At 46.5% G+C, this 127,351-nt stretch overlaps 2 protein-coding genes and 1 long non-coding RNA gene across 7 annotated transcripts; 1 reads left to right on the plus strand and 2 right to left on the minus strand.

The window, feature by feature from the left end:
• Positions 1-16,509: 16,509 nt before the first annotated feature.
• MAPKAPK2 (MAPK activated protein kinase 2) lies at positions 16,510-61,840 on the minus strand. 3 transcript variants are annotated; one of them, XM_082462365.1, is made up of 10 exons: positions 61,184-61,840; positions 21,838-21,977; positions 21,591-21,655; positions 21,229-21,308; positions 20,603-20,729; positions 19,915-19,990; positions 19,381-19,526; positions 18,981-19,066; positions 18,801-18,881; positions 16,510-17,078 (listed from the first exon to the last, which is right to left on the minus strand). In XM_082462365.1, the coding sequence occupies exons 1-10, from the start codon at positions 61,499-61,501 to the stop codon at positions 17,037-17,039; spliced, it is 1,161 nt and encodes a 386-aa protein (XP_082318491.1). In that variant the 5' UTR covers positions 61,502-61,840; the 3' UTR covers positions 16,510-17,036. The 3 variants fall into 3 exon arrangements, with proteins under 3 accessions (XP_082318491.1, XP_082318489.1, XP_082318490.1); XM_082462363.1 differs by having other exon boundaries at positions 16,510-18,220; positions 61,184-61,837; XM_082462364.1 differs by having other exon boundaries at positions 16,510-18,220; positions 19,402-19,526; positions 61,184-61,834.
• Positions 58,114-72,405, plus strand: LOC309662251. The gene is made up of 3 exons (XR_014264610.1): positions 58,114-60,449; positions 62,137-62,248; positions 68,494-72,405. It is a non-coding gene; the product is annotated as an uncharacterized lncRNA (long non-coding RNA).
• Positions 72,406-79,764: 7,359 nt separating this feature from the next.
• On the minus strand, positions 79,765-117,235 carry DYRK3 (dual specificity tyrosine phosphorylation regulated kinase 3). 3 transcript variants are annotated; one of them, XR_014263426.1, is made up of 6 exons: positions 108,110-117,235; positions 106,122-106,233; positions 98,540-100,346; positions 97,755-97,824; positions 95,920-95,951; positions 79,765-80,713 (listed from the first exon to the last, which is right to left on the minus strand). XR_014263426.1 is itself a non-coding variant. In XM_082461117.1 (3 exons), the coding sequence occupies exons 1-3, from the start codon at positions 108,184-108,186 to the stop codon at positions 98,772-98,774; spliced, it is 1,764 nt and encodes a 587-aa protein (XP_082317243.1). In that variant the 5' UTR covers positions 108,187-117,235; the 3' UTR covers positions 98,137-98,771. The 3 variants fall into 3 exon arrangements, 1 of the variants encoding a protein (XP_082317243.1); XR_014263427.1 differs by lacking the exon at positions 79,765-80,713 and adding an exon at positions 91,784-92,094; XM_082461117.1 differs by lacking the exons at positions 79,765-80,713; positions 95,920-95,951; positions 97,755-97,824 and having other exon boundaries at positions 98,137-100,346.
• Between the last annotated feature and the right edge of the window lie 10,116 nt (positions 117,236-127,351).

A 127,351-nucleotide genomic window follows, 5' to 3' on the forward strand; every position in this document is an offset into this window, starting at 1 on the left:
ATATTTGCATTCTGGCTTCTGTGTGGAAAGTGGATTAGCTGAGAGTAAGACCAGAGACTGGGAGACCAATTCAAAACTTGTTACAGTTATCCAAGCAAAAAAAAAAAAAAAATCAGACAGTGGCCTGAACCAAGGTAGTAGCAGTGAAATAAAAAGGAAATTATATAGACATACTTGTGCAACAGTTCAGATGTAGCATCAATTAGATTTGATGTCTCACTGGATGTGGGGAATGAAGGAAAGGGAGAAATCAAGGATCTCTGAGACAAATGATGGTGCCATAGACTGAGACTGGAAATCCTGGAGGAGGCCCAGGTTTTAAAAAGGAGGAAGATGCAAATCCCAGTTTGGGATATACTCAGTTGAGATACCTTAAGATATCTAAATGGATATCTAATTTGATTTTAGGAGATATTGGCACAGATTTTGGAGTCATCAGTATGTAAACACTTACTAAAGTTGCGGGAGAGGGTGTCAACTCACTCAGAAAAACTATAGAGCATGAGAATAGAAGATTTAAAGCACCGAGGGATATAGTCATTTAATGGGTGGGCTGAGGAAGAGGTATCAGAAATGGAGACCAAGGAGGAACAGCCAGAAGGATAAAAAGAGAAATGGATTGTGATGCATGGAAGCCAAGGGGACCAGGAGAAGTGAAGTCCTGCTGAGAATCCTCAGGATGTGTCCACTGGCAGATTAAGACCACCACTCTCTTTCCCCAGGATTATCTACTGTGATGTCACCTCACCACCGTCTTGCAGATCCTTCAGTTGCAGCCACACTACATTGTTGGCTGTACTAGGTGTTGTGGGTTGAACCATGTCTCCCAAAAATATCTGTTCAAGTCCTTTCAATTAAAAAAAAAACACGATCTGGAGTTCCCTGGTGGCACAGTGGTTAAGAATCTGCCTGACAATGCAGGGGACACGGGTTCGATCCCTGGTCCGGGAAGATCCCACATGCTGCAGAGCAGCTAAGCCCATGCGCCACAACTACTGAGCCTGCCCTCTAGAGCTCGCGAGACACAACTAGTGAGCCTGCGAGCCACAACTCCTGAGCCCACGTGCCACAACTACTGAAGCCCACGCGCCTAGAGCCCATGCTCCACAATAAGAGAAGCCACTGTACAGAAGAAAGCCCATGTGCAGCAACAAAGACCCAACGCAGCCAAAAATAAATAAATAAATAAATAAATAAAGATCTGTTCAAGTCCTAAACCCCCAGTACCCGGAATGTGATCTTATTTGAAAATAGGGTCTTTGCAGATGTAATTAAGATGAAGTTATACTGAAGTCTCGTGTGCCCTAATCTAATGACTGGTGTCCTTATAACAAAAGGGAAATTTGGACACAGAGACACAGACACACAGAAAAGATGGCCATGTGGAGACAGAGGCAGAATTGGAGTTATGTTGCCACAAACCAAGGAACACTAAGGATTGCTGGCAACCACCAGAACCCAGAAGAGGCAAGCAGGAGTCTTTCCTAGAGCCTTCAGAATGAGCATGGCCCCGGTGACTCCTTAATTTTGGACTTCTAGCCTCCAGAACTGTGAGCGAATACATTTCTGTTGTTTTAAGCCACACAGTTTGTGGTGGTTTTTTACAGAAGCCCTAGGAAACTAATACCCTGGGGTCAGCTAAAATCCCAATCTTTTAAATTTGAACTAAGACCAAGTTACCTCATCCTCATCCTGTGTTGTACACTGAAGATTTTTACAGTAAATTTATGGCGTGTGCTCATCCAGGTCTGCTTTACTCTTAGATATTTGGACAACTGATCTAGCTTTTGATAAATATGGCTTCTATACTTTTACCCAAGTTGATAGAACATTAAACATGGTGTGTCAAGGCCACAGCACATCAGATAACAATCAAGGTCCTTCTGTCAGCTAGAAATAATAGACAACTATAGCTTAACCAGAAATTGACTTTCTCAGATGCCTTGATGAAATCAAGATACTCAAGTCTGCGTAATGGAAGTTCAAATCTACCAGTCCAATGACCATAGGAAACAAATAGCTTATTTAGAGCAGAAAGACCTCAGATCTGCCCTGTCCACACAAGACAGGCACTGTGTAAAAGCATCTGTTCATTTTGTTGAGTGAGCCTCAATGTCTCTGACCCACTGACAATCTTGCCCCAGCCTTCAGATTTGAGGTACTTTGTCTCCCAGGCATGAGTTTAAGGCCCCTCTAACATATGACTCTGCACCCGCATCTGCAGACTCTTCCTGACTCAGGTGTCTCCCTAATGACAAGTGGCATCGCAGCCTTAAAGGTGAAACCTTAAACAGTGAAAATTTACTGAATCCTAGTGACAGCTGCCTTCTCCTGCACTTGCTCACACACCATTGGTTTAATAATCTGGCATCCTGTCCACTCCAAAGGTAGAGAGAGGCAGTAGGGGCAGTGTTTCCACAGAGAAACTGGGAGTGAGTGGGAGACTGAGAAAGGAAAGATGCTCACATATTAGGAAAAAGAGATGTCACAGGAGCTGAAATTTGTTCAGTAGGAGATGGGACAAATACAACTCCATGTTTACTGCCAGAAACCAAAGCTTTGGGTGAGATCTTGAATTCATAGAGAGGAGGGAGGTTAGGGAAGTTCCTGACCTGCAGCTCCCTTGGGCTTTGGTGCATGACTGGGGTGTTTACTGAGTGGTTGATTTTGCTGTACTGGGTTCTTTTTTTCCCTCCCTTCTCCTATTGTTTTATAACACATGATAACTTTCTCGTCCCTCTCCACTTACTTTCATGGGAAAATACTATGAATGAATAAAGTCATATTCATACAAATAAATAATCCATCGTTCCAGAATCACCGCATCTTTATTCCTATATCCTGAATCAAATGGCTTTGCTATTCACAATCTCTTTGATAGATAAGCAGTCAGCGCCTTCTCTCAAGTCAGAAAGGAAGAGATCCAATGTTTTTTTTTTTTTTTCCAGATTTCCCAGAAGCTTCTTAGGATATTAGGATTAATTAGACAGACATGATTAGAACTAGAGAGTCAGCTTTATCATCAGCTATGTTAGTTAAGGTAATACCATAATAGGCTGCTGTGTCAGATAAACCCTGAAATCTCACTAACTTAACACATTAGAAATTTATTTCTCACTCCCGGAAAGAATGTGTGTGGACGGGGAGCAGCAAGGGGGGGTGTGGAGAGATACAGACAAGAACTCTGTTCCACATGGTCATCCGTGTCAGATGACCATGTGTCAGAGTCACCCTCAGAGACAGGATGGACCCCAAACACACCCAAGATGTGGTTCGAATGACAAGACTGATCATCACACACGCGCGCACACACACACCTCAAGAGGATATGGAAATGTTTATTGTTTACATAATGAGGCTTTCTGTGGGGAACAAGGTGGCTTCTCAAACAGGTCCAGGAATGGCTTGGGAGAGAGCAGGGGTTTGGGGTTTCGTGATAGTTAGGTGAGGGGGCTTGCTAAGGATTCCCAGGCACAGGCTGAGACCTGCATGGTTTGAACCTCCCGCCAGTGCCAAGGGAGGGCGCGCTTAAGCTTTCTTATCAGTCTCCTGGGGGCAGAAGAGATAAGGGGAGTCGCAGGCTCTACGGATGTCAGCAGTCAAACATCAAAAACCGAGTCAAACTTAATTCACTTTGCTATCATCGACCCATAGCTTTCGTGGTTGTCTTGAATGTCGACATGGCAGCCCGAAGAGAAGGTATTGAATGGAAAGGAAAACGGAAGATGTATGGGAGGTTTTTAGAGGTAAGGCCTGGGAATGTGGGCATTTCCTTTCTGCCCACATTCCACTGATTAGAACTCAGTCACTGAGGAAAATGTAGTCCCTGGCTGGGCAGCCACTTCCCAGCAACAACAACAGAAGGGACAGAAATCTGCAGTGCAGAGCTAGCCTTTCCTGCCACCGTGAATTGCAAGCAGTGAGGGATCTAGGCTTTGTGGGGCGCAAAGCTTGAATAATTTGGAGGCTGTCTCTAAGAAAAAATAAATTAAAAGTTACAGGTACAAAATTAGAAAAGGCCCGCGCAACTCAGGGCTCTGAATTGAAGCTCCGTTAGCTTCACTGTAAAGGCCTCGCAGGACGATTCTAAAGTGGCCACCACTTGCCACTCTTCAGGGTCACCGAGGACAAACCAAGAGGAAAGGGTTGTGGGTTCTGACAGGGCTACAGAACTCCTTCCTGGCAGGGGATGGGGGGCTGGGCAAAGTAAACTCTGACATTGGTGACAAGCTATAGAGTTCATGGAACTCCAGTCCAGATCCTATGAAAACAATGGCAAATGTGCTGTAAAAATTGGGAAAAAATATTGTTACGTATTTTCTGTTAGTGAAAACAGATAAAATGTTACCACTTTTGAGACCACAATCCCTAAAGAAATGACTTCCCTTTGGTTTTTGCCTATATGTAGCTACTCAGTGGCTTGGGGCAGGGATACTTTTTAAGTAACAAGTTTATTAGGGTGAAGCATGAGCAACATTATTTGGTATTCTATGATTTCAGAAAGTTTGGGAAACAGCAGTATCCCTTTGTAGGCCTCCAGCCCTGAGATTCTCTGATTCAGGGATGTTCTCAGAATGTCCATCACTCAACCTATTCTCTGATGTACCTGGATAGGAGCATGTGATACAAACCAGAGAGGTTTTTATGGGGTCTTAGGATCCCATAAGCATTGTGACCCTCCACTCTCCCTATAGACAACAGCAGGACTTTAAAGATTTTTTTTTTTTTAATTTATTCGGCCATGCCGGGTCTTAGTTGAGGCACGTGGGATCTTTCGTTGCAGAGCATGGGCTCTCTAGTTGTGGCATGCGGGCTCAGTAGTTGTGGCGCATGAGCTCCAGAGCGCTTGGGCTCAGTAGGTGTGGCGCACTGGCTTAGTTGTCCCGCAGCACGTGGGATCTTTGTTCCCGGACCAGGGATCGAACCTGCGTCCCCTGCATTGGAAGGTGGATTCTTAAACACTGGACCACCAGGGAAGTCCCAACAGCAGGGCTTTAAATATCTGGGTTTCAGCTCTACCTAGCCCCACTGCGTAAGAGCTTCTACGGGATGTACTCCTCCTTACTACCTCACTTTTCTTTTTTCCTTGATTTTCTTATTTATTTTTATTCAGCTTTATTATACCACATCGAATACAGTTTGGGAAGCTTCTATGGAGAAAAGTGATATAAAAATAAAATACTAAACACAATAAATAATAAAGTGAAATAAACAAAAATTTGTTTAAATGATGTAGCCGCTGAAATCTAGACAGACGCTAGGTTATTAAAAGGAATTCTCAGGGTATCTTTTAACCGTCAGCCACAACCATCCACTCACCCGATATTTACTGAGCATCCTCTGTGGGGATTGTGCCTCCAGGGGTTCACCGTACTCCAGGGGCAAAGTGTGTTCGGCTTGCCCTCCCGCGCTGCACAGGTTTGTGGCTACTTTGTGGCAGCCCCTGCTGGGCCTGCTGGAACGTCAGGTTGAGGAATGAGATGGGCTGGAATGGTTGGTGCGGTTACTGCCACAAGACCCACTGAGGGCAGAACGAGAGGAAATGGGTTGAAGCAGCAGCAGGAGGTATGGGGGTTTGGCAGAGGGAAGGTTTCCCCTCGGTCTGGGAAGGAAGAGCTGTCTCAGGTGACAGGAGAGCTGGAAGGATCAAGGTGCCAGCTGCCCTCGGGCACCTAGATCCAGGGTGGCTTTCCCTGTGTCTCACCAACCTCTGGGGACTGCTCCTAGCCCCAGCACGTGCTGCTGTCTCCGCCACACCCTTTGGCACTTAGTCATACAGTGCCTGGTGTTGCCTCCTCCAAACTGTCAGGGAGGTGGGGTCTCCGTCTTGTGCTTGTTACTAGGACGTTACTAGGTTCCCGCCAACGTTCAACAAATAGGGACTACTGTGTGCCAGGTGCCGGGATGTATCAGTGAATAAAGCAGACACTAATTCCTGCCCTTGTGGAGCTTGCATTCCAGTCATTATAAATAAGTTAGATAGCTTTTTAGAAGGTGATCAGATCTATGGGGGAGGGGGGATTAAGCAGGGTAATTGTTTTGTATGTACATCATACATCAATAAAAAATGGTTTTTAAAAATAAAGCCATGGAGGAGAATCCAGTGCCCAGAGTAAGGAGTCGGGGGTGGGAAGGAAGCCGGCAGTTTGAACTAGAGCTATACGTGCAGACATTATTGAAAAAGTGACACATGAACAGAACGTAAAGGAAATAAGTTGTGCAGATATCTGAAGGAGGAGCGTTCCATCCGGGGGCCCTGGGGGCTGGCGGGGGGCGGGAGGTGCTGCACTGTGCCCTTGCAGCCCTCAGGTCCATGAGTGCTGTGGCTCGTTCACTGACAAGCGGCCGTGAGCCTCTCCGAGCCTCAGATGACTTCACTGCCTCCTCTTTGCCTTTGGGAGGTGTTCCAAGCAAGTTGTAAACTCCTGCTGACCATGTCAGGGCCCTGAACTACAGAAGATTTTTTTCTAGGCACTCAATCAAGTTGAGCCTCCACTTACAAGTCTATAAAATGGGGATGATAATACCACTATCTCATAGGGTTGTTGGAGGTCAAAATCCACGAGAAGAGAGGTGGCAAAGGGGTATGGGGCCTCTGAACTGAGCTGGGCGGTTCCTTCATTCACTGTGTGCCAGGAACTGGGCTAAGGGTTTACACTGATTAGCTATTTAATTCTCACAACACAGCATGACAAAGATGCCCTTTCTGTCACTGTTTCACTGATGGGAAATTGAGGCTTACAGAGGGTGAAAGCTTTGAGCCGGCAAGTGGAAGAGCCAGAACGTGACCAGGATCTGTGGGAGTCCAGGGCGCTGGCCCACACCGCCTCTCTTGCTCAATCACTCAAGCCACACTGTATTTGCTGGTGTGAGCACAAAGGACCAGGTTCTGAAACCCAACCTAGACACAGCTTCTCTCACATTTCCTTTCAATCAGCCCCAGTCTCTGTGGCCTCCTTTGCTGGGATATAACCCAGTGGTTTTCACCCCCGAAGTCAGGCACCTGATTAATTTTGTCAACTGTGGGAGGGAGGGAAGGGGATGCATTCTTAGAACTGGGGCCGACACTGGGGCTGGCGGGCTCCACTTTCAGCTCATGCTAGATACCACCGGCACAGGGGTTTTGAGAGAAACCCTGTGACTCAACCTCACCTCTCACGGCCCTTGTTTCACTCGAAGGCGCACCATCTTCCCATCAGCCTCCCTTGGCCCGCAACTCTGCCCAGCTGCTAACACCCCCCAGTGACACTCCCCCCACCCGCCCCGCCAGCTACTCGAGCTGCCTCCCAGCAAGTCACGTTCCAGCATGGGCGGGGGTCCTCTTTGCGGGCTGAAGAGCAACACATCCAGTGGGTCCGAACAGCCCCGTCCCAGACCCTATAGCAGACTTGCTCAACCAAAGCCACCCAGTGTGGGGCTTCCCTGGTGGCGCAGTGGTTGAGAATCTGCCTGCCAATGCAGGGAACACGGGTTCGAGCCCTGGTCTGGGAAGATCCCACATGCCGCGGAGCAACTAGGCCCGTGAGCCACAACTACTGAGCCTGCGCGTCTGGAGCCTGTGCTCCGCAACGAGAGAGGACGCGATAGTGAGAGGCCCGCGCACCGCGATGAAGAGTGGTCCCCGCTCGCCGCAACTAGAGAAAGCCCTCGCACAGAAACAAAGACCCAACACAGCCAAATAAATAAATAAATAAATAAAAGAAAAAGAAAAAAAAAACTGCTCTTCGTGGTTTAAAAAAATAAATAAATTAATTAAAAAAAAAAAAAAAGCCACCCAGTGTTAATCACCTTTACCCAGGCAGAGAGCAACAGGCGCCAGCCCAGGACACTACTGCGACAGCTGCCACTGTTATGAAAAGGCGTGGGTCAGCAGGAAGAGAGAGCTCAGAAGGGATAGAGCAGGGAAGGGGCAGGAAGACACATTTCCAGATTCCCAAACCCAAACTCTCCTTTTTAGTTAAGTCAACCTGCTAGCACTGATACAATAATAAGACTACTTCCTATGATACATAATAACGAGTGCTGTGTGCCAGGCATTACGCTCAAGCTTTTACAAGTCTTTTACACAGTTTTTCATTCGTTCCTCACAACAACTGAATGAGGTCAGTGATATTATTTTGTTAGTCTGGGTCCTCCGAGAAGCAGATGACAAAATGGGATTAAACATGCACACGTTTTATGAGGGGAAATGCCTTTATGAGAGAAAATAGGGTGGGAGCCAGGCCAGGCAGGGAGAGCCATCATACCACACCTGACCCCATCGAGGAGTGAGGGAGAGGAGTCTGGGCACAGGAGTCCTAGAGGTTCCACAGAGTTGCCAGGGAGTCCTCCAGCCAAAGTCACTAGGGTTCTGGTTCCCCCAGGAACCCATGTGCCTTAGCATCCCTGCTGTGCCCAGTCATTGGCTGGGGGCAGATGCAGGGGAGGATGGCCTCAGTGCAGATGCAACAATGGGTTTCAGAGCAAGCAGCTGGGGCCCTTGGATGATTATGCTGTAATTGGATATCTGTGAGGCACCTGCTCATAATTAATAATTAAGTATTATAAATATTCATATTTAATTAATAGTTGTGGGGTGCCACAATTATTATCCCCATTGTACTGGTTGGTAAACTGAGGCTCAGAGAGGTCAAGTCACCTGTCCATAGTTTGAACCCAGTTGAGTATAACTCCAAAGCTTTCTCCTGTGCAGTGTGCATCTGAGTTATTGACCACCGTGTCACAAGCCTGATCTCAGACTCGGTAATCAGCAGAGGGCTGAGCACACAATCAGTGTCCCAGAAAGGGTTTTGGGGGGAAAATGTGGTTGAGCTCCTGAATAGTAAGAAAAAATCCTTGCATGTCTCCTGTGTCCCCCATAGCACCTAGGATCCTGAGTCAGAGCTATCTCCTCTGCCATGTGCCTTTCTTTCCCCACGCTCCCTAATCAGAGGGGCCATCCCTCCCAGGTAACCTCCCATGGCACTCTGGGCCTCTTACAGCACCCGCCAGTCTTTCTTATGTCAAAGTCATTTGCACACTGCAAACTCCTAGGTGCTCCACCTGGGACACTCGCTTCCCAGTCTGAGGAGTGGGTCAGGGAACCTGCTCAAAGTCAAATACCAGTAGGAGGCTGAACAAGGCTGAACCTCAGAATTGTCTTTGAGCCATTCTGCCTACACACCCAAAATTTATGCAAATAACCGTAATTGAGTGAGCAGAGCAGCTGATGTGTGAGGAGAGGTTTTAGGAATCCCCTTGCCCCCTCCAGATCTGATTTTTCCAGTCACTCACAATGTGGCCAAGGGTATGCATCTATTGGTTTTGGGAAGTGCTTTGAATGTCCTCTTATTTTCAGCTGACTTATTCTGTCCCCAGATTGCCCCACAGCTGGCAGCAAATCCTTTCATGGACCTCTCATTCAGAAAACAATACGCAAAGTGCATTCATTCATAAATCGATACCGTCTTTTTGGCAGTGCTTACCAAAACCTAAAATGTGTATACCCTTTGATGTAACTATTCCACTTCTAGGAATCTATCCTACAGAAATCCTTACAATGTGCACAAAGATACTGTGCAAGATGTTTGCAACATTAATACTAACAGTTTTTAAAAAAAGAAATGAGACATTCACCAGTAGCAGATAAATTATTGTATAGCCACACTATGGGCTGTTAAAAATGAATATGATGGTTCTGAGTTCAGTCATGGGCACCCACTAAGAAATGCCAAGTTAAAAAAGCAAGTTGCGTGTTGATTGACGGTATGAAAAGTTTTGGGAATTGGTTGCACAACAATGTGAACATACTTAACACTACTGAGCTCTACACTTAAAGATGGTGGTAGTAAACTTTATGTTATGTGTATTTCACCACAATTTTTTTTTTTTTTTTGGCCGCGCCATGCGGCTTGTGCGTCTTTGTTCCCTGACCAGGGATTGAACCCATGCCCTGGCAGTGAAAGCACCAAGTCCCAACCACTGGACCACCAGGGAATTCTCTCACCACCATTTTTTTAAAAAGCGAGTTGCCGAACAATATGCCTAATGATTTCATTGCTACTTGTTACAGCCTTCAAAGGAATTCCTCACCTGTGTTTCTAAGCATATATGTATGTAGACAAATAATTAGAGTTTTTGGTAAGACTGGATAAAATCAAAATAAAATCAAGCCGCTAAAAGTAGTTATTTCTGAAGAGGAAGTTGGCATAATTAGGTGAGGAGAGGTTATAAAGAGAAAACTTTCACATTTCACTCTGTATGTATCTGTAATTATGTGTGTATATAATTTCTTTGAATGATTGGACTTGCTTGTGTTAATCGTTCTTCAGATGCATTCATCCAGCCAGCAGGTACTGCGCACGCATCTTTGCTGGGTGAGCTGTCATCCTCAGAACCTGGAATAGGCGGATGAAACTGGATTTCTCGTCTACCTCTTCCTCTTCCTTGCAGACTGGCTCAGAGAATGGCCTGCCCTCATCCCACTGTGGGTGGGTGGGGTGAGAGGTAGGATTAGAGTCTCACTATGAGGACCATTTCCATAAAGCAGGTTTCTGATCAGAAAAGGAGACAGCTGAGTGCCAGAGAGCCAGAGGCCCCTCTAGGTCTTACTACAAACACCAGATCTCCCCATACCACAGGCTCCAGTCACAACTAACCAAGGTCTCGTTCTCAGAGTCAGATGAGATTGTGATTTCTTTGAAGAGTAAACCTCTGCCTGGTGAATTCAGAACCACTGGCCTCCAAATCAGAGGCTAAGGGCTGGGAGAATTCAGCTCTTTCTGAACCTTAAGGCCTCACAGCCTCAGGAGGCTCTAGCTATTTGAGGAACAAGAGACAATCAGCTGCAGGAACTGAGGAAGGAACAAGGTCACGTTTCACATGGTCCCAGGCAGCAGTGCCCTGAGCCAGCAACTTGGCCGGAGCTTGGGCCAGAGCCACCCAGCCTGGGGACTCATTTGCATGACTTCTGCAGTACTTTGCATCACGGGGCCCGGGAACACTGTTACCCTAGGATCAGAGAGGTCAAGACCAGTATTTAGTCACACAGGGCCTGGGGGACAGAAACAAAACTCAGGGGACGAGAGGACTCATGAAGGGAGGGGGATGGCAAAGGAAGAAAGCCAGTCCCGATACTTCACTTGCAAATACTGGCAGGGGTGTCGGATGGGGTAGGAAACTTCACTGTCCCTTAGAGCAAGAAAGTTATGCAAACGAATATATTTGCATGGCAGCCTGGCCCCTAAAATGACTTACTACATGCAGGCTCCTGGGCTCAGGAGCAGCCCCTCCCCCCAGAGCCCCAGCTGAGATCCTGCAGGCTTGAAGGCCAAGATTTTCTGTCCAGAGGCTCTGGGTACTGACTTCCCTTCAGAGCAATCATTATTCCTTGCAGACTGTGGATAGACATTCCAAGGTAACTCCAGGCCTGAGATGCTGGTGTGTGACAAAAAGTGTGGAAGCTTAGGTACGCTAAAATGTGTATTTGTTACAGGGACGCTCCTAAGGGCTTCAGGTTTAATACACCTGGAGCCCATGGTGTAGGGACCATGGTGAACGGGGATGAGAAAGACCTGCAAAGAACTCTGGCTTTTCAGTGACACTCAGAGGGGAGAGGGGCAAGGAAGCCCTTGACAACCATTCACCCCAATTTTCCAGGACCCCCCAGTCTCATGTAACGTTATCCTTTTCTATAATGATCTGTAAAATGCATAACTAAAAATGATCTAAGTTTAACATATAACCTTGTAAGGAGTCTTTAAAAATTAATGAACTTAAGAATAGGTGGTGGTGGCGGGGTTTGACGGGGACTTCCTAGGTGGTTCCAGTGGTTAAGACTCTGCGCTTCCAGTGCAGGGGCTGCGGGTTCGATCCCTGGTCGGGAAACTAAGATCCCACGTGCTGCGCGGTGCGGCCAAAATAAATAAATAAATAAAATAATCAATTAATTAGTTTAAAAGACTAGCGGGGGGTTGGGGGGGGGCACTTCCCTGGAGGTCCAGTTGTTAAGACTCTGAGCTTCCACTGCAGGGGGAACGGGTTTGATCCCTGGTTGAGGAACTAAGATCCCGCATGCCCCATGGCACAGCCAGAAAAAAAAAAAAGCATAGGCGGGGGTGAAGAGAAGGAAGGGGCGAGGGGAGGGAGCCTCAGATGGAGGGATTAAGAGGTACAAGCTACCATGTATAAAATAAATAAGCTATAGAGCAGCTATTGTACAGCACAGGGAATATAGCCTACATTATATAACTATAAATGGAGTATAAGCTTTAAAAATTGTGAATCACTATGTTGTACACCTGAAACTTATATAATATTGTAAATCAACTATACCTCAATTTTTTAAAAAAAAGAATATGTGGGGAAATCCCTGACAGGCTAAGTTTTGGTTTTGGGGGAACAAACATGGTGAAAGAGGGGAATCCAGGTTGAAGGGGCTGAAAAGAGAAAATGAACAGAAAATACCGAGGGCCCCCCCACTGAGGAGAAGTCAGATTTCCCGTGGACAGAACCGATGGCTGAAGGTCCAGCTGAATTGACGAGAAGACAGCAGTTCAGACCAGAAGACAGTGGGGTGAAAGCAGAAAGGAAAAGCTGACTCTTACTCCGCAGAAACCGGAGCAGAAATCTGATGGCAATACCTCTACCATGCTGCTCCGTCATTTTCTACCATCAAATTTGTCGAATTTGCCAGCTTGAAGGCCTCCTGAGTCTCCGCCAGAAAAGCTCTACCCTCCCCACCTAGGCCCTCTGCTCTGTCCCTGTCCCATGAAAGCGCTGATCCTCCCTGCCTTCCATCCTATTAACCCCCACCTATGCCTCTAAGCTGAGTCCCAGGAGGGCTGGACCCACTGCTAACTCAGCTGTGTCTCCCCGAAGTCCCAAGCGCTGGGTGTGGCACACGGCAGGTGCTCCAGATGAGCTGAATCGGAACGCAGCATTTCTGTTCCTGGAGGGAGCCTCAAAGGCTCGGGCTCAGGAGGCCAAGGCACTGACCCCGTGAAGGGCGGCCTGTTTGTGGGAGGGGCCCTAGCCCTGCACACCCGGACAGTGCTTCCCTCCTCTTCAAGTCCTGGCATGGCCACGTGTCATCCTCCTGTGCCTGGGTCGGAGAGGACCAATGTTGTCCTGAGCAAGGCATGCATGGAGGGCTTCGTCCAACAGGAGATGAGGATCCAGGATCCAGGATCTTCTGACCTCACTCATCCCCCCAGTCTCAAAACCTCTAGGGCCCTAAGAGGCCACTTGGGCTGGGGCAGTTTTGAATGGATCGATTCAGACCACGAAGTATGTGTCCAGGCCTCCGGATGCAGAGAAAGAAAAGACAAGGCCTCTGATGGTTGCACGCAGATTTTGTATCTCGCTGGGCAGCAACTGGGTCTTACACTTGGTTTTTCCCAAAGCATAGCACATATAGTAAGTTCCTGGGTATTTATTTGGTGATTTAGTATGTTGGGTCCGACTGAGTGCAGGGAAAGGAAGATGAGTCCACCAGAAGGCCCCACCAGAGCTTGGTGTCCCTTCCAAAGAATGGCTACTCCCCAACTCAGCCAGCCTCCCCCTGGGGTGGCCCCTAAACATGGGCTTCAAGAGACAGAGCCAGGGAGGGGCTGTATCCCTGGGGCTGATCACAGGCTGGCTCCCAACGCCTCCTCCAGCCCCCTCTGGCCCCCTGGAGAGCGCCCAGCAGGTTTGTTTACATTCACGGGGGGTGGGTGAGACAGCCACTTTCCCTAGCCTCACCAACTCCACCCTCTTCCCTTGAATAACTGAATTTCCTTCGCACCCTGAGCAGGCCAGCCTACCCACTCTACCCACTGTCATTCCCAGCCCTCTGCGTTTCCTGTCTCCAACCCAGTCAAAGGAAAACCCCAAATTTTCTGTTATTGTTTACCAACCCGACTGCCTCCTCACTCCAAGGCACAGGTGATGCCCTCAAGCTGACAGGAACATGGACTCAGCCTAGACCACCAACCCTGCTCCAAACCTGGGCTTCCCTGTGCCCTCTGGGCAGGGCAGCCCACCAGAGGGTAGGACACCAATAGTGATAAAGGCCACCTGGCCCCTGACCAAACATTTAAATCCATCATCTTGCTGCATTCCTCAACAGCCACAGGGCCTAGGAGTGCCACCCCCATTCCCTAGAAAAGGAAATTCACCTCTACTCAGTGGAGAGGAATCCAGCTGTCTCCCTGCTTGGCCTCCCTTCCCCACCTCCCTTATCAAGAGGACTCTGGTGGTTTTTTTTTTTTAAGAAACTCTAAACTTGGAAGCAGGAGACCCAAGTCAGATTGACCTCTGCTTAGTCATGAGGCCTTGGGAGAGTCACTTTACTTCTCTGATGCTGAGTTTTCTTACAGGTAAACTGGAGGCTAGACTGACTCCCTCAGAGGGCTTTTATGATGGTGAAGAGATCAAGGGAAAGAGCCCAGCACAGCACCGGTGCTTCCTAGGTGCCTACAAGTGTCCATAAGCCCTCCTTAACATCTCACACCGCTTAAGGGTGTTCAAGAACCATCTCCTGTTGCCCCCTGCAACCACGCAAGCCAGCAACTGCCTTTAGGTACGAAAGTTCCACTGCCATCCCACCTGGGAGTTTAGCAGAAGGAGCTTAAGTTCTTCCTAGAGACAGAGAATCACAGGGCCACACCAGTGTGGAAGGTCAGGGGCATGGAGAGAGTAGAAAGGCATGGCAAGACCCCACTCACCAAGCCAGGCCCCTCCTGCCCTTCATCCCAGCCACCTTCCCTGAATGTCAGATCCAGTTTTGTGAACTGGGCTGACCTAGATGGAGGAGGAAGCAAAACACAAGTGCTAACGTGTGGGGCAAGAGGATGAGAAGGCTGTGAGATGGGCCTCTGTGGAAGAGCAGCGGCCCTACAGACGCTCACATCCCAATCCCTGGACCGGTGAACATCTGGCCTCACATGGCAAAGGGACTCTACAGGTGGGACTGAGGTGAAGGACCTCCTGCATTATCTGGGTAGGCCCAGTCTAATCACACAGGTCCTTAAAAGTGGAGACTCCTTCCTGGCTAGGTTAAGAGAGATGCGACAACAGAAGGTCAGAGAGATGCGATGTTGCTGCCCTTGAAGATGGATGGAGAGGGCCATGAGCCAAGGAATGGGGAAGACTCTGGAAGCTGGAAACTCAAGGCAAGAGAATCTCCTAGAGCCTCCAGAACACAGCTCTGCTGAGACCTTAGATTTTAGACCAGGGAGACTGTATCAGACTTCTGACCTCATAAATCTAACATATTAAAGTTGTGCTGTTTTAAGCCACGAAATGTATTACAACAGCAACAGAAAACTAACATGGCCTCCAAAGACAGCAGAGCACTGACAACGCTGTCCCCCTGTACCCCAATTCCCACCCTACCACCCCTTATTCCCTCTTCCCCCGAGTTCTTATCAATCACCTCTGATACCCACATAAGCACAGACAACATGACTGGATTTCTCTGACAGCAAAGCCTCATGCTGGTTCATTCGAATGGTGGTTTCTAGAGTGATGGGTAGAGTTTCAAGGTAGGAGCCAACCACATTCAGGAGTTGTGCGGGGGAGGTCACGGGGCCACAGGCATGCCCTGCCTCTGCCAGGAACCCGAGCGGGGGGATGCGACCCCACTGATGGCCGGGCGGATGAGCAGGCCTCTCCTCCAGGCAGGAGACCAGGTCTTAGGATGAGACCACCCCAGGCCTTGGGAGCCTGAGTTCTAGTCCAGACCCATTAGCTCTGGGATCCCCAGCACATCCCTTCACTCCCTTGGTCGGTTTCCTCGCTCATAAAACAGGGATAACCATCCTGCCTCGCCTCCCTCCCTGACAGCTCCGAGGATCAAGTGAGAAAATGCAGGTGAACTTACCGACGACTGCTTTTTCATCTGACTGGGAGGGAGCGCAGTGGGGTCAATAGACCGATGTCTACCTTGGGCCCCACTGCGAACCAGTTCACTGTGCGTCTCAGATACCCCACGTCTGAGCCTCAGCCTTCTCGTCTGTGAAGTGAGGGGAATGGGTCATAGGAGCCCTGAGGCCTCTTCCAGGTCTGATGTAGAGTATTCTGGCTTCTGCCTGACCCCTATCACCTCCTCCTGGAACTTTCAGGAACTACGCTGACCTGCTCCTCTGGACTCTTTCCCAGGATTTGAACCAATTCACCACCAGCAACTTCTTCAGTCCTCATACCAGCCAGCCCCCCAGGCTGAGGGTGTCAGCGCCTGATTGTGGCTAAACAAGTCGAAGAACTGGGCTGAGAAGCAGCTTGGCTCCTGATTCAATACTTGGCAAAAGAGCACGGGCTCCCCGCACTGTGGCTGGCACCAGCCCTGCTCTCCGTGTCCCCACACCAGGTCCTGGCCAGGTTCTCAGTGGGGCGGGCGCTGGCTCCCTCTCGCCCGGGAGCCCTCCCCTCCTCTCCCAGGACACACGGACTCTGCCCTCCCAACTCACAGAACCGCTCTCCACGTGTGGAAAGAGGCCAGGTGGGGGGTCAAGGGGCTGAGCCCCACGAAGGAAGAGAAAGAAAACCTTTCAACTATTAAATCTGTTTAGTAAAGACAATTTTGCTCATACAAAACAACAAGAGTTTACAACAATCTGAGTGCTGGACACGCCATCAGAGACGGGAGGCGCCATGGGCACTCGGAGCCCTTCCCTCACACCCAGAGAAGACCCTGGGTGCGCCCCCCAACCCTGCCCCTGAGGGAGATGAAAGCTGAAGCATTACTGTCACCCCTGCCCCAAGGGACCATGGCACAGAGGACCTCTCCCCACACTGCTGCAAATTAATACTGGGGAGGGAGGAGGGCCCTCCCCCCCTCCCCCCCACTGGCCTGGACACATGACGCTGAGTAGTGTGGGGTGGGGGGAAGGGACTGATGGGGAGGGGCAGGATCGGGACATCTTTGGTGTGAAGCCTCCCCCCGCCCACCCGCTAGGCCGCACGATGGAGATCTGCAGGAGGGCCGCAAGAGTCGTGCTGTCTTTGCCCACCAGGGGGTGCTGCCGATGCCCCAGAGCCCGGGAGGCACGCGAAATGCAGCAGCTCTGTGTCACTCATCGACTGCCCAGGCTCACCCATGCGGGCTGAGAGTGGGCCTGTTGAGAAACAGCAAAAATGTACGAAAATAAACACGAACGGGTTAATAGTGGCAGGAAGGGGAAGCAGAGAGATGACGTGGTAGATGAGCGCCTCGGAGGACCAGGACCAGCCCTCAGCGGGGAGTGGGGTCCTGGGCGGGGCTCCAGTCTTCCTGGTCGCTGTGCCAGTGCTAAGTCACTCCTCCCCACCTCCCAGGACCCGCTCACAGAGGCAGGCACGGACGGCCTGGCTCAGAATCTGGACACGCTTCCCAGGCACTTTGGCAGAGCCAGTGCGGGCAGGGCAGGCCTGAGGAGGGAGACAGTTCCTGAGCCCCGACAGAGGCCCTCCCTCTGCAGCCCTGCCTGCCCCTGGCCCCTCAAATGCACAGGCCCAGGCACTGATCCAGGCACACGGGCACGGGCACACGCACACACACAACCACACTCACTCCTATCCGTCTGGCACACTGGTGACGTCTGAGGGCTCAGCAGAGGCGGTGGGTGGCCTCCTGGCCCCAGCCCTCCACGGCCTGCAGCTCCCGGAAGGCCTCAGCCAGCGGGGACCTGGGGCTGTAGTGGGGAAATTAGAGGGCTGGTGGCACGACACAGGGACGCCCTCTATAACAGTTTCCACAAACACCCTGTAACAAACCCCAAACCCTTGTAGTATCCAGACAGGAAAGGGTTTGGGGGGAAGGAGCAGGAATGAGGGCAAGAACGATAAAAGAAGTTTCATAAAAATTCTAAGTCAAATTATTGATAAAACTGCAAAATGAGCACAGGTTCAAGAGCATCTTGCTCCTTCTCTCCACGCCCTCCCAGCCTTCCAGGCTCTCCCTCTCCGGGGTGGCCAGAACCAAAGGCAGAATTCAGCCTACGACGAGGTCCGGGCTCCATGAGGCTGAGGAGGAGGGGAGGCGGGAGTGGACAGGTCTGTGTCTCTTCATTTAAAAAATATATTCAGGTCAAGAGTTATTGCTTGTCCTCCAGTGGAGCAGGACGGGCTCAGCGGCTCAGTGAGCGAGGGCCGCGGCCTCCAGGGCCCGAGCTTTCTTCCGCCTCTTCAGAAGCAGAGGGTTGGATGCATCTTCAATCTTTTTTATCTTGATCTGCTCATAGTCGACCCGCATCGTGGCCAAGGCACTGGTCATCTCCTCCTGGGGGGCAGTGACCGAGAGAGACGTGAGAGGCGACAGACAAAGCAAGGGCAGGATGAGGGTGACGGGTGGGAGCAGAAGAGACAGAGGGCAGGCTGTTTGATGGGTCCAGGGCTGGGTCAACAGAGCCTGGCCACCGTGCTGCCACCGCTCTCCTAGAGCCCTCCAGCGACGCCACGGGAAGGCAGAAAGAGCACCGGCTAGGAGTCAGGAGACCTGGGTTCGTGTCTGCCCCAGCCAATCACTAGCTGAGTGACCTTGAACAGGTCACCCCCCCCTCTGGGCGTCAGTTTCCTCGTCTGCAAAGTGAGGAGATGGTACCAGATGACCTTTCAGGTCCCTTTAGAGACCCAGACAGTAGAGGGCTTGTAGAAAACAGCCACGGCCAACTTTAGGCCAAACACAGAACCTCTGCCCACAACCCGGCAGGGAAGTGGCTCAGAGCCGCTGTTCCTGTTGTAACAGACATCCCCTGGGGTGAGCTCATACAAAACCAGCCCCTCTGGGCCAGCACCGCCTCTCACACCCAAGCACCTCAGCGAGCACCTCCTGAGCCCCTCTTGGCCAGTGGTCCCCTCACCTTGACGTCCTCCCACCTCTCCTTGTCCTCCTTCAGGACGCGGCTGGTGTGCAGTGGGGTTTGAGGGACCTTCGTTGATTGCTGGGGGTAGAGAAAAGTGTCAGGGTGAAAGCCTGGGTGGGGTGGAGCCCCCAGGGACAGTCCGCATGAACCCAGGCCCCTCCGGCCCACCAGGCTTACCATGATCCAGGGGTGGTTCATGAACTCGGTGATGGTCATCCTCTGGGTGGGCTCTGTCTTCAGCAGGTTCCGGATGAGCATCTTCACTGTGGGGGAAAGCGAGGTGTGGGGAGGGGACAGAGATGGCTAAGGGGCCACCCTCCTTCTCCTGCTCCTTCTCACAGTTTTCAGGGAAAAACCAGATTCAAAGGGGCATGGACACAGACCACCCAAGGAGCTAGCCTTGAAGACCATTATGGCTCCAGCCCTGACAGCCCCACGCGTCCCATACCCCAGCTCTGCCACAGGCCCTTCACACAGACAGGACGTACCCAGCAGCTGTGGGCCAGGTGCAGATCCACAGCCACGCCACCCACGTGAGACCACCCCTGCACACGCACACACACCTGCACACACGCACATGTACACGTGGGTTCTCTACCTTCCTCTGATACTTCTGACCATTCTGGGTTGGGGAATTCATACTGGCCCATTCGGATGCGACTCTTCATGCCCGGAGAGATGGCAAGGCCATGGTTGGAATAGAAGGGGGGATACCCACACAGCCTGAGCCGAGAGGAAGTGGGACGAGAGGGACAGAGCTGATGTTATTTAGGGTCCTGCACCAGGACTAGAGTGAGACACAGGCTTCTTCTTGCTAAGGTCACAGAGAAATTGGGACTCACTGACTCAGGTACAATATACAAAGTCAAGGACAGGGCCCAGGAATCCAACATACCGAGTAGCTAAACCACACATTTTCCTGCCCATTAGCTAATTTATAGCATTTAGCTGTCAGAATCCACTAAACGCAGAGAGGCAGGAACATGCAGGGGATTCTCAGGGCATCTCCCATCCAGAAGGGGAACGCTAATCTTTGCCTCTTCTTCTCATCCCACCCCTGCCCCAGCCCAGCCCAGCCCCACTGCCCCCAGGCCCCTCCCCACACACTCACAGGATGTACATGATGACACCCAAGGACCACATGTCACAGGACTTGTCATACTTCTCTGGGCCCAGCACTTCTGGAGCTGCAAACCAAAGGTCAACGTGGGTGGGCCTCGCCCTCAGAGCACTGGATTCCACCCCAGTTCCTCGGTGGCTGGTGCTCCCCATCCAACCCTTCAGCCCATCTTGATGGGACTTAGCGGGGCTGGGAAGGGGAACAGTCATAGCCCAGACCCAGGGCTGGACAAAGGAGACCAGAAGACCCTTCTCCAAGAGAGCGCTAGGGCTAGAATCTCACGATAAAACAAGTCTTGAACTGCAGGAGCCTTTCAGACTGCCATTTAATTTGACAAACATGTTTTGAGAGTTTATTCTGTGCCAGTTAGCTGGGGCTCCTGAACCAAATCTGCATCCCAGACTCCACTGGGAATCTGATAGGAATGACAGCTCTTCTCAGGAAAAGCGTGCATGTGTGCAAAATCCCACCCATAATCTCAGGCAGATAATTTCCTATAATGCTTCAGTCCCAGCTGAGTTCTGATGAGCCCTATTTTGGGTCGGGTCACATCAGAACCAGTGCTAGAAAGGGCCTGAGGACTCAACTCTCCTAGGACCTGTGGCCCTGAGACCGGCAAGAGGAGGGTTTGAGAAGAGCTCTGGGGAAGAGAAGCTCCCCAGACCTCCTCTGGACTTACCCACATAGTATGGCGTGTAACAAGGAGTGGTCAGAGAGTTGTGGCTGGTGGTTTCCTTGGCAAAGCCAAAATCAGTGAGTTTGAGAATGGCGTTGGGCCTTTTGGAGGTGTATAAGAGATTCTCAGGCTACAGACAAAGAGACATAAACAGAACCTCTGCTGAACCTGTGAGGGGCTATCCCTCCCTCCCTTCCTCCCTTCCTTTCTTCCTCCATTCAACAACCATTTGTCCAGCCCCTGTGATCTGCACACTGTGAGGACCCTCAGCTCCCTGCCTCCCAAGAGCTTACAGCGTGCACGGGAGTCGGACACTGATGCAGAGAACCGCAGTGAACACTGCAGTGACATAGAGACCGAAGGCGTGGCGGTGAGGTGTGACTGAGGAGCACCGCAGGATGAGGGCGGCCTCACAAGGCTGCATGACTGGGGCGGGGGTTTGCCCAGCGAGGGCAGGGCCTGCGGGGTAGAGAGTGGCACTCCGCCCCACTCTCACTCAGGAAACAGGCAGCGGGGATGCAGGATGACTACGGGGACCCTCCCTAGGGTCACCACGACCCTGACCCCTACGGCCTCCATGGCACCTGAGTTGGGGCAACTGGGGGGGGGACAAAAAGAACAGCTGGTACCTTGACATCCCGATGTGCGATGTTGATCGAGTGTAAGTACTGGATCGCCTCGCCGATGCTCTTCATGATCTCTGATGCCTCTGCAGAGAAGAGGGGATGTGGGAGCGGGAAGGAAAGTCACAAGATGTGTCATTAGGTTTGAAAACCCAATACACCGATCCCCCACACAGCCTAAGTCTCCCTACGTCCACCCCCGCCCCTGAGAAACCAAGGAATGAGGAGCAGCCCTGGCTCAGCTGAGGAAGAAGGCCCCAGCGGCGAGTCAGAGAAGGCAGCAGGCCTCCGCACCTCTCACGAGAGCCCCTTCAGACACCCCGGGCCCTGCCTGCCCGAGCCCAGGCCCCACAACAGACCCTTTCTACCTCTTTCTGTGAATGCCTGGTCTCCTCGGTCCTGGATTCGGCTGAAGAGTTCTCCACCATCCAAACTGAAACAAAGCCACAGTCAGATCTGAGGACATAGCACCCACTAGCACTCTCCCCACTGCCCCTCCAAAAATCTTTACATTTTAAGCTTCAGAGTCCCCATGTGGCAGTCCTCAGAAGGTAAGGGGCCTGGGTGGGGAGTGGGATCAGGCTGGGCCAGGAATAAAGAGGAAGGGCTGCTCACCACTCCATGACGATCAGCAGGCACTTCCTCCCCGCGTACAGGTTCTCATAGACGTCCACGATCCGCACAATGTGTGGGCACTGGGAGGCCCGCCAGTGCAGCTCCACCTCCCGGCGGGCCTTGGGGCAGTCCTGAAGCATCTGCAAGCCAAACGCCTCCTGAGTAACCTCGGCGGGGCAGCCGGCTGCTGCGCCACCTGGACCTACTGCAAGGCCTGGCCCACGCACTCGCCCACATCCCCACCGACACACCACCGACTCTCCCTACCCTGGTCCAACACCAGCGCCCTTAGCACTTTCCCTGCACTTCCTTCTCCTAAGCCCCGACTCAGAGCTCTGCAGCTCCCTCGTCTGCTCTAAAAGGAACCTCAAGATGACCCCTCATGGGGTCTTGACAGCTACTCTGAGACCACCCTTGACCATTCAGGGGAAAGGCCCAGCTATGGGCATGAAGTCTATTCCAGAAGGCGAGCAGAGTTGAGCATTGGGAGACAAAAGGGTAAAGGACACCTGGGCAGAAAGACAGACTGAGGAAAAAACCAAACAATGGAAAGGGGCCTAGAGACAGGGGAGACTCCAGATCAGTTAGAAAAGGTACCTCCAAGATCCCTAAACCCCAGCATATCAAATCCCGAGCAATGTCCTTTCAACCAACAGATAGTCTCAGGAGTCAGCCCGCTGTGGTCTGAATCCTGGTTCTTACTAGATCTGCAACCATGAGCAAGTTACTTAACTCACGGGCCTCGTCCTTGTCCCCTCTTCTTCCATGGACCAGGTGGCCAGGGGGTATTAAGGCAGCCTGGCGCCCTCACCTGCCTCAAGGGCTGAATCTTTTTTTTTTTTTTTTTTAACATCTTTATTGGTGTACAATTGCTTTACAGTGGTGTGTTGGTTTCTGCTTTACAACAAAGGGAATCAGCCATACATATACACACATATCCCCATATCTCCTCCCTCTTGCGTCTCCCTCCCACCCTCCCTATCCCACCCCTCTAGGTGGTCACAAAGCACCAAGCTGATCTCCCTGTGCTATGTGGCTGCTTCCCACTAGCTATCTATTTTACATTTGGTAGTGTATATATACGTCCATGTCACGCTCTCACTTCGTCCCAGCCCACCCTTCCCCCTCCCCGTGTCCTCAAGTCCATTCTCTACATCTGTGTCTTTATTCCTGTCCTGAAGGGCTGAATCTTGACTAGTCTAAGCCAGGCCCTTTACTAAGACCTGACACTGGTCAAGAAGAACTTCATAGGAAGTCTGCTGAGAGGCCTCTTAAAAGGAGCACAAGGAATGCATACCATCTCTCCTGCATATGACACCTGGTGCCATGGCAGTCACCTTGGTACCAAGAGGTACCTTGGGTTGGTGGGTGATGCATCAGGAGCACTAAGAGACCTGCTGGAAAGTGCATGAAGCTTGGTGAGTAAGATCAGACGGCCAGGACGGAGCCAGATTACAGAGGGCAGGGAAAAGCAAACACAGGAATTTCCAAAAATAAAACTAACATTCAGTTATGCTATGGTCTATGATATGCTGGTCCTTTCCTAATTGTACAACGGCTGCCCATTTTACAGGATGTGGAAACTGAGGCTCAGAGAAGTAGTGTGTCCCAGGCTCAGTTCCTGGGGAAAGGCAGAGCCGGGGTTGGAAACCAGGCCTGGTGGATTCCAAAGCCTAAACCTTTTCCACGATAACACGCAACTTTTACAGGAGGGGCAGAGACCAAGACTTCTCAGTCTCAGATCACCAAATGCAAACTGGCTTTGCAGAGGCAATCCCCCAAAAGGGGCCCAGATAATTCAGTCTCCTAGGGAGCAGGCAGAAGACAAGGTCGCCATGGGGTCACACTGCCACCTGGTGGCCATCTGAGGACACTGCTCAGGTCCTGAGTTTTGCCACCTTCAACTTGATTCATTTGGATGGACCAAGGAAAAAGGTTATTTTCCTTTCCCATGCACTATGAGAAGGAGGAGGAGATGCTGGCCAATTTCATTTGCATGTATTTCAATTCAACAAGCATTTATCGAGCTCCTACTATGGGCCACACACTGCGCTAGATGTCAAGACCAAATAGAAGAGTCCCAACCTGAAAGAACTCAAACTGGGGGGGGTGAGGGCATGAGGGTAGGTAGACACATAGAAAATGCTTCTAATCCAGAGAGATAATGTGCTGTAAGACTGATAAGTTCAAAGGGTTCAAGAGAAAAAGTTCTCAGAGCACCCAAAATAGAAAGACCTCTACCGCCCCCTACAGGCACATAGGAACTGAAGCCCGGAGAGGAAGAATTGAAGTTGTCAAATTCACTCAGAGGCAACATGAAGTCATTGGATTTACAATCATGAGAGACTTGGGCTTGGTCTGGAATTTGTCAATTTCTGGTTGCATAGCCTTGGAGAGGCTATCACCTTTCTGAGCCTGTTCCACATTTGTAAGTTGGGGGTTAAAATACCTGCCTGGCCCCCTCCCTCACAGAGCCATTGCAAGCATCTAATGAAAGAATACCTCTAAGTGTGCTTTGTTATCAGAAAGGCACTCACCACTGTAAACCATCAGCATAACTGCCACAGCACAGGGGCCCTCTCCGTCACCTCTGAGTTGAAGCTGGAACATCCGGATATAACCAAGAAACCCTGATATATACAAGTCACCAGCAAGACTATAGGCTGGGTTTCTGTCTGCAGTCCTGTGACCACCGCCTGGAAACCAGCTCTGTGCTCTAACCAACCACAGCTGTGCTAAATGAGGACACACCAAGGCCCAAACCCAACTGCATGCCCCTCGGCCCCTCCTAAACTCAGAGCACGCACTGCAGGTTCTGCTTGCTCTCTTTGCTATAGACACGTTAGCGTGTGTGGCATTAGGCAAAAGAGAATCTACAGCCAGAACGCCTGGATTCACATTCCACCTCCAGGTTTACACACAATTCCTTACCTGGTAGAGGAGCTGGATTGGCCTAGCACAACAAACCTGGTCTTGGGAATCGCACACAATTTGCATCCCAGTTCTGCACTTCCCAGCTTGTGTCAGGCAAGCCAATCTACCTTTCTGAAAAGGGTTTCCTCATCTGTAAAACTGGATTCAATTTGGCAAAATAAGAAAATTGGCAAGAGCAGTATTTTTAAATTCTAAGAGAAACATAGTAAGAATTTCCCATGAAGACTGGTAATTGACAGCCAGGTATGTATTTATCAGAAATCCTTGAATGGATATAAAAACCAGCCCATGCAATGAAAGCAAGACCTTCAACCCAGTCAGGAGGACAGGCTGGCTGACGTCACAGGGGCAAAGCCATTAAGAGCCAAAGAGGCTTTGTAGACAGCTGTGGGGTACAGAAGCCTGGAGAGAGGAAAGCAAGAATGTGCTAATCTGGAGTACCGGGCTAAGTAAAGATCAGCAAGGGAGGTGCTGAGCTCTGAGCCAGAGAAGAGACAGGGAGAGAAAACAGGATTCCTGGGGTGCTGCCAGGAGCCACCAGCAGAGGAACACGGCAGGTTCAACCAGAAGCCAAGAGAGTCAGGTGGGAAAGGCTCCTACCTCTTTGGCCTGGACAAGGACAGTGGAGGCGAAAGGGCCCAGAACCACAGCCCCGAGGGCTCACGTCTGAAGGAAAGAAGAGTCTTCCCACCAAAAAGCCACAGGCCCTGAGACAAGGAATGCCTGAAAGGGATTATAAAATATTTTAAGCCCATGCTAAGCCCAGAATGGATACTGTGACTTGCCTCGGCCCCCCTGTAGTTTGCATCTGAAATTCCCTTGCTCTGTAGAGAAGGTTAACTGTTGCATGTGCTAGATTGCAATGCAATAGGCAAGGTCACCTACCTACCAAGTGTGGCGGGGGCCAGGGACCAGGCCACAGAGCCCACTGCCTGGGGAGGAACCTTTAGGGTAATTGTGGCAATGAGGGAGCTGTGGGATTTCTCCCAAAATATTGTTCCATTACCATGCAATCCAGCAATCCCAATCCTGGGCATATATCCAGAAAAGAGGAAAATTCTAATTCAAAAGATACATGCACCCCAATGTTCACAGCAGCGCTATTTACAATAGCCAAGACATGTAAGCAACCTAAATGCCTGCCAACAGATGAATGGATAAAGAAGATGTGGTATATATATGCAATGGAATACTACTCAACCATTAAAAAGAATGAAATAATGCCATTTGCAGCAACATGGATGGACCTAGAGATTGTCATATTAAGTGAAGTAAGCTAGAAAGAGAAAGACAAATATCATATATCACCTATACATGAAATCTTTTAAAAATGATACAAATGAACTTATCTATGAAACAGAAACAGACTCACAGAGAACAGACTTGTGGTTGTCAAGAGGGAGCGGGGTGGGGGAGGGATGGAGTGGGAATTTGGGATGCAAACTAGTATCCCAATGGATAAACAACAAGGACCTACTGTATAGCACAGGGAACTCTATTCAATATTCTGTGATTACCTAAATGAGAAAAGAATCTAAAAAAGAATGAATACATGTAGATGTATAATTGAATCCCTTTGCTATACACCTGAAACTAACACAACATTGTAAATCAACAATACACCAATAAAATTAAAAAAAAAAAAAAATACTGTTCCATGCCTGTCTTTGCCGGAACGTGGAGGGAAGAGGATGGTACCCCTTATATCCCCCACCAAATCTTCTATCATGGGGCCACATGAAAAGACTTGGGAGTAATCAGCATCCTAAGCCTAGGTGAGCCAGAGAAAAGGAGGGAAACAGAGGCTGGGGCCTGAAGCGCAGCTCACCAGCAAGGCAGATCTGAGGACAAGACAGGAAGGAACGAGCCCCAGGTCCCAAGGCATCATCCCCTTCACAAGCTCCGCCGCTTACCAAGTGTGTGAACTTGGGGAAGTTTTTAATTCCTTTGTGCGGTAGTGTCCTTATCTCTTAAATAGGATAATAATAGTACCTACCCATATTAAACGAATTCATACATATGCATTATGTAAATTACTAAGAACGGTGCTTGGCACATAGTAAGCACTGCATTAGTGTTTGCTATTATTGTTCTGCCCCCCAAACCACCCCCCACAGTGTGCCAGAGTCCCACTGGGGTGGGCAGCTGGGATCCCACTCACACTCATCTCATTTAAGGTGCTATTAATAGCTCCAGGCGCTGGGTGGAGGGGGACCCAGAACACTGGGGGAGAAGCGGGCTTAGGCATCCTAGCCCTGAGTCTCCCTCTCCCTCCCACACCACCTAAACTAGACAGCTGGGGGTGGGGCGTACATGTCCTGAGAGAATGAAGCCATCCATCCCTTCCCAAGACTGACGCGGTGCCCAAGAGTGATTGCAAAAGTCTGAATCAGGCAGAGCGTGGTGCCGGCCTGTGGGGCACCTTGGTAAATAAGACCTCCTCTGCACTCCCAGCAGGAGGGCACCACCCCTGCTGTGGGCCAGGCTCACCCACTCCCCTCCCTACCATAAGGAGGGGGCCGACCTGGGCACTCTGCAGGCCAGAAGAAAAGAGGAGGACTTGGGAAGCAGAGGTGTTGCTGTGGGCTGAATCCTAGCAAGCTCCTTAGCACAGAGCTGGCAGCAAGCAAGGAGCAGCCGCAAAGGAGCAGGGAGAAGGGAGCCCCTGCTTCCAGGGAGGGCTCTGAGTTAAACGTGTGCTAAGCACTTCCAACGGGGAACCCTCAGACCCGCCCCAGGAGGACGCATCCTATTTTATAAATGAGAAAACACAGGCTCAGAGAAGCTACGCGATCACTTCAAGGTCTCTGAGCTGGCTGTCCCCAGCAGGGCTGGAATCTGAACCCCACTCTCACTGCTCCCAAAGCCTCTTTCCCACCATCCCGTGGTAAGGCAAAGGGAACAACATCTGCCCAAGACTGTCCATGATACCAAAAGCCAAAATGGGGGCTGAAAATGTACACAGGCCTTAAAGTGCAAACCAACCCTTTAACTTTGAAATTCCAGAATTCAAGAACTGTAGAATTTTAGAATTTTACCCTATGGCACTAATCATAGGTGGAGCTTTAAGGCTATGCATATTCTAAGAGTTGTTTACCTTAACTAGAAATGGCTAGCAAACCGAACGCCTAGCAACAAGCAATAGAGATTGCTTTTACAAAAAGAGTTTATCTATACAATCTTCAATCATTAAAATGATGTTTCGGAAGAATATTTAATGCGAAATGGATTCCTAAGTGTCTCAGTAACCTTGTCGCTATCAGCAGTAGCACTCTATTTTTTTTCTTTTGCAGCATAATTCCCAATCTGAAATTTCCTTAAATTTATCTGACAGTATGTGAAAAAGCAACCTACAAAGCTTTATGTACAGTACAGTTCTATATGTATATCTATTTATATTCGTGTGTGTACGTATATGTACACAGATGTACATAGTATGTGTATATGTGTATATAAATACATATATATGGAAGCGCATTCACAGTACGTTAATATTGATAATTATATATCTGAAAGATAGGATTACAGGTGCCTTAATTTTCTTTATTATATCTTAATTTTCTAAGTGACTTACAATTAGCATATATACTTTTTAAAGAGGCAAAGAAGCTTACTCTCCAAATTTTACTTGGAGGCTGTCACCCATACCCCCAGGCCCTGTGGCCAGGGAACAGCAGCTATGGACTTCCAGGCAGCTCTGCCAGATGGCTTAGCCACAGACCAGGGGCTGCCCTGTCGAGTGTTGAGCAAGAAAGCAGCTCATGCCCAGTGGGCGCTGGATGCGGCACAGCCCTCCTCTAAGGAGAGGAGAAGAGCAGAACTGTAGTGCAACCTCCACAGTCACTCTCTGTCCTGCTCCAGCTCCACCTGGCCCTTGACCTAGCCTCCCCGGCTCTCCAGCTAGGAGTGGGGCATCCATGTCTGGCTCAAAGATCACTGGACCTCTCCTTTCAACCTGAAACCTACAACACTGGGCCCCCAGAGCCCTGAACAGTGAACAGGGAGGTATGAGGAGTCACAAGGCTGCAGGACCAGGACATGTTGTCCTGGCATCATGTGTTATCTCTCTAAAAAGCCAGGTCGCTCCAAAGCCCCCGTCCCTGGCTCTGCAACCATCGAGGGGATGGGGAGACATGTGGCACTCACAGCACTTGACCTCACCTACCCAGATTGCCATCACTTGGCAAACCCGTAGTGCCTGGCACGTGCCACACGCTGGTTTGGAAGGTGCTGGGAAACAACAGAGAGCACGACAAATAAGGCCTGCACCCCCATGGAGCTTACATTTTAGGGCAGGAAGTACACAACAAACAGTTTTTTTTTTAATTTTTAATTACACATCATGATTTGTGCTATAAAGGACATAAATTGTGTGCTGCCACAGTATCTCCCAAATTTCAGAGAGACGAAAGGCTGGAGAGAGGTGTCACACATCTCTTTTCATCTAGCCCAGCTTGGGAGCGTAAGACATGACAAACAGATAAGTCTTGGTTGAAATGATGGTTTTCCTCTACATCTATAGGGGCAGAAAGAGTATGTCCCTCTTCTAGAACCTCTGCACAGCTCAGGAGCAACTGATGGGCCCTCCCCTAGGAACTGATCTAAACAAACAAATCTAACAGCAGATTTTTTTGAATCTTAGAAGGTCACTGAAAAAAAAGACACACAGAAGTACATCATCGGGTCCTTCATGTTGGCACACACATTCCCAAACATTTGGTTGGGAGGTAAAAGCGGTTTTCTATTTTGTTTACTGATTTTCATTAATGTGATGGGGGGAAATCCCGACCTAAAACAAAGCTAAAACTTACAATGGGGAAGGAACCCAGTACAAAAAGCCTTTAAAAGCACTGAGCCACACTGCCCAGAAGATGAGCATGACCTTCCCTGTGGTCCCCACCCTCGCCCTCGCTCTTACTCTCCAGGACCTTCCCTGGGGAGCCACAAAGGACTAACCTTCAACAAAAAGACAAGAGGCTTAGAAGTTACACTGTAAATGACAAAGTTTTTTAAATACTTGCAACACATGACAGATAAAAGGTTAACTTAACTCTGGCAAATCAATTGTAAAAGATTAACAATCCAATATAAAAATGGCCAAAGAATAAGAACAGGCAGTTCAAAGCAAAAGAAACACAAACAAAAGATGCTCGATGCAACTCATTAAAAGAGAAACGTTTATAAAAACAATAACAATAACTTCACCAGAATGGCGAATTTTTTTTTTAATGTTTGACCAAAAACGAAACAAAAGAGGAACTTCCCTGGCTGTCCAGTGGTTAGGACTCCAAGCTTCCACTGCAGGGGGCACGGGTTCGATCCCTGGTCGGGGAACTAAGATCCTGCAAGCCGTGAGGCCAAAAAACAAACAAACAAACAAATTCCTGAGTTTATGCAAAGATTCTTGAGGAAAAGGCACTCTCTCATACACTCAACAGGGATATAAACTAGTATATTTTTGGCTATATCTATCAAAATTGTAAATGTTCAAACCTTAGGCCCAATAATTACTTAGCTAGGAAACCATCCTACAAATATGTTCCTAAAGTATCTTAATGGCAAAAAAACTGGTCAGAACCTGAATGTCTACCACTGAGGAGATGGTCAGATAAATGGCAGCATCTCCATGTAACAGAGTGTGGCACAGGCTGCTGAAAGAGCGCGGCAGGGCTGCATCCGCCACTAGGAGGGGAACTGGGTGTTAATAAATGGGAAAGCAGACAAAGAACGTGATGATACTTTGGCTTTTTTGTTTCTGTTCTTTTTTTTTTTAATGGAGCTGCATTCACATTACTTAAGTAACTTTTAAAGTATGTTCACATAGACAAGAAGCAAACACACCAAAAGGTTCATTAGTGGTTATTCATAAATGGTGGTAATATAGATAGCATTTTCTTTTTTGTGTTTCTTAAATTTCCAAAAATAAAAATGTACTAAACAGAATGTAAAATATACCACTTGGGTGGTTTTGTTGTTTTGTTTTGTTTTGTTTTGTTTAAGGCAGAGGGAGAAGATATACAGACTTGTGGATGCTAAACATTTTTCTGGAGGTATTTACCCCCCAAAACATCGACAGAGTTGACCCCAGGGGAGTAGGCACTAGAGGGAAGCTAGTACCATTTTCCATTTTTTTCCCCTTTTCATTTTATATCTTTCTGTATTGTCTGGATTTCTACCATCTGCGTGTATTTCTTCTTAAAAATTAAGTCTAGGGATTCTCAGGGGCAGTATGCTTTGGTCCTATATTTGACCCCCAGCCTGAGTGCCCCAGAAGCAAGCTGACCTGCTTGTTAGAGCAGGAGGTGGGTGGAGATGGCGACCCTATGCTGACCTCGGAGGGGGAAAGAAGGACCTGCTGGAACTCAGAGTATGAGGGGAATGCAGGTGACAGAAAGACCTGGCATCTTCCTGGAGAGTATAACCCAAATATGATAAAGAGCAGGCTGAGGCCCCAAACCGCTACTGCTGACCACTTCTGACTTATTTGGAAATGAGCCCTGCGCACAGCAGGGATGTCAACCACAGCGGAGTCTTGGGAAGGAAACTGAAAGGCTACAGGACACAGATATTTCTGTTTCTTCCAGCTGACTTCGAAAGAGAAAGAAGAATCTTCGTGTATACCGCACCAACCATGCGTCAGGTGCACTTTATATATAGAAAATATGCTATATTTAAGCCTCCTAACAGGCCTCTGGAATAGAGCCAATATTGGGCTGACTACATTTACAGGTGTGGCAACCAGGGCTGGCGAGGTAACTTGCCCAAGGTCACACAGCTAGTGACTGACAGAGCCAGGATTCAACCCAATTCAGACTCTAACCTCCAGGTCCCTTTTTTCACTACAAACGAGGCTTTGACAAACAAACCCTGAGCTGCTGATATTAGTGTACTGTTACCCTGTCTCCTTCCTCCTAAAGGCCTCCTTTCCCTGCTCTGTTTGCTGGTCAGCCCCATTTATCTCTGCAACCGTCAGGCCCAGCACAGAGCTAGCGCAGAGGAGCTGCAACACACACTTACTGATTAAATGGGCAGACTGTGTATCAGAGCAATTCTATAGGCCATGGCTTACAGCAGGATACAAGGCATCTTTCCCCAGGACACAGGGTAGATGATGGGAGGAAGGAAACACACTAGGCTCTCCAAGTTGGCTGCAAGCTAAAATCTGAGTGGCAGGGAGAAAAAATGCTCTGCTCTTTGTAGTATGTAGGCATGACTTTACGAAACCCACAGAGATGGACAAACTATCAGGAGAAAATAAGACAGAAGGAGGTCACAAACACAGCTGCTGGTCCACACGTAGCCCCCATCCATTTGACCCTATACAACTGACAAAGCAAATATAAATTTTCAATTGGAAGTGATTAATGCCACTCATCTTCATCACCCCAGTTTAGCGGAATGAGACTCAAGGCATGTATACCTTAATCAACAGATCTAACGGGAGGTGGAGGGAGTTGAGAGAGAAAGTAGAGGAGAAGGGTCTTACAAATGACACACACACACACACACACACACACACACCACCCCTGACAACAATCCCACAATTCCACACACCTAATACTGGAGGACAGCTGGGTGAAGAGAGAAGGAAAAAGAACAGTAAGTAGCTATTGTGGTAACATATGGAGGAATGTGTGGTAGAAGATACGAACCACTCTTTCCTGCCCAGTTTACAAAATGGCCCAGATGCAAGACAGGACTCAAATCACCCACCGTGAGCACGAGGACATCTGCGAGAGAGACTAAGTCTTTTTCTGCCAAGAGCAGGGCACCTGATACATTCCTGTCTTGCCTTACTGAAGAGTTTGCCTCTCACACAGCTGAAGATGGAAGAAGGGAATTGCTACCCAGAACTCGATTCTGACCAGAAAGCAAAGTCTAGTAAATTATGTTTAAAAAAACAAAACACAACCTTAATTAGCAAAACAATAACAACAAGAATACCACATTGGGAGGAAGTAACCTTGTCAATTCAGAGTTCAAAGGAGGGAAGAAAAAGCCTTAGGACAAAAACAATTGTTTAGCCTAGACTTCCAGAAAACCAGTATTTAGAAGTTGAGACAAAGGAATAGTATGAGCAGAGATCCCAAAAGGGAAGGCATTTTGAAGGACAAGGCCTGGCCTCCAACAAGTGGATTCTGATCCTCTAAAGCATGATAATCCCGGAAAAAGGAACCAGGAGAAAGCAGCTGCCAATGGCAAGGCCATGCGCAGGGGGCTCTAAGGATGTGTCCAAAGACACAAGCACCTGCCCATAATCCAGGACAGACCCAAAGACAGTGGTGTGGGCTCGTAAAACAGCATGAGCAGAGCTTGTGAAAATGCAAGAACTACTAGAAACGTGGCTAAAGCCTACATGCAAAGCTGTAAGAAGAAGCAGGGAGGAAGCGGGCCCCTCATGGGGACAGAGGCTCCAATCTACCAAAATGACAGAGAAGGGGGGAATGTTCATCTCCAATGTGTTCCATCTTCTCTATCAAGGAGAAAGCACTTCAAACTGGAACATACTTAAGGGAAACACATACTTAAGGGAAACCTCAAATCCAAGATGGCCCAAGAACCAACCAACTTATGATCGCCCAAAGATGACTGAGTTAAAAGATGCCAGTCTTAGAAGAATCACATCCCAGGATACAGAAGGAACCTGCAGGTATGATTCCTGAACCACCGTTGGTAATCACTGAGGGGCCATGGGGAAAACAGGCAACGCCTTGCTTTTTGGCAGCTAGCATTCCCTCAGTACCCACTCTGCTCCAGGCACCAGGGGGTTCAAGGAGTTCAGTCTAGTGAAGGAAACAGAGTCAAGGCAAAAGAAACAATACGTACACAGAACTGTTAAGAAGAAGAACTGCTTAACTTCACCTCTGTCTCTGGCAAAGCTCTGGAGCAGATCATGAATTGGACCTTCACAACGCAGCCTGCTTCCCTAAGAAGCCATGGCACACACACTAGTCTTGTTACCTTTTCTAGCAGGGTTACTAAATTATAGACCAAACAAATAACAGACACAAGGGTCCTTGACTTCTACAAAGTACATGGACAAAGTCTCCTGCCAGACCTTTGGGATGACAAAGGAAGAGGGGGTGAGATGACAAAGCATTTTGATAATATTTTTAATTGTTATAAATGACCAATGATAAAAGTGTTATTTAATGGACCTAGGACAGGCTGAACATGCACCAAATTGAACTCACTGCTCCCTCTGACTTGTTGCCCTGTCTCAGTAAATGACAATGACATCACCATGTAGCCAGGTTCCCGCATATAAATCTTGAAGTAGTCACCTGCAGCTTCTCTCCCTCCCTCACCCACAGAACCAATCCAATTTTGTCTATGGAAAGATCTCTCAAATCTCTCTTCCCTTTTCCAGTCTTGCTGCCGCTTGCTTGGTTCCCTTTTCTTTTATGTGCTTTCTAACTGGTTTCTAGACAGTAGACTTAATCTGCTCTCCAATACATCCCACATCAACCCCTGAAAGGCAAATCTGAGCAGGACATTTTCTTCCTTAAAGATGTCCATTGGCTAAGAGGATAAAACCCAAATTCCTTAGCTTGGTCTTTCCTAACTCCTAGCCGTAATATCTCTGCCCTCACCTCCTAACACATTCTATTTAAGCTACACTGAACTTCACTGTCCATAAACATGCCATGCCTTGTCATGACTCCATGTCTTTGCATCCTTTGAGCGCCAGCGCAATGTCACCTCTTCTGTGAAGCCTCCCTGATGACTTCCAGGCACAGTCAGCCCTCTTTCCTCTCTGCTCCCACAAGACTCTTGTTAAACTCTTACTGCAGCACTCACTGGTGTTATTTACAAGACTGGTCCTCCTTCTGCTGTATAGACCGTGTGCCTTTTGGAGACTAGGACCATGTCTTGTTCACCTTTTGATTCCTAATCCTGGGTCTAATACATGGCATTATGGATGTACTCAATAAATATTTGCTTGTTGACTAAACCCAGAGAACACCTCCAGTGACGAACCAAGGCATGCAATCTTTGGCTTTGCCTAAAATTTTACCAATAAGCTGGCTGAAAACATAGTAGACAGCAAGCTCATCAAACTTGCCAAGTGACCCAAAAATTGGGAGTGTGCTAGGTAACAGATTTTTTACAGATCACAGTAGGTGAAAATACGGGCCAGAGTAACCCCCTAAAAAAGTCGTATGTTGGGGCTCAAAAAATCATCTATAATGGCCTGTGATGAGAGAGACCTTTCTAAAGTCAGATCCATACCACACGATGAGTGAGAGCAAAGGCTCTGAAGCCAGGCTGCCTGGGTGAGTCTCAGTTCTTCGATTAACTAACCATGAGATCCTGGAAGTTTCCTAACTTATACCTCCAGTTCCCTTCATTGTAATACAGGGATAATAATAGTACCTACCGTATAGGGTTTGTTGTTTAGTAATAATAACAATAATGTACTTGCACTTAGAATTGTACTTAATTCAATAAACTCTACTACTGTTTGTTGGTGATATTGTTGTTGCTGTTGTTAAAAGCTACTTCTAAGAGAAGAGAAGCTATAGAGCACTGCTGTTAAAAGCAAGGGCCCTGCAATTAGACTATCCTAAATTCAAGCCAGCTCTAAGCTTAGTAGCTGCCTGACCTTAGGCAGTTATTTCACTTTCTTTCTTCCTTTTTTTTTTTTTTAAATAATTTCCCTGACCAGGGATGGAACTCGGGCCCCCTGCAGTGGAAGCACAGAGTCCTAACCACTGGACCACCAGGGAACTCCCCTCACTTTCTAATATCCATTGTTTCATCCATTAAATGGGGCTAATGATAGTATCTGTCAGAGATACTCACTTTAGCATTATGGTTGATCCTTGATCAACATGGGTTTAAACTACGCAGGTCTACTTACATGCAGATTTTTTCCAATAAATACATACTACAGGACTACAGCATCCCCAGTTGGTTGACTCCACGGATGGAGAACTGCAGATGTAGAGGGCCGACTGCAAAGTTATACGTGGATTTTTGACTGCATGGGGGTCAGCATCCCTAACCCTCACATTGTTCAAGGGTCAAGTGTATTTCAAATGGGTAAAAAAAAAAAATGAGATAAACTAAATGCCCATTAATAGATACTGGTCAAATAAATTGTGGTATACCCATAACGGTGCATTAAACAATATGCAATTATAGAACAGAAGGAAGTAGATCCAGACAAACTGAGATCAAAACTTCTCCAAAAAAAGATATTCTTCCATGAAAAAGGCAAGCTGCAGATTGATACATGTAGTCTGGTTCCATTTTTGTAAAATGTTTTGAAAAAGAAAAAGCAGATGTACGTGTGTGTGTGCACGTGCATGCGCACACACGTGTATTTACCCAAACTTTTGTAACTATAGACAGCCTTTGCTTTACTTAGTAACATGGAACCATAGAAATGACCATACAAAGCAATCTTAATCATCAATGGGGAAAATTAAGATTGTTCTATGACCTTTAGAAATTTTTGTCAATACATTAAAAACTCTTCTACTGTCAGCTATAAATGAATAGAGAAACGAAAAAAATATTTAGTATAAAACTAATATTTATTTAGCACACTGTAACTAAAAAATATCAGAGGCATTGAGAATGAGTGTTTTGTTGCTTTGTAAAAACTCATCCAGAGCCATCTGAACAGGGCTTGCCTTCTTGTTATTTAACACACAATACCGAGCAAGCATGCCTTTGCAAATTGCCACACTCCTTTCTAAGTCTGGATCAGTTTCCAACATTTTATCCTTTGTGCTTTCAATGTTGAAAAATATCTCCAAGAGTGCCTTCAATATGAAGTTTTTCCCAGTGTCACTTCCTCTGGAACTTCTTCATCCTTTGTGTCACACCACTGTGTCAACGAGTTTGCCTTCACTGAGTTCCTCTGGCTGCATACGCAGAGTCTCAAACAGCGGCAATGTCAACATTCCTACAATCAGCTATTTATTCTATAATTTCACTTATGTTCAGTTACGGAATTTCACTTTTCATTTCTTTGCTGAAATTTCAGCAACGGTGGGCAATTTCCTCTTTTGATTATCCATTTTTGTAAAATGTCACACGAGTTTATCGCTAGGAGACAAGGAGGCAACACAACTGCACACTGTCCTGTGTATGTGTGAACTCAACAACAGATGGGCGGTGACCACCACCAACAGACTCTGAAAGAAGGGCTGTGACTGGTCACTGATCATAACAAACATCTGTTAGGTACTTAGTGATCTGTGGACTGAAGAGCTAGTAGCAAAGTTTGTACTCTATGCAATCACTCAGAGTTCATATACCATGGCAACGGGAATTGGAACCATGCTGTTGGGGGACTGGTGTTATTTAACTAAATTGTGATAAATGAAATTCATGTATATTGTAACTGTGAAAAGCAAGGACTGTCCTTACAAAGAACATAATAGGGAAGTATATATGCTAAGGTGTAACAGTGGTTACCCTTCGGGAAGGGCTACATTATTTAAATTTTTTTCAATGACTAAGTTCTACACCGTGGCAATGGTTCTCAACCTGAGTTGATTTTCCCCCACAGGAGGCATCTGAAAATGTCTGGAGACATTTTTGATTGTCGCAACTTGGCAGGGCACAGAGAGGGTTGCATGTGGGATCTGGTGGGTAGAGGCCAAGGATGCTAATTCCTAAGAAGCATAGGACAATCCCCACAACAAAGAATTATCTGATCCAAAAGGTCAATAGTGCCAAAGCTGACAAGCCCCGTTTTAAACCAAATAGTTTTTATTAAGTTCTTTTTAATAGCACCTTTCTCATAAAGTGGTGGCAAAGATTAAATGGGATGGTGGCAAGCAGAAGGTACACAGTAGATGCTATTAATATCAGAGGCTCTGTCTAAACGACTTTGAGCTGCATGAGTACCTTAATATCACCTTAGATTTGCGGTATTTTATGAACATTAGCTCGTCTGATCCAACACCATGATGTGGCTGCCAAAAAGTCAGCATCACCTTCAGTTCACTAGCAGATCAAGTACCTAGATCAAGACAGGAGTCCAGATGCAACCACACTCTGTACCTCTCAGACCACACCCAGAATCCAGTGTCACCTGCTAAGCAAAAAAAGTATTAAACTTCCAAAGAATGATGACCAGTGCATAAAAAGTCTGAGAAGCAAGTCACAGGAGAAACAGGTCAATAAACTGGGACAATTATCCTGAAGAAGAGAAACCTCGAAGGAGCAGTTGAGGGACTGAATGTGATTAACAGTCCCAAAATTCTATAGGGCTGTCACAGAGGAGAAGGCTAAATTATTAGACTTGTCCTATGTGGCTCCCCAAGGCAGAAATTAAAAGGAGCTATCCCCCAATAGCAGGGCCTGTAAGGTAGTGAGCTCCCTATGCCTGGAAACACTCAAGAAGAGGCTCTCAGGTGGGCTCTCAGGGGATTCCTACATTGAGTGAAAGAATAATCTAGATGAGCAATAAGGCACTTTCTAATACTCACGATCTTAGGTGCAGAATACAGGGTGTAATTTCAGGAGCAAGAAATTAACAGCCTCCTTTGACCCAGCAATCCCACTCCTAGGTACTGACCCAAGAGAAATGAAAACATTATGTCCACAAAAAGACCTGTGCAAGAATATTCATAGGAGCTTTATTCATCATAGCCAAAAATTGGAAATGCTCTGAAGAAGAATGGATAAGCAAACTGTATCATAACCATACAACGGAAAACTACTCCATATAGAAAGGAACGAGCTACCAATACAGGTAACCAGGTGGATGAACTTTACATAAAAGAGTTCATCATGATTATTCCATTTATACGACATTCCAGAACAGGCAAAACTAATCTCTAGTGAAAAAACACCAGAATTGTGATTGCCTGGGAAGGCGCATGAGGGAACTTACCAGGGTAATAAAATGTTTTGTTCTCTACCTTGACACAGTTTCAGGTTACACAGATGGAAGCATTTATCAAAACTCGTCAAATGATACACTTAAAATCTGAGCATTTCACTGCTATATAAATTTTACCACCAAAAAAAATTACTTAAACGCATGAACAAATATTGAACTCTAATTAATGCCTACGTATGCTATGTTTAAGGGTGAAGGGTACTGATGTCTGCCACTTACTATAAAATGCATTCCCAAAATAAGATAGGCTGATAAATGGATAGAGAGATGGAAACATGGAGAAAGACAGGAGAAAGCGAGTAAAATGTTAATGGTAGAATCTAGGTCGTTGGGTATATGGGTGGTCACTGCACAGTTCTTTCAAGTTCACTGCCTATTAAAGTATTTCATAATAAAGGGGGGGGGGGGGTGGAGGAAGTAACAGCCAATAGGGAGCACAAGGGAAAGAAGAGGTGGCCGGGAGGCCATGGGAGGACAGCAGCAAGGGGAAGAAGAGGGCCTTCAGACAACACAGGGGCCTCAAGGGCAGAACTGCAAGAGGCCCAGCTGACCTGGGGACAGGCAATCTTAGCCAAGATGGAGGATACGTGAGGTTAGTGCTCAGACCTTTGCTGTCCTAAGTTCTTGTTCCCATGGGACCAGCTCCATCACTCTCTGACTGCAGCCCTGCCCCTCTCTCTGGCCTTGGTATCCTCCCCTGGACAGTGAAGGGACCAGCTCTGACAGGCAACTATTCACCACATCTTTGCGAACCATGTTTCTAGACAGGAGCCAAAGGATGCAGAGATGCAGTTACAGCTGCAGCAAGCTCCAGCCACTTTCCTACAGGCAAGTTTCCTACAGCAAGAAGACTGCTATCGTATCAATATGTACTCAGAAAAAGGGACTGGGTACAAATAGCTCTGTCTGCATGAGAATAATCCACTTTGTGGATTATCCACCGCAAACACTGAACCAATGAGCAGAAGCGCCCTGTCCCCCAACACCCAGCAGGTTGCTGGGACACAGAACATTATGGAAACGCAAGAGAAATAAGGAGATATATTTGCTGGAGAAAAACAAAAAAGTCACTGATATTTTGAAAAGTCCAATTTCAATAATTTGAAGATTATCTACTTGACTATCCCCGCTACCCCACCCACAATGGCACAGACCATGTAAATCTGACTGCATACAAGACTGTCAGATTTTCTGTGGTATGATTTGCCTACTCTGGCTCTCCACCCCAAGGACACATGTCCTGGAGTTGGCCAAGTGAAAGAAGGAGACGCCAGAAAGCTGACTGGCCTAGTTCTAGTCCCAGCTCTACAGTTACCTTGCTGAGAACCTGCACTCTGTCCCCTCCTCTGTGGAATCTTGGATAAGCCTACCCTACCGGAGGGCAAAGGTTTCTTCTGACAGTAAATTCTTTGATGTGATTCTCTCTTTCTAGGTAGGTAATATAACCTGGAAATGTGTTGAATTTTCACATATTCCATAGTCCTTTAAAGTCACAATCCGGTTGCAGCCGACAAGATCCTCACTCAGGCACGTGGAAACTAGGGTGCAGAGAGTTTAGGACGTTTGCCAAGGTTCCACACTGCTGCTGATGGAGTGAGGGGTACAATCCAGGGCCCTGAGAAGACCACGCACATTCCCTGGAAAAGCACAAGAGACCCCAGGAACCCCTCTAAGATTTCAGTGCCTACAACCAGTCCCTTCTTTCTCTGCCTTATCCATTCTGGTTTCCCTGGAAACCAGAGAATCTAGTACTTTTGGCCTCAGATCTTAAAGGGAAGGAGGATATGTTATGTGCTTCTCAAACCAAAGACAGTTACCTCACAAATCAAAAAACAACTTCCAGCAGGACTTCCTTCCTACCATTCTCCTTGTGGGGAGGGGGTGGGGGGCAGGCTGCTTGGAGGTCAAGACTCTTATAGGAGCCTGGAGTGCCTGAGGGTGGGGGAAATCCCACTCCTCCCCTGGAATAACTGTGGCCAATCACCTAGGGGAAATCTGGAATCCTCATTATGCAGGACAACAGGACACCCTGTCTAGGTCCAAATGTGTCCCAGATGCAAGGAGGGCCGGAACACCAGGCGTGCACTGCTACCCCTCCCCCAGTCCATGCCTACTACGCACCAGGCTAGAATCAGGTGAAGACAGAAGGACAGGTGAAGGGAGAACAAGAAGGAGAGATGACAGGAATGGGGCTCAGACACTGCCCTGCCTTCTAGCCTTGAGGGGGCAGCAGGTCAACAGCTTAGTCCCTCGTTGCCAGGACCTGGAAAGAACACATCTGAAGGTTCTTCTAAACAAGGAAAGCTCCACCCTGGAGTAAGAAAGAATTTCCATAATGACCAATTTGCCTAGAAGTGGCGGGAATGCATTCCCAGCAGTGGTGCTGCATCCCAGCTGATGTGGGAGGGAGGAGTCACCCCTTCTCCTCTCCTACTGCCCAGCCCCCCTCCACCCTTACCCAAGACCCACCAGAGGTTCCTGGCAAGGGCTCCCTCCCTGGGGGCTGCCAGTCCTCAGGGCTCAGAGCTACTGGTCCCTCTGGGGACGCCAGAGCCTGGGAGTCTGCAAACACAACCCCAGTTGGCGGCAGCAGCTAATACTCCTGCTTCCCAAACCAAAGCACGGCCCACCCAGACTTCCTGTTCAGGGGGAACTGAGGGCAGCATCTGCCCTTTCTCTACTCCCACAGGCAACAAGCAGAGGGCCTGGGTTTGCTCCTCCCCCCATCTGAGCAACGCCAGGCCGCCGCTATGGCTATGGCTGAGGGAAGACAGGGAGATGGCCAGAGAAGCCAGGAGATGAGGGACAGCGCACCGTAGTTCCTGAGGACAAACCACCTCCCTTCCCTTTGGGAAGGTCAAAAGAGGAAACACAACATAAAAATATAAATACATACACACATACAAACAGGAAATCCTGGGCCTGCTTTCATGACACTGAGCTCTACCTACGTTGGAAATGCATAATCTCCAGGAAGAGGGACTGATCCCCACTAACATTCCCTTTTTCCCTCAGTGGTTAATTTCCTTGTAAACAACCATGACCTCTATGCAAAGCTGCACCAGGAGGGCGCAGAGGCCCCCAGTGGGCTTGGGAACTCCCTGGGCCTGGGTTTGTTCCAAGTGAAGAAGCCAGTGAGGCCAGCCAGGCCTTCCTCAGGAGCTGGCCATCAGGGGGACCACCGACAAGTCACCAATGGTCTGAAAACAATTCTAGCCAGGACTCTTGAATTTTAAAACTCCACAAACTTTATTTAGTAAATCCACTTCCCAATTCTAAATTCTTCCTTAAATTTAAACCAAAATGCCTTCACCTCAGTTCCCCCGGGGTGATGAAAAGCCAAGTGCCTTTCCACCCTGGTCCGCCCTCCAGATGCCCTTGGATGGTGGGGAGGGAAGGAAACATCCAGCCCACCTGTTTCTCCCACACTGCCACCTCCAGGTTCAAAGTCCTCCCCCATCGGACAAGGAGGACGCACAGAGGTAAGTGAGCTAACTCCTGCGCCCTTAACACTTCCAGTCCTAGCAAGCAGCTGCCTCCGGATCACCAGGCCCTCCCTTCTCCGATGGTGAGGAGCTCTCAGCAGCCTGGGCCTCAAGCAGGGGTGTCTGCTCACTGCTTGTCGTCGCCCCCCTCCCCCCCGCAAACTGCACACTGCCACTTCCCAGGCGTGACAGATGTAACTGCTATTCAGTATGTTCAAGCCAGGACAAAAGCCTTCTCCAGAAGCACAAAGCCAGCAGGAATGCAGACAGGCCAACTTCAATGGAAGCCACCTGCCAGGGGCCCTTCTCTGCCACACCCCCAGCATGCACACACACAATTTTTTAAGCCTCTCAAACCTGTGTTAACATACAGTCAGGTGAATTTTTCTCTGAATCACTGGACAGTTCTCCCAGAGCAGGGAGACTGTATTGCCATTTCTCAAATAGTATTCTGTAGGATGTTAATAAGTGATAGGTAAAAAGGGGGCCCTAAATGTGTCAGAAGCACCAGGTTATACAAAGTCAAATAGATTCTTTTACTACAGAACTTCACAGAGCCTTCAGAATGTTAATGTGCACTGCAGAATGTTTCCCAGATTCATCTGATCACAGAGCATCTCAGGGTTGGTGATCCACCAAAGCATTCCAAGACTGTCTGGTGTTTGGAGAAATGGGTGGCTCTTTCTTCCATGCTCACCCAGTCCCCAGTATGTAGCTCTTCTACCATTTGGAATATATAAGAAATATTTTGCTTACATGTTCCCCCCTCAATAAGCTTCCAGTGAACAGATGAATGAACAGATTCACGAGCGCACACGCGCTGTGCTATCTTCACAATTCAGTTCAACCGGTGATGAAGCTTCCGCAAGGATCACTAGAACTTCACCCAAAAGACTGAACCTCTGCACACACTCAAGCCAACACTGGCTGTGAATCATATGTGCTTATGTCACCAAGGACAAGGGTTCAACTCCAGATAAGCCAGCTGGTTTTATTCCCTTACCAAGTCTCCCCTAGACTTCCCCAACTGTTTTGCATTTGGCCATAATGGTAACTGGGTGACTGCATTCAACGTACACACCTGTGGTCAGGGAGAGGCCACCACCATAAGTATCACACATGGTCTGGGTGAGCTCAGCCACTAATACCACCAATTCCAAAAGAGAAACTTTAAAGGAATAGCAGGCTAACCAAGCTTGACTAGCAAGGGTTCTCACCCAACCTTCCTCTCATCGTGAGAGTGACAGACACTCAGACATGACATTAACTGTCAACATCTCCCAGAAAGTACAGTATTTTTATATTCAAACTATATATCTCAGACCGTCTCTTGGACCTGGAAGTAGTCCCCCCCCTGAAAAATAATGGTTTGTCTGACAGATCCTTCCTTTGCGTTGGAAAAATAGAGGCTGTGTACGCTGGGGTGAACTTGTAGAAAAGCCCCTTCAGGAGCCTCTCTGGTTTCTTGGTGTGGGCTTTCTGCTTCATTCACAATAAAGCAGACTCTGAAAGGGCATCACCCACTGACCTCTGCAGCTGAGCACAGAGGCAGGTGCCCCCTGATGACAAGCTGAAGGCACTCTCCAGCCCGCCACCCCTCACACAGGAAGCCTCTTAAAACCTCTGCCCTTGTTCTGAAGCCACGGACTGCTCCTGGCATGCATATTTCTTAGAACACCTTCAGTGGAGATGCAGATCGTGGTTAGTATCTGGGCAGCACCGGGAGGTTGGGGAACTCCTCAGGCTCTGGTTCTGACCCAAGAAGGGAGGAAGCCCTACGTCAGCTCTCCCCTCCCAGCCCTAGTAGCATCAGAAGGAAACCAGGTGAGATCCCACGAGGTAATACTGAACAGTCTCCGTCTATCACCGAATACAAAAGTGCATGTTTCATCACCTTAGGAAAAAGTCCAGAGTTTATTCCTACCCTACTTTTCCAAATTTCTCTTTCTGCCCACCTAGCAAAATTAGTTCATCTACAGAAACTGGGAGTGAAAGGGAACACTGACAGCTCTTTCTAGTGAAGCATCCCCCCATCTCCCCAAGCAACCCCAGACCCCACCTCCAAGAGCAAAAACAGAAAAGCCCCTTTCCCACTCCTGCCACCCCCCCCACAGCCCCCCCAACCTCCCCCCCCACCCCGGCCTCTTCCCCCTGGACTCCTCAAGGCTACAAAGAATTCTTTGGTTCCATTATTCCACTTATCTTCTCTAACTGGGCGGGCTTGTGTTTGGATGTAGCGGCTTCTGAAGCTGACACTTTAATTCTTGATTTTAAAAACTTTATTGTTTAAATATCAGTTTTGCCTCCGAGGCAGCCAAGGCTCTGCTCTGCTTGTTAATTATCAGCTGCTAAACAGTACTTTTTTCATCCAAGCTGATGCAAGGCCACTGGGGGTAAAAATGCTGGTGCTGGAAAAGAGGCTTCAGCTCCTCTGTGGCAGTCTCGTCAGAATCCAAAAGAAGACAAACAGGCAAGAAGCTAACCCATTTCTGTGGGTATGGTGCAGCTCAGCTAAGTGCCTGGCACTGTGCTTGCACTGGGGGATACCAAACGAACGAGACACACTCTTGTCCTCAAGGGGCTCAGAGTCCAGCAGGGCGAGATATGGGAGTGACCATAATTTAAATTCAGAGCAGTCACAGAGCTCGTGTGAGCTACCACTAGTATAGGGCAGAAAGGTATTCTGCCTGGAATTGGGGGTGGGGGGACAGGTAAAATCTAAGCCTCGAAGGAGAAACACAATTCTACCAGGAATAAAAGGATGAACAAGTGAAAGGTGCAAAAGAAGATCTGGAAGCAGAAGAACGCACTGCAGAGTGGGATGGAGCCCTCGCCTCTCCTGGAAGGAGAGAGAGAGAGAGAGAGAGAGAGACACGCTCATACGTGCGTGCGTGTGTGCGTGTGTGTGCACGCGTGGGCGTGTTGGGGGTGGGGGTGGGGGAAGAAAGAAAGGTCAAAGCCAGCTTGCCTGAACACCATGTTTAGGAGTTTGAGGGACACACTGGAGGCAAGGGGAGGTCACTGAAGGTCTCTAAATAGAAGTAATGTTTGTGGTCACATCCGCCTGGGTACCGATGGCTGAGTCTCTCAATGTCTCTGAAGAAAACCAGATCAGTGGCCTCAAAAAGCAAGCATTAACCATGCAGAGAAACAGCGACTCCTTCCTATGAAGCAGGATATAAAGAGGGGGAAGGTACGCAGGGCCTGTACCAGCTGGATGACCCTTAGGACTCTCCACTGTCAGGGTCCACTGAGATGCGGACCTTTCCTCAATCTCTCAGCAAGGCCTGATGATCAGAAGAATCCTGGGAATGATGTCACAGCCCTGCATCTCTCTAGGGCCCCTGGCAGGTCGAGTAGTCTGAAACCCTGCCATGACGCTGGGGCAGCAGAGGAGCACACACAGCCCGGTGCGATTATCTGCAGAAGGCCGAGTGAGGAAGATGTGACTGATGCGTTCTGTGAGGCTCCGGAAAACACCACTAGCACCAAGGGATGATACAACTTCAGGGAACTAAATTTTGACTCGATGATCATAAAACTTTTTTTTTTGCATTTTATATTTTTTTAATACAGCAGGTTCTTATTAGTTATCTATTTTATACACATCAGTGTATACATGTCAATCCCAATCTCCCAATTCATCCCACCACCACCCCCCACGCTTTCCCCCCTTGGTGTCCATACGTTTGTTCTCTACATCTGTGTCTCTGTTTCTGCCCTGCAAACCAGTTCATCTGTACCATTTTTCTAGGTTCCACATATATGCATTAATATACGACATTTGTTTTTCTCTTTCTGACTTACTTCACTCTGTATGACAGTCTCTAGGTCCATCCACATCTCTACAAATGACCCAATTTCGTTCCTTTTTATGGCTAATATTCCATTGTATATATGTACCACATCTTCTTTATCCATTCATCTGTCAGTGGGCATTTAGGTTGCTTCCATGACATGGTATTGTAAATAGTGCTGCAATGAACATTGATTGGGGTGCATGTATCTTTTTGAATGATGGTTTTCTCTGGGTATATGCCCAGTAGTGGGATTGCTGGGTCATATGATAATTCTATTTTTAGTTTTTTAAGGAACCTCCAAACATAAAACTTTAAAACCAGAAAAAAACAATTTTTTTAAGAGTAAGGTTTTCTTGAAAAGGGATAAGCTCCCCTATCACTGGAGGAATTTAGGAATAGATTCAAAAGATTGCCAAACACAGATAATTATCACAGACAAAAACACACATTCCTGAACACCACCTCTGTAGTCTTGTACAATAAGATACAAAGAGTGGGGTTCAGGAATCTGTATTTTCAAATGTTACCCACAGGTGATTCTGACAGTCGACTTGGCTGGGAGCAACTGGGCTAGATGACCATCTGCTGGAATGCAGCCCTAAACAAGACAAACAAAATACTATTTAAAGTCCCTTTCTAAATGATCACCTTCTTTTTACCCTCTCGACTGGGCCCCAAAACCTCTCCTCATGCTCTTACACAAATCCCCTTCCAGCTCCGCTAAATCTTTACCAGGGTGTAGAATGATGACCTCAGAGCCTGGTGCTGTCTGAGAGAACATTCTGCAATGATGGAATGTTCTCTTATCTGCGCTGCCCGACACGGTAGCCACTAGCTCTATGTGACTCTTGAGCACTTGCAATGGAGCTAGTGCTACAGAGGAACTAATTTTTAACTTTATTTAATTATTTAAATTTAAATAGTCACATGTGGCTAGTGGCTACTGGACCAGCCAGCGCGGCTAGCTACGAAAGAAGGTGTATGTATTCACTCTGAGATTTACACAAGCAAGAAACTTGTGACTCTGCTCCTTCCACCACCACCTCTTGGAGCTCATCTCCAGCCTGAAGAGACCCACCTGATGACAAGGAGATTAAGTTCAAAGAAAACAGCAGGAAGGGAGGAGCTCTGTGACAGCTGTACCGGAGACAGCAGGTACAGAGAACAAAGAGCCTGAACCAAAATCTTCACCCCTCAGGGCTTTGCCCTTCTCTGCCCCAGAAAGCAATTAACACCAACAGTGCCAGCAGCCGTCACCCCATCCCGGACAGTGGGGCCCATTGCCTGGTGCAACCACCCAGCTTCCCCAGAGCAAGCAGACCTCATTCTCAAGGATGACCTAGAACATCCCTTAGCTGACTAAAGCTGGAGTCTCAAAGCTGGTTTGTAATGGAACTTTTTGGCTGTTCTGGGGTATAGAAATCCAAGGGAGAAGAAATAAATCTCGCCAAAAAAAAAAAAAAAAGTTCCACTACTTTTCCAGACCTCGAAAGTTTTCATCAGGAAAATATATCATCTGCACACTGAAAAACACACACCTGGATTCCTGCCCAGGTACAGCACAAAGGCCAAATTCAAACCTGACCAAGGACTCCAGCTTCACATGTGTGGTCCTTCAGCCTTAATTCCTGCTCCCATGTTTTGGGACCCTTTTGCCAGCATCTGCCTGGACGCACACTCACAGTGGACAAGATGCTTTCTCAAGGCTCCCTCAGACCAAGGTACTGACTGCCTCCTCTCGGGAGAGGTACTCAGCCTGCTGCAGAGACACAGGCCCTCAGAGAAGAGGGCCGGTGGCAGGGATGGCGGGGGAGGAAGGATGGGAGAAAGACTACGAACTAAAGAATCCCTGCGGGGGAGGGGAGAACAACCCTCCTTCAAAGAGCAGATCTTTTATCTGAAGTTTACTGGAAGACTTTTTTCCCCCCTTCTTGCTCTATAAAAAGAAAGAGAGAAAAAAAAATGTTGCAACTTCCTTTGTCACAGCACATGCTCAGGAAAAAACAGACCTGACCCATTGCTTCACTTTCCCATCTGCACTAACGGTCGGCTCCATCCCGAGCCCTGACTTCCGCTCGCCCAGCTCCTGAGAGGCTGGAGGCAAAGATGGCCAGAGCTGGGGCTCAGAGAGCACCCGGAGTGCACCTGCCCACTGGTCCGCCTGGGAGGCTCAACACTGGAAGGATGCGACTCCTTAGAGCAACAGAGAAACCCTGTGAGGGCCCCGAAGAGGACAAGAGCCTCGGCCACAGCTGCAGCCTGGCCAGCCCTTTCTCACCACCCCCTTCCTCCCCGGCTCCAGGCGATAGCCAGTCAACGTAGTCCCAAGCATTTCCCATTACCAGAAACATCCCTAGGGAGACCTTGGGTCTTCCCCCCTCAGCAAACAGAAGATGGGAGCCCCAGTGGAGTCCCTCAAACTACTCCTCCCACTGGCCAAACTTCTGTCTGCACTGGCCCCGGGCCCTGTCACAGGTGTGAGTCCATACCAGGCAAAAGTGACCGCACCCCTGACCCCTCCGGCCTCAAGGAGCCCACCCTGAGTCTCTGTATCCTCTGTGGCCCTGATTCCACCACTTTCCCACCACCGGCTCCCTGAACCTCTTTATGTGTAAAACTTGGAATCAGACCACCTGGACTACCTCTGTCAGAGAGGGTCAAGAGGGAAGACATGTGAAGGCGCACAGTCCAGATTTTGGGGGTCAGTCTATTTTTACTCCTTTTATACACAAAGGTGTTCACTCCTCCTCTAAACTGTAAGTTCCCAAAGGCAGCGCTCCCATCTTATCATTGCAGCAATTTGCACAAAATAAGCATTCCATAAATATTTGATGATCAAATAAAGAGGTGAATCAACTAAGTACTGAATTATAGCAGAGTCAGGGAAGAACTATTAAGAGAGGCAGTTCTGCAAGCTATAGGGAGCCAGGTTTTAGAGCTAGACACGCCCATCATTAATAGCCTCAGGGCTCTGCACTTGTATTCCTTCCGCCTGCCCCCACCCCAATCACTTCCAGGGCTCACTCAAATGTCACCTTCGCAGTGAAGCCTTCCCTGAGCCCCTATTTGAAATTTCAACACCACACATGCGTTCCTAGCCTTCCAGGGTCTCCTCCCCTCCTTTACTTTCTCCTTTGTACCTATCACCGTCGGACATTTATCTGATTATATTTTGTCTGTCTCCCCCTGCTAGAATGCAAGCTCCACGCAGGTAGGATTTTTTTTTTTTTTTTGGTCTGCTTGGTACACTGATGTATCCCCAGACCCTGAAATAACACTTAGCGCTTAGTAAGTGCTCAATAAATAATTGCTAACGAGTGAATGATTCTGAACATGTTTCCTCTTCTGTAAAACGGGGACTTTTACCTTGCAGTATTATTTTAAGGATTAACAAGAGTGTACGTGAAACACCTAATACAATGCCTGATACATATAATATCTGCTCAATAAAGACTTGTTATCAATCTGGGAAACTTTCACAGTGTTGCTAAGCTTTCAACAGTGATCTGAAGGAGACAGAAGATAGAAGACTGTTGTAGGTATCAAAGTCATTCTGCTGTTCTGATCTATCCTTAGGGAGGCGGCAAAAGTCATTCTTGGCATTTCTAATTAATTTTCTTGAGTAGTGGGTTGCTTTGGATCTCAGAGGGCTAGAAGGCACCCTAAGGCAAATCCCACTTAGAAAGGCAGGGGTCTAGTCTAAGCTGCAAGAAATAATCAACCCTCATTGTTCTAAATCCCTCTCATCTCATATAGCAGAGGTATAAAAGGGGTCTAAACCCAAGGGGATGACCCTGACTAGTCGCCCTTCTAGGTTAATCCTGCCATCTGGGCCTCCTGATGGCCAGTCAGCAGGGAAGACAGGAGGTAGGCACAGAGAAGAATTCATGTCTATAAACATCGGTTGAATGGCTGAATGAATAAAAATACTACAGCCCGGAGAAGGGTGAAAGAACACTGGCCTGCAGAAAGTGAGGACAGAGAGGATGGCTCCCAATCCCGGGATCCCTGGAACCTGGGCTGACCACCTCTTTCCCAGCATCGGGTTCTTTTCCAGCATCGGGTTGTTTTCCCAGCAGTGGGGTTGCAGCAGCAGTAATGAAGAAAGCCCTTCAATACAGGAGAGCCCTTCGATTTACGAATGAAGAAAATAAGTGAGGCCCAGAAAGGTTCAAGGACTTGCTGAGGACCACACAGCCAGGTAGGTCTCTCAGATGCCAGTCCAGTTCTGCTTCCCCTGCATGGAATTAACTGGTCCCACGAGGTTCAAACCTCTGACCTCAGTCCCAGCAACATGCTGCTCAATACTGGTCCTCTTGCAACACACACAGGAGCAAGGCCAGCAGACAGATAGATCACCTTGGACTGCATCTGTGTGTCTCTGCTGTGTCTGGGGCTGACTCGAAGATGCCAAGAACTGTAGGAGAGCTGGCAAGTTCCACATCTGTCCCTCCCTCAGTTAAAGTTCTCCAAGGGGCAGAAGGGTCATCTCCACAGCACAACAGGAAAAGGCGGGGCTCTGGAACAGGGAGGAGGAGGAGGAGAGGCATCAATGGGAAACTGTGGTCAGGGCCCTTACAAGAACGAGAACTCCCTTAGCAGAAACATAAAGTGCCAGCTTGAGTCAGCAGATCCGAGTGGGTAAAGGGAAGAACGCCCAGAAGGCTGTCCTGAGAATGGCTTTTTAGCAGACACGAGGAAGAGCAGGGAGAGACACTTCGGGGGACCCTCACTATAGCCCTGGCTCATTCTCAGCCCAGGCAAATACTGCCCCTCACCCAGGGCCACCCCCCCTCCACCCTGAGGATCACCGCTAGTACTTTATACTTATGTAGGCAGCATGCACTATTACTCAGTTTTCACACCTTTGTGAGGCAGCTAGGTATAATGCACAATGCCAAAATACTCTCTGAATTTTTTTTTAATGGCAGCATATAGTCACTACACAGAACTAAGAGAATACAAAAATAATGGAGATGTGAGTCTTCAAGGAACTTACAATCCAATATCTCCACTTCACACATGGAGAAATACATTTAAAATGTGAAAGAAAAGGTAAGAGTGTCTTGGCAAGTGTGACAGGGAGGGATGGCGGAGACCTGCTTCTGGCATGAAAGGCTTCACGAAGGAAGGAGCAGCATGTGTACTGGGTAGAAGAGGCAGATACAGACAGGGGGGCGGAGGGCGATGGGGAGAAGGGGGTGGAGGTGGTAAAGGCGACATAGGACGAATGGGGTACAGGCCACGGGTGAGGGTGTGGGGTGGAAAGCAGAGCCCCATAAGGAAACGACATATATAAGCCACTTAAGCTGAGCCACAGCACACACTCAGAAAAAACCAGATTGGGGCCAGATCTGAGAAGGATCTGGAAATCTCCTGAACTCTGCGTCCAAAGGGAACCCATGGAAGGGTTTAAGCTGGGAAGCTACGTGATCAGAGCTGGGCTTTAGGTAAACTAATCCCCATGCTCTCCAAGGAACTGAGGGGGCAAGACCTCATTCCAGGCCAGGGTCCTCAGGGTCGGCCACATGTTCGAAGGCCTAGCCCGCCCCCACCTCTACTCTCTAGCCCTTCCTTCTCTAATTACACCTCCAACTCAATTTTATTTTCTTTTAAAAAATCTAAAGCAAGGCAACCAAAAGAGACCATGAAAGCAGGGGAGACGAGGCACAGAGGAAGGGGCACTCCTCCCTAAGAGCGCAGGTGACTGGAGTGCCGCCAGGGGGAGGGGACACAGAAGCGAGGAAGTCCCTGGGAATCCCACATGGGCTCCAGTGGAAGGGATATGGTGCTGGGGAGCCTGGCAGTCAAAGGGAATAGCAAAACGACATTTCCGTAAGCGTGAGACTTTGCAAAGCAGGTTACTCTACGCACTCATTTTGCCCCGTGGCCTCCAGCCTTCCTCAGATCTGGGTGCCAGTAAGGAGAGAAGCACAACGAAAGGTACACGAAGACCCTGCTCCCACAGGCAGCAGCCTGACTGCAGCAAGCTCCAGGGCACACTGGGCTCTTCACCAGGCCACCTGCATTCCTAGGATGCTCTGAGTTCCACACACGTGGCTTCAAGCGCCCAGGGCTCCCCCTCTTCCTCCTGCCCCACCCCCCAACTCTTTGAACTCTGCAGAAGTCAGACATGAGGAGCAATCTGCAGATTCTTCACTTAGAAAGGCTTCCCTCACCTAAGGCTCCTGTGAAGCCTGCCTTTAAAATCCTTCCTTTAAAAATCCCTGCCTCTAAGAATTACAGAAGCCAGGCAAGGAGGCCCAGGAGAGGGAGAGCAGGGGTCGGGGTGGCAGGGGGTGGGGGCCATGGCTACTCCAAGGACAGGGACTCCTTCTGTCAGAGTTAAAAATAAACTCTTAGCAATTTACACCCAACTCCTCCCCTCCAGAGGCCAATGCGCCTTGGCAGATAAATCTCTCCCTGCAGAGGAAATGAGGCCCCAGGGGGAAAGACAGGAGTAGGCAGTCATGGAGACGTGGTCTGGGTATGTAACTCTAGCTGAAAGCAGAGGGTCCCCCAAGTCCTACCTCGGCCCTCTCCCATGCACTCCTCCTCCCAGATAAACCCTAATACCAGAAAACACAGAATCCTCCTATCCAACAGGATTAGTACCAACACCTGTCCAAGGATTAGAAAACTCAGAAAGAAGAGAATGTCAAAGTCAACTAAAGGAAATGCTCTGCCCAGTCTCTATCAGTTAAGTAGGTATCTCAGCTATCCGAGCCCGTTTCCTCTCCTTGTTGTACAGTGCCCCGGGATCCACGGGCAGTAGTAGAGGCCACCTCGATGGACCTCAAGGGACACAGATCACCAACACCTCTGCCCCCCACAGTCAGGAGGTAGAAGACACCCATGCTCTCTGTGACATCCTGCAGGTGGCTGAGCTGGGAGGGCCAGAGGGGCCATGGCCTGACTCATGAAACAGGCCCTGAGAGCCAGGGCCCAGTTATTCTTGGAAGCCAAAGAGATGAGGTCACACTTTTGAATCTGGTAACCTGAAGCCCCATGCTGCAGAGGTGGAGAGTACAGCTTAGCAGCAGGGCAGGAGTCCTGGGGCAGGTAGCACGCTCAGCCACAGGGCGGGTGGCTGGGCGAGGGCCTGGGACAGCCGCGCTGGGCTCCTCTACTCACCCGCACGCTCCTTCTGCCAGGGAGGCTAGCTTGCGGGTGGAGTCCGGAGGAAGCCAGATCTGGACGCAAGCACACACAAAGTCTAACAGCGCCAAACCCGCTCACCCTCCTCCCTGGCTAATTCATCCTTCCCAGCTCCACGGAGCCTCCACACATAAATGTCGACACCTGGAGAAGCAGCAGCCACGGCTCACTCTCAGCACTCAGAAAAGCCAGTTGGCCCCAAACCACCCACCAAGCTCAGGCTGGAAGAGAAGGGGGCCAATGGGGAGGGGGTGCAAGTGAGTGTGAGAAACAGCCCAGCAGTGTGGCAGGAAGACCTGGGACAGGCGTCAGGGCCTGGCTGCGAGGGGAGACTGCAGCAGTGGCAGGTTTATTTTTAGCTGTTGAGACAGAGGGGCTGAGTGACAGTTCTGGGCCCTGGGCAGAAGGCCTGGTTACAAATGTCCAGTGTGGGCTGGGAGCCTCATAACAATATGAATAATCAAAATGGCAGCAAAGTGATCAACTCAGTCATCTCCTGGGAGGGCCCAGGAGGGTAAGGAGCCCCACAGGAGCATGAAGGTGGAGAAGCTGGCGGGGCCATCAAGGGCTCTCCTCCCAAGTCCCTCTACCTGTGACTAGAGAGATTTCACCTTTGCTTCAGGTTCAAAAGAACCATCCCGGAGATAAGCCAAACAGAGATGTTCACCACATCTTCTCTGAGACAGAAAAGCCTTCACCACTCCTCACGTCCCTGGAAGAGCCCTGGATGGACACTGGCCATGGAGATGCCTGGAAACGTCCCTCAAGAGTAAGATGCCCTTTCATACGATCCTTCTGGACAGCTCAGGTTCCTGGCAGAATGAACACACAGCTTGGCTGGTCTTAGAAGGGAACATCAGTTACAGATAAAGGTTGACCTTGGAGCCACGTCCCAGCCTGTACTACCTGGCAGATGGCACATTAAGGTGTTTACCGGATCAGAGAATAAAGACCCCCAAGAACTGTGCACCGCCAGAGGGGAGCACAACCCTATCCCCGCTTCCACTGAGTCTCCTCTTCCTCCAACAAAATCTTCTGGCCTGGCACTCAGGACCTCAGTCCAAAGCTCCAGGGCTGAAAACACAGCTTTAGCCCTGAATGGCAGGAAGAAGAGAAACGAAAACAGACCTCACTAGGCATCTCCCTCTCCTCTTGCTTCCTCAGTCTCCTCACATCCCTTAGTACCCAGTCCTACGGGTAAGAAGTGGTGCCTGGATGTACATCTAACTTCCCGATAAGCTCTGGGAATCAGTCCCCAGCTCTCACCTCAGAACAGCCCCAAACCCATACTATAACTCCAAGTGAATTAGAAGGCGGCACCCATCTGTATGGACCCAGTCACACACCAAGGCAAAGCCTGACAAGTGGACAGTGGGTTGGATCAGAGCCCCCCTCCTCCTCCCTCAGCCAGGTGCCCTGTGCAGGGCACAGCCTGCACAGCCAACCACAGCAGCCAGGTTTGGCCCCGTAACTTCAAACGGGAAGGAGTTTCAGATGGGGAAAAAAATGAAGAGTTCCCATCTCTACCCTGAGCCACCAGAACACTAAGATTCTTCTGATTTCAAGGAAGGAGAGGATTCACACCCCACTGAGTTACACAGTCCATCCTCTCTGCTGAGGCACTTGCTGGAACACTCACCAAGTCTTCACACAAGAGAAGGCGCAGCTGGTCAATGGTGGTTATTAATTAACTGGACAGGAGCTGCCCTGCAACCCAGCAGCAAGCCTATCAAAAGGGCATCCACGCTGGCCCAGATACTGCTGATGGTCGGACGTGGAGCAAGTCAGCAAGCTCTCCTGCCTCTTGCCTCCAGCACAGCCCTCCACCATCCCACACTGCCGTGTCCCAGGAGCCACTGGTAGCCTGACCCTCTGATGTGTACACTGAGGCCTAGAAAGTTTAACTGACCTGTTCAAAGTCACACAGCTAGTTAGCAGGGCACCAAGACTAGCTCTATCCATCTTTCTTCCTTTCTCTCTCTCTCTCTCTCTCTCTCTCTCTTTCTTTCTTTCTAATCTAGCACATAACCCATGGTATCGGGTTCATCCCTAGATATTTATATCCATACATATCTTAAAACACAAAATATCACTATTCCCCTAAGGACTAGAAAAGGTATAAAATCTGATTTTGGTTACACATCTGGTGTACATCAAGCTGCTCAGTGGCATGGTCCCATCTTATTACCAATGGCCCCGTTTCTAAGATGACTAATGTAGAAAGATCCTAGTGACCAGTTAGTGGAGATGAGTTTTGCACCGCCAGGTCCACAAACCCCATACTCTTACCTCTAGCAACCAAAACACCAAAGGAACCCAGACCAAGAGGAGGTCCCAGTGAACCAGGTCCCAAGACACGGCTCTGATGCTGATACCAGGTAAGACCTTGGATATACCACTGAACCTTTCTGCACTGGCCCAGCCTCTTCCTCGGTGAGGTGGAAAGGGTCAAGAAAGATAAGCAGGGAGCGTTGTGAGCTCTAAGGAACTATGAGTTGTGGGTCCCTTTGCCACTGAGCCTTATATCATTACCAAGAGCAGCTGCAGCCCCTTCAAACACAAAGAACAGCTCTGCCCTGCCCACCCACTTCTGTCCAGGACACTGCAGCAACTGGAAAGGTGCAGCACAGGGAGGAGGGGAAAAAAGAGACCCCACAGGATCCTTGGGAAGGCCTCATGCAGAGGAGAGGGAGCAGGAAAGTATGAATCCTGTGCCACAGATGTCAAATTACCAGGGAGAATCCTGCATCAGAGCACAGGAGGGCCACTTGGGAATCGTGAAAAGACTCAGATGCAGATACTGATGCCCTGTCTTCCCCGCCATGGCTGGCATTCCTCTTGGCACAGACTCCACACATCCCTGGGCTCTGCGGGTAGGGAGGGGGCCTCCGTCATCCCCAGGATGTGGCCAGGGATTAAGTTTGCCTCCAGCAGTCCTGAAGCTTGGCTCCTCCAGGCCTCTCCCTGAATCCCCTGCACCTGCTTCTTAAATAAAATCATCAACTGATGATGGCCCAACTCCTCAGATTCCAAGCAGTCAAAACATCTTAATTATGAATACCAATACCTTCATCCTCTAAAAAGGACCCCTTCATTTCCCAGATACCCATCAATATTTGGTCCTGAGGCCTGGGGCTGCTTTTCTCCCCCTTTTGTCAGCCACTGATCCCACATCTTAGCTGGAGATTATTTTCAAGCTCTATCAAAGCCCAGAATTCATAAGTGAAAAAGAACCATGAGCTGCCCCAGCTTTGATCCTGCCTCAGTGGACGTCAAGAGTCCTGCTGCAGTAGACAGCAACCAGGGCAGGGCCCAAAGCAAGGAACAGGGTCTCTGAACCCAGAAGCTACACCTTCCCTCAAAAAACCACAAGCCCCAACCTCAGAGATTTGTAACCTTTCTTTATAACATCCTGTTAGTTTACTTCATGCTCCTCAAACACTTTAAAACTTGCTTTTAACACAAAGAGCGGTTACGCTCAATTCTGAATCACCAGCCCCACTTGCTCCTTACCAACTGATCCACTCTCCCCTCAGCTGCCCCGAGGGCAACGCCACCATCACCTCCTGCAGATGTGCTCATTCCTCAGAGACTGTCCTCAGCTCCTTCGGTCCTCACAGATTGCCTCTTCAAAGTTCTTCTATTCCCAACCACACAATTTAACCCCTAGACCAGCAAAGTACAATAGAACTTTCTACAAGGTCGAAAATGTTCTTCTCCACTGTTCAATTCAGTAGCCATTAGCCACATGTAGCTACTGAACACGTGACATGTGGCTAGCAACTGATTTTTAAATTTAACTTAGTTTAATTTAATTAATCAATTTTAGCTAATTTTAAATAGCTATACATGGGCATTGGCTACCATACTGGGCAGTACAGCCCTAGACTACATTTGTTAATTTCACCTTCTCCAAATAAGCGTCCTGACCTCCAAAATTTTAAGGCCACTTTCAATGTCTGTATCCTCCATACAACAAAGCATATGGTAGGATGCTCAGAGAATTGTTAAGTACTGTAACAAGAGTAGAGATAAAAGAGATTGGCTGATTAATGAAACTTTCCTCACCTTGTGATTCCATCCAGCAAACCCCAATTTGGGACACTGCCCCTCACCCAGCCACAAACTCTGTTGCTCCCGGACCGGTACACAGCACGAGGCGTGCTGGAGAGGGTGCAGCCTGCACTGAGGGGATGTGGGAGCCCCGACTCTCCTGCTCAACCATGAGAGGTTCTGATCAGCTCCCCTTCAGAACACCAAGGAAGCCACATGGCGGTGACACGAAGTCACCTGGAGAGGGAGGATTGCTGGAGAAAGGCAAGGAGAAGGAACAGTACTTTGTTTCCTCTAATCGACAAAACGGAAAGACAAACAGAGATAAGTTATGACAATATTCTATATTTTGTAAAGCAGTAATATGCTTCACCGAATCAGAGTCACACGGCAGAGAGGGACAACGGTGCTGGCTTTAATTAAATTTGTTCAGCTAATACCTAAGAGTCACCGTGACACAATGAAGCAGTAAGCAACTGAAAAACCCCACAGGGAATAGGACCAATTACTGCACAAGTGAGTTGAGACTAGGCGTCCCTACCAAAGAAATAGTGAATAGAATTCTCATGTTCTTGCACAAAAAATAATACTAGTAAATAAGATTTCTAGCTAACACTTCCTAAAAAGGGGAGGGGGTGGTAAAAAAAATGTTTGTTACTGAAGATTCAAAACTCATGGAGCTGGTGAGTTGGTTTGTAAGCTGCCTCTCCAACTCTGGCGATCTCTGCTGGGAAGCCGATAAGTCCCTACCCAGCACCCCCTGGCCAACAGTCAAGGAGGGCCTGCGGTGACAGTAGCTCCTCGGGCTTGAGAGGCTCTGGAGCAGCAGCCAGTCCCAGGGCCAAGCCTGCTGATGTCAGTGCAGTTCCCAAGTGGGAAGCGGTCAGGCGTCCTGGGTTCTAATCCTGGTTCTGCCAAGTGCATGGCTGTATTACCTCAAGCAAGCCTCTGCTCTGGGCCTTGGTTTTCTCATCTGCAAAATGAGGGGGTTGGATGAGATGACCTCTAAAGTCCCTTCCAACTCTGACAGAAGTATGAGTATGACTCAGATTTTCGCAAAAGCAGCCAGGAGAGATGGTGAGGCAAGGTCATAGCACCCACCAAAAAGCATGTAAATGTTACCTCTCTCAGATGGAGGCAGAGAAATAGCAGGGCGGATTGGGACTATTTTTTAAATCACTGATTACATTTAATAGGACTAAGAGGTCACCAGATCACAGACAGGGAGCAGGGCATCAAGGCAGCCGCCACCTCTCATCAACTCTCAGGGCTGTGAGACAGCAGATACCAGAACCCCCATGACAGGCCCTGCTGCCGCTCTACAGCTCTTTGACCTAACTCCCCAGAATGGCCTAACACCCTGGGTAGAGCAGAGGTCTCCTCCCTTTTTCTTCAGGCACCTTTCCGATGAGGCAATCCCTCCTGCCCCACCACCTCTTCCTCCCTTGCTTAATAATCAAAACACTCCTGGTTTTGAAAATCATTTCAGTACTCAGCACCTATGGTTAAGTTAATCAAGATTCAAGATCTAGAAATCTCTTTGGTGTGTGTCTCTGGAACAGAATTCTTTGAACCAGATTCCCCCCACAGCTGTAATTATGTCTCAGCCAGTATTTGGATATTGGAAGCGCTGTTGACACTGCTAACAGTCTCTGAATGCCTCATCCCTTCTTTCTTCCTCTATTATTAAGTTTTTACACAAAAATATGTGGGAAATCTACAATTTAACAGTTGAGTCAACTTGTAAGATCTGGGAGCAGGCTGCCTGTCAAAACACACTCTGACTTCAATCTTCATCCACTTCTAACCTGAGAAGGACAAACTATGAGTGTTATTTAAAATACTCCTGGATCTTTAGCACAGGGAGATCAGCTCGGTGCTTTGTGACCACATAGAGGGGTGGGATAGGGAGGGTGGGAGGGAGACGCAAGATGGAGGAGATATGGGGATATATGTATATGTATAGCTGATTCACTTTGTTATAAAGCAGAAACTAACACACCATTGTAAAGCAATTATACTCCAATAAAGATGTTTAAAAAATAAAATAAAATACTGCTGGATCCTTCCTTTCAAAACCATTCAAAGGGGAAAAAAATCCAAATCTTTCTCCTATTAATTACAATAGAAATCTGAATTGCCACCCAAAAGCATTTTAGAGGGTGGTTTTCTGTGTCTATTAAATAGAATAAGGAGCAGAAGTTGAGAGCTTTTGTTCTGAAGTCTTTATACCATATTCTAGCTATCCAAGAAAATGAGCAGCCAGTGTCCCCAAACTGCTGATGGGTGAAGGCAGATGGCATCTCAGAGGGGATAGAAAACTCTCCTGGAAAGAATGTCTGTCACTTCCTCAACAGTACAGGTTAACTGTGGTCAAACAGTATTCACTCAACTCCACTCCCCGAGGTTAGAGCCACGGGGTCAAACAACCACTCTCCTTCCCTGCCCCCAGTATGAGTAAGGAAAGAACGGTCTAAGGCACAAATAATAAAGGGTTCAGGATACTGATATATTCCTTCTCCAAAAGTCGACACCAAACAACCAAAAGCCCTCAGCAACAGCTTATAGTAAAAACCAAACAAATCTGACAGTGTTGAGGCTAGCTGAAGTTCTCCCCCAAAAGGGAGGATGAAAGCAGCAAGAAACTAATTTTAGAGGCCTTAAAATCTGTTAAGTTGAACATGCTTGTCTTCTTCAACCCCCAAGTACCAGGGTCTTATTATATCTAATTATATATTCCAACAGTTCCACCCATAACACATATCTGAGTTTCGTATGAATAGCTGAAACACAGCTAGCCACAGGGATTGAGGGGGAAGAGAAAATATAACACAGGAAGTATTTTTCTCCTCCTCCAATCATTAAGACACCCCAGGGGAAAAAGGCGTTTTGGGTCACCTTTAGAGATGTGGTTTGATCTGAAACCCCTCTTTGGGGAAAACCTTTTTCATGACCCTGAACAGTGGCTCACACTGCACTGGCGACTCATCAGACCTCCAAGTCCATTCTGTTTAACTTCCGAAGTAGATACTCTCACTGAAATCCCCATTCTCCCCCCTACCAGATCCCCTTAAAAAAGAAACGAAAAAAAAAAAAAAGAGGTTGGTTTTCCCCAGCTCCAGGAAAACGCTCCCTCCTGCTGTCCACCAATCGCCCATGTCCAGGACTCAAGTGGCCATCTCCGATTTGCGGAATCAGCACTGGCCAAGCCGTGGTTTACGGACCCGGTTTACAATGATCAATGGAGCTATGGAAACAGGAGACACCGCGCTGGAGCCTGCTGACCTCCCATCTGGAGCCTCGCAGGCACTGAAGGTAGGAGGGGGCACCCTCTCGGATCAAAACAAATCCTCCCTCGCGCCCGGGGCGGTCTTGGGGTGGGGGCGGTGTCGGTGTCCCAGCGGAATCTCCAGCCTTGCACCTCCCCGGCCGGCGCGCCCCAAGGCAGCACAGCCGCGCTCGCAAGGCCCAGGGAAGTGAAATCACACATTCCGGCTCCCAAATAAGGAGCGAGGCTAAATAAACCTCTGAGATACGACTTCTCCAAACCAACCGACCAACCAGCTCAATGAGTAATGGGCCTTTTGTGCCCACAGAAAGAAAGGAGGGAGGAGAGGATGGGGAACCACAACCCCCGAAAATCACTTCCTTGCGACTAGGGGGAAAATTAGCAGAAGTGGTCCCGAAGCCAACCGTTGCGACTCGGCTGGATGCCGCTCAAACCCAAAATGGCAGGGTCCTCAAGAGTCCTCTCGAGTCCCCGCCACTCACACCCGGAGGTGACCGGAAACTCGGTCTCGGCTGTGCGGTCCGCCGGGACCTGACCTTCCCGCTGCCCCCCGCCCCCTGCCGCGCACTTGGCACCCCTCGCGCGCGCGGGACGGGCAGCCCCGCCGCGGCCACTCCTCCGCGGCCCCGACGCCAGTCCGAGGAAAGCGTCGGCGCGACCACGCTGAGCCACCGAGAGCTTAGGCCGCTGCGGAGTGCCGGGGGTGGTCCCCGGGAGACCCCCTCCGCCCGTCCTCCCCTCCCTCGGGCCCCAAACCTACTTTTAGAGCGAATTTCTCCTGGGTCCTCTTGTTGAAGATCTGCAAAACTTTCCCGTTGATGCCCAGTCCCAGGACCTGGGTGGTGACCTTGTAGTCGTCGATGATGGCGTTCTTCTTGATCTGCAGGCTCGACTTGACGTGGAACTGGGGGAACTGCTGCGGGGGCTGCGGCGGCGGCTGGGCCGGGGGGTGAGGTTGGGCCGGGGCGGGGGGTTGCGGCGGCGGTGGCGGGTTGGGGAACATCGCCGGCGTTGGACAGCATGGTGCGGTGGCGGCGGTGGCGGCGGGCTGGGGAACAGCACCGGAGTTGGACAGCATGGTGCCCGGAGGCGCGGGAGCAGCGGCGGGAGGGCCCGCGGCGGGCCCCTCCTCCGGCTCCGGACGGGTTCCCCGCCACCCCCAGCCCGGCTGCGAAGTTTGCTCCGGGCTGGAGCCGGCTTCCCCGCCCCGGCCCGGCTCCAGGCTCGGCGGGTCGCGGGGCTCCGTGGGTCCCGCTGTGCGCCGCTGGCGCCCACCGACCCTGCTCCCTCCCTCCCACCCTCCCCCCGGGGGCCAGGCGCTCGGTGGAACGCGGGACAGCGGGGCCCCGGCCGGGGGGGAAGCGGCCGCGCGACAAAGTACCCAGCCCGAGGGCCGGCGGCCGCGTCACAGCCTCGTCTGCGTCCGGGGCCGGTCCTTAAAGGGGAGGGTCGGAGGGGGCAGGGCTTGGGGAGGCGGGACGGAGCTGGGGAGGCGTGGGCGTGGGGGAGGGGCTGGCCTTAAAGGGGAGGACGCGAGGCTTCCGGAGCGTGAAGGGTCAAAGCTGGGGACTGGGGCTGGGGACAGGGAGCCGGGACCGAGAAATCGTAGTTCTTAAATAATCAGGGCCACGTAAAGCGAAAGGGGAGGCGTATGAAAGTAGCTGCATAATCAGATAGATAATCCACTTTTCTCCAATTGTCTGGCTCTTTTAGACAGCAGCAGCTGGGGGTGTATTTCGAAGGCGAGGGATGACTAGCAAGTATGAGCCAGATGAGACCTCTGGGGTGACCTGGAATTACAGAGGCCACTCATTCTCGGAATAGGGTGAGGCAAATATGGAATATTTTAACTTGAACACTTTCCTCTGAGTTTTGCATTTCTTTTCTCACAAATTTGTTTTTCGGTAAAGATTTATTATCGTATAAATATGAACAATTTAGTAATTATACTTTTGAACATTTTTTCATGTAAATTAGCTAAAAAGGGATACAGGGCAGGAAGAGGATGGATTGACATTCAGACTACCTGAAATCAGGGAGCCTTTTCTTCTGACTGGCTGTGTGATCCTGAGCAAGTCGGTGCACCTCTCCCAGTGGGAAGAATGGGGTGTGGAGAGAATTCCCTGAGACAATGTACCAAAAAGGGAAGGTCTGGGGAATAGGTCCTGATTTCCAATGTGGAAAAGTTAGGCCCTGAACCTACAGCCATAAGAAATGGGTATTTTTGAAGAAGCCAAGTTCTAGTCCAATTTAGCCCCATGTCTCTGAGGAAGATACTAAGGATCTAGCTGGACCTAAGCATAGCCCAGATCAGGGGAGGAGACTGGGGAGGCCCTAAATTTAAGCTGCCAGAGGGTCTCGATACATATTCTGATGGGGGTTTGGGGATGATCATGAAATACATTCCTGCTGACCTCCTCCCCACTCTGACTAGTAAAACAGCTCAGAAATAAGACAAGGAGCAAGAGAGGTGAAGACAAAACCTCAGCTTAATTACTGATAAGGCCAAATTAGAGAGTGTGACTTTACCTATGGCCACACGTGGCCCCTAACACGTTCCCCCAACACTCTAGAGCCCCCTTGTCCAGGGAGACCTAGCTCAGGGAGAAGCAGAGGAGGGAACATCCTAAGGACAGGTGCCCTGAGGACCGAGCCCAGGCAAGGATGGAGTGAAGGGTAGCCTGAAAGGTAGAAGTTACCCTCCCAGCAGAGTCCCTTCCCAGGAGTCACTCCTTGGTCCATTCCATGGACCAAGGAGAAATATGATTCCCCTAACACAGATACTCGCTCTTAGCACAGTTAATTTAGCGTACACCTTGACTTTGTGCAAGGTGCCATGCTCAGGCCTGCAGTGGTGGATGGTGTTGATCTGTGGGGGAGAAGACAGGTACAAGCAGACAGCATCAAGAGAGTGGCACTGACACAAGTCTGGGAGGTGAGGGCAGAGGGATTCTCCTCTGCAAAAGCAGGCGGCGGAAGCTCTCCTCTCATGCTAGAGGGTGGATAAGTTATTAGACAGTTCCCCATTCCTCTGACTCCTCAAAGATAAAAAGACAGCCTACGGCCACAGAGATTGGAAAACACCTCACCTGTTCTGCAGCACTACTATCACCTCCCTGAGGCACACAAGGGAGAAGCCCAAGGACTGAGGGAAGGACGCAGGGATGGGGAGGTAGAAGCGCCTGCTCCTCGGTCTCATCTCAGCTGGGCTGGGGCTGCGCAGCGCTGGGAGTTGGTCTTTTTTCCTCTGCAGAGGGTCACCAGTGGCTTCCTACTGCCTGGCACTGAGTTTTCACCTGCTTCCCTCCACAAGCCTAGACAGAGGATAAGCTCTTTTTGCCCTTTCAGAGACAGAAGGCACAGTGGAAAGAGAACAGAATTTAGAGACAAATGACCTGAGTTCAAGTCTCTCCTCTTTGTATCTGAAAAAAGGAGACAAATAATAAAATCAAATATCAGGGCTCAGTGAGAATTAAATGAGATAGTGTTCATGAGAACTACCCAAAAGCTAGAAATGATCATGAAATAGTAAATCTTATCATGACTGAGGCATTGCTGGCTTGCTCCTCTGCTCTGTGCCCACTGCCTGGGGATCTGCCCCTGATATCAAAGCTGCCTTCCTATCTAGCTGGGACTCTGGGGAGATGCTGCAGCCCAGTGACCTAGGAATAACTAGACAACTGAAACCACAGCTGGGACTTCCTCCTGGAATTACAAGGACCAATTAGGCCCACGGGTCACACAAGGACTCAGTACATAGAGGTTACAGAAGCTGCACACACAGCACCCAGAAAACATATACATATATCAACACAAACACATAAGTGCAATATGCCTGGCATGTAACAGACACGAAATAAATGTCTAATGGATGGATAATAACTGGGGAGTGAGATGGGCTAAAGGAAGAACCTAAGATGGGCAAGAGATCCAGAGTCTTAAGTTCCATTCCAGTTCTAACTAACTATGTAACCTCATGCAAGTCCCGTGCCCTCTCAGTTCCCTCTTTCTCATCTGTCCAACAGTGATGATAACATCTGTCCTGCCTCCCTTGTAGAGCTATTGTAAGAATAAAATAAAATATTTTTTCTTAGTACATGGAAGTCCAAAGTCCTATTTGTATAATACCAAGCTCTCAACCATCTGTAATGAACTACTTAAACAATTTTTATGGATACGTAGAAGCACTTCAGAAGTTAAAAGTCTATGCAAATAGAAAGTACTATTTTTGTCTACTATTGACATGCAAACACATATGCCATGCAATACTGTACACACAAAGACAATTTAAAGACCTCAGGTACATAGAATTTGGTTAATTATAATCCTCCTCATCATTGAATCATTGGTCCATGTATCTCTGCTTTTATTTAATTAGTTATTAGTTTGGTTGTTTTGTTTTGTTTTGTTTTGGGGCGGGTTTTTTGGCTGCACCTTGCAGGGATCTTAGTTCCCTGACCAGGGATTGAACCCAGGCCATGGCAGTGAAAGTGCCAAGTCCTAACCACTGGACCACCAGGAAAGTCCTTAGTTATTTTTAATAATGCAGTAGGCACCTGTGAATCCACTACCCAAAATGAAAACCAGGACTTTGACAGTAGCATACATCTAACTAGGTGGTTCCTCCATTCACCCCCAACCCACCTCTGTTTTCTCTGGCCAAGATAACCATTATCTTGAATCCTAGGTTCATCATTCCTTTGCTTTCCTTTTATATAGTTTTATTTCATAAGGACACATAAAGGTGTCTGACCTTCATAAAAGGTGAAGCTCATAGTGTCTTAAAAGGGAGGTGGATATGGGTGACTTCATCAGAAAGATGAGGTTAAAATAAGGCAATGTCTTGTCATAGTTTCAGAGTATTCCCCACCTCCTCACGATGATGGTGACGATGATGATAATGATGGCGATTATTGAGTGCTTACTCTATACCCAACACTGTGCTCAGCCCGCCATTGTCTCATTTAAATCTCCTGAGGGCCTGTGGTAGAGATTGCTGGTTGTTTCCGCCAGGATCCATTTCCCCCTCTTTGATAGTAAAGAATCTTCAGTATTTAGCTAAGCACATGACTGCCCGGAATCAAAACTACAGCCTGCATTACAGCTGGCTGTGTTCATGACTTGTAAATGGAAGCTGTTGAGAAAAGAGGTAAGTCCTCCTCTTTCTCTTCCTCTTTTCTCCTTCCTGGTGGCTGGAATAAAAATGTAATGGCTGGAGGAACTTCCCTGGTGGTCCAGTGGTTAAGAATCCATCTTGCAATGCAGGGGACGCCAGTTCAATCCCTGATTGGGGAACTAAGATCCCACATACCACAGGGCATTACTAAGCCCACGCGCCACAACTACTGAGCCCGAGCTCTGGAGCCCTCGCGCACTACAACTAGAGAGAATCCCAAGCACTGCAGCGAAGAGCCCACGTGCAGCAACTAAGGCCCAATGCAGCCAATAAATAAATAATTTTTTTTTTTTTTTTTTTTTTTATGTAATGGCTGGAGCTTGAGCAGCCATCTTGAATCATGAATTGGAGGCCACAGGTTGAGGATGACAGAGCAAAAGGATATAGTCTATGTCCTTCTATCCATGGAGTATGGATAGAAGATGGAGACTGGATCCATCGTATCAGCCCTAAACAACTTACCCAGCCTTTATATGAAATAGAAATAAATGTCCTTCTTATTACAGCAACTGATGTTCTAAGTTTTCTATCACTCACATCCAAATCCCATTCTAACTATTATACAACCCTATGAGATACGTACTGTTATCCTCATTTATCTATTTATCTATTTTAAAAATGAGGAAACTTAGTCCTAGAGAAATTGAATAACTTTCCTGGGGTACATAGTTAACAAAGCACAGAACCCAGGTCTTTCTGACCCAAAGTCCATTTTCATGGCCCCCACTCTAAATCCTAAGCAGACATACACCCACATATCCTTCTTGATGTCCAAAATATGGTATCTTGCCATTTCTGGGCAGGAATGACCTAAAGAGGTATGGCCTATACTTTCCATTTTAGATAAACTTTAAATCTCCCACACCTCAATTTCCTTCAATCTTGACCTAATCTGTTACAGAGTATACAGAGTATAACCCAGCATGGCTGGGTTATATGATACGATTACTTGTGAATCCATGACAATATCTCTTCTCAAGGCTTCCCCCGTCCTGCCTTCCACCATCAGAGTAAAAATTTCCTATTTTGCTGTGATATGGCATTATGAATGGATGACAAGGGGTGAAAATCTATGGAGGTGAATTTCCTGCACATTTTCAGATAACACACTCTTGATGAAATACGATCATCCGCAAGCTGTTGGATAGATATATGCACACAGATAAAGTGGCCTTTGTATCTATTGCTGGGGCACACAAAATACTGCAGAAGCGAGCATGATTCACAGGAAAGGCTCTCTTCACTGAAAGCTCACTCTTGGAAAGGAAAATGACTCGAGGCCTAGGAGAGATAAGCAGTCTTCATGTTATAGGCTAGTTTTTCTTTGAGAGATTGAGAAATTCTCCAAAGCAAAAATGACAGATATACAAGAATTATTCATCACAAAATTTCTGAAATCTCTGAAAGTGCTAGGGACTGATCCACAGAAAGAAATTTTACCCAAAGCAAATATTGTGGGCAGTCGCCTATGTGAGGACATCTCAGAGGGGAAGAAATGCTCTGCTCCCCCACCCCAATGCCCTTATCTGCACCCCATCCTTTGACTGTTTAATGCCACAGCAGGGAGCAGCCAGAGCAGAGGGGACGAATGGGAATGGGAAGAGAAAGAAGGAAGTACCTAAGGGGGAACAGAAACTTAGCTTCTGCACATCGACAGACATGACCTGGTCCAAAGGGACGGAAAATGGGACTAATTAAGACTACAGGTTGCCTAACTGTAAATTCCGTGCCTTAGTATGGGAAATGGAGAGGAAAGGGGTAAATATTCCACCATAGTCAAGATAACCCAAGACTGTTGTCCCATATTAAAAGTTTTGCCCCTCCAGTCTAGCCTGTATCTGGCATGTCAATTGCGATTCAGATGAGCATTCAGCCTGGATAGTGAAATGGGGAAGGGAGAAAGGTAAAGGGGATTTGCCATCCAGGAGCACAACCAGGGTGTGTCAACCCAAAGGGTCATTGGTCTTTGTCTGGTAACCTGCTGACCCCTGGAATTTTTTTCCATCCCTCACTTAAGATGAGTAAATGGGAGTGGGAAGGTAGGAAAGGTAGGAAGAGATGTGTGTGTGTCTGTGTGTGTGTGTGTGTGTGTGTGTGTGTGTGTGTGTGGACTGGGTAGCAATTTCCTAAGTGTATAAGAATAAACAGCTTCCCATGAGACCATAATTTTGAGGCAGCAGAACATGGCGGAATCAAGTCCTGGGTTCAAATCCCACCTCTACCACTTACTACTATAATAACTGCACCTCTGCATTATTTTTGTATAATGAAGGGGGAGATAATACTCCCTAGATTAATATTCCTGTGCCAAGTTTTGAGCTGTTACTGACACATACTGATTGGTCTCTGTGGGGCGGTTATTATGCAGCAGGTACATTCATACCAATCATCTCTTTCAATCCTCTCGACAGGCTGTACTTAGTTAGTATTATTTCTGCTATTCCAATCATTGAAAGCACTGTGGCTCAGAAAGGTTAAATACCCGGCCAAAGTCATCACACTAGAGCAGAAGAGCTGGAATTCAAAACTCATGCTGTTTCCACACATGTCAAAGTCCATGTTCCTAAATGCTCCTGTAAGTTGTCCAGCCACCTGACACCTGCCAGGCCACTCTGGGGAAGCCATCCCAGCCTGTGCGCATGGCTCAGGAGAAGGAAACAGTCTGCAACCTGCAACTTACTCAGATTCCAAAGACTCTTCCTCCAAGACAGAGAGTTAAAGGCAATGAATAAAGTCATTTAAGCAGTAGTGAATTTAGGATCCTAGGATGTATAAGCTTTTGAGAAATGACCTAAATATATGAGGTACATGTGGTATAACCCACATTTTGTTTTGTTTTTGCTCATTAAATGACAGAGGTAGGCGCTAACTTTTTCCCCCATGTTTCTCTTTAGGTTATGAAAACTATAATATTGTAGAGATGAAAAGGACCTGTGAAGACCACCTGATCTGTCAACTTTCTCAAAAGACCACACCTACATGTAGACAAGTAGGTGTGTGACCTTAAAAACTTTAGGCTCTCAGAACTTCCGGTGTCTCACTATATCATGAAAGGAAGTTCTTCCTTTTGTGTGACCTATATAGTACATGTTGCGGGCAAGTCCCTCTCATTCCTGGAAGCTCGCTCATTGATGCTGGAAAGGCGTCTCCCCACAGCTTTGGATAGATGTCTAGAACCCTCCCTTCATTGGAGCAGTAGGTGCAGGGGAAAATTGGATGTGCTGTAAGAGAGAAGTTGGCATGTGGGCCAGCCTGGTACCTGCACCTGACCCCCACCATCAATTTTGCACCCCTTTTCATATCCACAAACATTGACTGAGCACCAGTTAAGGTCAAGTATTGTACTGGGCATAGGAATGCTCAGAGGACCCTGATGGACCTTGAGTGCCTTGAGAAGTTACATATATATATATTTACATGTATATGTAAATGGTGACGGTTATGTATATACATAACATAAAATGTATCATTTTAACTATTAACTAGTTCAGAGGCATTAAGTACACTCACATTGTTGTGCAGCCACCACCACCATCCATCTCCAGAACTTTTCATCTTCCTAAATTAGTTCTCTGAAGTCATTAAATAATAACTCCCCAATCCCATCCTCCTCCCAACCCCTGGCAACCACCATTCTACTTTCTGTCTCTATGGATTTGACTACTCTAGGAAACTCATATAAGTGAAATCATACAGTATTTGTCTTTTTATGACTGGCTTGTTTTACTTAGCATAATGTATTTAAGGTTCATTCATGTTGTAGCATGTGTCAGAATTTCCTCTTTTTTTAAGGCTGTACCATTTTATATATATATATACCACCTTTTATTTATTCACTCATCCCTCTTGATGGACACTTGGTTTGCTTTCACCCTTTGGCTATTGTGAATAATGATGCTATGAACATGGGTGTACAAATATCTGTTTGAGTCCCTGCTTACAATTCTTTTAGCTATATACCCAGAAGTTGAATTGCTGCATCCTATGCTAATTCTATGTAAAATTCTTTAGGAACTGCCATGTTATTTTCCATAGCAGCTGCATCATTTTACATTCCCATCAGCAATGCATAAGAGTTGCAATTTCTCCACTTAGCTAACACTTGTTATTTTCTAGGTTTTTTGGGTTTTGTTTTTGGTAATAGCCGTCCTAATGGGTGTGGCCTTGAGAGGGTTTAAGTATGGGTCTTCAGGGCTCACAAACAGGAGAGAGTCATCTAGAAAGTTCTCACCAAAGAAATGACATTTGACCTAGGGATCTAAATATGGGCAAGAATTCTCCAGGCAGAGGAGGAGAAAGGGGTAACACTAAACAATGGAGCAAAGGGAGACGAGAAATTGCACAGCCTGTTTAGGAGCAGCAGGTGGTCAGCACAGGCTGGAATGTAGGGTGTGCAGGGGAGAGTGTCAAGATGTGAGGCGAAAAGCAGATTTAAGGGCTAGACATTCCACTAAGGTTTTGGACTTTGGGCAACAGGGAGCCATTGGTAATACTATGTGAAAGTGCTGTGCAAACTTCAACACATGATATAAATGCAAGAACTTAGAACAAAGAAGAAAGAAGTGTTTTTAAAGAAAAAAATGGGGCCTCCCCTGTGGTTAAGAATCCACCTGTCAATATGCAGGGGACACGGGTTCGATCCCTGGTCCGGGAAGATCTCACATGCTGCAAAGCAACTAAGCCCGTGCTCCACAACTACTGAGCCCACGTGCTGCAACTACAGAAGCCCGAGCGCCTATAGCCCGTGCTCCGCAGCAAGAGAAGCCACCGCAATGAGAAGCCCACGCACCGCAACGAAGAGTAGCCCCCGCTCGCCGCAACTAGAGAAAGCCCGCGCGCAGCAACAAACAGCGAACACAGCCTAAAATAAATAAATAAATATTTTAAAAAATAAAATAAAGAAACAAATGTACTAAGATTAATACACAATACCTGGAAATTGGAGGCAGTTTCTGGCATCTACCAGGAAGGACACTGGGCCCCCGGTAGCCAGACCCCTGGTGTTGGCTCCCAGTGCAAAGGCAGCCGAATGACCCGCCCGTGTCGACCTCTCTGGTACAGAGGGGCTTAACTGTCCATGAGATGGGAGAGTGGTCACAGGTCCACTAGAGGGGTCACAGGTCCCCCCTCCTTCCTTCTGGATCACTGCACTCAGCAACGTGTCACCTTTTAGTGCAAGATTCCAAGTCGTTCAGACACTTGGAAAATCTCCCCAAGCAGCCACCTGCCTCTGACAGCCCCTTCTAAACCTGAAGTCGGACCCAGATGAGGCCTCCCCAATGCAGCTGCATCACTGTCCCTTCTGCCTTGAGGAGCGAGACAAAGGACTCTTCCCTATATTCAACACATAGAAGATTTACAAAATTACAGAATATTCCATCTCTCTCTCTCTCTCTGAACCTTTAATACAGCAGTCCCCAAACTTTTTGGTACCAGGGACCAGTTTCGTGGAAGACAATTTTTCCACAGACCGGTGGGAGGGGGGATGGTTTCGGGATGATTCAAGCTCATTACATTTATTGTACACTTTATTTCTATAGTTATTACATTGTAATATATAATGAAATAATTATACAACTCACCATAATGCTGACAGGAGGTGGAGCTCAGGCAGTAACGCGAGCGATGTGGGGCAGCTCTAAATACAGATGAAGCTTTGCTTGCTTGCCACTGCTCACCTCCTGCTGTGCGACCCGGTTCCTAACAGGCCACGGAACAGTATCGGCCCGTGGCCCGGGGGTTGGGGACCCCTGCTTTAGTACGTGAACATGGTACACAATGCAAAAGCCCCAAAGGACATATAGTAAACAGCTCTCTCCCAGCCACCCAGTTCTCTGCCCCATTTTCTCGTGCATCCTTCCAGAGGTATTTAAGCCAGTCCAGCTTTTCGCTTAAGAACTAGCATGGACTGTGTTTGGCCTAAATCCCAGGACACCAGATCCTAAACTCCAAAGTCCACTGTCAAGAGGGAAGCCCTGGATGAGCCATGTTAGCCAAAGTCAAAAGGCTTGGGTAGCTCGTGGCCATGCCAGCCTGCAGTGCAGCCTTTACTCTGTGCTTCCTGGGATCAGGGCATCCTCCGGAGTCTGAGGCTTCTCCCAGCATCGGTGAGGGAAGGGATAGGAAGTGAGCCATGATGGCCTGGGGTGGGAGCTGGGTATAGATCAGGGAAGAGGGTGAGACCAATCCTGGAAGAGGACGGATGGGGCTATGCTCCCCAGTTCTGTGGGGGAGGCCTCCGAATCTGGGCCCACTGGCTGCCCCCCTTGTGTCTGCAGAGCCATCTGGTGCAAAGACCCCTGTCAATAGGAAAGGTAGCAAAGAGGGGTGTGTGGGCAGCCTTCCCCTGGGCCTTCCCCAGACAGGTCAGGGCCCAAGCAGGGGTGTTTCTTCAAGTCTCGGTGTGATCGCAGCTGTCCGGGCCACTGAGCTCCTGCCTGCGTCACTCCCCAGGAATCTGGTTCTTGTTTACCACCAAGAAGTGTGGTGATTACAGAGCCAAGCGGCCCTCCTCCAGCTTCCTCAGGGAGTGTGTGGGGAACCCAGGGCCTGGAAAGGGAGACGTGCTGAGTGGGAAGATTAGCGGGCTTCCTCACCAGGATGAGTCAGGGAAGGGCCTGGCGGGACTCCAGCGTGGCCTGGGCTGGGACACCTGGGACCATCTTCTACAGAGCTGGGAAAAGAAAGAGCAGGGCAGCAGAAGAAGCAAATGAAGGTGAACGGGCAAGGACCGGGGGCAAGGAACCAGGAAGCCTGGAGTCAAGATGACACTACCTGTTGTGTGCTCCGCACTGTGTTAAGAAAGAACAGAGACCTGGCAGGCAGTGAAGCCTCCTGCAAACTTCTTATCCATCCCTGGGGGTGGCTGTCCAGTGCCTGCCACAGAATATGACACTTATTTTTGCTGGGCAGATGGAATGGAAGATGGTGGCTGGCACTCAGGGAAAGACAAATAAAAGTCATAATAATCACGCCAATTGATCAAGCACTTCCTATGTTCCTGACATGGTTCTAAGCGCTCGTCATGTGTTAAGCAATTCCCAGAACAGCCCTACAAGGCAGGTGTTACTAATATCCTTTCGGGGACCCAGATGAGGAAATTGAGGCCCAGTGTGTTTAAGTGACTTAAAGTAAGGACTGGAGTGGGGCTTTGAAGGTGGGAAGCTGGGACCCAACCCTGTCTTCTTAGGCACCATGCTTTCCTGAGCAGGGAGCAGGGGCCACCCAAAGATAGACAGCTTGGGGCATAAGGCTCTATCCTAGAGTTTCTTCTCCCATCAGTTACCCTGTTGTGACCTCACCCCCATGCCAACCCTGGATGGGCTCCACTGGACCCTGTTCTAGGCTTGGAAAAAATGGCAATGAAACTAAGATGGCTATTTTTTCCCAAACCAAAATTCCAATAATCTATTTCTCTGGATCAAGATCTTGGTCCAAAAGCCATTAAAGGTGTTGGGAGGAGAACAAGAGCTGAGCATCCTACTCTCCCTCTCCCTGCTCCTTGTCCTGAAGCCTTTTCTCTTCTGTTCCCTCTGCATTTTTCAGAACATTGTCCAAATGCGGGGGTATTTCCAAAACACCAGCTTGCTCCATTTACTTCCCTCACAGCTGTCTGCTCTTTTCTCCCTGGGAAGTTGAGCTAACAAGGCAGTCTGATAATCAGGTCATTTCTACTGTTTTTCAGCATTTCCAGGGGCCCTGGTGCTGCGAATGGAAATGTCAACGTGGGGTAATTACATGGCCCCATGCCCTGTTTTCCGACTACCGTTTATCCATAATCGATTCCTGAGAAAGACAAAGGATGTGGATAATCAGCCAAGCAGATGGAGTGTCAGGCGTCCAGGCCAGAAGAGAAAACATAGCTCCCCTGAAGGGAGAGGGAAGAAAGGCCTCTGGCTCAGGGAATGTCTACTGTGGGGACAAAACAGGCTCCAGAGGAAAGCATCAGCCTCAGACCTGGCGTCAGCAGATAAGGTGTGTGTAGAGGAACCAATTAATCACTGGACGTGTCCTTTAACATCTGACAGCCTTTGGAAGCTCTCTCTAGGAAATGGGGAAGGAAATAGTAAGGAAGGACCCTGAGGATATCACATGAAGGAGGAAGCATGGGCATTAGAATAAGGTGGAAAGATCACAAGTCCTGGAAACTAGTTATTTAAAGACACTCCTTGTGGGCTTCCCTGGTGGTGCAGTGGTTGGGAGTCCACCTGCCAATGCAGGGTACACGGGTTCGAGCCCTGGTCTGGGAGGATCCCACATGCCGCGGAGCAACTTAAGCCCGTGAGCCACAACTACTGAGCCTGCGCGTCTGGAGCCTGTGCTCCGCAACGGGAGAGGCCGCGACAGTGATAGGCCCGCGCACCGCGATGAAGAGTGGCCCCCACTCGCCGCAACTGGAGAAAGCCCTCACACAGAAACGAAGACCCAACACAGCCAAAAATAAATAAATTTATAAAAAAAAAAAAAAAAAGACACTCCTTGTAACACACACACACACACACACACACACACACACACACACACATACTGGAGGTTGATAGAGCCTGTGGTGGGACCACAGTTTTCTTTGGCTGGCTTCTTTGCTTTTAGGTCTGGCTGAGAAGATGGGGCTAGACATTTATCATTGGGCATTTTAGTCAGTTTCACTTCCTGTTTCTCATGCTGAAAGCATAATAGTCATCATAATGATAATAATAGTTCCTCAGGCTTGCCTCTGCCTCCTATTTATCTAAGGCCTCCCAGAAGTGTGTGTATAAGTGGGAGAGGGGAGAGTACAGCTTAGCTACTCTATCAGTCAACAGCTGAGGGTGGAGGCAGGCATGGAGGTGAGGGTAAGGGATAGGAATTAGCAATGGAAATTATTAAGCTCATTTTTTTTCAAGAAGAGGAATCTAAGTGTGCTGGTAGTTCCCCAATTGGCTATTCTCACCACAGAGATGTTTGTAAATCCCTTCTCCCAGGGTCCTCCAAAAATAAATCCTTCCCTTTTCAGCCTTCAATCCGTCTTAATCTAGGAAATCCTTGTAATCTGAGGCCCAGAGACTTTAAGCTGACTTCCTAGAGTCACACAACAGGAAAGATAGGACCACACCAGGCTTCTTGTGCATCCGTTAAAAGCTGCAACCAGGAAGGGAATTTCCAACTCTATGGGGAACTTGCAAAGTTGTTAGGAAAAACCACAACTATTTCTGCTAAGGAAAAAATATGCAGTCCTCCATAGACTTGAAACCCCAGGATAGTTAAGAGAGAGCTCTGTCTTACTGGGAATAGGTTGGGACCATCTAAGATTAGGAGAGGGCAGGGGAAACAGCTTCCAGACTTTGATCAGGACAACTGTTCACAGAATAGAGGTGTCGGGCCAGTATTTTAATTTTTTACCGCCAGTAAAAGGAGCTGTACTTTAAGGACAAAGGTTGAGCACTTTACAGGCTCTGGGGACTCAGATGGGAGTGGAGGGAAGTGGGAGAGGGAGCCATTATCATGATGACAATAGTAATGTAGTCCTTCCTTTAGATCCTGCCCTCCCCTTGGGGATCTGAGGACAAGTGGAGGGAGGGAGGAAGCAGGTGGTTCAAGAGTCTTTTCTATATGAACAAAAAAGGCAGGTAAAGAAAAAAATTAAACCACCAGAGAGAACCCCTAATTAATTGAGTTAAGATTAAAAAAAAAAAAAAAAGCTTCCTCTCAGACACAAAGACATACACAGACACACATCCCACACGGACAGACACAGCCTGAAGCACTATTTAGTTACACTAAGGATGAGAGGATGTGAGATCACACGTTTGTTTATTGTGATATTTATTATTGTTGGATTTTTTTCCCCAAAAGACAATCATAAGCCTAGGGCTGGATGGTGAATGCCAGGCTAACAATGTAAAAATGAGAAGTTAACTGTGACCCTGTGAATAATCAACCTGGGACTGTCAAGTGAGGAATCCATGCAGGGAGGGAATAATACTAACACTAAACATGCACATAGCAATCACTACGTGCCAGACACTGTTCCGAGCCCTTTACATACATTTGCTCATTTAACATTCGCAGCAAGCCTGTGAGATAGGCTGCGACTCTTAGGATCCACACCCTTCTCTTCCACGTTCATTGCAACCCCGGCTGCCCTCGCATTTCAGAGTCTGTAGACAGACTGGGTTATCTGACCCTCACCTCTGCCTCTCTTCCCAGCAGCAACTGCCACAGGCCCAGGACCAGCCACATAGTCTGCAGGACCCAGTGCGAAATGAAAACGCAGGGCTCCTTGTTCAGAAATTAGGAAGAATTCCAAGGGAGCAACAGAAGAGCATTAAGCCAAACATGGGGCCCCCTAGGCACAGGTCCCTGTGTGACCACGTGGGTCACACACCCATGAAGCTGGCCCTGCAGCGATACCCCCGAAATCCCTGCACAGAACAGTTGTGGAATCTTCTGTTATCCGACCCTGGTGTGTGCCCTACTCCTGAAAAAGGAAAGGGAGCAAGAAAAACACATTGTATCCCACATACACTGGGCATGTGTGTATGGCTTTGTTGAAGAAGGTATTCCAAGTTTGGTTTTCAGACTTGATCTAGCTGAGTTTTAAGGTCTCTCCCAACGCCGTATTAGGAGATTCGTCCTTTTATTCTTCCCTTTCCTCACATCCCACATTCAACTGGTTGGCAGTTCTTGCTGCTTCTGTTTCAGCAAGGCCTCCTGTATCCTGCCCTCTTTTCCATCTCCCCTGCCACTGCCCTAGTTTTCTCTCACCTAGAATATTCCAGTAACTAGCTAACTAGATTCCTTGCTTTCAGTCCCCACTGTTTCCAATCCATCTTTCGCTCTGCTTGTTATGCTTAGGTTTTTTTTTTGTTTTTCATAGACCTTTATTGGAGTATAATTGCTTCACAATACTGTGTTAGTTGATGTTGCACAACAAAGCAAATCAGCCATATGCACACACATGGCCCCATATCCCCTCCCTCTTGAGCCTCCCTCCCACCCTCCCTATCCCACCCCTCTAGGTCATCGCAAAGCGCTGAGCTGATCTCCCTGTGCTATGCTGCTGCTTCCCACCACCCAACTATTTTACATTCGGTAGTGTATATATGTTGATGCTACTCTCACTTTGCCCCAGCTTCGCCCTCCCACCCCATGTCCTCAAGTCCATTCTCTATGTCTATCTCTTTATTCCTGCCCTGCCACTAGGTTCATCAGTACCATTTTTTTTCTTTTTTTTTAGATTCCATATATATGTGTTAGCATATGGTATTTGCTTCTCTTCTTCTGACTTACTTCACTCTGTATGACAGACTCTAGGTCCATCCACCTCACTACAAATAACTTTTTCTTTTTATGGCTGAGTAATATTCCATTGTATATATGTGCCACATCTTCTTTATCCATTCATCTGTTGATGGACATTTAGGTTACTTCCATGTCCTGGCTATTCTAAATAGTGCTGCATTGAACATTATGGTACATGTCTCTTTTTGATTTATGGTTTTCTCAGGGTATATGCCCAGTAGTGGAATTGCGGGGTCATATGGTAGTTCTATTTTTAGTTTTTTAAGGAACCTCCATACTGTTCTCCATAGTGGCTGTATCAATTTACATTCCCACCAACAGTGCAGGAGGGTTCCCTTTTCACCACACCCTTTCCAGCATTTATTGTTTTTAGATTTTTTGATAATGGCCATTCTGACTGTTGTGAGGTGATACCTCACTGTAGTTTTGATTTGCATTTCTCTAATAATTAGTGATGTTGAGCATCTTTTCATGTGCCTCTTGGCCACCTGTATGTCTTCCTTGGTGAAATGTCTATTTAGGTCCTCTGCCCATTTTTTAACTGGATTGTTTGTTTTTTTGATATTGAGCTCCATGAGCTCTTTGTATATTTTGGAGATTAATCCTTTGTCTGTTGTTTCATTTGCAAATATTTTCTCCCATTCTGAGGGTTGTCTTTTTGTCTTGTTTATGGTTTACTTTGTCGTACAAAAGCTTTTAAGTTTAATTAAGTCCCATTTGTTTATTTTTGTTTTTATTTTCATTACTCTAGGAGGTGGGTGGAGAAAGATCTTTCTATGGTTTATGTCAAAGAGTGTTTTTCCTACGTTTTCCCCTAAGGGTTTTATAGTGTCTGGTCTTACATTTAAGTCTTTAATCCATTTGGACTTTATTTTTGTGTATGGTGTTAGGGAGTGTTCTAATTTCATTCTTTTACATGTAGCTGTCCAGTTTTTCCAGCACCACTTATTGAAGAGGCTGTCTTTTCTCCATTGTATGTTCTTGCCTCCTTTGTCGTAAATTAGGTGCTCGTATGTACGTGGGTTTATCTCTGGGCATTCTGTCTTGTACCATTGATCTATATTTCTGTTTTTGTGCCAGTACCATGCTGTCTTGATTACTGTAGCTTTGTGGTATAGTTTGAAGTTGGGGAGCCTGATTCCTCCAAGTCCATTTTTCTTTCTCAAGATTGCTTTGGCTATTCGGGGTCTTTTGTGTTTCCATATGAATTGTAAAATTTTTTGTTCTAATTCTGTGAAGAATGCCATTGGTAGTTTGATAGGGATTGCATTGAATCTGTATATTGCTTTGGTTAGTATAGCCATTTTCACAATATTGATTCTTCCAATCCAAGAACATGGTATATTTCTCCATCTGTTTATGTCATCTTTGATTTCTTTCATCAGTGTTTTATAGTTTTCTGAGTACAAGTCTTTCACCTCCTTAGGCAGGTTTATTCCTAGGTATTTTATTCTTTTTGTTGCAATGGTAAATGGGAGTGTTTCCATAATTTCTCTTTCAGATTTTTCATCATTAGTGTATAGGAATGCAAGAGATTTCTGTCCATTAATTTTTTATCCTGCAACCTTACCAGATTCATTGATTAGTTCTAGTAGTTTTCTGGTGGCATCTTTAGGATTTTCTATGTATAATATCATGTCATCAGCAAACAGTGACAGTTTTACCTTTCTTTTCCAATTTGTATTCCTTTTATTTCTTTTTCTTCTCTGATTGCTGTGGCTCGGACTTCTAAAACTATGTTGAATAAAAGTGGCGAGAGTGTACATCCTTGTCTTGTTCCTGATCTTAGTGGAAATGCTTTCAGTTTTTCACCACTGAGTATGATGCTTGCTGTGGGTTTGTCATATATGGCCTTTATTATGTTGAGGTAGGTTCCCTCTATGCCCACTTTCTGGAGAGTTTTTACCATAAATGGGTGTTGATTTTTGTCAAAATCTTTTTCTGCATCTATTGAGATGATCATATGGTTTTTATTCCTTAATTTGTTAATGTGCTGTATCACATTGATTGATTTGCATATATTGAAGAATCCTTGCATCCCTGGGATAAATCCCACTTGATCATGGTGTATGATCCTTTTAATGTGCTTTTGGATTCTGTTTGCTAGTATTGTGTTCAGGATTTTTCCATCTATGTTCATCAGTGATATTGGTCTACAATTTTTGTGTGTGTGTTATCTTTTTCTGGTTTTGGTATCAGGGTGATGGTGGCTTCGTAGAATGAATTTGGAAGTGTTTCTCCCTCTGCAATTTTTTGGAAGAGTTTGAGAAGGATTGGAGTTAGCTGTTCTCTAAATGTTTGATAGAATTCTCCTGTGAAGCCATCTGGTCCTGGACTTTTGTTTGTTGGAAGATTTTGAATTATGGTTTCAATTCCATTACTTGTGATAGGTCTGTTTATATTTTCTAATTCTTCCTGGTTCAGTCTTGGAAAGTAGTACCTTTCCAGGAATTTGTCCATTTCTTCATGGTTGTCCAGTTTATTGGCATATAGTTGTTTGTAGTAGTCTCTTATAATCCTTTGTATTTCTGCAGTGTCAGTTGTGATTTCTCCTTTTTCATTTCTAATTTTATTGATTTGCGTCCTCTCCCTTTTTTTCTTGATGAGTCTGGCTAAGGGTTTATCAATTTTGTTTATCTTCTCAAAGAACCGGCTTTTAGTTTTATTAATCTTTGCTATGAAAACACGACGACCCAAAACCTATGGGACGCAGCAAAAGCAGTTCTAAGAGGGAAGTTTATAGCAATACAATCTCACCTCAAGAAACAAGAAAAATCTCAAATAAACAATCTAACCCTACACTTAAAACAACTAGAGAAAGAAGAACAAAGAAAACCCAAAGTCAGTAGAAGAAAAGAAATCATAAAGATCAGAGCAGAAATAAATGAAATAGAAACGCTTAGGCTTTTATTAGTTACTTTCGAGAACTTTCTCTCCCCTAAGTTGTACATTTCTCCAGGGTGGGTATTCTATTCCCAGTCACCTATACATTCCTCAGTAGCCCTGAGAAAAGCAGCCTGTGCCTTCTGGCTACTTCTGCAATGCCTCCTTTGCACATCTCTCCTTTTCCTTTAGGCCCATGTTCTGGACTGGAACCCAGCCTCCTGAACTCTCAATCAAGAGAGCACTGCTCTTCTGTCTAAATTCCAGAGGAAAGCATGACGTCCAAAGTCTTGTCTCCTATTATGATCAAAATGTGGCCAATTGGAAAGGTTAGGAAAATCTACCTCCCAGTGGATCAAGAATGACCAAAAAGCACTAGAAGCCATGGAGAGGGCTAACTGACGTTTCTTGCTTAGAACTGTAGATGTAGGCTTGTTTAGCCTGGCTTCAAGCAGAAAGGTGAAGAGATATGACTTCCATAATCTTCACTACCCATCACAAAGTAATCGGCAACTCAGGATTGTTTTAAAGAGTGATGGTCTTGACTGCTACTTTAGGGAAGAAGCCCCAATCAGAGATGCTTCACTTCGACATCTTTAAAAGTTTTACTGGTACCCTGATCCCATTTTAAGACCAACCTAAATTACCTTGGGTACAGAATATAACAACCTCCCCATATCAGTAAGGATGAACTCAGCTGGAAAGGTAACTAGCAGTGGCTTAACCCATAAAGCAGGTAACAGTTTCTTAATAAGACCTGACAGAGGTGATCTCAGGTTTCTCAGCAGCTCAACAAAGTCGTCAAGTACCATCAAGGATCCATGTCCTACCATCCCCCTGTATTGCCATCTTCAGCAGACGGGATGTCACCCTCCAGCTAGCTCATCCCTTCACTGTTCCAAGGAGGCTGCAGCAGCTCCAAGCTTCTCATCCTCAGAGGACATGGTTCAACTGAGCAAGGAAAGAGGCAGGAGTGAAAAAGAGAATACAAATAAATTTTAAATTTTTAAAGGCTTTTTTTTTTTTTTTTCCTCCTGTGACTGTCTTATTTATCATGGGAAAACATATTTCCAGAGGACCTCCACAGATTCCCCCTTATATCTCATTGGCCAGAAGTGGGTCACATGCTCATCCTCAACCAATCACTGGAGAGAGGCAGTGGAATTCCTCCAACTCCTCCCCTGCCCGGAGGGAGGAGCCCTCCCCAAGGGAAGAAAAAGGGGTATGGGTTTTGAGTAGGTAACTGACAGTATTTGCCCCACTCCCACTCAACTGACTCTTTCTCCTGATCCTGTAACACATTTAAGTATCCTTGGCCCTCAGGCCTGCCTCTCCCTGACACCTGCCCCCTTTCTCCTCTTCCCTTCCCCAGCAAACTCACTGCAGGAGCCATATAACTGCATTGCCTCCGATGAATGATTGATAGGATCTTGTTACTATTAAAACCTGGGGCCCATAATAAGCCCTATGTCCTCTGTCCCAGGGGAATGGAACCAAGTTTTTGGATTTGGGAATAGTAAAAGATGTGAAAGTTTAGTTTAAAGGATGAGAGGAGTGGCCTGTGTGGGTAATTTTGTATGGGGGTGGGTGGAAGGAGAGAAAAAACGCGTAACATGAACAAATAAATCACAACAACCATATCCAATAAAATAGAAATCGGGAGGCTCAATGTCAGATAAGGGGAAAGTAACTTTCCCCTTTCATGGTTTCTCATTATTAAAATCCCAACTTTAAAAGGCTGAGGTCAGAGCTCAGACAATGGGGAAGATGGGGAAGATGCTCCTTCTTAGGATCTAACAAAAAAGGAGCCAATAAGAAATGGAGGGCTTCCCTGGTGGCGCAGTGGTTGAGAAACTGCCTGCCAATGCAGGGGACACGGGTTCGAGCCCTGGTCTGGGAGGATCCCACATGCCGCGGAGCAACTGGGCCCATGAGCCACAACTACTGAGCCTGCGCGTCTGAAGCCTGTGCTCCGTCACGGGAGAGGCCGCGACAGTAAGAGGCCCGCGCACCGCGATGAAGAGTGGCCCCCGCTCGCCACAACTGGAGAAAGCCCTCGCACAGAAACGAAGACCCAACACAGCCAAAAATTAATTAATTAATTAATTAAAAAAAAAAAAAGAAATGGAATCAAAAAGGAGAAAGTCATTTCTGGAAATGCATCTGTGAGATCCTCTCGTAGGTGGAAGGGAAAGAGAATTAGCGTAATTGAACTTCTACCTACTCTAAGGTAAAATACGTCATATACATTGCCTCATTCAGGCCTCACACCATAAGTTAAGAATTATTCCCATTTGTGACCTAACAAAGAAAAACCTAGCTGCATATTTTGTAAGGGACAGAGCCAGCACTTGAACCCAGATCTTTCTGACCCTAAAGCACATGCCTTGTCATCTCCCTATGACCATGAAAAGCCCATGAAGTCTCCTTTCCAAGGATAGTGATCTATCTGTACAGGCTCATTCATTCATTAAACAAATTTTATTTGAGCCATTATATGTCAGACACAGAGGTAGGCTGTAGGTTAGCTGTGGTTCTGCTTTGGGGAGGGGTGTTCAAAAGACCTCTAGGGGTCTCTTCTGGTTACAGAATTCTGCAATTGTAGGAAAGCAAGGCAGCCATAGCTTCTTTCTCTGCTGTTGTCCATATCTGATGAATTGCCACTGGGGAAGAGGCCAGAACATGGTGGACACTACTTTTCTGCCCAGGCTAGGAAGAACAGTAGAAGGGAGAGTCACCAAGAAGTTCAGTGGTCAAACTGGACTCTAGCAGTCTCTTCCAGGGTCCAGTGTTAAAAAGAGGCCTGGTATAGAGTTTCTTTTGGGGATCATGAAAAAGTTGTGGAGATGGATAGTGGTGGTAGTTGCACAGCATTATAAATGTCCTTTAATGCCACAGAATTATACACTTTAAAAATGGTTAACATTGTAAATTTCATGATATATACATCTTATCACAATAAAAAAATTTAAAGTACACTTGGCAAAATAAAGTCTTGAAAATAATCTTGAAACACACTTTGCAACATTGCTCCTAAATGTACACCTATCCAAAGAATTAACCATTCAGAGCATTCATGCACTCAATTCATTTTAGTTTTGAGCTATCAGTACCAAAAGGAAGGAAGGGAGGGAGGGAGGAAGGAAGGGGAGAAACAGTAGCAAAAGCTCCATTAATTTATACATGGAAAGAGTCACAACCATAGTTGAAGCATAGAATTTATTCTTCTGGCTTGTTTCCCACCAACAGCATCCAGTGCCTGATAGATAGAGTCACAGTGCACATTTTAAAAACGTGCAGTAAGGTTCCTAAAAATAATTGTAAATCATACAGACTAAGTGACAACAGTAACAACAAAATAGACCCAGGACTTTGTCTTTCCAGCCTGAGCACCACAATCACCAGGTCACTCTGACCTTCCATGGCAGGCAGCCCTGGGCAGCTGGAAAAAGTGACTTCCTGACCAGGATGCAAGGAGCCTGGCAGCCACGAGGGGCTGAGCCATGTGGGGTGTCTTGGTCCAGGCTGGAGTGACGGCCAGCTTCCAACACGGAAGACCACACCAGCAATGGGACTAACTGGGTCCCAGGATCAGGAAGTGCCCCCCTTCCCCATACATACAGTGACTCCCCACTCCCCACCTGCGACACTAGGAGAGGCAGTGGCCCCTCTGGAGGGTGGGCAGGCAGTGTCTCCATCACCTCCACGTTACAAATATGGAAAGTGCTAGGCTTGACTAAAGTTACAAACAGGTAGTTTCTTTTCCTCCGTGGAGCAAAAAGGAAAAGTGACTCCATGTTCTCATTGGAACCAGGCTGCTAGTCACAGCATACATAGCTCCAGTGTTTTTTCCACTAAATATGTCAATCTGTAAAATTGAAAGAAGATCCTGGCTAGGAGACATAACTGCAATCAGGAGATGGAGAGGAAGCTAGAGGGACTCTCCAGTTATCCTTTTTTTTTTTTTTTTTTTTTTTTGGAGCTTAGAAGAAGCGGCTGCGTACCAAGGTAGAGGGTGAAGTGGCTTTATCCCTTCACTCACCACCAGAGGGGGCAGTGTAACTTTATCCCTGTACTCACCACCAGAGGGGGCAGTTGCTCCACATCGGTGGTCTCTGCAGTGCTGAGAAGGTACTACTTGCTAAGGGTGAGACCCCCTAAGGCTCTAAGGGTCATTTTAGCTCTCCCTTGCCCCAGAGCTGCCTGCTTTTACTTATCAAACCTCACTCTTAGATAAGGAAGGCACTGCAGGGATCATCTGGTCCCAGACAGCTGGGTGTTTCCCCCACTCTTAAAGAGCTCCAGAAATAAACTCCAGCACCGCGCCTGGCTGTGTCACAAGGCTCTCAGTGTGGGCTGCCTACAGCCACCGAGACAGGAGCCAGGTGAGGGCAGATGAGCCCCCTCGGGGCAGGCCAACTGTGCATTAGCCCCTGTGGAGGGAGGCGGCTTCCTCCTCCTGCCCAGGAGACCCAGGTACCGGCTTCCATCCTCTGGCCACCTCTCAGACCAGGCCTGAGAGCAACAGACCCCTGCCTGTGAGCCCGAGGGCTGAAGCCTCTTCATCTGCCTCTTGGGCTCCTTGCTTTAAGAGGCACCCTTTGTGGAGGTGAGTTTGGGCTCGTGAGACAACCCCATTTAACATCGACTCCCACCCCTCCTTGCCCCCAATGCATCTGTCTCTGCTTCATTCCATCTGATGTCCTCAGAGGAATGGCTAATTAAATTGAAAAGAGCTGGCCTATTTTTGGTGTTTTTTTCAGCTAAGACCTGGAGGAATAGCCACAAAGTTTGGAAGGAACCACAGGGAGGCTGAAAAGCTCTGGGGTTGGCTGGTTATTCTAGGATTGTCAGGTCCTAAGTCCCATAGGCTGGCTGTTCCAGTTAAGGTTCCATCCCATTCCCTGGGTCATCAAATTAGGGGATGGGATAGAATCTGAAAGAAGGGGAAATATCTTCTTGGGTATTCTCATCCCACATTGTCCTAGAAGAAACAAGCTGATTTATTTGGCTTATTTGTTGCAAAGTCAGAGCAGCAACAGCAGACCAAATAAAGATGGGTCTCTGCAGAAAAATGGCAGGAGTCGGGGAGGGTGCGGGGGGTAGGATGTGGGGTGGGAGCAGGGGTACCTGACCCCTAGCTCACATTCCATTACCTGCATTTGAACAAATACTGTTTCCTTCCAGAAAATTACTTTCTTTCCAAAAAGAAAACTCGTCATATTACTTCTCTACATTAAAACATCCTTTGGTTCCTTATTTGTCTGCCTAACTGACAAAATCCTTAACTGTACTCCTAATGTCCCTTTAAACCAGCCCAAACCTTTTTCACCAGATTCAATTCCTGCCATCTTATACACTAGCCATCCTGAGTTTTTCACCATCCCTTTTCACCTCTTGCTGTCTCAACACACTTCAAGTCCTCTGCCAGGAATTCCCTTCTCAGCCTAGCAAATTCTACTCATTAATGGACTTGCAGTGCAAATATTACCTCTCTGAAGTCTTTTTTTAACACCTCCAGGAATTAGTCACTTTCTCTGCTGTGCTTCCCTAGAACTTGGATCATACCTCCATGAAACCTCCTGTCAAACACATTCTAATAATTTTTTTACATGTCTCTGTTCTGTGTAAAATATGACCTCCTGAGGACAAGGAGTGTGTTTTATTCACCCGTACTTGCAGCATGGGGTTCAGTGAGTTTTTTTTTTAAAAAACAATGTGTTTTTTTCCCTTTAGTTTTCCTGATCATCTAATATTATTTTATTTTATTTTTATTTATTTATTTTTGGCTGCATTGGGTCTTCATTGCTGGGTGCGGGCTTTCTCTAGTTGCGGCGAGCAGGGGCTACTCTTTGTTGCAGTGTGTGGGCTTCTCATTGCAGTGGCTTCTCTTGCTGCGGAGCACAGGCTCTAGGTGCGTGGGCTTCAGTAGTTGCAGCACGGCGGGCTCAGTGGTTATGGTGCACGGGCTTAGTTGCTCTGTGGCATGTGGGATCTTCCCAGACCAGGGATCGAACCCATGTCCCCTGCGTTGGCAGGTGGATTTTTTTTTTTTTAATTAATTAATTAATTTATTTATTTATTTATTATTTTTTTGTCTGTGTTGGGTCTTCGTTTCTGTGTGAGGGCTTTCTCTAGTTGCGGCGAGTGGGGGCCACTCTTCATTGCGGTGCGCAGGCCTCCCACTGTCGCGGCCTCTCTTGTTGCGGAGCACAGGCTCCAGGCGTGCAGGCTCAGTAGTTGTGGCTCACGGGTCTAGTTGCTCCGCGGCATGTGGGATCTTCCCAGACCAGGGCTCGAACCCGTGTCCCCTGCATTGGCAGGCAGTTTCTCAACCACTGAGCCACCAGGGAAGCCCTGGCAGGTGGATTCTTAACCACTGCGCCACCAGGGAAGTCCAAGTGAATTTTTATTGATGAATTGCTTGATGAATTAGGACATCACTCTTGGAAGTGGAGAAACCTGTCCTCAGAAACCCCAGGGGGAAAATAAACAGTTCGGCAAATTGATCCTTCCCAGGGGAGATGAGAAGTAACGTGTGGACTAAGACAGCCCCGGTCAGGTGGGCGTCTTTGGCCATGGCTAGGATGTAAAATCTCAGGGATGGAAGATCTGAAACTTGACCTTGGGACGGATCCAGTTGCAAAGTGGCATTCTGCTCCCAGAAGGAAAGAACTCCCAGCCCTTGTCTCACCTCTCTTCCGAGCTCCATCTCACATTCCCACTTCCTCCAAGAAGGCTTCCCTGAACACTCCTGCTCCTGCCTCCCCAGGAGTCCCAGGTTCTTGAAGTTTTACCCCCAGTGGGTGGCACAGTGCTGGTGCATGTTCTATGCTCCAAAAATGTTTATTGATGCTGATGAAATTGCCTGCTTAGGATCATGGAGACTGTTGTACCTACTCTGCCCCTCTGGATCCACTCCCCAGCCTTCTCCACTGTGCTCTGTGCCCCAGAGAGTTGGCCTTTTGGGACTGCACCAGTCAGACTCTCTCGTCCTTTGGCTTTGGTTAGGTTTGGTCAACGGAGGCACAGGAGTGAGAGGAGACGGCAGCATATTTGTCCCCTTGGTTCCTCCTTTCTGGCCAGAGGTTGGCAGGGCCACCCTCCTCTACTAAGGGCCTCCTGTAGAGGGGCCTCTCCTGCAGCCTCATCCACAGCCATGTTCTCTAAGGTTCTCTTGGCCGTGAGGCTATGCCTTGTGTGCTTCACTGTCCCTTAAGAGTTTCCTATAAACTTGTCCACATTTTGTAAGTGGCCTCTTCATCAGACTCTCCCCAATTCCTCCGTTTTTGAGTGGGGACTGGACCCAGTGTCCATAGGAAACTTTTTCATCCTCATGTGTAGCTTGGTGCCTATCAGGCTTCTCCAGATGCCTGTTCTACATTGGCGCCTGAAGTTGGCTCAGAAGCAAATGTATTAATTACAAGAACTTAGATGTTTCTGCATATGTCCCAATCCCCCACCGATTTCATAAATTTTCCAGCCAGAGAATGCGGGCATCTGGCCCCAACCTTAGGAGAAATCTATACGGAGTTTGGAGTTCCAGAATTGTTCTTGAAATCACAAATGATCCTGTTGCCTCCCTATGTGGTCAGTGTTTTTCTGGACCAGTTAGATTTGCTAACTGGGAGTGGGTTTTTTTGGGGGGGGTGAGGTCCCGATTTTCCCCTTGAACAATCAACCATCTAGTCAGTAAGAATCTCCAGAGCTGCTGAGTGAGCCCCGCCTGCCCACCCCCAGGCCATCACCCTATTCATGCTCCTCGAGGTCAAGCCGTTCCCTTGGCCTCCCCATTCCGCAGCACCATGTGGTCCTGCAGAGAACAAGTTTTGTCTCCTTGTGATCCCCAGGCTGCTATCCAGCCACCCCACTGCGATGGGGCTGCACGCTTCCAGCCATTCTACACAAGGTGTTTGCTCACCAGGAGGATCTGAGCAAATGAGTCTCTTGGCTCAAGGTTCCCCAACATCTCAGGGAACTCAGATCTGAACAAGAAGGTCCTGCGCTTGCTGAATCATTTCACCTAGTTCAGGGACTTCAGTAAAAGATCAGTTCCAGAGTAAAAACTCTTCTCTCGGGAGCCTCTCTGTGTGCTGCCCTAGTTTGCCTGGAGAGCCCTGAGGACCAGATCTGAAACATGCAGCCTGGAGGGAAACTGAGGCCTGGAGAGAAGCAGCCACCAGCCTGTGTCACAGGAGCCGGTGGGCGGGAGAAGGGAGCAGGGTCAGGTGCACTGCTGAAGGGAGACGGATGCTGACATTCTGAGCTGGGGGGGTTGCAGGTGGGGCAGGAATGCATGCAGGAGGACAAAGCTACAGGAGAGAAAAGTTATACAGTGGGTGGGGCGGTGTGCGCACACATGTCAGGGGGCAAGGGGTATGCTGGCAACAGCGGCTTTGGCCATATTAAGACTTGATCAGGGAACTTTTGCCAAGCGTTTCTCCCTTCGACTTCTCCATCCACACAGCCCTCACCAGACTTATCACCCTGTCCCAGTGCCAGGACCTGCGGACTGATGGTTTTGCCTGGAGTCAAGGCCCACTGGCTGGCTCTCTCCCTGGCCCGAATTGCCCCTTCCCCCTGCTCCTCCCTTTCCACCCAGGCCCCGTGAAGAAGAGCTGGCACCCTTGCCCACATAGCTCCCCATGCCAGAGGAGACACTTGAGCCGGGAGATTACCGGAGCTCTTTTTAACCAGCTTCAGCTCATGTGACTGGCTTTCGTCCAGGCAGACATATGCAGGCCAGCCCTCCAGGCAGGGCACACAGCGCTATTTATTTCCTGCTGGGTTCTCTTCAGGCAGAGCTGGCAGGGTGGGGCTTTTTCATTGTATTTAAGCCTCAGCTGGCGCCACTGAACTGCCCCAGCCTCAGCCTTTGCCCCTTTCCCAACCCTGTCGGTAAAAATAACCCCCCCCCCCATTTTGGCACCTCTGGGGAGTTGGATGGGGACTGGGGAAGGAGGGTTGCTGGGAGTGCAGTGTAAACAGTGCATGGAGGCCGGGTGTTGAATGGGGCATGGTTTTTCGATAGCAGCAGTGGAGAGTCTGGCTCCAAACCTTGGCTCTGCTGCTCACCAGAGGGACGTGGGTATTTGCTCTCTCCAGTCTGGGCCTCGGCCTCCCACATTTTCAGTTTCGCAGAGCCTGGGCACCATTCACCCATGATCACCGAGGCAGGAGGCCTCGTACATAGTGGGTGGTCGGTGGGGGAAATGGTCATGGCTAGTGATGGACGGGGCAGTCGCCACAAAAACCCTTTGCTGACCTCCACCCCTACCCTTCGTCTTTTGGTGGGGGGGATGGGCAGGAGGAGACTCCACAGGGCATCTAGTCCGCGTCTATCATCGTATGTATCCCATTGTATGTCGGTTCTTCACCAGAGTCTAACTTTCCACTGAATTTGAGAGCAAGGACAAATGTCTTAATCACGTGTGAATCGCCCAGCACACTGCCTGGCACATTCATTTACTGAAAGAATGAAGAGAAGGTGGTAGGGGGGACCTGGTGCCCGCTGGGGAAGCCCCTGCAGAACACACAGCTGGGGGCAGGGAGAGGACACTCCCAGAGCCCGGGGCTCCAGCTTCTGACTTTACAAACTGTGACTCTGCGGTTGAGGAGCTCTCAGCCTCGGCCCCACCCAGGCTTTCCCAGCTAAAGTTGCACCTCTCTCCTCTGGATGTAGTAGAATTTAAGGCTGGGAATAAATCAAGAACGGAGGGATTACTCTCTCTTTGACATGCAGCTGCCAGGTTGAGGTAGTAGGGGTGTCGGGTGTGACACAGCAGTTGGGAAACAGTTGTCCCTGCAGGAAGATCCACCGCGGAAACCCTGGACCCTTATTTTAGCAGGATCAAGGGGAAGCACCTGTGGTCTCCTAGAGAGGTCTGGAGACTTCTCCCTCTCACTCATGCTGCTTTGCCTGGAAATCGCTCTGACATTTTAAAGCAGAGAGTGACTCTGGGTTTCAGGGAGAGGAAAGGGACTCCTGGATGAAGAGGGTTTACTGAGAGGGCGCTGGCACCAGGACAGTGTGGGACGGCTGCTCGAAAACTGTAGGAGAGGATCTCAGGGATGAAGTTCCTGACTCCATCCCATGTATTCACCTCAGTCTTGGGCTCAGACGGGGTTTGATGATGGGACAGAAGTAAAGAATGTTGATTTAGCAACCAGAGAAAACAGCAACGCAAGCCAGCTCATTGTCGAGGGAAATAAAGGAGAGAGAGGCAAGAGAGGTCGGGAAGTCTGGTGCCTGCCGTTTCCTCCTCTCCCGGGGTTGCTGTGGATGGCAACTTAGAAATAGAATGGATGTTTGAGGAGGGAACAGCAAGACTCACACCCCTGACCTGAAATCATGTCGGAGAAACCCCGAGGGTGACCCCGTCTCATCTTCAAGGTCAGAAACAGAGGGAAGTGAGAGCGACGTAGCAAGGGGATAGCGTGTCTCTACACCATCTTTTCTCCTCCGCCTGCAGCTCCGAACACAAGACTCCAACTCTCGGCAGACTCAGAACATTCTCTTCTGAAACTCTCTCCCCTTCCCACCCCATTCACTTGCAGATTTATTCAAATTTTAAAACCAGAACGGACTGTAGATAACTTGGCATTTTCTCTAACTCCACTGCCTGGCTTTTTAAAATTCTGAACAGTCTACGTTGCTGCTGGCGCGCTCCGTCCCTGACAAGTGCCACTGGAGTGCTCTTTTTCTCACACACAGCAGTTGCTCAATAAGTCACTGTCAAAAGAATAAATGCACCAATAAAGGCCTGTATGGACGGGCTTCAGAAAGGCAGAGGTGAGTTTAGTTTGGGCCAGGGCTCCACCCCAGGGATGATAAAGAATTCTCCGCGGTGGTTCGGATTGGGTATTCTGAGTCTGCTTGCCATCAGAAGCTGTCAGCAGCCACTTGCAAAGGCAGGGCTGAGCAGCCTCTGTAAACAAGCAGGGCGCATTGCACCCAAACGCATGCTACAGAAAGGTCAAGATCAGCCCTCGGCATTGGCACATACAAGCCGCTGTCACTTCATGTGCCTCTGGACTGATGCCTTCCCGGACATTGAAAAGCAAAGGACAACACACCTTGAGCTCTCATTGCCATTTCACTGCCTTTTCCAAGCTCTGATGAGCTTTTGCCTTAAATGGAACAAAAAAACCATAGGAGTGTCCTGGCTTGGGGTGTACTAGATCATGGGGAAATCTGAACAGCTATGTTCTTTTAACTTCCCCCTGGCCTGTAGTTTCTCCAGCCGAAGTTAGTTTTTCTAACATGCAGCAGCTTCATGTGAGTTATGGGAAGGTCCTTTTCTAGCTTTAGGCCCTGCTCTCATAAGGCAGGAAGCCCATTCAAGAATCCAAGGGACAATTCAAGGGTGGCAGAAGGCAGTTCTTCCGTGTCCACTTAGCTCCTGTTGCCAGGGCAGGAAGGGCTCAGGGCCAACCAGAAGCAGGCAGCAGCTAAGGTGCCTGAGGGCCCCTAAGAACATTCTTTCCCTTTCCATTTGCTCAGTTCCCTTAAGCTTAACGTTACCCACAGACAAAAACCCCCGGAAACTTCCCAAATAAGCTGCATTCCTTAAACTGCTTGCCAGACCTCATCCTTAAGCTAAGCTTAGGCCCCAGGAGAGTAAATGTGATAACTCTCTCCTGATGGGAGAGCTGATTGTTAGGGCTCTGGGAAGCAGGCCATCCCCTGAGTACCGCGCCTGTTTCCCAATCTCCCTTCTTTACAACAATGCCAGAGCTTATGGACAGATGCTCTGGGGAACTAAAAGGATATTATAGGATGAATCTCTACAAGGCTGTTTCTCATTCCACTTCTTTTCTCATCCCAATATTTTCTTTTTTGAGCATTTTCTTTCTCTATCATTGTCGTCAAGTTAAGAGAGGCAGTACCTGCAGCACAGCCCTAAAAATTCAGTGATTGATAACTTGCCTACCACACTGGGAACATTTCAGAGTATAGCACTCAGGGCCTGCTGGGAAAGTTGTCAGCCTTGGTTTTGAAACAGTTATGAGATGCTGAAAAATTCTCAAAGCAATTTTTATTTTTTAAAAAACAAACAACCTAAAATAAAATAAAATTTAAAAAAACCACTGACTCATCCATGCCAAACTGCGCTTTCCAGAGGAAGTGTGTCAGCAGATTCAAGTGAACAATGATAGAATCCCATGATCCCAAATGATTCAAACCTGATGCTTTAGAGGCTGACATCCTGAGCTGAAATAGCCACAGGTCACCATCTGGCCTGATTTAGGGGAGTCCTTTCTTTTTAGTTTATTTCTGTGGTAGCAGAAGAGGTGAGAATCTTTCGAGTCAACTGTCAGGCAGGCTTCTCCTGTTATAGAAAAAATTATGAGAGCTTGGGCTTGACTTAGTGGTTGGTGAGCTATATTAAGAATCATATTCTTTCTTTCAAAGTCTAGACGATATATTTGTAGCTCTGGCTTATCTCAGGGGCTATGGCTCTCAGGGACCAGAGAGCTTTTAGTCCTTACATGGTTGGGTTCACTTAAAAACTTTTCTCACTGAAATTAGCAGGCATAATTTGACAGGCACTTGGAAAGGATTACCCCTAATCACATTCTGGTTGAAGGCCAGGTTTGGAAGTAAATTCTTTTAAAATCTTGGGCTTTAGGAAGCACAGTTTGAAGGTGAAAGCGGGACATGTCATGTTGAAAAGAGAATATTAAAAATATTATTAAAAACTGAGAGGCTGATTCCTGGCAGAGGACAACTCTTCCTTGATTTGCTGATCCCTGGCCTCGTCTCTCTCCTTGTTTGGAAGACTCCAGGTTGCTCACGTTGTGGATGCCTGCAGTTGCTCTGTGCATATTAAGTTATAGGGCTCTACAGACTGGTCACCTCCGGCGAGACTGAAGAGACAGAGGAGAGCATGTTCCAGCAATTCTACCTGGTTCAAAGGATAAGCTCTTATCCTTAATTCTCAAAAGAGAAAAAGCATACAGACGCAGTCTGGAACAATCATTGTCACTCTTCCAACTTCCGTGTTCATGACATTGAATAATAGATGAAAGAGAAATAGTCAAAAGTAAATGAGAAAGAGTTTTCCATGATTCGCTAAAGTAGTAGGAGTATTCTGTTAGGAAAGCCCAGAACAATTTATCGGCTGCTACCTAAAATTTCGCATTTAACTTTAATTATGCCTAGTTAGGAATTAAGCAAAACAGAAAGTTTCAACATGACTAGCTGCTCCAGATCCCGACTGTTTCACGGTTGAAATTTTTGTTTAATCTTTTGTTCAGTTTTTTGATCACGCAAGAAACCCCGTTCTTAACAGATTCAGTGTCATGAAAACTAAAATATAATGACATCAGCCAGCTAACCTGTCTGTCCCAATCCGCACCTTAAAACACCTAGGAATAAAGTATATACTACTATGGTCATAAATTAATTTCATCTGGGAAAGGAGATGCAGGTTAGACTCTTTCCTTCTTCACAGAGCCCCTGGGAGACAGAAGCAGACTCTTTAATATCATAGTTAGGTTACGGTTGCATTTTCCTTTTCATTATTATCAGTATCAAATACCGGACCGGAAGAAGGTGGCCTCACATAACCCTTCTCCGATTACCCTCTCTCAAAAAGAAGAGATCGGAGATTGACTACGTAGGTCAACTTGAAAGAAGACAGGAGGTGAGCACACTCCTGGTACACGGAGGGAAACGAACCCCCATCATCTGCACACGCTCGGTAGCGTCACAACCGGTTAACTCAGAGCTTCGTGATGAATGGGAATGCCCGTCTGAAGCTTGCACTCTAATACAAGGAGAAATCGTGCCAGCACATGATGAACAGATCAGTCACTGTGAGGGTAGAACGTGGGATGGAGTCTAATAAAATAAGCAGGTATTAGCCGGATTAGCCAATTTTCCATGTTGAAAGAAAAACATGATCTTAGGAATGAAATAAAACAAACATTCCTACCCAGCTCTGTACTGTGTCAACAACAGTTTGGAAACTCGGTTGATTTCGTGAATTTAAAAATCAATATAAGGGGTGAGAAGAGTCCCTCCCTGGATGGCAGTTTGGAATGGAAAGAGCTTGGCAAGGTTGCAAGGAAAGCCAAATGGATCTGAATTAAATGCTTTTTTTTTCAAATAAGTTTTCTTTAAAGCGTTTAAAAGTTCCACCTAGAATTGTATTTAAATTTTCCTATAAATTAAAATAAAGTGAAAAACAGTGACCCCGCTCCACTCTTTGCGGCCTGGCTTTTGTTTCTCACTTTACCGTTAGAAAAGTCGGGTTAGAGTTGTGTGGGTGTTGGGCGTTTAAGCTCCACTCTCCTTAATCAGGAGAACCACCTCAATGTTGTGACGCTCCAGAGGAAGCAGCTTGCCCAAGTCAGAGATGAAATATATTCGGAGTCAGGCATCAAACCCAAGTCTCCTCACTATTTTATTCGTTCCTGGGGCAAGGGGAGAATGACGGTTGTTAGTGTGTATTTCAGAATCCAGTTCTCAAACTTTGATGTGCATGTGAACCCCCTGGGAATCTTGTTAACGTGCAGATTCTGACTGATAAGGTCTAGGGTGGGGTCGGCACTCTGTACTTCCAGGAGATGCTGATATTGCTGGTCTGGCCCACAGGCCACTCTGAGTAGCAAGAGAAGTCCACTGCCTGCTAGTGAAGACACTGAAGTGGACTGGCTAAAAGTCAGTCACAGCAAGTTTGGGTCAGGAAGAGCTGGGACCGTATCACCCACCCATCTCTGCATTCCCTGCTAAGCCCCCGTCGTGTGCTACACCTCACTGCTGACTCTTACTGAATTGGAGTGAACTTTGGGAAACACCCAAAGGACTGCTGACAAGCCATGTGGTAGTTGGCAAGGCTTTGGGAAGGCAGTGCTCACAGATCAGTGAAGGAATACATCCGAACACGGTTTCTCCCATTTCTCAACTTAGAAACAGTGTATCTTTAAAAACCCTGATCATCATCTCCAGAAGTAAGATATGGAGAAGACACACGGAAGAGAATTAGCAGACAGTTTCTGGCATTCTCTTGGAGCTGAGTGGTTAAAGATAAAACTAACTCATACACTAAGATTCAATGACCTTTATATTCTAGTGACAATGATAATAATAGATGATATAAAGAAACCTGCCACCTCATTCCTAGAGTTCAATCAGAAACTTGGGACTTCACCCTCATTTCCTCTTCCAGATTTTGTCACCTTCAGAGATTTAAGGAAAACAAACACTTTTGGTTTCTACTGTCATCCTTCTCATTGGCTCCAAAAAATCTTGACCAAATAAAGTGATAATTTAATCAAGATGGGTGGGGCGTCAAAAAGACACTGACATTATAAAATTAAAATAGCAGCAACTATTCTTAGCTGACAAATAAGTAAGGCATAAATAATTCTATCTCCCCAAGATGCTCCTCAAATGTGCCATCGAAAAAGAACTAACCAAGCCTCAGTTTTCTTATCTGGTTAATGGGGATAATAATAATTCCCATCCTGCAGAGGTAGCAAATGAGATAATGCTGCAGGTTCATTGCCTGGTATTTTGTGGGGTACCCATTTTCACAACTGAACAATTCTTTCCCCAAAAAGTGGACAATGCAGGTGAGAATCCAGATGTATAATTGGTCCATGTTGAGGGATTATGAGGCTAGTTCAGTGAGAAGGGCAAGGAGGAAGGAGAATTGAGGATGCCAATGAGACACGATCATGGGATCCAGATTCAGAGGAACCAAGTGAGATGAGGAGGGAGTGATGGTGGTGGTGAAGGGTGGGGAAGGTGGTGGCTGCTGCTCCCGAGGGAGGGGGTTGCAGAGATGAATCAGCCCGGTCCCTGCCCTCTAACTACAAAAGCCATTCCACCCACACACTTCAGGGAACAACACAACCCAGCCAAACTGCCCTCATCACTTTGTCACAACAGTGGAAATGTTTCTGTCTGGAAGACTGGTCAGATCCTCCTGAATGTCCATATACCTTAGACCTTCTATTGAAGCCAAGATTTTCTGAATAGCTGACCCTTGGAGAAAGTTGCATTGATTTTGAGATTGGGAGCCTCGTATCTAGTTTCCAAATAGCAATACAGAGTGTTCCTCATTCATGATGTTGCATACTACTTGATTTACTGTGATTCAACAAATGTAGTTCCAAGCCCCCCAAACCCACACCCAGGAACAAACCTTGGAGTACCTTTCTTCTCTCCAACTCCACACTGTAAAAAAAAAAAAAAAAAAAAAAAATCAATAAAAGGCGGCGGGACTTCCCTGGTGGCACAGTGGTTAAGACCCCGTGCTCCCAATGCAGGGGGCCCAGGTTCGAGCCCTGATCAGGGAACTAGATCCCACATGCATGCTGCAACTAAGAATTCACATGCCACAACTAAGGAGCCCACGTGCTGCAACTAAGGAACCAGCGAGCCACAACTAAGAAGCCTGCAGGCTGAAACTAAGGAGCGTGCCTGCCGCAACTAAGGAGCCCACACGCTGCAACTAAGGATCCGGCGAGCCGCAACTAAGGAGCCTGCAAGCTGCAACTAGGGAGCCCACCTGCCACAACTAAGACCCTGTGCAACCAAATAAATAAATAAATATTAAAAAAAAAAAAAAGTCAACCAACTTGACCTCTTTAATTAAAATGACAAAAATGGCTAAAGAACAATCCATCAACTGTAAGACACAGCCTGAATCTCTGTACTAACTCTGATCCAATTTGGTCATTCAGTGCTATGGCTGGGCAGGGATCCAAGCAAAAATCTGACAGTGGCTGGAAAAAGGGTGACAGCTTCTAAAAACTACAATTGTCCCTAAACTTGAAACACACTCATAAACCTCCTCAAATCCATCTGGCACAACCGCCATGTTTTAGAGCAGCCCACTCTCCCCAAACTTGAACCGGCCCGCAGAAGACAGTCATGCCAACTTGAATGACTCTGCTCTGCGTCACCCTCTAGGTTGCCAAATTTAGGCATAAACACATCCATTCACCCTCCCAGAGCTTTCTAGAATTTGTACAGTGTCATGGGTTGTCTATATCCTGTCGCTTGGCCCAGGTTCTGTAACCTCATGGTCCATTCACTACACAAAAACAGACCACACGCCAACCTCAGCCACAGGCTCCCTTCTCTCCCAAGTCACACACAATGCTGGCTGACCAAGGAGACATCTCACTGACAACACAGACATCGAAATCCAGCACGTGGCAGATGTGTCTGGGGTTGCAGTCCTTTCAACACAGTTTGCTTAAGAGAGCAGGTCTCCCACACAGATAACGACTGGAAAAACCACCTCACCATATGCTCTGCCTAGATAATGCAGGAGTCTTACACGACTTCTCTGTAAGTTAGAGCATTCAGCAGGAGTTAGGGGGCTGAAAGGAGTTGCATATTCCATTGCCTTCTGTAAACTAGGGGTAGGGGAAATAATTAAGGTTTTAAATAGTCCACTTGCTCAGGCCCCAGAAGTACCAGGACATCCCCCTTTGTAAGAGGCTGAGGTCACAGTCTGAACCCTTCTCTGCCCTGTGGTCCTTGTGCCTGAGAGGCTGGGGCCGTGCTCTGGACATTTGTTCTCACAGCCTGTGCTGTGAGGAATACTTTTGGTTAAGGCAAAAGTTCCTTAAGTAACAGGCCCATGGCATTTTCCTTCTTTTTGTGACTGTGCTGCCCAACAGAAACAGCCTCGTTCCGACCTTATGGAATCTGTAGAGACTAAATTCTATCACAAAAATGGAACTGGATAGTCCTGAGAACAGTGTTGGAGAAAGCAACGGTCTACTCTGAAGAACACACTGTCAGGACAGGATTCAGGTGGACTCTTGTTTTGGAGGAGGGTGGAAGCAGAGGCACGGCAGGCAGAAGAAAACAAAACTGCAGCAGTGAGTTAGTTACCGTCCCTTTCACCATCCTTCTGAATAAGGCATCCGGCCAGCAATTAGTTTTATTACCAGCCCTCACTGTTTAAATCTTAGCAGAGAAAAAGAAAGGACGTTGAAGTGAAGAAAAAATGAAATGGATTACCACCAGTTTCTGGATTTTCTTCTTATATCTGAAGCTCACTCCCAGTCTAGGGAATAGTCTTCGGTTTAAACTGAAAGTGAGAAAATTGTGGCACATTAAGGTGGCAGATAGCTGGAAAGAGGAGCGAAAGCAATGAGGCTGTAGTTAGGGTTATGTGATAGCAATCACTTTTATAAGGAAAGAGTCCATGGAAATGCAGAACTGCAGTTTGCAGGCTGATTCTACCTTTAACGTTCTGGGTCATTTGGGGCCAAGAACTTCTTTATCTTCCTTGGAGATGGGAGGAGGGATGCATAGGACTTGTTTTAAAACCAGTACTTTGTGAAGTGGTAAGATGTCTGTAAAATGCTTTGAGAGCCCAGGAAACAAACCAGTGGCAAAATAATAATAAATAAAAATAATAACGACAACATACAATAAAAACACCATGCATCACAGAATTGAAGGGCAGAGAAATGAGCCACTTGGAAGCAGTGACGAGACTTTTCTAGGGGACCCACAGCTTCCCGGAGCTTCCCCCACCCTGTACTCTGCTGTGAGCCCTTTCACCTAGCATGAGCCCACAGGACAGGCTGCTGGCGCGAGAGATCTAGCTTTGAGTCTCATCTATAACTACGGCCATGTCCCAAATTAACCCTCTAGAACAGATGCCGAGGGAGACTAGAAGTGAATGTTCAGGATATACTTTCTGGTATATCGTTTACCTTGAGAGAAAGGGATTTAAACCAACAGAATAATACACAGGTTGATGCACACCTGACAATAATAACAAAAGATGCACTGACCTATAAAAAGCCTTTTACTATGTGTCCCAGGATGGCCAATACAAGCTGGTTAGGTAATTAGCCCTTCAAGAGTTCTTTTACAGTCATATAAAAATGCTTTGCCTTGTTAAAAAAAGATATCTAGTCTACCAAAAACATATCCATGAATGGGCTTGGGTTTTTTTTTCCATTTTCAGGTTTGCAAGATAATTAAAAATACCTACATATCGTCTCTGAGCACACCAGCTGTCCATTAGCTAATCAGTTTTGGCAATACACTGCACAGAGGTATACCACCACTGGTTTCTGACATTAAGTTAGCTTTAAGCTTATTGGCTATTCCTACAACTGGAGGCAGCTTGGAACCCAGGCCCTGGAAAGCATTTGCAGAATTTACTACCCTTTTGCCTGACACCTTTTCAATGGTGAGAGGTCTGGGCACAGACTTGCTAATCCAAGGGTGTCTTAGTGCTTGAGCTGGGGTCAGGCGGGCAGAGGGGTCCCAGTGAAGACACCTTTTCAAAAACTCTACGAATAAGTAATCATCACACCCCTTCAGTGCTGTCCCCCAGTCTTTGCTGCCTGGGGGACCCCGCTTCTTACCCCTCCGTGAACGACCTCCCACAAGCACAACCCTCCCATCTGCCTGAGTGGTCACAGAACAGTAGCGAGGTAGGCCCTTGGAGTTAATAAAGTACTTGGCACGTTTGGATTGCTCCAGGAGTTTTGGTGGTGGCATCCCTAGAAGCTCCATCATACAGGCCAGCTGGTCTCCTTCATCCTCTCCAGGGAAGAGAGGCTGTCCTGTTAAAAGTTCTGCAAGGATGCAGCCAAAACTCCATATGTCAATGGGCGTGCTGTAGCGGTTTCCTAAGATGATCTCCGGAGCTCTGTAGAACCGAGACTGGATATATGTGTAAAGCTTCTGGTACTCAAAACAGCTGGACCCAAAGTCAATGACCTTAGTCGCACTGCGCCCATGGTGTTTCAGGAGAATGTTTTCTGGCTTCAGGTCACAGTGAATGATCTTGTTTTTGTGGAGAGCATCCAAGGATTGCAAGATGGATTGAGCAAACTTGCGAACCAACTGGATGCTAAAACCCTGGAACTTGTTTTTTTTAATGAGCTCATAAAGGTCTATGCTCAGCAACTCAAAGGCCATGCAAACATGGTTCCGGAACGTGAAACTTTCCAGCATATGAATAACGTTCATGCTACCAGTTTTATCCTGCTTTTTAAGATGCTCCAAAATCCGGATCTCCTCGGCTGCTTGGCGATGGAAGCGCTTTTCATTGCGTACCATCTTCAGGGCCACGTACTGTCGAAGTTTGTGATCATAGACCCGGGCTACCTGCCCAAAACTGCCCTTGCCAATAATTTTCAGCACCTCATATCGATAAGCTAGATGGTCTCGAGGCACGTGAATATAGGCCCCATCTGCATCATCATAACCCCCATTATTGGGACCACCGATAACGCCATGTCTTTTTTTGGCATTTGGACCCACAAAGTAAATTTCTGGATAATTGATGATTTCCAGCTTCTCATAAGCAGTGAGGTGGTGTTTATATTGCTTCAGTGCTTGTTCTGGAGTCAGAGGCAACACTTTGGATGCTTTGGATGAACTGCTAGATTTTACTGTATTCAAACTATCTGAACTTTTACCCTGAGAAACTGTAGGAGAGCATTTTTCAGAGTCGTTGATGCCATCTGACTGAAAAGTATCAGATCTTCTGTTGCCAAATTCTTGAAATAGTTGTTCTACCTTCATCTCACCTCCATTCAGGAAGCACTGAGTAGGATTTCTTGTTAAATGCTCAGTGGTGATCTACGGCAAAGAGAAGTGAAGAAGTTAAAGTCACTAAAAACGGTGGAAGAATGAAAGAATCGTCCCCCTGACTGAACAAAACAACAAAACATGCCAGTTGTGTAGTCAAAAGACCCAAAAGTGCAATGAGAAAAGCAGGAGTCTCTAGAAACTCGTGTTATGTTAATCCTCAGGTTCCCTGACTGCTATGGCCACCCCAACCCCACTACATAGGCCTCCCTTTGTTCAAGACAAGACGGTCATCTTACCATACCCGGAACATGCTAGATTCCTTCTAACTGGTATGTCTTCCTACCGAGAATCTTTTCACCCCATCCACTCAAATCCTACGCTCTTTCAAAGCCCAATTCTAGTCCTCCCTCTTCCACTTAGAACTACTCCAAGCCCATACTAACTATGGGCTTACTTACACTCACATCTTAACTGCAGCTTTTCGAGTCTACCACATAATCTGGCACTTGTTTTTTTTGTTCGTTTGTTTGTTTTAATTTATTTATTTTTGGCTGCGTTGGGTCTTCGTTGCTGCACGCGGGCACGCGGGCTTTCTCTAGTTGCGGTGAGCGGGGGCTACTCTTCGTTGCGGTGTGCGGGCTTCTCATTGCGGTGGCTTCTCTTGTTGTGGAGCACGGGCTCTAGGCACGCGGGCTTCAGTAGTTGTGGCACAGGGGCTCAGTAGTTGTGGCTCACGGGCTCTAGAACACAGGCTCAGTAGTTGTGGCACACGGGCTTAGTTGCTCCGCAGCATGTGGGATCTTCCCGGACCAGGGCTCGAATCCGTGTCCCCTGCATTGGCAGGCAGATTCTTAACCACTGTGCCACCAGGGAAGCCCGGCACTTGTTATATATATACTGTCCTATATTGTTTACAAACTGTTTCAAGTACCTTCCCAAATCTTAAGGGCGTGTACCAGGAGCAAAATAATACATATTAAAGTGTTCTGTAAATGATAAAGGGACAGAGGCAGGATGTGACCCCAGGTCTTCTGAATCTTGGTCCAGAACATTAACATAACCTGGTACCAGGTTCTCCTAGTGCCTGTACTATTCTCCAGTAGGGCTGAATGTTGACTTTGGCCTGGAATCAACCAAGGCCTCATCATCTACTCCTGGGTCCCCAAATAAATGATCACATCTTTCTATCTCAGTTCATTGAATCAAAAAATTTCTAATCCAGAGAGAACTCTTGAGATCACCAAGGCCAATTCTTTATGTATCTGATGAATAGCAGTGAGAATCTAAGGCCCCAGGGTGCTTCTTGTAAAACTCTCCTAAAGACAAAGAGTCTCCTTTCTCTCCCCCTCCCTTGCTCATAGACACATACACTAGTCTCCCTCAGCAAAAGCCTACGTGACAAAGGCATACAACTCTTTTTACTTGATTTGGCATCACCTTTTCCTGCAAGGAACAATAACCCACAGAAAAAACTCTACTTACTAAATACCTCTGAAATGAAATAAGATTCTTTGAAACGCGATGGAGGGAAAGACAACGAAAAAGCCAAACACTAAAAAAAATACTAAGAAAAATATAATGTGCTAGAAGGAAAGAAGAAAAAAAGTGCTAAATCTGTTGTTTAAAAAAAAAAGTCCGGGATACTTCAAAGAACAACTATTTTTCTTAACAGACCCTGAAGAACTGTACCCCTGATCTGTATGATTGAGAGACTCTATGATCAAGGGTAGATAATTCCAGAGAAGCTCTGAGCTATATTTATGATCTCTTAAAATATAACACAGATTATAAGGTAATGATCCAAAGTGGCCAACCATTTAAAAAATAGAATTTTAATATAACCTAAGCAAACAACACCTGACCCATCACCTATGTAAATAAAAATATAAAAGATGAAAATATAAACAACAAAAAAGGGATGAAAAAAAAATTAAGTGTTGGCATACTTTAGACAGCCCCTAATTTAGTTACAAAAGCACGACATTAGTTCCTGCCTGCTTCTTTTAGGTCATTTAATCAATTTAAACATTTATATAGTACTACAGTTACAAAACTGAGGCACTGCACCATCTTACATATAAGCAAAGCAGCCAGTACAACGGTAGCCATACTTTGGCATTGAGTTTCTAAATAAAGAGGCAAGATACGGACCAGGAGAGATCTCTGATACCAAAATAGAGAACTATCACTAGTCAAGAAAATAAAATAGGCTTGCAGACAGAACCTAAATACCTTGTTAAAATGTAAATATAATGCAACATTTTTTTTATCAGCAATTAAGTCAAATAACCATTCCTGTTTTTAGGGATGAAAAAAAAAGGTCTCATCCATCCATCTAACATTCACATGAGCATTAATTGTTCACAATTATAAAAGTGCCAAAAAACAGGTTACCTCAAGGCACTACAATCTATTAGGAGATAGGTTTGGCTGAGCTAGGGAATTATAATTATTTGGTTTTAGGTAGATTTACATAACAAAACCAAATATTTGCATGCATCTAAACCAGTTTTCCTTAAATTTTTACTACCTAACCTAAATGCATCTGAATATTTACTGCCAAAGTCTTGGGGACACATTCTGAAGAAATGTGAAGTCAGAAGGCCTAGGCTGGGGTCCTGGCTACACTGCTCAAAAACTGTAGGTCCCAGGGTAGGCTTAACCTTTAGCCCAGTTTCTTAGCCTCAATTTCTTTATCTTTAGAATGTGGATAATAATACCTCCTTGCACGATGTTGTGTGAATCAAATTATAATTAATAATATATGTGAAAGACCCTCAGAAACTATAAAACATGTTAAAAACACTGGTAACAATTAGGCAAAATTCTCAATATATTGTTTAAACTCCAATACACCCTCCCTTTCCCCTTTTAGCTTATCTTTTCTCTCTGTGGTGCCATCCTCTGCAGCTCCAGACTCTCCCTCCGCCAGACATCTGGCATCAACTATGCCTTCTGCTCCATGAAGGCCCGCACAATCAGCCTTCCCTTAGGATGCATGGAAACACCTCACCCACTTTCTCCCCCACATAAAACCTCCTTGCAACTTGCCGTGCAATTTAATGGGTTATCTCTCCAGAGATATTTGACCTTTAACAAGATCAATGCCTTAACCCAAGGGAATTGACTCTCTAGGACCCGCAGTCATCAATGACAAGCTGGTAGGAAAGGTATTTGTGGTCCAGGGTCCACCCCTGGGTGGACCTACTATTTCACCTACTCTGCCTACATATAAGGCTGTGCTGGCTCTGGAGGTCTTCATTTCTGTTTGTGATAAAGAGAGGGTCTCAGGTACAGAATGTTAATAAGAACAGAAATTTAATTTCCACAGAACTATTACAATAAGATTAAGGATGTCATTTGGATTTCCTGACTCATGGTTTTTCCTTAAAGTGAGCCTAAATCTCTCTCTCTGCAAATTAAGTCTCATTTTGCCCTCCGGAACTACACAGGAGTGTCCAAATTTCCATGTTAAAGCCCTTCAGGTACCTAAAAGGAGCTGTCCTGCCTTCACCAGTTTTTCTCTAGGCTCATCATCCCCACCACATCCTCCACCTCACACGCCTGGGTCAGGCTGCCTTACTATATCCTATTCACATTCTCAACACGGGCTGCACGTTATGTATCTCTGCAAGTGTGGCTCCCAGAACAGAACAAGACACTTCAGGTCTAGTCCCCCTGTGGACTGTCAAGGTTTGAACCTCCAATGAATCTGAAGAATTCCAGAAAGGAATTTTTTCTACACAGGGAGGGGTTCTCGCCTTAGCTGTCTTTCCTTTCCTGTAATAACTCAAATACTGGTCTGAATCAATTATGGATCAAGTCTGCTGTGCTAGAAATAAAATCTTCCTTCCATTGTTCTAGGAGAATCTACAATTTTCACACATGTTAAAGTAGTTACAAAACACTATATATGTCTAGTCTAGGGTTATAATCACAATAACTGACCAATGTCTGCAATCGACTTCAAATATTTTAACTATGTAATTATATCCAGAGAGATAAATAATGCCAGATTAATCATGTTTTATTTAAGAATCCTTTATATACATTGTTAATTTGGAGCACTTTTTTTTTTTAACACCTGTATTGGAGTATAATTGCTTTACAATGGTGTGTTAGTTTCTGCTTTATAACAAAGTGAATCAGCTATACATATACATATATCCCCATATCTCCTCCCTCTTGCGTCTCCCTCCCACCCTCCCTATCCCACCCCTCTAGGTGGTCACAAAGCACCGAGCTGATCAATTTGGAGCACTCTTGACGTTTCAAATAGAATCTTCAACTGTGTTAATCAAGTCTTGAAGATCTTGTTGAGAAATTCAGAAAAGGAATATCCTTCTCGTCCAGATATAGAAACACCACACTCTCCCTCGCTCTCGACCCTAAATCTCTGCAACACAAAGCTAACCCAATAAAAGCCTGTGAGCAGATGATTTATAGCTTACAACAAGAATGTAAGGGCATCTTGGATAAACAATGAAGCCAAAGGACTTTGTGAAATAAGCAATAGCGTCTCGCAATGAAGTCATGGCATAATGAACTATAAGTGTTACTAAGAGGTCAAAAGCACTTTTTTCAGCAAAATTTGCAAAGACACCATTGGTTTAGAATCTAAAATCTTGTGTTTTGCAAGCTGTGTTACTCTGAATACCATACAGTAAAAAAATTCATTTTGATCCTGAAACATACAATTTAATTGCCGTACTATATGGTGATTAGCACTGGCCAACTCTGAAGTAAAGTTAAAATGGACTTTAAGTCACATGATGACCACTTGCAAAAGTTTCCCAGAGAGATGTGCTAATTGTCAGCAAGTAACCACGAAATCTGATAGTCAACACAAGGAGTATATAGGTGGTTCTGGAGCTCTTAGAGGTTTTTACATATTAAAAAAAAAAGCTTGTGGAGAATGGAAACTTACTACACTTCAGAAAGGAGATTAAAAATAATAGGGTGACCAGCATTCCAAATATATATAGCCCGTATTTTGTAATATTATTAGCCTTGAAAGTAGTGAAGGGGTTGATTTTTAATGGCAAAAGCTGACAAACCGTTGGGAAGGACTATGAAAAATGCAAGCAATTTTTTACATAGAAATAATTTTAGGTCTTAAACAGAAATATGAAGGAGAATTATTGATAAATTAGTCTACTCAATTATTCAAGTTGTTCATTGATGATATATGCAGCAAATTTTAAAGTCACAGGATAGATTCTCCCTGTCACGGAACTTGTCCAAACCCTGCTCTCCCTACCACTCTATGAGTGGCGAGGGAATGGGAATTAATTTATTATTTTAAACGTAAAACGGTGTCAAAAGCTAAATGTCTGCAAGCTCCAAAATGATTAAATGCATCGAAACCAAAATGTATTGTTCAAGTTTTATTTATGATCTATAAAATGGTTCTCTTAAGCATACCAATAAGCTAGGACTGCATTTCTGCCGTGCAGGAAAAATCTGCAGATCTGTAAGTTCAGAGGTATTTTCTGTTTCTTGTTCTTGTTAAAATGAGCCATCATAATATACTGTACATATCATTCTATTAAAAAAATAACCACTATCTAGATAAAATTAGCATGTCATTTTTTTCCCTCTTTACCCCAGTGATTGAAAGGAATAGGTGGGCTCCAAGTCAAAATCATTCTGAAAAGCTGAACTTGGACCACAGAAATTGTTATTTCAAAGTCAAGAAAAAGCAAAAGTGAATAAAAAATAGCCTGGGTTACCAGTGAGATGTGACTGTACCTTGACCATTTAAAGTAGCACTTCCTCCTTTCCAAGCCCATTAGAGCTCAAAGAATTACTTCATTTACTTACATTTAGTCTTCTGGGTAGAGGTGGTTCAGAAGGATTGCAGAGTGCATTTGAACAGGGTGGGCATTTGGTTTCATCTATCATCATGAAGGTATCATAGACACCATCACCCAATCTAGTTGAAAGGATTACAGATAAAATCTGTCAGTACCTGAAGTATATACATTTGTATTTCCAAAACACCCTGTGTCTTAACTGCTTCATATCTGCTACAAAGAATAATTAATACAAACAAATGTCTACACTGCATTTTGGCACTGAATACACACCACAGGGGTATTTGGCAGATGAAGAGAGGAAACCCAACTTTTCCTCCTTTTTTTATTTTTAAAGAAAGGACAGCATTTCTAGGTTTATATTTTGAAATCGTTAAAGTAAGTTTTACTTTCTGAATGTTGTTAACAATAGGGACTATCAAAAGAATCTCATTTAACTTACTACTTGAAAACGAACGCTAGTTGAAATCTGAAGCCTAAAAGCTAACCAGAACAAACAAACAAGACAGAGAACTGTATTTTCAAGTAGGAGACTTGGATTCTAATCTCAGCTCTACCACTGGCTACTCTACCTTCCTCTCTGAGCCGTTGGCCACATGTTGTAAATGGAAGAGTAGTTCCAGTCTACGCACTTCTGGGTCTCATAAGCAATAAATAAAAGGCCTTCTTAGGGCTGTTTTCTCTTTATTTATTTATTTACTTTCCTACTTAACATCTATCTAACTTGTAGAAAAATACAGTGAATTCTACAGCAAATACTACAGTGATTCTCTAAATTACAAAATGTACTGGATTTCACGTCTTTACCCACTTAATTTTCTGGTGGATGGTGGAAGCTAAATGCCAAATGATCATTTCTCTGCTCTTTAACACTGTGCCTCCACCGCTGTAAGGGAACACAAAAGACGGAGAGGATTTATTTAATCCACAAGATGGCCCTGAATAATGTATTTCATCTGCCACCAAGAACATGGATTTCCCAGTAACACACATCAGCATTTCATTGTATCATTTTTACATGATATACTGTGAATACAATGATAATGACCCAGCTGCAAGGGAAGAATTTTTTTTAATCTTTAAAACGATGCTGGAATATTTTAGTGGCTTATAAAAACTGTTTTGTAAAATTAGTTCTAGAGTTTTCTTAATCGATGTGTTATAGGAATACAAAGAGAAAAAAAAAACGAAAAACAAAAACCAAACAGAAAACCCACTACAAATATTTTTGGAATGTTCTCTTTTTAAAAAACATGCTTACATTCTGATAAAATTACACCTTTAACGGGAACTGCTTCATTGACAAGAACCAAAAATTCTGGATGTGACTGATTCTTTGCCAACAGCATGAATAAAACAAACAAAATGGGACAGACGTCCACATTTACAGAGAAAAAGACAGACTGAAGACCTACAAGATTTCCTATGAATAGCCAAAGGAAATTACCCAAAGGTAGTCTCCATGCAAATGAAGTGGGCAGGTGGTCCCTACTCTCCATTAAGGTGTAAAATACAATGCAAGGTGCAGAATCTCTCAAAACATGATCCACAGAAAGCCCTACTCAGCAGAGCCCCTCACCTACACCCCTCACGGCAAAGCCCTTGGTTATCTGCTCTGAGCAACAGGGCTTCTTTGAAAAGGTATTGCTCCCTGTCTCCCCCAGTTTGCTAAAAAGCCCCACAAAAAATCCCAGCTTCTCAGAGTTCCTTACCATATACCCCCGATCTAGGACTTCAGAAATAATCTCCAGGGTGGGAATACTTCTTTCCCTAACTCCGCTCAAGCCCCCTCCCGTGCTGGGCTGGGGGGAGGGGAGCTGATGGAGAGGAAGAGGGTGGGCCAGTCCCGGGGAGGGAGTCAGACCCCTTCCCTCGTCCTTCCTGCTTGGGGGCTCGCTCAACCTCCAGCCCAGTCCATCCACGCCCCCCGACCTCGCCTGCCAGCTGCAGCGGCTCACTCGGGCGCCCCAGCCCGTTATCCCCCGGCGCCGTTACCTCCGCTGCTGGGGCGGGAGTCCGGCTCCTGGCGGCCCCGCATCCTTCCGCCCGGGCCCGCGAGCTGTGCCTCCCATCCGTCAGCTCGGGACCCCCCGGAGGGAGGGGCGGCGGTTGGACGGTCAGGCAAGCAGTGTCCACCTGCCCTGGGGCGGCTGCCTCCCGGGCCGCGACGTTCCCTCGGTAACTCTCTTCCAGACACTGCAGCTCCGCGCGCGTTCGCTCGGGACTGGCTGGCGTCGAGAACAGCCAGAGGAGCAGCAGGGGCGGGAAGGGGAGTGGTGTGGTCGCCTAGCAACCGCGGCACGCCCCGGGAAACGCCTCTGCGCAACTACGCGGTCACGCACAGGGGCGGGGCCGAGGCCTCTCCCCATTGAGCGGCGCGTGTCTCGGAAGCTCTCGCTGGCTCCGGAAGGTGGGAGGCGGGAGGCTCGGAACCCGCCGCCTGAGGTTCTCTGGTCGCTGGCTGAGGCCTGAGGGCCGCGGCTGGGGAAGGAGAAAGGCCCTGATGGAGGGTTTGTGAAATAGCAGCCCCCGATTTCTGCCTCAGAAGTGGCAGCCGGCACCTCACGGTCAGCTATCTCTTAGCAAGTTGCAGCCTAGAATTCTAAAACCTCCCTTGAATATTAATAAAATAAGAACGAAAGACATGGGTAATTTCTCAGACTTCTCCACTGAGGGGTGTCCCTCCGGAGGGTAATGAGTTAACAAAGGAAACCAATAATAATAAACCCATTTTGTGACACCACCGGCGCCACGAATATTTTCATTTAACCTCGGTAACCATACCAGATGATATCCCTCTTTTATATAGATTTAACTAGGATCCAGAATTTAAGCTGAGGTATGTCTGACTCCCCTGCAATGAGATGCCACGGATGGTAGGGCTCAGAGCCATTGTAAGGATGAGGAAACTGAGGCCAGAGGAGATCATGTGGTTGGCGAAGCCTGAACTAAATGTCTCCAAATTCCCAGCCTTCCTCCTGCTGCACCAGACCCCCTGGAAAGAAGGCTCTTCCTGTCTTCTTCCTTGGAATGGGTGGGGTTTTTCCCTTTACTTTTCTGAAAAGTTAAGATGCCTCGGCAACACCAAGGTTAAGCGGATTTGGATAGGTGGAACGAAAGTGAAAGGGCAGGAGGTTAAAACAGAAGAACACAAGTGTTGTTTTCTTGAGTGTAACAGCCAGTCGGATTATCTAAACCTACAAAACACAAGGCAGGCTGTCTGACCCTTGAGGAGAGAACTAAATGTTATGGAAATGCCGAACACGGGCGCCACCTGGTGGGGCTTGGGGACTCATTGCCCCAAGCCTGCAGAGCATAGTCCGTAAACCTGAAAATTTCCATCCAAGGCTCATTTCCGTGTGACTAAAAGTCATAGTCCCTGTTCTCATGGCTTTAGTAAAAATGCCCTTAAAATCCAAAGGCTCTTCACTTTATAAATTAATAATGTGTCAGTTTGGGGAACTTTACTCTTTGCAATCAATGTTTTCTTTAGCCTATGATACAAATATAAATTCAAAGATTTTCTTCCACGATGATTTAAAATTTTTTTCTAATCTTATGAATAAGCTTTTTTTTCCTAACCTCGCCCAGCCCTTCCCCCACCCTTCCCCAACCAGAACAATCCTGCTTTCATGTGGGTTTGTACTTAGACTCCTATGGAAGATTTTGTTTGAAGGAAGAGTTCCATGGCAGCGAAAGGTTTGGACTAGATTGTTGCTGAGGTCCTTTCCAGCTCTAAGGTTGCAAAATTGTATTAAATAATCATTGTTCTTAGTACTTATGTGGACCCCTCAGACCACGTTTCGATAGGACTTGCCCCCACAAGTTTTGTTACCTCCTTCTGAATCACTGCTCTCTCCAAGTCTGTTTTAAGACATAGCTAGGTAAGCCACCTTGAAGCATCCTGCTCCCCTTCCTGCCCCTGAGGTGGGAAGCACAGAGGCCTCCTTTGTCTTTAGGCTATTGATCCCAAGGTCACGGGAGGGAGGATTGCGAGGGTGCTGGCACTTCATGAGTCCCTGACCTTAGTGACCCAAGGAATTTCTTCAAAGAACCCCTGTTTCATAACAGTGTGGCTGGATTAAAGCCCAATGAGGGATCTAGCAGGAGCCTCCACACCCCAGCTGAACTGCTACCCTGTGAGCTCCAGCTCCTGAGCAGCTTCTACATCATTTACGCCCTTTCTTCCCTTCCCATTACCAAAAAACTGGGTTTGCCTCTTGGTGGGTGTTGAGCCAAAAGACGCAACGAGGTCAAAGAGTGAGAGAAGGAAGGATTTATTACTTGCAGCAAGTAGGGAGAACCCTGGGGATCTTTCCCAAAGCAGTGTCTCCCAGAACTGTAAAACTGGAGAAGTTTTAAGCATATTCATGAAAGGGCTTGGGTGGTTGACAGAGTTCAAGCTTCAGTTGATTGAAGTCATGAAGTTCATAAAATGTCAACATCATTACCCCTTAGGTTCCAGTTGATCTGGTAGCTGAGCACTTCAGGCTAATCTTTGCCACTGAAAAAAAACTGGGACTCTTTAGAACTTCTCTTGCCTAATAACAGGCAATGTTTCTCATTCTTTTCTTCCCTTAAGATCATTAATTACTGAGACCTGTTCAAGGGCAAGCATTGTGGCCAGGCTTAGATCACAAAATGGCTTCTGTCAAGAAAGCCACGCCTGGTTCTTTTTCTCCAAGGATCCCCTACCCTATCTACTTATGCTCCCTTGCCCCGCTCAAGAGTAGTTCAAAATTTCCATTGTCTCTCTCAGTGCAGCTAAAGCCAGATTTACCTATCGTGGATTAGCCAAATATCATATAAGATACCTGCTTGCTTGTTGAAGCCAGTTCTAAAACATCTGCAAAATAAGGAGACCCTAAAAAATGAACATGAAAAATGGAACTATTCTAGGGTCTTCAAAAATCATCAGAACATTCAGAATGTGATTATAACAGTTTCAAATGTATAGATTAAGAAAATAGTCCTATGGCCACATGCACCTGGAATTTTGTGATGAAACACCTGTTGGTGGGTTAAGTTTAAATTCTTTTCAATAGCTATAAATTATTCTTTGCAGCATGATGTGCCATAATGCATAGTATATCATATTAATCACAAAATTGGAATGCATTTTAAAAAATCATTTAGAGAGAACCTATGAAACTCACCATTTTCCCCAAGCTATGTCGACCTCAAGTTCACCTGAGCTCCAGAAACACGTATAGCTATTTTCAGAAACAGAGATTTAACTCACTGAAACACTAAAACCATGTCATTTTTCTGAAGTTTCAGAAAGCTGTCTCTCTTCTGAACCTCATGGACTTCTGTTACCAAACTCAGGTTCAGCTGTTCACCACTCGAAAGCCCATACTTGAGAGGCAAGTGTTGGTTGGAAAGGAAAGGTTGCTTTATTCAGGAGGCTGGCAACCTGGGGAGAAGGCAGACTTGTGTCCAAAAACCAACTCCAGAGATTCTGCTGGGCCATGAAAGTTTTTAAAAGGAGAATCATTTGGGGAGGGGGTCAGAGTCTTCATTATCTTCTACCTTGTACAGACTTCTGATTGGTTGGTGGTGAGGTAACAGGGTGGTGTTCCCAGAATCTAGTGCTTAGCCTGAAGTTACCATCCTCCACCTGGGAGGGGGCCTTAATTCCTGAAGAAGAACTCAAACATATATTGTTATGTATATTCCTTGAAGAGGAACCAGGAACCTGCCCCATGCTGCACTACTGTTTCTTGATTTCTCCTCCTTTCTTTCTGCAATCCCTCCCTTCCCTGATAAGCAACTGTTTGAATCTGCCCTTTGGAACTCAGGAAAGGTCAAGGAGGCTGAATGAAGACTACTTCCTACAGATAAGAAACAGGGTACATGGAAAGGATTTATACCTGGGAGGGCCCCACAGGGTCCTGCAAGGTTTCACTTCTTGTACTTCTTCCCTCTCTCTCTCTTCCCCAAGCTTTGAAAGTTGCCCCATTAATGCTTCTGAATCTTGAAAACAACAACAACATAACCAGTAAAATCCCTATGCTTCTTCCAATACTGTAGACACTTGGTTCTATATCTCCTAAATCCTGAAGTTTGTCCTTATTAATCCCTAACCCCAGAAATATTTATCTTTTCCCAAAATATCTGTCACCTCTTCTCACTTACTCTTCCCAAGTCAGCATGACCAGTTCCACCGACAGACCTGAGGGGCCATATGAAACTACGTTTCTGAAGTTTTAAAACCTAACCAGGACTCTTTCTAATATAATTACCATTTTTAAAAAATATATTTATTTATTTATTTTGGCTGCACCGAGTCTTAGTTGCGGCACGCAGGATCTTCGTTGAGGCATGTAGGATCTTTAGTTACGGCATGCAGACTTTTAGTTGCAGTGTGCGTGCAGGATCTAGTTCCCTGACCAGGGATAGAACCCGGCCCCCTGCATTGGGATCGCAGAGTCTTACCCGCTGGACCACCAGGGAAGTCCCTAATTACCATTTATTAAGTCTATTATGTTCCAGGTACCATCAGAAGTGCTTTACATATATTTTCTCATTTAAAACTTATAACAGTCCTGTGAGATAGGTATTATCCCTATTTTACAATTCAGAAAACATTCTCAAAGATTAACAACTTGTCCAAGTTTACCCAGCTGGTGTGTGGTGCCAACTAAAAATTGTCACTTGCCATCTGGGACTACAAAAATGAAGTCTCAAGCCACTGCAGTTGTTGACCTTCAACACACCCTGAAAGGAGTTTAGGGTAGAGATCAGGAATGAGGCATTCTGTGCTCTGGGAAAAATTGGCAGAACAGGCCTTCAGATAGTTGGATATTTTCAGAAGATTTTATGAGCCCAGTTTCTTGCATCTTCTCATATCTAGAGAATCACTAAAATCATAAATGGAGACATCTGCTCCTCATGACTAGCAACAACCTTCTGCCAAAATGTGTGCTTGACTGCATGTATCCCTCTTCACCAAAATCACATATATACTGACCTCCACCCTTACCTCTTCAGAGCAGTTCATCAGAGTTATCTGAGAGGCTGTCTTCTGGGCTATAGTCCTCATTCGCCCCAAATAAAACTTAACTCACAACTCTCATGTTGTGCATATTTTTCCAGTCGACAGTTTTGGCGACCATGAAGGGACACAGAGCAGACTTCTCTCCTTTACCTGAACTCTAGGAGGAACTGGAACACTGATACCAGCAGAGACCTCTTGTGCCCATCCACCTCCTTGGAGAGTCCAGACGAATTTGGGTGAGTCTCTCCTGGTTCTTGGATCTCCTGTATTGGTTGATGATCCTGAGTTTTATTTGGCAGTGTATAACAGGTACCTGGACCCCTTGTTGAAAGATTCCGGGGGCAGGGGGGGCTGGTTGAAAAACAATGGGGTTTGCTCAGTTTAAAGACACTGAGCGGTCTGGGCTGAGTAGTTTGGTAAGAAGCTGATCTGACTCTTTTCCTCAATTTGGCTGCCTTAATAGAATTTGTCAGGATAAAAGTGAAGATATTACATGAGAGCTTTGCTCCAAAGAAGAGGGACAAGACCCCTCCTGGTCAGTTAGAGCTTTCTCAGGCAACTGAGATATGTATGGGAGTGGTGGAGGCAGAGTCCTCATACCGTGCAATGGTCTCACAGGGAAATCCACACATTAATTAAAAGACTTGCTCATCCAGGAATCATGTATAAGAATTGGTCATTCAGTGATCTGAGCAGTCACAGTGGTCTTAGACCACCGAAGGGTGAAACTGAGCCATATAAGAGGGGTGAAACTGAACCACATAAGAGGGCTGAAACGACTCTAGGGTGATGCGTAGAGGAGTTAAGCTCACAAGCAGCACACTGGCCCACCACACAATTTCATTAGTAAGTTTTACCCCTGACAAATTCAACTTTAAAATGGGAAATAGAGCCTCTCAAACAGGGAAATGAGGAGCATCAGAAAGCCAGCCTCTGACTAACACCCCCGCCAGGTTTATGTATGTACAAAACTTATATTTACAAGTACTTACTTATTTGGAATTAAAGGAAATCTTTGCCCTGAAAATAGCCAATATGGGCTCTTTTATTGCATATTCAGTTGTTAGAGAAAGCTGACTTAATAAAACATCTTTTCAGAATTCTGACCCTTGAGGGAACAGGTCCTTCTAGGAGAACATGCTTTTCTCTCCCTGTGCCTTGAGACCAGGGCTCTCAGGAACAGTTATCTAGACCATCTCTAATTCCAGAGACTGAGGAGAAAAAAAGGGAGGAAAGAGGCCTTTTGAAATTTGACTTATTCTAACTGTTATAAACTAGTGAGTTTTATATTGTAACACCTGATTCATGACTAAGTTTTAAAATAAAACTATGAGATCTCTGATTGTATCTGTCTATACGTCTATGTGTGCACATATGTCTTTACCTTTGGATGGTATTATCAAAATTAATTTGTAAATGAGCTCCATTTAATTGGCTTAAAGGAAATTAAGCATTTATAAAAATTCTCAGAAATATAAAAGGAAACTATCCAGTATGAATTTCAAGTGCATGTGAACTGGGAAATAGTCAGCATTAAATTAATACCTGGTATTAAGGTTTGTTTGTAGATTTAATTAATACAGACATGTCTTAGAGTCATCAACATTAAGTATACTTTTATTGTACCTAGGTTTAATAAAAGTCAAATAAGATCTTATTATATCTGTTGCAAATTTGTCCACAAGAAAAATAACTTGGTATAATGAAATTTTTTATTAGTAAATTAAATGTAAATGAGAAAAGAGGTTTTGGGTGAACTCTTTACGAAAATTGTTTTAGGAATATCTACTTAAAAATATTCTCTCCATATACTTGGCAACTTTAAATTTTAGAGTTGTACTAAATTAAGTTAAATGATGGAAATTTATTGAATGACTAGGTAATTCCCAAATAAAATAAGATAATGAAACATTAGTTACTGAACACTGGCTTCCTTTTACAGGGAAACTAAAGGCATTAAGTACTCTTAATAAACATGTCTGGTGCCACGCTGAGATATTTTCTACAAAAAAACATGTTTTTTAGAAATTATTACTGGTATTTATGTTTGCCAATCTACAGAATGAAAATGTAAACAACAGTTCATAATTGCATACTTCTTACTCTTCACTAGAAAGTAAGGTTTTAAGAGTTGTGAATTCTAATTTAAGTATGTGATTAAAGCTACTAGAAATAATAAAGGAAACATCTCAGCATATAGTAGCAAAGTAGGATGTATGTTTTCAGTAAAAGAAGGTATGAGGAATGGAATTGCATTTTGTTAAGGGAAAAAAAAGTAATTTTGTCCTAGAGCTGGTTGTTTATGGATGGGAAAAAAAATAAGGGACAAACTAGTATGGATACAGAAAGTTACAGAAAGTTTATGGAAACGGAATCCTGAGAAAAGAGTTCTGTGCATGGTCAGGATTGGCTAAGTTTAGAATAAATAAATAACTGAGTAAATGAATTTTAGAAATAAGCTGGTGCAAAACCTGAATTTGGTTTTTCTCTGTTAAGATGACAAAGTTTTCTTAGAATATTGATCCACTTTTGATAACAGATTGTAAAGTTTCTTTTACCTTTAACTAGTAATATGTTATAACTGTCTGTAATTGCCTTTGAAATATTTTTGTCACTTTGGTTAAGTGGATAAGCATTGTTTCACAGTGACCTATGATCCTATTTGACCAAGAGTTTTAAAACCTTTTTGATATTTTTTGACAAAGTTCCCAAATCAAGTTCTAATGAAGTTCCTTTGACCTCTAGCTAACTTTGACCTCTAGCTAGCTTCAAAGGGCTCCCTGAAACATCCCAAAGAGAGGTATTAAACTAATTAGGTTCATTTGGTATGTTAAATTACATGGGAACTATTGTCAAATGAGTAATAAATCTTCTTAGGTTGTATTGTATGGGTAAATATTATTAATATACATAGTCTAGAAATTACCTAAAATTTCTAAAAATCTGGTATGTCCTGGTAAAATTTATCAGTCATAATTCTGGTTATTATCTTAAAATGTCACAGGAGTAACCAAGTTTCTTTGTCAATAGCATTGTAATCAGGTCTTTAACTGTGCCATCTTACATCTTTTGTCGTTCATAGACAGTTACTGTCTTACACTTATGCCTTTGCAAAAATGCTTCCTCTTCAAGAAGATTCATAGCAAGGACTTTTTGACAAGTACAGGTTTCTGATAACTTTCAGATCATACTGCTGAACTGGGTAAGAAATTTAAAAATTCTAGTGGAAAACCAGATGGCTTCATGAAACTATTAACAGAAACGATTAGTTACATAGGACTGAGTGAACTGATGAATGTGGTTACAATTTTTATGGTTTCTGTCTAAAACATTACTGGCTTTTAATCTGTTTTCCAGATATAAGAAGACCCTTCCCTCAAGCTAATTATGACTTACAGCAATTTGGTAAGTTATACCTCTGTAAACAGAATTGAAACTTTTATCTTTTCTGTCTACCTGATTCCTCCAGAAATTGGAAACTCATATGTTCCCAGTAGCCTTATGAGGTAAATAAGGAAGGCAACCTCCTGGTTGGTGATATTGTGGGGATCTTGAAAAGGGAGGAATTCACCCAAATCTGTAAGGCAAAATCTGTGACAAGCCTTTGGCATTGCTTTCCTTGCCCTTGAGGCCTTTTTATTTTTTTTAATATTTATTTACTTTATTTTATTTATTTATTTTCTTTATTTTTTTGGCTGTACTGGGTCTTTGTTGCAGCACAAGGGCTTTTTTCTAGTTGCAGCACGCAGGCTTCTCTCTAGTTGTGGTGCGTGGGCTTTCTCTCTCTAGTTGTGGCGCACAGGCTCAGTAGTTGTGGTGCACGGGCTTAGTTGCCCTGTGGCATGTGGGATCTTAGTTCCCCAACCAGGGATCAAACCCGTGTCCCCTGCATTGGAAGGTGGATTTCTTACCACTGGACCACCAGGGAAGTCCCTGAGAGGGCTTTTTAAAAAAAAAAAATTCAGTCCGAGACTCCTTATGAAAAGTTCCCAACAGCCAATATAAAAGACGCTATATGATCAATTACACTTACCTAAGTAATCAGGCCAAGTTTATTAAAATTAGACTTAATATGCAAACAAATTAATCTTAATTTGGCTATATTTGGTAAAAATGAGGGTAATTTTTTTTTTTTTTAAGAAATTCACGTTCTTTTATTTATTTATTTATTTATTTATTTATGACTGTGTTGGGTCTTCGTTTCTGTGCGAGGGCTTTCTGTAGTTGTGGCAAGTGGGGACCACTCTTCATCGCGGTGCACGGGCCTCTCACCATCGCGGCCTCTCTTGCTGCGGAGCACAGGCTCCTGACGCGCAGGCTCAGTAATTGTGGCTCACGGGCCCAGTTGCTCCGTGGCATGTGGGATCTTCCCAGACCAGGGCTCGAACCCGTGTCCCCTGCATTGGCAGGCAGATTCTCAACCACTGCGCCACCAGGGAAGCCCTGAGGGTAATTTTAGAGAGAAAAAGTTTATGTTTTAGTGGATATTAAATTCTAGTTTTGTTAATTGAGGTCTGTATTTACTGCCTAAGCCTCACTTCCGATTCAGCTTCTTGCTATTATGTTATATTATTGTAAAGTTTAATTGAATTATTAAAAGGACACTCTAATTTGTTTCTGAAGTTTATCTCAGTAATCTATCTTTGGATGAAGATCAGATACCTCATGACCTGTAGCCAGGGATTATGCATACTGGAAAAGACATCATTTAAAGGACTGTCTCCAACCTAGATGGAAAGACCCTTATCAGGTACTCTTAACTAGCTCATGCACAGCGAAACTGAAGGGAATTGACTCTTGGATTAACGTTTCCACTTAGAAAGGGCCCCTGTACTGGACTGGCCCATAGAGAGGATTGCTGACCTTAAAATCACCTTAAAACAAGACTCAAACAGAGGAGAAACTTCCAGACTAGGATGAGAAGAAGATGACATCTGAAATAGACATCTGACCCAAGATGCTGGACCAGGCCTGTATACCAATTATTTTGATAATTGCTCACAACTTTGCTTATGAACTGAATGTATTTCACAATCTTATACTGAGTTTAAAGTTAATCCAATTGTTGGCTTTATGGCTAATTACCTATATCCAGTTCTTCTGGGTTACTTTGGTGGATTTCTCCACTCCAAGGCTCTAATTGGATAGCCCTTAGGAAATTTATTCTAGAAGAAAGAAATTATAGTTCTCTTTAGGCCACTATTGATATTACTAGGTGGGATCCCTCACCTGGCCAATTAATAATACTTGCTCTGACTCTGACCATAAAAATGAATTTTCTTTTAGGGTCACTCAAGCTCACTCAGAACACCAAGCTGAATCTCAGTCAAAAACCATAACCTCCTGTTTATGACAAGGAAACATCCCACAGTTATGGTATGTATCTATGTGGCTAACACCAGGCTATGCTCAAGTTTAAAGGCTCCTTTAGTATATTAAATCATACTAAGGATAACCAGCTAATAACAGTAGGAAATTGGGTCGGGTGCCTTATAAACAATACCAATATATAATTTCCTTTAAAGATAAGAATTGGTATAGAACAGACTAAGTCAGATGACCTGGGGATATACTGGGCTGCACCTAATAGAAGTTCTAGGCTTAAATTCTTATTTATAACCTTACTAATACTACTAGCTATATCATTTGTATCTTGCCTGTTTTACAAAATTGTCTATTTTTTAAATAAATTTATTTATTTAATTTATTTATTTTTGGCTGTGTTGGGTCTTCGTCACTGCTCGCAGGCTTTCTCTAGTTGCAGCGAGCGGGGGCTACTCTTCATTGCAGTGCACAGGCTTCTCATTGCGGTGGCTTCTCTTGTTGAGGTGCACAGGCTTCCGTAGTTGTGGCACGCGGGCTCAGTAGTTGTGGCTCGCAGGCTCTAGAGCGCAGGCTCAGTAGTTGTGGTGCACAGGCTTAGTTGCTCCGTGGCATGTGGGATCTTCCCAGACCAGGGCTCGAACCCGTGTGCCCTGCATTGGCAGGTGGATTCTTAACCACTGTGCCACCAGGGAAGCCCTAAAATTGTTGTTTTTTGCATTATCAAATGTGTGACTGAGCCTTTGATAAAATGATGACTAGGTGAACTTGAAGCAGTTGACCAGATATATAGTTCTATATCAGATCAATGATCGTAATAGTGTAACTCTAGATATGGGAAAAGGCAACAAGAGGGAATCACTTCCTGGACCATAACAGACTAGTAAGACTGTCTTGTGGTCCAGAGACTTTTGGCTACTGTTAATAGGGCCTAGTCCAGTAACAGCACATTGAGTTGCCTATCGACGAAATCCTCACCTGATGCAGGAATGTCCTAGCATTTTGGGACAAAATGGTCATAAAGTGCCTCCCAAACCATGGTCGAATTTATGACCATGATTGGGCAGTGCCAACTAAAAATTGTCACTTGCCATCTGGCACCACAAGAATGAAGTCACTAGCCACTGCAGTGGCTGATCTTCAACACACCCTGAAAGGAGTTCAGGGGAGAGATCAGGGATGAGGCACTCTGTGCTCTGGGAAAAACTGGCAGAACAGGCCTTCAGAGAGATATTTTTAGGAGAGGATTTTACGAGCCCAATTTCTTGCATCTTCTTGTATCTAGAAAAGCACTAAAATCATTAATGGAGACATTTGTTCCTTGTGACTAGCAGCAACCCTCTACCAAAATGTGTGCTTGATTGCACGTATCCTCCTTCACCAAAATCACATATATACTGACCTCCCCCTTACTTCTTCAGAGCAGTTCCTCAGAGTTATCTCAGAGGCTGTCTCTTGGGATATAGTCTTCATTTTGCCCCAAATAAAACTTAATCACACTCTCACGTTGTATACTTTTTTTCAGTTGACAGTGGTGAACTGGAATTCAAACCTTGGTCCGCTTGAATCTAAAGCCCAGTCCTGGGGCTTCCCTGGTGGTCCAGTGGTTAAGACTCCACGCTCCCAATGCAGGGGGCCCGGGTTCAATCCCTGGTCAGGGAACTAGATTCCACATGCTGCAACTAAAAGATCCTGCACACCACAATGAAGATCCTGCATGCGGCAACGAAGATCCCGCGTGCCACAACTAAGACCCGGTGCAGCCAAATAAACAAATAAATATTTAAAAAAAAAATAGAGCCCAGTCCTTTGACTGCCTGTATGCTGCCTGAGCACCCAGAGCCTGTCAGGGTAACCCAGACTAGATCACTGGATCCTTTGAATTATGTGACAGTTTCCCTTGATCTAAGATTCCCAAATGTGGTAGACAGAATAATCATCCTCCAAAGATGTCCATGCCCTAATCCCCAGAACCTGTCAGTATGTCACCTTATATGGCAAAAAGGGACTTTGCAATGTGATTAAGGATCTTAAATTAGGGAGATTATCTTAAATTATCAGGATGGGCCCAGTGTAACCATAAGCGTCTTTATAAAATGGAAGAGGGAGGCAGGAGGGTCAGAGAAGAAGATGTGACAATGGAAGCAGAAGTCGGGGAGGTGGGGAGATCTGATGCTTGGTTTTGGTCTTAAAGCTTGAGGAGGGGGCTGCAAAACAAGGAATGAAGGTGGCTTCTAGAAGCTGAAAAAAGTAAGGAAACAGATTCTCCCCTAGCGCCTCCAGAAAGAACACAGCTCTGCCAACAAATTGATTTTAGGACTTCTGACCTCCAGAATTGTAAGATATTAAATCTGTGTTGTTTTAATCCATTAAGTTTGTGGTATTTGTTACATTAAAGCTTAAGAAGCTTGGGTACTGTGGTAGATTAAACACGGCCACATATTCTTTGCAGCTACTCCCATTAGGTGGTGGAGATTAGTTTCCCAGTTCCTGACTTTGGCTAGCCATGTGACTTGCTTTGACCAATAGAATGTGATGGAATTGTTCTTGTGTGATCATGAGTTTAGGCCTCAGAGACCTCACAGTTTCTCTCTTTCTCCCTCTCTCTCTCTTAGCTGCTGCCACCATATGGACAAGTCTCAGCTACATTGGTGGAGAATCCTCAGCCAACATCAACTGCTAGCACTTGAGACAGGAGATGAGTTGCCACATGGCAGCAGCCACATGAGGATCCCAAGCAAAGCTAACAGAAGAACCAAGTCAGCAGCCCCTTGAGAACTGTGAGCAAATAGGTATTGTTATTTTAAGCCATTAAGTTTTGGGGTGCTGCAATAGATAAATGATATGGGTGCTTTTGAAAAATATCAATTTCTGCCTATCCTCCATTTCACCAGATATAGTGATCAAGAATTTCTTGGTAAGGAGTCCAGTTGTCTGCAGGGATTTTAGGTCTGAAAGCTGTTCTTCTCTGCCCTTTTCCCTGACCAGCTCAGTCCCTCTCTCCTCTAAACAAATAAGCACATATCTGGGTTTGAGGGAAATCCGGGTATTTCCACTGGCCCTGATTATAATGATGTGTGCATGGGTCTGTCTCACTCCCTGAGACGGGAACTTTGTTTTATTGATAATTTTCATATTCCCCACATCAAGTACAGTGCCTGGCATATAGCAGGCTCTCAGCAAAGATGTCAATGTCACCAGAATTTTAGAAACCACTTCCTGATAAATGGAAATCTGTCTTAATATCCACTACTCCCTTCAAAATTGTACTTGCTGGTCACCCTGATGCTGGGGAGTCTTCACTTTTGTTTGTTTGCTTTTTAAGACAAAAGCCTGGTCTTGTTCATGAAGAAACACAGTCCTTCTGGACTGAGCCCCCTCAAAGAGCCACAGAGAGCAGGAAGCATGCTGCCAATGGGCTCTGGAAAGTGGTAATACTTTTCTTCAGGCTTCCAGAGCTCCTGGTGGGTTTCTCCATTGTCCAAAGCCCCAGGGGTTGCTCCCTCCCCTGAGTCCTTTACATCTGCTGCCCTTCTCAGATGCAGAAAGCACTAGTGAATTAGGAAATCACAGCTTTCAATAAGGAAAAAGATATCTTTAGAAAATGCCACCTATATTCTAGTTTGTGGTCCTTCACCCTACTGAGCATGAAGTTCAAGAAGGCTCACTGGGGGAATTCCCTGGTGGTCCAGGGTTAGGGCTCAGCGCTTTCACTGCTAGGGCCGGGTTTGATCCCTGGTCTGGGAACTAAGATCCTGCAAGCCGCACTGTGTGGCCAAAAAAAAAAAAAAAAAAAAAACCTTACTGCAATAAGAGCAATATGTCCTCATATCAAGTGTTCCCAGAAATAGCATGGTCCTGAGAACTGAAGTGTAATGGAAAGGAAATTTGACTTTTTGAAACTGATCTCTAAAAGAGCAATGAGAATGCTTTCATTTTCCCTGGGATTTGATGATTAGAAAGCAAGGCATCCTCTTCCCTCATACAGTCTTTTTTTAAACAAACAGCTTTATTTGTAGACTGCCTAAGCATTCCAGGAAATACCATAAACATGAATGTGATCTCAAACCCATAGTTTCTGCTTCCTGTTCTCCAGTGTGTGCACCAAAATCAGAGTTTATCAAGTGTCTTTTGTAGGCAAGGCCCTTTGCTAGGTGTACAGAGGATCTAGGTTTTCATCCACACACCAAAATCCCCATGCCCTAGCCCCTCTTTCCCCTGCCCCCTTTTGTTTTTCAGACACCAAGAATCAGTTCTCAGCTCATAGTCATTGAATTTATACCTACCATAGGAATTGAACACTTTTCATTCACTTTTCCTAAATACTCCTTTTTTCTCTGGCTTTACCTGCCTTTCCTGGGCTGGACCTCACAGGTCATCAGCATATTCCCGCCATATGACCCAATACATAGGTAGGGTATGAGTATGTCTTATGCAATATTTGGGACACACTGATACAAAAAATTATTCATTTTTCATTTGAAATTCAAATTTAACTGGGCACCTTCTATTTTTGTTTGCTAAATCTGGCAACCCTACAGGTAGGGAATAAAATCTTTATCTGAACTACTTTGGATTAGACTTGAAATCTGGTCTTGGAAAAATCACCCTAAGTAACTCCCCTCTCCCACCTTTTCCCCTGAAACACAAACACTCAAGTGCGTATAATCTTGTTTCCCACTTTCTTTTTTAATTTTTGGATTTTTTTATTTACTAATTTTTTAAGGTAAATTTACACCCACTAAAATGCACAGATCTTAAATGTATATTTTGATGAGTTTTCACAAATGTGCACCCCTGTGAAACACACACCCCAATCAAGATATGGACTATTTCTATAACCCCAGAAAGTTCCCTTGTGCCCCTTTCCAGTTAATTACCTCACCCCAGAGACAACCACTGTAGATTAGTGTTGCTTGTTCTTGAACTTCATATAAATGGAATTATACAGTATGTTCTCTTTAGTGTCTGGCTTCTTTCTCTCAACAAGTTGCTTTTGAGATTCACTCGTATGGGTGCATATCTCAGTTGTTGATTCTTTTTTATTAAGGAGTAGGAGTCCACTGGGTGGATTTAGCACAGCATGTTTATCCAGTCACCTGTCAGCGAACATCTGGGCTGTTTCCAGTTTGGAGCTCTTTATGAATAAAGTTCCTATGAACATTGTGTACGGATCTTTTTGTGAGCATATGTTTTTACTTCTCTTGTATTAGTTTCACAGGGCTTGTATTAGTTTCTCTTGTATTTGTTTGCGGTTAACAAATTACCACAAATTGGGTGGCTGAAAACAACAGAAATTTATTCTCTCACAGTTCAGGAGGCCAGAAGTCTAAAATCCAATTGTCAGCAGGGTTGGTTCCTTCTGGAGGCTCTGAGGGAGGCTATGTTCCATGTCTCTCTCCTAGCTTCTGGTGGCTGCTGGCAGCCCTTGGCATTCCTTGGCTGGTGGCTGCATTCCTCCAGTCTCTGCCTCCGTTGTCACACGGTGTTCTTCCCTGTCATTAATCCTGTGTAGCCTGAGGGACAGTGGAGTGGGTAGATAAGCAGGGCAATGGGGCATTGTGACTAGACGTAATGGATACTTTTGGGTCAAATCCTGTCCCCACCCTTAATTTACAGGCTCTCTGCAGGCTGGACCTAAACCCTAGGCTGGGCTGACATCACTGATCCGAGCAAAGATGTTCATCTGCTTCTTTCCAAAGCAAAGGAAGCAGACATCAACGCTTGCAGACATGAAGCCGATGTTCCTGCCCTTCTTCCCCAGAGTTTCCCCTCTCTGTATATCCACCCCTAAACATCCAGCCTTCCCATACTCCAGAAGTGTTGCCCAATCCCAGATTCTAGAAATTCTCTTGCCTTCAAGTCCTCTAGAAATGAAATGATTAACAAAACCCAGTCTGTCTGGGCTTGGCTTTGCTGTGGACAGCACAAAACCAGAGGAACTGTGATATTCAGCAATATACCCACAGCACTTGTCCCCTGGGCCTCTTTCATCTACAGCCTCTGCTGTGTGATCTGGGCAGTTCTAGCTCTAGGTTTGATCACAGGATCCAGAAGTACACTAGGCATCAGTTAAGAAGGAACATTTCTCTAAGGGTCTGGTATTATGTGAAATCCTGACTTTGAAGTTAAGGAAGCATCTTGACTCAGTCCCAGGGCTTTGCATCTAGACTTTGCCTGTCCCCTGCCTGGTCTTCCCTCTTAGAGCCACAGTAAGAAGCCCACAGCTGGCTGCAGGGCTTCCATTCCTCCTCAGTCACCCCCTGCACTTGGCTTTTCCCTCCTCCTCACCACAGACATCCAGCTCCGAGCTCAAAGGTCCCTGGGAATGCAGGTCATCTGTGGTGTTTTCCCAGAGTCCATTAGTTTCTGAGAGTTTCCAACGACAGGTTTCTGCAACAGAAACCTTAGATCAGTCCCTTCCAGATCTATCCCAGGCAAGGAAATAACTGTAACTTTCTGAGATGTAAAAGATTTTACTTCTGAGCAGCTATACAACTCTTTTTTTTGCCCAATTGCCAGTGTCTGAGGGTTCCTACATTAGCTTTTGGGTGTGTGAGTTTGGGGGAGGCAATGAAGAGGAAAGGGGATTTTCAAAAGCCCAGCTGAATATTTAGTTTGAGCAGTCCCAAGAAAAGAGAAAGGACAGGTGGGCATCAAACTCACAAAGAAAGTCTTTACCCTGCTGAAGCAGGGGGCAGCTCAGGGCTCCCAGGGCATGTGGGGCAGGCTGGCTGGGAAGTGGATGCAGCTGTTCTCAGACTGGGTGCTCTGGTCTTGGCTGGCACCCACCTATCCCTGAATACCAGGCAACATATCAGTGCTGAGCTGGGCATAGTGGAACTCTGCCTTCTTCAAATTTGCCTTGTGGTTTTATTTTGCAAGTGCAAGCATCCGATGTGCATATCTTTGCCTCCTGTGTCCCCCTTTTATATTGTGAGTTCAAAATCTTAGGCTTTTAGGTTTTCAATTTCCACATCGTAAGCAAAAGAGCCAGTGGAGGATGATTTCCTGGGAGAACAGCTGGACTGTACACAGTTGTGGCTTCCATCACAGTGACATGGACCAACTGGCTATCTCAGGTTCCTGTATTAGTTATCCAGTGCATCATAACAAACTGTCCCCAAGCTTAATAACTTAAAACAATAATTATTTACAATCTCATGACTTCTGTGGATCAGGACTTCAGACAGGGCATAGTGGAATGGCTAGTCTCTGATCCCTGGTGGCTGGGGCCTCAGCTGGAAGGCTTGAAAGCATGTGGGATGGGACGACTTGCCCAGGGCTGGAGGCTGTGCTTCCAAGGTGGCTCAATCACATGGCTGGCAAGTTGGTGCTAGGAGATGGGTTCCTCTCCACGGACCTTTTTACAGGGCTTTCTGAGTGTCCTTTCAAGATGGTGGGGGTTTCCCCCAGAGCAAGAAATCTAGGAGACCAAGGTAGAAATGGCAATGACTTAGCCATAAGGAGTCATACAATATCACTTTGGCCATATGCTAATGGTCACAGAAGTCAGCCCTGGTCTCATGTGGGAGGGGACCACATAAGGACATGAAGACCACTGAGAGCCCTCTTGGAGTCTGGCTACCATAATCTACCCTCTGCCCTTCAATGATTCATGTGCCTCCTAAATGCAAAACACATTAACTCCTTCCCCAGGTCCCCTCAAATTTCACTCCTTTATCTGTTCAAAATTAAGGATCTCATCATCTAAATCAGGTCCAGGTGTGGGTAATGAGCCTCAGGTGTATTTCCTTGAGTACAGCTGCTTGAGTACAGTTCTTGATCTGAAGATCTGTGAACAAAAGACACAAGCTATCTGTCCCAAACAAATTCGACATACAATGTTGGGACAGGCATATTATAACCACCTATAACCATTGTAGACACTCCCCAAAGGGGAGAAAAATGGGAGGCACACAGGAGTCACTGATTATAGCTAATACGAAATCCATCAAGGCATGTGTTGCCAGTTCCTTGATTATGGCTGAAGTCTTGTGAATGACAGTTCTTGGCTCTACCCTCTGGACTCTAACGTCTACCTTTCCTTTTTTAAAAAAAATAAATAAAAGAGAGCCTGTGTTTGCAGCTTACCCAAGAGTGGGCAGCAGGTTGGTAGCCCTGTGGGGCTGTACTGGAGCCAAAAAGGGAAAGTTAAAGAATCTAGGCTTGCCGGACTCAGGGTTCAGCCAGCTTGCCTAGCAACAGGGCCACCGGCAGGGAGCAGACAGATCCCTGATGCAGGCAGAGAAGTTGGGATGGCGCCCTCCTGGGGAAAGGGAGCTCTTGCTCTGCCAATAGGGAGGCAGGATGCTGTGTACAGAATCCCCTTGGGTCTTGGCTCCTCCTTGTCAACCATGAATTAATTTTTAGGCTGCTAATCTGTGCCTTCTTAGCCAGGACATCTGGTGTGTACAATAGTTTTCGCAGCTTGAAATTTCTAGTATTCCCTGAATAACCTTCCTCAGCTCCTTGGACAGAGACTGCTTCCGTGGCTGTATTGCAATAGGCCTGGTCAGCAGCACAGAGTCTGGCATCACACCCCCCCGAGTGTGGCTGGGTGGGGGCCCAAGGGGACAAGGATCTGTGGCACTCTCCTCCTCTGGGCTTTTCTGACTTTGGCTTTATGGCTGGGGTTGTTCAGAATAAAGGCATGGTGGGTCAGAAGTGTAGGAGGAGCTGGAGTTGTGGCTGGCCCCAGATTAAGGGCAGAGATGGTGGTAGACAGAGACTGTGGAAGCCCTAATCTTTGTTATAGCCCAGATGGACTTCTCCTTTGTGTGACTGTATCACCAAATTAAAGCAATTAGGATTTTTTTTTTCTTGGTGGATGGACACTCTGCTCTGAAATTTTCATAAGCAAAATTAAGTTCAGTAGGGGCCAGGTCCCCAGGTGTTTAAATCCTTGTCTCCAG

Source organism: Balaenoptera physalus, assembly GCF_965194825.1.
Source record: "Balaenoptera physalus genome assembly, chromosome: 1".
NCBI classification, from domain to species: Eukaryota; Metazoa; Chordata; class Mammalia; order Artiodactyla; family Balaenopteridae; genus Balaenoptera; species Balaenoptera physalus.

Excerpts from the sequence above, each read along its gene's own strand:
- MAPKAPK2 (XM_082462363.1), bottom strand. The coding sequence starts at position 61,501 with ATGCTGTCCAACTCCGGTGCTGTTCCCCAGCCCGCCGCCACCGCCGCC. Across the intron at positions 21,656-21,837 it reads CTGCTGATCGTCATGGAGTG|TTTGGATGGTGGAGAACTCT; the intron begins GTGAGCAGCCCT and ends GCTTTGTTTCAG. Across the intron at positions 18,882-18,980 it reads TGAACCACCCCTGGATCATG|CAATCAACGAAGGTCCCTCA; the intron begins GTAAGCCTGGTG and ends CTCTACCCCCAG.
- DYRK3 (XM_082461117.1), bottom strand. The coding sequence starts at position 108,186 with ATGGGAGGCACAGCTCGCGGGCCCGGGCGGAAGGATGCGGGGCCGCCA. Across the intron at positions 106,234-108,109 it reads CTCCCGCCCCAGCAGCGGAG|ATTGGGTGATGGTGTCTATG; the intron begins GTAACGGCGCCG and ends CCTTTCAACTAG. Across the intron at positions 100,347-106,121 it reads CTCTACCCAGAAGACTAAAT|ATCACCACTGAGCATTTAAC; the intron begins GTAAGTAAATGA and ends TCTTTGCCGTAG.